The 116,497-nt window shown below is 41.1% G+C and overlaps 1 protein-coding gene and 1 long non-coding RNA gene across 3 annotated transcripts; one reads left to right on the top strand and one right to left on the bottom strand.

Moving 5' to 3' along the window:
* Positions 1–9,385: 9,385 nt before the first annotated feature.
* Positions 9,386–23,431, bottom strand: MPHOSPH6 (M-phase phosphoprotein 6). 2 transcript variants are annotated; one of them, XM_040982307.1, is made up of 5 exons: positions 23,344–23,431; positions 20,283–20,395; positions 13,769–13,859; positions 10,420–10,514; positions 9,386–10,049 (listed from the first exon to the last, which is right to left on the bottom strand). In XM_040982307.1, the coding sequence occupies exons 1-5, from the start codon at positions 23,392–23,394 to the stop codon at positions 9,917–9,919; spliced, it is 483 nt and encodes a 160-aa protein (XP_040838241.1). In that variant the 5' UTR covers positions 23,395–23,431; the 3' UTR covers positions 9,386–9,916. The 2 variants fall into 2 exon arrangements, with proteins under 2 accessions (XP_040838241.1, XP_040838242.1); XM_040982308.1 differs by having other exon boundaries at positions 13,775–13,859; positions 23,344–23,419.
* On the top strand, positions 23,419–80,172 carry LOC121157880. The gene is made up of 3 exons (XR_005884109.1): positions 23,419–23,550; positions 34,846–34,921; positions 80,126–80,172. It is a non-coding gene; the product is annotated as an uncharacterized LOC121157880 (long non-coding RNA).
* The last annotated feature ends 36,325 nt before the right edge of the window (positions 80,173–116,497 follow it).

Here is a 116,497-nt window from a genome sequence, read left to right as displayed (position 1 = left end):
GATCCCTACAAGGATGCAGGGCAATGTTGGGGTCTCTAAGCTTGAACTAACAACCCGGAGTGTTTTTTATCATCTCTTCCCTTGCTTCCCCAAACATCCTGCAAGAATCAGTCTGGCAAAGCACTTTTGGTGGAAGACAATGAAGTGGAGACAAGGGTGGAAGGCGGTGCGGGAACTGGCAGGAGAGACTGTGGCAAACACATAGGTAAAGGTCTCGGCAGACACAGAGAGCCTGAGCACGTGGAGGATGAAGCGGACGCAGAGCAGGGAGATGAGCAATCCTGGCTGGATAACATGCTGCCTTTTGCAAGTTGAAGTTAGTGTAGTCCAGAATCCCTTTAAGTGCTAATAGTCAGGAGTGAGTTTGCTGTAAAATTCCTGATAAAAAGGAATATTAGCCACTTCACAAAAGAAGGCTCAATGGAGAGTAAATACACAAAAACAGCTCTATTTCTTTACCCAGACGGGACTCACAACACAACATCACTTCCTGTAAGGTAGACAATTACTGTGGGCAATAGACATGGAGCAAACCAAATGGCCACTTCTTGCTAATAGGAAGATGATTTGATAGAATCACTCTATTAGTTTGCTTGGGTTGTTAACAGTAAGAAACTTACAAGGATACTTTAGAAAGTTTGTGGATAATGGAACATCAGATATGTTTACTTTGGTGCAAAACTTTTTCATAACACGAATTTTTCATAAACTTTCTGAAGACCCACATATGAATGGATTTAAAAATTTTGTCATAGGGCCCGGCATGGTGGCGCAGTGGTTAAGGTCCTCGCCTTGCACACCCGGGATCCCATATGGGCGCCGGTTCTAATCCCGGCAGCCCCGCTTCCCTTCCAGCTCCCTGCCTGTGGCCCGGGAAAGCAGTCGAGGACGGCCCAAGGCTTTGGGACCCTGCACCCGCGTGGGAGACCCGGAAGAGGCTCCTGGCTTCAGATCGGCATAGCATTGACCATTGTGCTCACTTGGGGAGTGAATCATCGGATGGAAGATCTTCCTCTCTGTCTGTTCTCTATGTATATCTGCCTTTCCAATACAAATAAAAAAATAAATAAATAAAAATTTAAAAAAAATTTTGTCATCAAAGTAAACATTTTAATTCAACTTTCCCACAAATTTCTATTTCTGGACTCTATCCTTTAACTGGATCAAGATATTTGACTAGTCTATACTAACACCACATACTTCATTTCTTCCTCTTTTTTGTGTGTTTTAGTGAATATTTAGATTTTCCAACCAATATTTGCTGCATTCTGTCAACACTAATTGGCTTCTTGCATGACTCAATCCTATCTTTATTTTACCAGTTCATTTTTTAATGCTTCCTTCACGGAGGGTCTGGAAAGAGTAATAGCTCTTGGTTTTTGTGCTTGCGAAAGCAAATTTCAACCCAGAATTTTATACCGAAATAAGCTATGTCAAGAACATTCCATTTGTAAACTCCTAAAGAGTTTATCTTATCTAGCTCCTCACTGGTTTTGTTGATGACTGTGGCTACAATGGAAACATGTCTGTTGTTTTCAGATTTGGCTAAATGTTTTTAAATTTGGAAAGTATGTGGAATTTGTATAGTTTCCACCCTGCACTGGCCTGATCAGAGACAGAACCATGCAGGCAGAGAAAACAACAAGTGCATGAGCACTAGCTGGGGATGAGGGAGGGGTGTTTTGTAGACAAGGAAGTGAAGGACAGAGGGAACTCAGATTGCAAACACAGGTGCGACACATACAGGCCAGGGCAAGGACACTGAAGTTTGCTCTCAGGGCAATCAAAACCCACAGAAATATTTTAAGCAGAGAAGTGACATGATCAATTTCTAGATTTATAAAGTAATTTGGCATTTACTTCTGGCTTTCTCATTCTCTTTGCTCACCCAGCTTCTGAGCGTGCCTGATTTTACTTTCATATACATATGTCTATTTCCACAGTCTCCAAGCATTTACATTTTGAAAACGCTTTCTACAATATAAATAAAAGTTTCCAACATTTGCCTGCAGCTAGTAAGAAATCATGTCAAAGCACTGGCTTAACCCTGGGTTAGAAACTGAATGACTCACAGGAAGAAAAAGATAGCTAATTTGCATTAGATTTGGCTAGGATTTTATTAAATTAAAATATATCAATTAATCACTCAAGTAGTACATTGTGAGAGAGACAGAAAGAGATGGAGCATGGATCAATATGTGAAGAGACTTAAATATTGACCAGTTACAACATAGAGATCTTATGTGGAACCTATTTAAACAGACTGTAAAATATGTGACATTTACAAGATTACTGGAAAATTGTGAAAATTGTGTACCAACTGGATATTTTATATTATGAAGCAATTGTTAATCCTATTTAGGTATGATAACAATACAGTTAGGTAGCTAGATGGACATGAGCCTAAATGTGTAAGTGGGGCCAAGGAAAATAGAAATTTTAAAGGAAAACAGAAAGAGAATGTGAACCTTATGGGAAAATGTGAATTTTTAAAGAGAATTGTTGCTAAACACTCCAAAATAGTTGAAGGCATTGCTGTGATACCACCAAATGGGTAGGCTCATCCAATACACAGAAATTACTGCTCAATTACTGACTCTGAGATGGTATAAGACTTACAGTAGTTATTTATTGCAAAGTACAGAGCAATGAGCTGGGCAGCTATTGCTTAATCCCAGGCTTCCCAAGGGGTTAAGGGTGAGGTTTCTTATAGATTGAAAGGGGCCAAGAGGTCTGTGATCAGTTTGTGTCCAAGTTCCTAAGGTGGCACCTGCCACCTTCCTTTGACTGGTTATAATGGCCAGGTGACTTGAGTTGCTCTCGGGTCTAATGAAGGTGACAGTCATTCTGCCTGGACTTGGAACGCCCCTAGTACAAAGCACCCAGGACAATACTGGCCTTCAAGGTTCTTACCTATTGGAGAAGCAAATGACTTCTAGAGTCTGGTGATTAGGATTTGGTGGGAAAGCTGGATCACTCCCTCAAGTCGGTGAATTCCTTTTGACAAAGGGCTGGCAAGGGAGACAGAGAAGAGGGTAGGTCCTGCCTTTTACATTTTAGGGGTTTGGCTTAGGAAAGGGGAAACAAGCCCGAGAGCAGTGATAGCTAAAGTTGTTGCTCTTGTTCTCTGTTAGATGGGTCCCTGGGGACTCCCTCTGCGTGGTACCAAGCGGGCTACTAGGTCCCAAAATGCTGTGCTTATAAAGTCAGCAAAAGATTTTTGGGTATTCCACACTCATTCACAAGTTTTGGGTATTCCACACTCATTCACATTTCCCATCTCAGAGATGGGAAAAAGAAAAGGAATCTATACTCATGTTCATAATCATTCCACTCCAAAACAGACTCAGTTCTTGCTGTAACACTAGCTTGGTTGAGCTGTTTCTTCTTTTAAGCAGTATCTTGCTTACCTCCACTGTCTGTCTCACATCTGCTTTCTTTTCTTGCATGAACTTCAGATCAGGGCCCAGTGCGGTAGCCTAGCAGCCAGAGTCCTCGCTTTGCAAGTGCCAGGATCTTATGCTGGTTTATGTCCTGGCTGCTCCACTTCCCATTCAGCTCCCTGCTTGTGACCTGGGAAAACAATGGAGGATGGCCCAAAGCCTTGGGACCCTTTGCACCAGTGTGGGAGACTGTGGGGAAACTCCTGGCTTTAGATTGGTTTGGCTCTGGCCTTGTGGCCACTTGGGGAGTGATCCACTGGACTGAAGATATTTCTGTCTCTCCTTCTTCTCTCTGTAAATCTGTCTTTCCAATTAAAAAAAAAAAAAAGAAGAACCTCTGATCAGCTACTAACAGTGCCAGGAGGCTTATTTTAAGAGCTCTGATTTTAAACATGGACTAAAATATTTTCAAATGAAATAGTATACAGCAGATTCAATTTGAAGTAATACAGAGGGGAACAAGTGGGTGGAGGTACAAAATATGAGAAGGTATGAGTACATTTTGCTAGAAAATAGGCACATGCAAATTTATAAATTTCTCTTATTGTAAGATGAACTTAATCAATACAGACCTTCTAGAGGAAAGCTTTTTGTGAAGCTTCGTTTCCAACCATTTCTTTCTTGATTTGTCAGTCTTTCATCTCCCACTCACCCATTCCTTCTATGCCTCCACCCGCGTGCCCACCCGCCCATCCTTTTATCTGTCTATTGCTCTATAACCTGCGTATTGCTCTATAACCTGCCTCAGAGCTGCAGTCCTCACCCGGGCTCTCCCAGATGCTGAGTCTAAGATAAGGATTTCGGGGCCAAAAATTCATTTTGGAGGTACAGGAAAAACTTCAAGGGGTGTGAGTAGGAGAAGTGGCCAACAAGCTGCCTTATCAAACGGGTCAGCCCTGAGGGCAAAAGCAGCTAAAGCCCTGGGGAAAATTTTAGAAGGCAGTGGGAAACACATACTTAAGGTCTGTCCCATTTCCGGGATGATGGGTGTGTTGATGTCAGCTCCGGCATGTTGACATACTGGTTGTTCCCACAGAGACTTCCAGAGTGCTGTGCTTGGGCTCAGAACTCATGACTTTGGAAAAACCCAGCTTTTATGATTTTGTGGGTCAGACATTTACAGAGTGCACAGCAGACTTAACACAGTATGCATACACCTTTGCATGCAAAGTCTAATTTAACACTGGCAGAAAAACAGCACCAATTCTTTTCTCCGGTTGACAGAGCTTCAAGGGCAAAGAAGAAAAGTGAAAATTAATTCCTGACATTTTTGAAAGGGTTCTAACGCTGTTGAAATTTTCAGCTTGAAGCTCATCTCTTTCTTGGCTCCCTTTTCCTGGGAAGTTCAGTGAAGAAAAAACTCTGCTATTCTTCTTAAGAATGAGTTTACTCTTCAACAGGGAAATGAAGAGGAAGTTGCTTCATATTCCCTTTTTTACAGTAAGAATTGATTTAACAGAGTATAATTTTTGGAAAAAAGTACTAATCCTGACACTTTAAGTATTGAAATCACCGAGCTCCCAACATGCATAATTCATATCCAAGAAAGCTTTTCCTAGCTTTACAGTGATAACTTCCTCCTACATTTGAAATATTGGCATCTATCTAGTGGCTTTCTTGCTCTTTGCTACGTCTTTATTTGTGAGCAATCAGGGAGACACCAGGCACTTCTTGTGCTCCATTTCCCCCAAGTATAATTGTTGACTGTACCTCATTTCTGATGTGGCAATAACTATCAACCAGTGGATGCTGTAGGCTTTCTCCAAACTCCCCACTACCCCAGGCTTGGACCCCAGGATCTTCTGAACTTTATTTTGATCACCAGTGAGACTGCTGACCAGGGTTTCCTGCTTTATTTCTGTGGGAGCCCTCACTTGCCCTTTCACTTTTGCTGGAGAGGACACAGCAACATCAGTCTTGTAATTTCTGAAAACCCTCCCAGAATCAGCAGGGCAGCGGCCAAGTCCCATTGAAGTTCTCCAGAAGTCAGCTGTGAACAAACCCATCTCACACAAGCATGAGCAAAGCAGGCTGGCCACAACTTCAACATCCTCGGATTATTTTTCTTCCCTTAAAATTCCTCTCTGGCGATATCTTTACTGTAATTTGTCTCAAATTACATATTTATCCCGATTCAGTGAAATTCTTGGCCCCCCCAACCCCTTCCACTGCTTGTCATCCAATTCACAGGGCTAGTGTGTGGGAGGGTTATATTTGCAGGGGATTTTAAAAAGCTTCTCAAACTCAGTAGACACAGAAGTGAGACTATGCCTTACACACGTAACATTGACAAAGACTTCCAGGCTGGCATTTCAGTTATGCATTGGTTCATTAGCAAACCACTTAGAACTTACTGGCTGTGGTCTCAAGGTACTTGGAATCTTGCCACATTTCCCTCCAGGTAACATCTTGGCCCCACTCTCTGTTCCCACTGCGATTCAATACCTAATCCAGGTTCAGGACAGCAGCCAGGTGACAGTGGCTCTGTGCTCCACTCTCCTGCCAAGTTCAGGGTATCAGAGGATTCTGGAATCTGGGCTACAGTCTGAGCTGCAGATTTGTTCCTATGTTGTACTCTTGTCTGACTTGTAGTTATCCCACTGTGGTCAAAGGAGACTCTGAGAAGGGAACAGAGAGGTGCAGGTTCAAGGGGAGCATCCACCTGACCCGAGTGTCACAGGTGATGAAATACACATCAGTGACAATCATCAAAGAGGTGGGAGGGGTGGTGGAAACCTGCCAATTTCTAGAAGACAGTCGCCTTCACCTCCTGAACAGTCATGTTTGGCTCTGCTGCGGTTTTGCAACCGTGTAGGGTCATCGCTGCTGCTTGTGGCAGGCAGGGTTTGCTCCCAATCAGACAATGCCGATGGAGGAGCTATCAGTCAGAGATGCCATCCAGGACAAACATGCCTTCAGGTAAGCAGTGCAACTCTGCACAGTGAGTCCAGAGACTCTTATTTACAAATGTCTTGGAACTCAATATGTACCTTCCTCAGCTCCCCCAGGGGCAAATAAAGACATTGGACCTTCAAGAAAATAAGAGAAAGGAAAACTATATGAAGTAAAATGGGTTTGTTCTGAAAAGTGGTATTTTTCCTGTACAAATGATTTCTTTGACTAAAGAGCCAAACAGGTAATGAATATGGGTAAATGGCATTTGTAATTTAAAATTAAAATAAAAAACTATCGTGTAGTGAGCAGCTTAGGGTCTTATAGGGAAGTGAAAGAACCACAAAACAATTTTAATAAATAAGTTGTTTCTGTAGGATGTTCCTGTAGGGAGTGGGCAGGGTCACACCGTAAACTCTAAGAGACTGATAAAACCCTTCTAATTTTCATGATAAATCTTTGCTCGCTGAGTGTGGGGAAGTGGAAGTGTTCTGACAGGCAAGAGGAAATAATGTATCGTCACAAAGCACATGCCAAAAAAAAAAAATTCACTTTGAGGAAACAGGTTAGACAGTTAAATTTCAGAAGCTTGGACAGAGGGTAGACTCAGACCTCTGACATGAAACTGCAGTGGCCCTGAGATTGGAGGGCCACGAGATACTCGGTGCTATGGATGATGGACGGCTGATTCAGTGGTGGTGGGAGAGGAGCAAACTGGGGTACCTTGAGATCAGCCTCTGCCAGATTGAGGTGTTTCTATGGTGACAAAGGAACAGGCCTCCTCCTGTGGCTTAGCATCAGCCTCGGGGTGTCCACTGGCAGATCCTGTAAGAAGCCAGTATGAAGAAGATAAACAAGGTATGCTAAGTCCCAGGTCAGCAGCTAAAGATGCAACTGGAGAGGGACCCAGACTGCAAAGGACAACATCTCATGAGGCAGCCTACCCCTTGGGTCCCTCGGCATCCACTGAGCACAGCTAAGTATAATTCAAGTCCCTGAAACAATAATCAACTCTATTTCTCCTTCACAAACTGCATATATCACTTATACCAAAGATATTTTTACCCTTTCTTTCAAATAAATACCCAAGGTTCCAGCAGAGCCCAAGGACTTGGGTCATCATTGTTTTCCCAAGTGCATTATTAGCAGGGAGCTGGATCAGAATTGGAACAGCTAGTACTGAAACTGGCACCCATATGGGGTGTTGGTGTTGCAGGGAGCTTTACCAGCTATGTCACAGCACTGGTCCCTGAACATTCTTATTTTAAGACTAAGTAACTATACTATTGTTATAATATAGGGAAAACAATGGGGGGGGGGGCGGGTGGAGGCAAAGGTGGGAGAAGGTGAAAAGGGAAATCCCTGGGCCTGCAGAACTGTATTGTGAGAAAAAAAATAACAAGGGCCCAAGGTCAAGGTCATAGTGCAGCAAGTTGAGCTTCCATTTGCAATGCTGGCATCCCACACTGGAGTGTGTTTGTGCTTGGAAGGCAGCAGGGGATGGTCCAAGCAGACCCAGATGGGAGTTCTGGACTCCTGGTTTCAGCTTGGCATACCTCTTTCCATTGTGGTTGCTTGGAGATCCAACCAACAAATGTAAAAAAAATCTCACTTGCCCTTTTTGTCACTGCCTTGCAAATGAATAAAATAATTTTGAAAAGGAAAATAAAAAACTAGATGGTAAAGTTACCTCCACAAACATGAAGTAAAAAGTGGAAGTGGGAATCGGGACCTACAACCCTGCCAAGGAAGAAAGGAAGCATGCGCTGTTCTTGCAGCTGTTTCTGTAACTGGGCAGTCACAAGGCACTGCCCAACACACCCAAGTCTCCCCCTGCACGTTCCACGTGTCCATTTCCCTCAGCGAGGACCTCAGGTTCTTAAGGTTTGAATCTGCTAGGGCATCCTAAAATTTCACTGCCTGAAGGGTTATTTCTAAACCATCCCCATCCTTTAGGTTAATTTTTCATCAATATCTTATTACCGGACATGGAAATACTACCCTGGAGAATCCCGAGTTCCAGTCACTGTTCTTTGCTCACTGCATTTGTACAGCCAAGAGAAAAAGCTCCCTTGTCTACAGACTTAGAACTAAAAGAACAGTTTCAAATTCTGTCTTAATAGGACCATGGTCAAATCCCTGGGAGGAAGTACAGCACCGTTTTCTTGGGATTCCATCAATGCAGGCAGCAAGCAAATCACTGCATTGCATTCTCTGTTGGGTCTAACAGTAAGATGAGCAGAGGAGCTACTCTGTCCACTTCTGCCTGATTCCAGACCATGCATTCTAACCAAGAGCACCAGCCCCATGGAGCAGTTCCTTATTTAAAGCGAAATTTACATTCTATGTAAGTACGTCTAGAGCCATAATTGCCTTGAGTATACCAGTTCACTATCCTAATATTCCCCGGGGAATGTGTGTGGGTCGGGGATGCTATGACAAGATCAGTGAATTCCAGAGGCAAAAGCCACTGCCCTACTTTCTTTATGGTGACATGCATTCAGATCTCAGGAGTTATGCTAGGCAGGACATCACGAGGGCACATATAGCTCTAATCAGGTCAAAGATAAGTGGTGTTGGAAGGCATGGCAGAGGGCTTCCAGTTACTGTTTCAGGACAGGAAGGGCTGAATGCAAGGTACATGGCTGTCACTCTCGAAATGAAAGTCAGATTAATTTCAAATGTCTAACTTTTTCTCAACTTGTCAGAGGGCTAAAATTAAAATCCGAAGTCTGCAGAGACTGGAGTAGAAGAGACACACACATGTCATTTGCTGGGGCCAAAGTCAGGCATGTCAGTGATTGCCATACATACATATTAATACATACACACATATTAATTCAGGCTTCATGACAGGATAGTCTGCTCAGAGGTAAATTCTACTAGGCTTATCTTAAGAAATTAACGATTGTTTTGACCCATAAAAGGTAAGCTCTTATGGTTCAATCTCATGGACCATAATATTGGTTGATGGCTGGCTTTATAAAGTGACCATCTGGGCTTCAGTTACATAACTGAATTTAACTAAAATGATTCCATAAAAGAAAATATAAAATGTGAAAATAGGTATTTATTACACACCGAATTTTATATTAAATGCTTTAAACAAAACTCCTTCCAGCATAAACTAACAATGACCTGGCAGCATACAAATTCTACAGGATGGAGAAGCTGTTTTCAATAATTTTACAAATAACAGATTGATTTTAAAATGTATGTATGAACTGACTTCACATGATTAATAACATAAAACATAAATATTGGTAGCAAAGTCTATCAGTCAATTCAAGGGCAGGCACTGGAGAACTACATTAAACAAAGAATCTGAAGTTAAAAAAAAATCCTCCAGGAAACCAGTACCTATGGATGCGGCAAGACCGAGGGTCAGGGACCTGCTCGTGATGAACATCACTGAGAAAAGGATGTATGACATCCACTACAAGTGTCTCAAAAACAGCATGTTTTCAAAAACATGACACATCTCTTCACCAATAAATACTGCAGTATGAATCACCATAGACACACCACCAGAAGAGTCCCCAGGTGAGGTGCTCCCTGAGCTGTAACTTGGGGTGTCCACTTCAATCTTGGGGCTTCAGGAACATTTTTTTTGTTTTGATGGGCTTCATGTCTCCATTCTCATCTTCTTCATAATTGGCACGCTCTCTCTTCTTGGCAAACTTTTTTCCAATCGTTCCCACCAAGGTCTCATATCTGTTAAGGTGATGCACAGCACAAGTTTAATTTTAAGTAATGTAAGAGGAAGTCAAGCCTGGTGAAGAATATCAAACCACGTCTAATGAAGAGTAAGAAAAATAAAAACCATGATCAGAAAAAAAAATCTGCCTGAAAAACTTATGATCTCTCTGAAAACTATATTTACTTTATTTCTGTTGTGCAGTATCTTAAATAACCTGAGAAGCACATTTTAAAACAATGGGAAGCAGCAGTGCAAACAAGCCCTCAGCTGCCAGTCTGCGTTGTGCGAATCCCACTGAGCAGGGCGAGGCCGTGCAGAGTGTGATACTAGGGGGTCCGTGAGTGTCAGGCTTAGGTTATAAAGCTATTCCAGGAGAACCATTACCTTCTAGCCATTTCTTCATCTGATACATCAAGCTCCACCGTTTCATCTTCAACTTCTTCTGCTGTGTTCTTGGCATTCATTTGAAGCATTAATTTCTGAAAAATACACCAATGATGTCCATCAGAACTACAAAAGGTCTGTCAAAGAAACTTGTGTCAGAAACAGGGGGATGAGTCAAAATTTAAAATACTTTATACCACAATGTTAACAGAAACATTAAGACAAAGCACGATTAGACTAGCCTTGGTGTAACAGAATTTAAATTGCTTCAGAACACAACTCTCAGTAGTTAACTCATATCCAAAGTGTGCACACTTCTAATGTAGACGAGTGAGGAAGGGAAGAAAAACTAAACTTCCAGATTTCCTTTAAACCTCTCATCTTTGAATCAAAAACAGACACTACTGTCCAAAGTATTTATTTATTTATTTTTGTTGAAAAGGCAGATCAGATTCAAAGAGAGAAGCGACAGAAGGATCTAGGAGAGACAAAGATCTTCTGTCTGCTGGTTCATTTTCCATGTGGTTGCAATGGCAAGAGCTGAGCCAACCCAAAGCCAGGAGCTTCTTCTGGGTCTCCCACGTGGGTGCAGGGTCCCAAGGCTTTGGGCCATCCCTCCATTGCTTTCTTAGGCCATAAGCAGAGAGCTGGATGGGAAGTGGAGCAGCCAGGACACGAACTGGCACCTATATGGGATGCTGGCGCTTGCGAGGCAAGGTTCTAGTCGTTAGGTCATTGTGCCAGGCCCCAAAGTAGTTTTACACCCATATTCTGGTGGTGATGGTGGCAGGAAGGGCAGCAGACAACAAAACTATCAGAATGAAGCACAGCAAGGCTGGCCCTGGTATCAAGGAGGCAACCTTAGCTTAATGTCCCACACTTTGGGGGTGGATTCTGTATCCCACATCATGTCCAAGTATTACAAATCCCTCCTGTACCTCTTGCATTAACCTTTTTGAGACAGTTATTTTCTGATGGATGCTTCCTTTTGTCAATGTACTATACCTTCTTCATAGCAAGGGGAGGCTGAGAAAGGGAGGCAGATGAGAAATCAGACTCTTGTTGTTTTTCCAACATTGATAGCACTGAAAATACAATGTTTTTGGGGTTTCAGAATCCAGTAAAGACCATTTTCCAGTAACCTCTCACATGCTGCTGCTCTTCTCCCTGCTACCAGGCACACATTGGAGTGTCTGCCCACCATCTTAGATCCTCCTTCTGTGGATACTGCACATCCATGTTTTCCTTCCACCACTCTCCTATATTGCTAACCAGACCTTAAAGCAGGAAAAGCTTCTGCAGTTAGACCCCAAACTCATGAATCCCCGAAGACATGATTAGTGGAGCTGGGAGGGTAGAGACTCGATCCAGCATATTTCACAGAAGGCTCCATGCAGAATCCCAAGGTCACTGGCAGTGTGTCCCTGGAAAAGTAGTTTTGGTAGATGAAGTTAGTTATTCTACGAGCCTAGGTTCTGAGCTGGGCCTAGTGCGCTCTCTGCTGGCTCACTAGGTCATCACCTTTTGTTTATGTGTTTTCTGTCATTGCCATCCTTGGGTTCACCAAAGGGGTCACTCAGTCTTAGGTTGTAAACTTCCAAAACCATGAGCTAAAAAACCTTTCTTCCCAAGTAGCCTGTGTCAAATATTTAGATCTAATCATGGGAATTTGAGTAATACGTGGTGTATACTAAAAACAAACATGTAGGAGCCAGCTGTGGTGTAGTGAACTAAGCAGCTGCCTGCAATACTGGCCTTCCTTTGGGCACCGATTTGAGTAGCAGCTGCTCCACTGATTAAGCTCCTTGCTAACTGCCAAAGAAAGCAGCAGAGAATGGCCCAAGTACTTGGCTCCTTGTACTCATGTGTGAGAACAAGAAGCTCCTGGGTTCAGATTTTGGCCTGGCCCAGACTCGGCTGTTGTGGCCAACTAAGGAGTGAACCAGCATATGAAGACTTCTCTCTCTGTATGTCTTTAAAATTAACAAATAAGCAAATCTTGAATTAAATAAATAAAAACAAATGTATGCAATATCAACGTAATGTAAACTTACTTTCTATATCTTAAATCATTATACATTGTCCTGCCTTCACTTATCACCACACCCTACCCGCCACCTCCCCAAAGAAAAGAAAAAAAGAAAAGAAAGCTACAATCTTTAGATCAACTCTACAACAGAGGCTGGCACAATGGCTTAATTGGATAATTTTCTGCCTATCAAGCGCTGGCATCTCATATGGGCACTGGTTCATGTCCCTGCTACTCCACTTCCAATTCAGCTCTCTGCTTCTGGGCTGGGAAAGCAGTGGAGGATGGTTTGGACCCTTGGGACCCTGCACTCATACGGGAGATCTGGAGGAAGCTTCTGGCTCTTGGCTTTGGATGTGCTCAACTTGGACTCACTCCCCATTTGGGGAGAGAATCAGACGGTGCACAAAAACAACCAACAAAAGCAAACAAAACAACACAAAAAACCCCACAAATCTAGAGCATAAACTGTCATTTTCTACAGGAATCCTAGAGAAGCACTGTCTTAACAGGGACCTGTGACAGTGCATGGGCTCGTGTTTGTTTCCACCCTGGGTTGGAGGGGTATGTGTGCTCTACTGGCCTTTGCGGAGTGGGTCACAAAAGCCAGGGATACTGTTAATAACCTCACAAGGCCAAGGGCAGCCATACTATGAAATGCTCCAAATGCCAATCTTGGCTTCAAGTCATGTTTATGAAACCCAAACTTTACATGACAAATGTCTATTTGGTGGGTCAAACATCTGATAAGATGGCTTTTAATATCTGAGCTACAGTTCAAAGAAATATTTGTTAAATAAAGGTCTGCTTTTTCTCTACAAACCCGAGGCAAGAAAATTCAAATGAACAGTTCAGTTACAAAATGAATATTCACTTTTCATGCAAACTTTCCAAAGGATTTATTTAAAAGTCTATTTATGAACTTGGATTAAAACCTGTCCATTAAAAAGTCAAATTATACAATTTTAAGTAACATTTTTCCATTAGAAAAGATACATTTATAAATGCCAGAAAATAACTTCTCATAATAGCACCATATGAATAAAATTTCAACATTCCTGTAAAAGACTCCAGTTGAAATTCTAACACATTGGCACCATTAGGGACCATACACTGCCATATTAAATTATCTACTCAATTCTATCATAAAACTAAACTGCAATGCCTGCAATTTCTTTAAATAGCTATGGCAATATTTCAAGAATTGTTATTTTCTATATAATGAAGAGAAATGGTACCTGGTGGGAAAAAAAATCTCAGCCCAATTATTACAAAAAACTCAACGGAAAAACTTAAAGTTTAAGCAATTATATTTAATACCTCAACCTCAGGATTAAATCCTCTGAATGACATTCTTCCATAGAGAAGATCTTCGCACGACAGGAAGCTCTGCTCTTCTATTATGTAACTCCTAAACAGGAAAGCAGACCTTTAATAACAGTGTCTTGACTTATAACAAAACACAGCAAACAAGGTCAAGACTTTGAACAAAAAATCAATGTTAAGGCTCTCAGCAGAATCAAACAAGAATACAAGATGCCGCCTCACCTAGAGTTAGAGATAAAATCTGATTAATTTGGCCAGCAAAGCTGACAGGGTAGGAGAGCTGCAGGTAGGAAGCACAGCCTCCTTAAAACACTACATTTATTTTCCATAAATAGTTACACAATGTAAAGATGTAAAGCATTTATAATCAACTTGCATTTCCTAACGCCAAAGCAAAACATCCGTTTGACATTTACTGTGGCACCTCCCAAAGTTCTAATTAACATTCACGTGTGCCAGTGGGAAATCGGGCCTGGGCAGCCTTACCAGACTGCACTTGTCGGAGTGCTTAGCTATGGACCCGGAACACTGACCCTGCCCGAATGATGCAGAAAAGAAATTCAAGTTTAGGATACTGTGAAATCTGGAGGACACTAGGAAAACTAGGCAGGTGTCTGAGCCAAAAGTAACTCCAGGCTTATAATCACCCTTGCAAGTGCCACCTGGCTTGGTGGCTGGAGCAGCCACTGCTGCCCTGGGCACATGGGTCACCTGCTACAGAAGATACTTGCTTGACTCACAGTTCATGACCTCGGATGTGAAGTGAGCCTGTCTGTCTGGTCTGCTGCAGGTTACACGCAACCAGAGCACACATCTGGCCTCCTGTAAGGACCCTCTCGTAGGGAGCCTTTGCTGCTGCTTATCAACACTCACTCAGTTGGCAAACACTTCTAAACACAACCGTGTACAGACACTGTTCTAGAGCAGCCAGACCAGGACACTCTCTGCTCTCAGACTACCGAGGCAGCCCAGGACTAGAAGCAGGCAGACGAGCTCCATCCCACAGCTCCTTGTCAGCACACATGTACTGAAGCAAAGAGGATGGAAGTCTATAAGATTCAGGTTTTGGGGCCCAGTGCGATAGCATAGTGGTTAAATTTCTCCCCTTGAACGCACCAGGATCCCATATGGCCACCAGTTCTAATCCCAGCAGCCCCGCTTCCCAACCAGCTCCCTGCCTGTGGCCTGGGAAAGCAGTCGAGGATGGTACACAGCTTTGGGACCCTGCAATCACATGGGAGACCCGGAAGAGGCTCCAGGCTCCTGACTTTGGATTGGCTCAGCTCTGGCCATTGCCATTCACTTGGAGAGTGAACCATCAGATGGAGGATCTTCCTCTCTGTCTCACCTCCTCTCTGGATATCCACCTTTCCAATAAATAAATCTTAAAAAAAAAAAAAAAAAAGATTCAGGTTTTGGTAAGAGCAAAGTAAAAAAGGCTCCATTAAAACTACTCCTGGGGCCCAGCACAGTAGCCTAGCAGCTAAAGTCCTCGCCTTGCTTGCCCGGGATCCCATATGGGCAATGGTTCTAATCTTGGTGGCCCTGCTTTCCATTCAGCTCCCTGCCTGTGGCCTGGGAAAGCAGTCAAGGACAGCTCAAACAAAGCCTTGGGACCGTGCATTTGAATGGGAGACCCGGAAGAGGCTCCAGGCTGTGGCTTCAGATCGGCCCAGCTCTGGCTGTTGCAGCTGCACAGGGAGTTACTCAATGGATGGAAGATCTTCCTCTTGGTTTCTCCTCCTCTGTGTACATCTCACTTCCTAAAAAAAAAAAGACTATTCCCGCAGCATAACCATCACATTTGCTCTCTGAAGATGACATGTTAAAGAAACAAATATGCCTAGACTTGAAGACCTCAGCAGCGGAGTCTTTTTCATCCACATTGTGGAGGAACTTCTCCGTTTTCAACTCAAATGAAACTTGCACCTTTGTGTCTGGTCTCATAAATTCTCACTGACACCAGGATGCTGACCCAGACTCGTCTCATCATTTCCCGCTAACACTACAATGGAGTGGCGACATATAACAAATGAAACACGGCAACAGAGAGCAGCAGAGCAGACTATTCCACTCTTGTTCAGAAGGAAGCACTGATACTGAGCTCCTCCTTTCCATAACCAACTCTAAACTAGGGGAGGATAAGAAACAGTACTTTCCAGACAATGAACAATCTGAAGACAGATGAGAAGCAAATGCAAAGCAGTGAGCCCGTGGATGTACAGCTTTGTGCCTGCAGGTAACTTTCAGACCTTGGAGCAGGGATGGGGAGTTGAAGAAAGCAAGGCACTGCTGAACTCAAGAGACAAACTGCAGGCTGGGACTACAAGCTGCTCGGGATTTAGAGGTCAGCATGCTGCAGCAGGGAGTCACACATGGGGTTGACCTGTAAAATAATAGGCCAATGTTGCGGTGCAGTTAAGCTGTTTTCCATAATGCCTACATCTCAAACGAGTGCTGGTTAAGTCCTAGCTCTTCCACTTCAAATCCAGGTCCCTGTTAATGCACGTGGGAAAGCTGCTGAGGATGGCCCAAGCGCTCTGGCCCCTGTAACTCAGCTGGGAAACAGACGGCACTGCAGGCTCCTGGCTTCAACCTGGCCATCCCATCTGAGGGCTGGTTCAAGTGCTGACTGCTTCATTTCCAAACCAGCTCCCTGCTGAAGCACCTAGGAAAGCAGCATAGGTGACCCAAGTATTTGGGCTCCTGCCCCCAAGCTAGGACATCTGGATGCAGTTCCGGACACCTGGTTTTAGCCTGGCCCCTGGTTGCTGCAGCCACTGAGAGGGTAGCACAGTGGATGAAAGACCTCTCTAACCCTGTATTTCAGATAATTAAATCTTACCAAAAAATAGCCATATAAATAAATTACTGATACTTCAAAATAGGGATGAACCTTAAAAGCATTCTGCTGACACAAATAAGTACAGACTGCACAATGTGTACTTCTATGTAAAGTTAAAAGTGTGAGACAAAACCAATCACTAGTGAGAAACGGAGCAGCACCTGCCTCAGGAGGGGTGACAATGGAAACGGGATCTTTGTCATGACACATTCCTCTATTTGTCAGGGGTGTGGCTTACAAAAAATGCATGCACTATAAAAACATACAACTATTTATTCAACTGTATTCTGCTGACTAAAAACACTCTCTTCAATCCTCTCCTCCTCCCTGGCAGTTTAAGGAGAGTAGAGAGCGCCTTTGTTGTAAAGAGTGGTTTGGTTGGTTGTCTTTGATGGGGCTACATTTGAACAAAAAACAGGCAATGGACACACAAAACACGGCGATTTCTCATGAAGAACACCTGGGGGACCGCGATCCGGGCAGCCTGCGACACCAGGAGGCCTCTGCAGCTGAAGGGCAGGGACAGCCACAGGACCAAAAAATTATTTCCACAGTAACAGTAAGATGCTGACTCTTTCACTGTGTTGACATTTGTGGAATGCAAAATTAGGTAGAAGTAGAATTAAATCTCTATATAAATTAGAACAGTGAAAAAACAACAAAAAACTAAAAACAAATTTGAACGGTGCTTAATATCAGACTAGTAGCATTCTTATTCTTCACTATCAGCTCTGAGATCAAAAAAGAAAAAAAGCAGCTTCATATACATAAAATTGATGAAACAGTAAAAACTAATCTTAGTCCTTGATTACTTAAAAAAAAAAAAAAGGTTACATTCAAAACACCAAAATTGGATTCTCTGGATACAGATGGGGATGGCAGATCAGGCAGGAGATGTGAACCTGCAACATGGCAGCCCCAAGGCTGTCGCCACCTACAAGGTCTGAGCCAGGAAATTCCCTCAGCTGTTTCAAGCGCAGGTCAGGCCGCCAAACTTCCCTTCCCCTTCACGGTGGAGTCACTACCTGTGGCCCCTGTCAGGAAGTGTTAATAGGAAAAAAGCAAGTAATCACAAATGAATTGCAGTCTGATTAGCCTGTTTTGTTTTTTTTTCCAGACAGAAAAGTTTATTTGCGAAATGATCAGGGGAGTGGGGAACGGAAAGAGGAAAAGTGAAAGCACCTTCTGAGAAATCCAGAGGTCAAGGTGGGGTGCCTCATGAAAGGAGAGGGAAAAGACATCCAGCCTGATATTTTAAAACAATCTGGACCACCGATTCAATCACCCCTGCTTGGGAAGTCTGCATTCCACAAGCCCACTTCTGTGTCTGGCTTGGAGTTCTGCTCTGTTCAGTCCAGTTGCTGTCAATTTGCACTCTGAGAAGCAGCAGATAATGAATGGCTCAAGTAGTTGAGTACCTGCTACTCACGTGGGAGATTCAAATTGAATTCCCGGTTCTTGACTTCAGGCTGACCTACCCAGCTTGTAACAGGCATCTGTTCAGTGAACCAGTGGATGGAATGTCTCTGTCTCTCTGCCACCCAAATGAAAAGGAACCTCTAGACTTGGGAACACAAACTTGTACATATGAAGCGTGCAATTATAGATGGCACTAACCCTTTGAAATAGTTCAGATACCACGAGGAAGCAAAGATTCACAAGCATAAATTAGCACAAAGGAATCGGTGAGCTCCATATACTGGAACACAGCCACATATCATATAATGTTTCAGTTGATACACTGCATATAGATAGTGACCCCATAAGATTATACTGCTGAGTGAGACTGTGGACCTTTTAACCTGTGTTAAGTATACTCCATAATATACACATGGCCAAATGGCCTTAACGATGCATTTCTTAGAACGCATTCCATTGTTAAGTGACACACGACTCCATTACTGCCAACATTTATTATGCTTGGCACTGTGTGACTGCTTTACATACATTATTTCATTTGCTTTCCATAATGTATGTGATGGTTGCTATTATGCCCAATATAAAAATGACAAAAGACAAGTTAAGTAATTCATCCAAGGTGACAAGCAAGTGACAGAACAGGGCATCAAACCCAGGTCGGCCTGACTAGAGTCCAATTTCACTCCACTGTTTTCCTTCCTATTTGGGGAGTTAAATACACCAACACATACATACACCAGACACAGATGACCCATTTGCTTACAGGTCTGCTTCCAGTGTGCTACCCCGGTCTAAGCCCTGGGAAGGCGACCTGAAGGTATTACACTGACTGGCTTGTCTGCCTTCGGGTTCCTGGCTCCCTTCCTGTAGATTAACTACCTGGGGCTGGCTCTGTCCTTGGGAGAGGGCAGTAACTCTCTCAAGACGCTCTTTCCACAGTTGGTCTTCAGAGTCAGTAACCACTCCCTCTCCTTGACCCTCCAGGCCTGCAATGACTCCCACTAGGCACTCACTGTTCCTTGGGGTATTCTTACCTGCACACATCTTGTTAGGCTGTTGGCTTTCCTTACCTTTTCCTGACAACATCTTGAGCTAACATACACATCTATACACAAACAGGATGGTGACTGTTGGCAAGAAGTTATTATTTGCTTTTCCAACAAAGGAGTCTGGAGGTAATTTTTCTATGAATATGCTGTGTTATTGGCTAACAGTCCTGACCTTCAACAGGCACTTGGAATACTTCTGAGTTTTGGACAGGCACAAAATTATAGTTCCATACTAGTAATGATCCTTGCTCCTCAGTGACCCTCACTCCATAATACCTCTGGTATGCTACTCTTCTTCCTAGCCAACATTTGCTTCTTCTGAAAAGTAGAGAAAAACAAGCAACTTCCTTTTATCCCTCCTGGTGAGATTTGTTTTCCATCTTTGGAGAAGGATATGTAACCTTCCAAAAAAGGTCCACAGAAGGTCAGCCAAATGAACGAGGGAATGTAACATGTGAAAACAGAAGCCAAACTAGCAGGTACAGAGAGGACGGAAAAATATGCCTAAGGATAACAGGAAGCTTCCCGTCATTTGATGAGAACTGAAAACACCTGTTTTCCCATAGCAGAGTTTAGTAAGGAGAGAACAATACCAAAGATACAAGTGAAATAGTTTTCAGAAGTTAAATGAATTAACAGTTGAAGCAGGCACCAGCAAGGTTTGGAGGTGGAAGAGACAGTCGGGCGTTACCCCAGCCTCAGCTCTGAGCAGTAGGGTGATGGAGCAAGTCAGACTCCTCAGGTTCAAAACCATACAGGGCTGCTTGATGGGCAGGTGTGAGGCCTGCTGTCAGAATTCAATCACCAAGGGCCAAGCATATGTTAGCTAAGATGAGTGGCATTAAAACTACTTACAGTTAACAAAAAACAAAACATTCCCAACCAGTCTCAAGATGTTCAGCCTGGTACGTTCTCACTGAAGTAACCCTGGAGGACTGAAGCACACACCTAACCTCTGTGCGAGAGGAGAGAATGCAGTCTAGCTTCTACTGAAAGCACCCCTGTTAGCAGACATACGGGCTAGATTTCTCTGTTCAATATAAATAATGGCTGTGGCTCAGTAAAAATGCCATGAGGTTGACTGAAGAAACTGAAAAGAAGCTCTTCGTGGGGCTTCTGTCACTGGAATGCTGTGTCACGTGCCAAGGATTTCCCTCTGAATGTCCCAAGCATCTTTAGTGCCTAACAAACCTACTCTTTCTCTTTCAGCTCTGGCAAATCCAAGTACCAGTGTTCTTCACTAATGATTTTCTTTTCTTCCTCTTCAAGTTGTTTCTTGGTTTCCAAGTCCAATCCTCTTTGCATGAACTGTTAAAACAAAACAAAATCAGTGTAAGCACTCTCATTCATCTTGTATTATTGCTATTTAGGCTGTACCTGGTATACAGGAAGAGTTCAATTATAGTTTTCTGGAAGTAAATGAGTCTGTGTTTGTCTTATTTTCCAGGTTCTCTTTCATGGATGGTTTTCTTCATAATGCAGAGGTCTCATTTTATCACTCATATCCTTAGTGGTAAAATTCATTAACCCTGGGCCCGGTACAGTAGCTTAGTGGCAAAAGTCCTCACCTTATACACACAGGGATCCCATTTGGGCACCAGTTCGTGTCCCAGCAGCCCTGCTTCTAATCCAGCTCCCTGCTTGTGGCCCAAAGCCTACGGACCCTGCACTTGTGTGAGAGACCTGGAAAAAGCTCCTGGCTCTGGATTGGCTCTGCTTTGGCCGTTGCAGCCACTTGGGGAGTAAATCAGTGGACGGATGATCTTCTGTCTTTATTTTCCAAGAAAAATAAATCTTTAACCCACAGCACCAGCATCCCATGTGGGTGCTGGTTTCAGTCACGGCTGCCGTTTCCAATCCAGCTCCCTGCTGGTGTGCCTGGAGAAGCAGCAGCAGATGGCCCGAGTCCCTGGATGCTGCCATCCACATGGAGGACCTGAAGGATGCTCCTGCCCCTGGCTCTGGTTGATGTGGCCTCTTGGGAGTGAACCAGCAGATGCAAGATCTTTCTGTCCCTCCTTCTCTCTCTGTAACTCCGTTTTTAAATAAATAATCCCCTTACCTACATCTCCACAAAATAATACTCACCAATTCTGATCAACCGATTTTTTAAATCTCCCATTCTAATAAAAAAGTAGGTTTTTTTTTAGACACATACACAAACGCGCACACATTCTGTATATTTGGAAAGGAAAGAATACCCTGTGAACATGAGTCATGCTTCTTCTGACTGCAGCATCTCAGATGATACTCTAAAGCTGTTAATTTAGAAACCACTCAGAGCCCAGGGCCCACAGCAACCTGCATGTCTGTGTTGTAAATAAAGTTTTTCTGTAACATAGCCATTCTCATTTGGCTTGGCTTACATGTATGTAAAATATCTGCTATCTGATCCCTCAGGGAAAAAGTTCACCAAGTCTTGTTCTAAGAGTCCATAGTGTTAAAATCACGGATGACACCCTCGCTACAATCACTGGGCAATACTAGTGACCATCCTTCCACATGCTTTCTCTACCTCCTGTGATGATCCTCCTCCCTCTAAAAGTTAACCTAGTCAGAAGAGTTTACAAATATCAAAATCAAGTGAGTCAGGATAACACTCAAAGCTATCACACATGACCGCTACTTTACTGCAGCGGATCAGTCACGCAGGTTCTAAGGACATCCTAAGCTCAGCCGTTCCACGTCTCCACACCGGACACTCCCCTCCATCAGTATTTACAGTGTCTCCTGCTGTTCCTCCAAAGAGCTTTTTCTAACCAGTGACCAAAGTTGCTAACCCAGAGAACGTGGTAATGTTTTCGCCCTCCCCTTTGCTTCCTCTGGCCAGCGGGGTCTCAGACCCTTCTGCTCAGGTGACAGCAGATACCAGTCCATCTCTCTGAAACTGATGACTGCAAATGATCAACCAAATGAAAACCTTGTTCAGTAAAGATTCAGATTTTTAATCACACGAGAAGTTTGACTGTAAGTTACACAACAACGTGACCCTCATCCACATACCTGATCATCTAGTCACAACCTACATCAACGCTCCTTGTCAAACCTTGCACATTTACACCTTACTATCCAATCTTAATTTACACTGTGTCTTTCTTGCACATTCCACCTCTTTCTAAATATTTAACAGCCTGCATTTCTCAATAAATAGTGACAGGCAGTACAGAATAGTATTTACAAGCAGGGGGTCAGGACCTGACTGCCCACGTGCAAGTCACTGTGTGACTTTGGGGGATGATGACTGAAGCCACCTCAGAAATGCATCATGCGCACGACATAGATTAATAAATGCAAAACACACAAATCCCAGCTGGCAAGGCACAGGCAAAGGGACTGTAAATGTTTGTTATTACTTCAGTTTTAAAGCTCCACAAATTTCCATGCGGCTGGCAGTTCTTGGGTTTCTTTTATGGACTGCTGACTTTTTGACTACGAAATTAACAGTTAAAATGATTCCATTTCAAGTCTAAAAATCCCTTCAATTTCAAATCCAAAACCCAAGTTGTGTTTGGGTGAGATCATCCACTTTTTTCATCTCAATAGTACAACTGTCTCCATTCCCAACTCTACTGGGTCCCTCACTCAGCTCACCACAACCTCTCCCTGGTCCTTCTGACTCCAGTTCAGCCCTCTCCCCCCTTGTCTCACTTTTCTTCCACCAATATGACCTCCACAGGACAATGGCAGCTTGAAAAGTTAACAACTTATGATCCTGTGTCCCAAGCAAAACAGCTTCCCAATGCTTGTAAGACATAGGGGAGGAACATTCCTAATCTAGCCTACAGCTCCCCACGTGTTGTGTCTCCTTCCAGCCCCACTTCTTGCTACCGGCTTTCCAGGCTCTTTCGACCGGACACGTTCTTCGGCTTCTTTCTTGTCTCTCAGACTTCTCACTTTCTCCTCAGTTCAGGACGCCAAGCCTCCCCATGTCCTACAGACAGACCCCTCAGTTTGCAGAGCCACTTCCGGAGAGAAGCCTTCTACTCTCAGCGCTCCCACAAACTGCACCTAAGAACGCCGTAAGCCTACAGCCTGCTTTTCGGGAGTGCGGGCTTCAGGAGCGAGCCTGGCTCACTGGTAATGCTTGGCTTCCAGTACCCAGCGCCGGGCAGGCGCTAAGGGAATGAATGAATCTAAGCGGCAAGGCTGCCCGGAACCTTTCTGGCGCTCTCGGTACGCCCGCCGTCGGCCCTCAACAGGTCTAGAGGACCCGCGTGCCCTGCTTCCCAGCCCGGCTACCCCAGCATCCCCCGCACCTTCATGCGCAGCAAGTTCTTGGACAACTTGGTTTTGCGTTCGGCCGCCATGTTGGTTCCCGCTCCACGCCGCGCGTGCGCGCTGCCGCCTGCGCGTGGCGTCGTCTTACGTAGCGCGTCGCTCCGCCCCCGCTTCGCGTGCAGCCGCTCCTCCCGGGCTCAGGCGCTTTCCCTTCAGAGAGGGTTTTGCTGAGTCAACAGCTCTCGGTAAGGCGGCAGTCGGACGGCTAGGGGCCGAGAGCGGCTCGTCAGCAGCGGGAGGACCCCAGAGAGGCCGAAAGCGGACGCGGCCCGGCCGTGGGGCGGACGTGGCCGGCGCTGGCCTTCCTCAGGGCTCGGCGGCGTGCCGAGCGCCTCACAGGCTCGCTTGTCCAGGGGCCTTGGCTTGGCTGCACAGCTGTGTCCACCTTGGCCGTGTGTTCCACGCCCTGAACGGCTTTGGGGAGCTTCCTGTGTAACTGTAACAATTCATTTTTTATTCACAAAAATTCTGTGAGGTGAGGGTCCCGGTATTATGATAGGTCGGTTCGCAAAGTGAGGAAATGTAAATGAACCCCGGAGCCCTCAACTACAAATGCAGTGGAAGACTGCCGAGTTCACCTCATGCAGGCCTGTGTGCCTCCACAGTCGCTGTGTAAGCAGGAAACATGGCAACGAGTCCCGAGAGGGATGGAGAGACGGACAGTACATGTCAAAGGCACACTTGGCGTTCCACGACGGCTAAGGCTTTGAAACAGGAGAATCTTTTTTTTTCATTTTTTAAATTATATTTTTGACAGTCTTTACATAGTAAATTAGGGTAAAAAGGTTCAAGGGCTACAGGAAAGTGGGTAAGACTATTATTTCCATATTGTTTCCTTCATGTACCTGAGGTAAAGGCGGATATTGAGGGAGAAGTATCGCTCAGTTTCCCACCCCAGGTCCCCGATGTGCGCCATGCTCCGAGGGTCTTGCTCAAGTGGTTTTGATAGTTGAACAGTTATGAATCGCTGCCAGTCTCGCCACTCCAAGCATGATGAAGTCGTTGAAGAATCCACTGATTGGCACAGTCCATCAGTCTCCGTTTGCCCAGTAGTTCGCTGCCCACATATAGCTGAGGTGGTTAATTGACTTGTTCTGCCTTCTGTTTTCTTCGTTAGGGTTCCGAGTCCGGCAGTTCGACTGGGGAGATCCCCAAAGAAACTTAGGTAATCCCAGACCAGATTCTTGTATGTACTAGCAGGTACAGGGCATCGCCCCATCAGCTGGTGGTTGTAATTGCTGGGTTGGTTCTGTTTTCAGCCCCGACTTCCGCTGGAACCAACGGGTGTTGCAGTCCAGCCTGGTTCTGCCCAGCACATACTTGGCCCTCACATAAACCAGTGGGAGCTGCAGCCTGGTGAGAGCGACCCGCAATAACCCCCACCAGGCCCGCCCCCTACCCTGGGTTGGCAGTATGTGTAGCAGACTAGTCCAGTCTGTCCCACATCCCGTTCAGCTCTCATACATGTCAATGGGTATTGAAGCTTAGTTCCATCTAACCAGCTCAACTGTCCAGCCCTCATGGATGTTGTGTGCCTCTCTGTCTAGCCACCCCAGCCCCGTCCTAGTTGTGGTGCCCTCCCGTGGGAGTGATGACCCAAGAGGGAGGAGCCTACTATTTCCCTCCCAGGCCTCTCTCACTCCCGGATTATGCACTCTCCAGGTGGTTCTGTGGTTTGATTTGACAGAATTCGCCCCCAGTGCCAGCTTCTGCCAGCTGATGCTGCAGCTAAGCCCAAACAACCCTCACCCACTCTAATTTTGTTTGCACCAGTAGCAATAATCAGCCCAGCCTGGCTTTTCCCTGATCTAGGCCCATGAGGCGCACAGGTGTTGTAGCGCTGCTTAGTCTGGTCTGCCCCATCCCAGCTCACGCTCTCCAGTGAGAGTAGCTGTGCTGCAAGGGAACCCCCTCCCATATTCCCCCTGCCGGCTTTGCCCCCTCCCTTCCTGGTTCTCACATGTGCTGGTTGGGTGCTGTGGTCACATCTGATACAGGCAACATCACCCTGGCATTCCGTATTGTGCACTGGTTTTTGTCGTGACCGAACCTGGCTTGACTCACACTCTGTTCTGGTGCTCGGATTTGCCAGTGGATGACGTGAACTGATTGCCCCCGACCCATGCCAAGTGTATACCAGTGGGAAACTTTCCATGGGAAATAGGAGAATGGCAGGGCTCCACGGTGTGCCACCCAGAGACCGCCTTTCCTTTCCCCTCATTCTCAGGTCCCACACTTTGGGGAACACCGGCCTAATAGAATTCCATCTGAAAACAGTACCTGGGAAATTCCTGAACTGAATGCCTCACCTGTACTTTATTTAGTACTTTGATGGAGCTAATGTGATATCTTTAGGAACACTGAGACCTAGAGAGAAAGGGTTTGCTGGAGTTTGCCCAGCGAGTAAAACAGTACAGCTGAGATTCAAAAAGCATTTTAGATACTGAAGGCCCTGCAGGTTTTATTCTTTTAATGGAGTATGTGAAGTTACAGTATGTACAATGGTTGCAGAAACGTTCGCTCTTCCACAGTACAGTGAAACTAGTATATGTTAATGCATAAAAAAAAAAACCATGAATTCCTTTCCTGGAGCTCACAGTCCGGAAATAAGTAAGTGGTGAGTACCATGAATAAAAGTATATAGTGATCTGATAGAGTGACTTTTAGGTCTACTTCAAATAAGGTAGTCTGAAATGACCTTTATCAGATGACATTATTAACACTTGAAAATTGAGAAAAACAAGTTTTATGAAGAGTTAATGTGCTAAGAAGAGTGAACAGCAATTGTGAAGGTTCTTAAAATGAGAAAAAGACAAAGTTAGTTGACCAAGTAGGAAGACTAGGGCTTAACATGACATGGGTTGGCTTCTGTTCCCCCAAAATTCATGTGTTGAAAGTCCTAATTCCGAGTACCTCAAACAGTGACTGGTAGGTAGGGCCTTTTAAAAGTGACAAAGTTAAAAATGCAGCAGTTAGAGTGGGTCCTAATGCAGTATGACTAGTTTCTTTACAGAAAGAAAAAATTGTTATCTGCAGATACAAATTATGTGTGTACATAAGGAAGGGACTTTATAAGAAACCAAACTTAGCAAACGTTGTTATTAAATGTCTGGCTTTGCAGAAATGTGAGATAAGACGTTTCTGTTTGACCCATTCAGTCTGTTGTTGATAACCCTAGCAAATATACCGCATAGTTAACTACAGTCATAAGAGTCACCCCATAAGAAAACTATGAAGTACTTCAGAAGTTACAGCAAGAATACTTAAATCTGGTCGGCCTAGTGGCTCCACAGACTAATCTACTAGAGGCCTGCCTGCAAGCGTTGACATCCCATATGGGTGTCAGTTTGTATCTAGGCTGCTCCACTTCCCTTCCAGTTTGCTGCTTGTGACCTCAGGAAGCATTCGAGGATGGTCCAAAGCCTTGGGACCCTGCACCTATGTGGGAGACTCAGAAGAAGCTCCTGGCTCCTGGCTTTGGGTCCACTTGGGGAGTGAATCAGCAGATGGAAGGTCTTTCTCTCCATCTCTCTTTCTCTCTATAAATCTGACTTTGCAATAAAAATAAATCTTAAAACAACAGCAATGAAACCTGTTCAGGCCTGGAAATCAGGACTTTCCTATGAATGTGATATTTGAACTGAGAGCCAAAAGAGGGGAATTAGGCTTGGAAGAACCTTATAATCATTTGCTTTGTGTACTACCATTACCACCATCAATACTCTCTGTTTAACTTCTCTACCTCTGGGAGTCACCATTTTACTATGAATTTGACTTGTGTCCAGGATTTTGAAAGAAATGCTGCAGGAGCAGGTGAAGAAGTGATTCAGTCTGCTGTCTTTATCCAGGAAACTGAAAGGTGACTCTAAAGGAGGTCTTAAGGGATTTAGCACGTGTCTTGTCAGTTTAGGAAGAGGAATGTGATGGCTCAACTGGCTAATCCTTTACTTGCAAGTGCTGGCATCCCATATGGGCGCTCATTTGTATCCTGGTTGCTGCATTTCTAATCCAGCTCCCTGCTTATTGCCTGGGTAAAGGAGAGAAGGATGACCCAAAGCCTTGGAATCCAGCATCATTCTGGGAGACCTAGGAGATCTGCTGATTCACTCCCCAAGTGGCTGCAACAGTCAGAGCTGAACTGATCCAACGCCAGGAGCCTGGAGCTTCTTCTGGGTCTCCCACACGGGTGCAGGATCCCAAGGATTTTTTTTTTTAGCTTTCCTTGTTTTTTACTCTTAATTTACTCTCCCCCAACCAAACTGTTCTCATGGTCCCTCCAAACATTCCACAATTTTCTTTTATGGAAATTTTCATACTGCCCTCTCTGTCTGAAACCGTGGCTGGACTAATGTTTTTAATTTTTCAATTTGTCAAATCCTAAATATATCAGAGCCCAATTAAAATTTCATCTTCCTCTTACATCAACCAAAAATAATAATAGTGCTTTTTTGGTTTCAGTGTTTGATTATATCCCCCCATTTATTGTTATTTAACAATTAAACTCCTCCAGAAGAGGAGTTTTGAGTTTTTTATTTACCTGAATCACAGCTTTAAGCATAGTTCTTCATATACTCAACAAACACTTGTTAAATAAGTAAGTGAAAAATCCCTTATAAACTCACCAAAATTCATTACAGTTGATTAAAAAAAAATCAGTAGCCTGCGTTTTGTTTTGTTTTGATAGGCAGATTTTTAAGGGAGAGACAGAGAAATCTTTGATACCTTGGTTCACTCCTCAAATGGTTGCAATGACCAGAACTGGGCTAATTCAAAGCCAGGAGCCAGGAAGAAAATGTTCTCAGTTAAAAGAGATAGGATATCTTTGGATTTTATGAGAACATTTCTAAAGAAATCAGTTGCTATAGAAATTGTGAATAGAAGAAAAAATTTAAATCATAAATTCATGAAAGTGAAGCCAGCAGGTCTAAACCTAGAAGACTTAGGAACGATGGAGGAGCTTCTTGGGAAAATAGTGTGGAAATGTTAGAGGAACGTGTCAGAGTAAAAATGAAGCCACAGCTGATACACGTAGTTTCCTTAAGTGATGGGTAATGTGTGTGTTTACTAGTAGGAACAAGAGAAAGCTTTGAAGTCAGGACTAGAGAGACTGTAATGGCCTTTTTAGCGTGGACAAATTGTTTTACAAAAGCAGAGTCCAGCTTGTAGAAAGTGAAGTAATTAAAAAAGTAGGTTGATGAAGCTTTGAGCCAAGTTATGGCCAGTAGTTCTTGCCTTCCTTGATTCCTTTCCACTCTAAGGATATGAGCCCCACCATCATAGAAACTAACAGCCTGTGTTTTCCTTAACAAGAACATTTTATGTTCCTGCTTCTTTAGTTACTTATTATTAGTAGCAGTTTTTGTAGGCATAAAAATGCATTTTGCCTTTTTAAGAAATTTTCTTTGGTATTACTTTACAATAAACAAAAACCTGCCTTCCTAGATTGCTACCTGTATGCTGAGAACATGCCCGAAAAATCGATAGCAGGTGTGTTGAATTCTGTGCACTCAACAGATGGCACAGGTTGATGGAGAACGAATGAATTCTGACGCTGATTCTGAATGTTAGACTCTTTTGTCCCACTAACATTCTCACTGTAGCTGGAAAGCCCTGCCCTAGAGGGCATGCTCAAACCAGGGTGCAGTTTTCATGACAAAAGTGAATAATGAAAAGAAAATCAAAGTTCTTTTTCTGAAACTGTAAGATGTGAAAGGACAGTCATTTGCTTGTAGCTATTTTGTTAGATAGCAATGATGCTTGTGATAAAGAAGAAACTAATCTAATTAGACATTAGATTACTTAGATTAAAAAGGTTTTTTTGAAATTATAATGTATTACAAAAGTAATGTATTTCATTGTAATTCATACATAAAATAGAAATGCATGAAGTCCAAGTCTTGAAGTCCCACCTGTTTTGCTTTCTTAACTCTTATTTCTCAGGAGCATCTTCTGTTAAAGGTTTTTTGTTGTTGTTGTTGTTGTTCTATTTTATTTTATTTTTATTGGAAAGGCAGATACACAGAGAGGAAGAGACACAGAGGAAGATCTTCCATCTGATGGTTCACTGCTCAAGCGGCCGCAGCGGCAGGAGCTGAGCCAATCCGAAGCCAGGAGCCTCTTCTGGGTCTCCCACGCGGGTGCAGGCCCTAAAGCCCTGGGCGGTCCTTGACTGCTTTCCCAGGCCTTAAGCAGGGAGCTGGATGGAAAGTGGAGCCACAGGGATTAGAACTGGCGCCCATATGGGATCCCGGCGCGTTCAAGGTGAGGGCTTTAATTGCTGTGCTATCACGCCGGGCGCTTTTTGTTCTAGTCTTGTTTTTGTTTGCAGTTTTCCAGGTATAGGGCTTTTTCCCTTCCCTTCTCTTTTCTCCCTTTCTTTTCTCTCCTCCCCATTGTCCTTGTGTTTTACAATAATGTAGTTCTTCAGCTGTAGTTTTGACTCCAGCATTTTGCTCTTTATGTGGATCATGACAGTGTAGGTAGAAGCATTGGTAGACAGTCCAGTATTTTGTTGTTGAGGTACATTTGGCAGTTTTATCGAGGGCCTACTTTTATTCAAGAGTAGAAATGCATACTATCAGTCTTTGATTCCTGGCACTCTGATCTCCATTACATCCTTTGCTTGTGAGACAAAAAGTGTGTATTTACCTTTATATCTTTGTTTTGTATTTTCGAAGAAAGTTTACTTATCCTTTTAGGATTGGTTTATTTCACTAACCATAATGGTCTCCAGTTGGGACTACTTCTACTTGGTTGCAAATGGTAGAATTTTATTCTTTTTTTTTTTTTTTTAAAGATTTATTTTTATTATTTTGTTATTGGAAAGGTGGATATACAGAGAGGAGAGACAGAGAGGAAGATCTTCCATCCGATGATTCACTCCCCAAGTGAGCGCAACGGGTCGATACTATGCCGATCCGAAGCCAGGAGCCTCTTCCAGGTCTCCCACGCGGGTGCAGGTTCCCAAAGCTTTGGGCTGTCCTCAACTGCTTTCCCAGGCCACAAGCAGGGAGCTGGAAGGGAAGCGGGGCTGCCGGGATTAGAACCGGCACCCATATGGGATCCCGGGCGTGCAAGGCGAGGACCTTTAACCACTTGCGCCACCGCGCCGGGCCCGAATTTTATTCTTTTTAATGGCTGAGTAGTATTTCATAGAGTAGCTGTATTATGGTTTAATTTATTTTTAAAAATTTTTTGTAAAGATTCATTTATTTTTATTGGAAAGGCAGATTTACAGAGAAAAAGAAACACAGAGAGAGAAATGTGAAAACGGGTTTATTTAAAGAATATTCTTTTAGTGCAAACTTTCAAAGGTAAGAGCTTTAAAACCATGATATTGGGCCTGGCGCAGTAGCCTAGTGGCTAAAGTCTTCACCTTGCAACCACTAGGGTCCCATATGGGAGCTGGTTCTAATCCTGGCTGCTCCACTTCCCATCCAGTTCTCTGCTTGTGACCTGGAAAAGCAGAGGAGGATGGCCCAAAGCCTTGGGACTGTACATCCCTGTGGGAGACCCAGAAGAAGCTCTTGGTTCCTAGCTTTGGATTGACTCAGCTCCAGCCATTGTGGCCATTTGGTGAGTGAATCAGCAGACGGAAGATTCTTCTGTCTCTCCTCCTTTCTGCATATCTGGCTTTCCAATAAAAACAAATAAATAAAAAAATCTATTTTTCTGTTGAATTAAGAAAGATTCCTATTTGGGAATTACAAACTGCTCTAATCTCTTTTCCTTCTCCAATACCTTCCCGTGTTTGTTTCTTTGTTTTGTTGTGTTTTCAGTGCGAACTGACCCATAAGTTAATTCCATCGTTGGGTGTTCACCTTAACTTCAGTGCCTTTGTGGAGTGAATTGATCCTTAGCACTGTATTCCATGAACTCCATGTTACAAATAAAAGCTTTGAACAGATGTTTTACAATAAAATGTTGAATAAACATTTAGTCTTGTTAGAAAGAGAGATCAGAGTGTGAGATGTCAGAGAGAAAATTTTCCCACTAAGCTATCTCATTTTCTGCCACGTACTGTTAACGGCACAGAGGTCTCTGGACCCCTCTTCTCTCACGGCAGAACGGGGTAGGATGTGTGAAAATACCTTAGCTCACGCGCAGGACTCTGCAGCTGTGCAGCATGGAGTCTTTCTCTTCGCACTCCTTCAATGTAAGCATTTAGTTAGAGGTCTTAGGAGCTGGGTTGGGAAAAGGCCCCTGACAACATAAGATTCTAGAATTTAGACCACTTGATGTCCCTGTTTACACAGTGAGAAAGCACAAGAATGACCACTTCACAGAATCAGGAAGACTCTGTTACCCAATCCTGACTGTGCTGTTGAAATAACCACCAAGATTTAGTCATTTAAATCTAAAAATGTCACATTTCAGACAAGCTGAATGATAGGTCATCGTAGTGGATATTACTTCTCAGAGTTTAGAGACAGGAACTGAATAGTAATTCTTCTGGAAATGTATAGAGGCCCACTATATGCCTCTGTGCTTGGATACCCTAAGAGGATATTTTTGAGAAATCTTTCATAAATATTCATGGTTGTGTTTGGTGAGATGTTTAAAAATAATTCAATTTTAGCTTCTTTAAAAGTTCTATATAGAAGATACTTTTAGATCTGAAAGGGAAAGTTTCTTTTACTCAATGTCATAAAACATAATAATTTGTTTTGAAAAATCTTTAGGTAATTCAGGGACCATATCAGAGAAGATCCAATTCTGTGGCCTGCCTTCTAGATCTCATGCCAGTGTCTGGGCACATCGTCAGTGTAGCTCTCCTAACCTGTTACCTGATTCCTCTTAAGGAAATGGGTGTTTTCTGTCGCTTATGTAGACTGGCTGTTTAGTTCTTCCTTCTTCTGGATCACCTTGCAGGTGTCATAGGGAAGTCCTGACATGGGTATTCAGTTGTGTGATAAATGCAATCTTTTTTAATGTATTTATTTTATTTTAATTTAAATATCAGGCTTTAACAGATTCAATGTGGTTTGTAACTTACAGTTCTAAAAATGCGAAGATATTCCTTGCTTCTCTGCCTCCCCACCTTCTCCCTGCTCTTCCACCATCCTTCATCTTTTTTTTTTAAAAGATTTGTTTATTTTTAAAGATTTATTTGTTTTTATTGGAAAGACAGATTTACAGAGAGAAGGAGAGACAGAGAGAGAAAGATCTTCCATCTGCTGGTTCACTCCCCAAATGGCTGCAATGGCCAGAGCTGAGCTCACCTAAAGCCAGGAGCAAGGAGTTTCTTCCGGGTCTCCTATGCGGGTGCAGGGTCCCAAGGCTTTGGGCCGTCTTCCACCACGTTGCTAGGCTACAAGCAGGGAGCTGGATGGGAAGCGGGGCCTGTGGGACACAATCTGAAACTCATATGGGATCTCAATGCATACACAGCGAAGACTTGTGCCATTAGGCTACCATGCTGGACCCCTTCCTTAATCATAATAAAACCAATTGGCCAACAAAAATATCTTCAAGGTCATGATTTTCAGGGCATTATAAGTGTTAGGAACAGAAATGTTCTTTTTTTTTTTTTTTTTTAAAGATTTATTTCCATTATTTTTTCATTGGAAAGGCAGATATACAGAGAGGAGAGACAGAGAGGAAGATCTTCTGTCCGATGACTCACTCCCCAAGTGAGCGCAACGGGCCGATACTATGCCGATCCGAAGCCAGGAGCCTCTTCCGGGTCTCCCACGCGGGTGCAGGTTCCCAAAGCCTTGGGCCATCCTCGACTGCTTTCCCAGGCCACAGGCAGGGAGCTGGAAGGGAAGCGGGGCTGCCGGGATTAGAACCGGCGCCCATATGGGATCCCGGGCGTGCAAGGCGAGGACCTTTAACCACTTGCGCCACCGCGCCGGGCCCGAACAGAAATGTTCTTTAAAAACTCTATTCAGCTTTCTTATTTGAGTCGTTGGGAAATGGGCCCTAACAAGTTTAAGCAACCAGTGGCAGTTCCAGATATAGGGGCTAGTATTACACCACTGCTAAGTGCTTTGGTCTGGGTTTTAACCCTATCCTTGTCACTTACAAACAACCTTGACCAGGTTGCATAACTTTGCTCAAGTTTTCATATCTGCAAATGAGATATTCATAGAAAATAGTTTAGAGGATTATTGTGAGAATTAAATGAGTGAATACAGATTAAACACATCTGGCACATAGTACTTAATAAATTTGGTTGAAATTAGAATTCATGTTTCCTACCTCTTGGTTGATTGCTTTATCATTACCACGTTGTCTCTTGACATTTCTTAAACATCACAAAATATTACGATAGTGTGATTTTACATTAAAACTGATTAAATATTTTAGAAATGAACCACATTTAACAAGTATGCTAATAACCTCTTTTTGTTTAATCTGTGTGAGAAATGGCCATGTTATAAGAGAAAACTTTAGAAAGAAGTAAGAAAGCAATTTATGTCAGAGTATAATCAGGTAGTTTATTTCTTTTTATTACAGCCACAATTTCTAATTTGCATTAACAGTTGACCAGTTTTGTAGCTCATTAGATAAATGAGGAAAATTAAATGACATAAATTTATTATAAATGTACATCTAGAATATGAAGCTGTTACTGGAAACATATTGGAACTCAAATTTCCAGTAAAAAGAATCCTTGATTTTTCAATAAAAGAGAAATACATATTCCAGATTTAGATGGTATGGATTTATCAATGATTTGTAAATCAACTATAATCACTCAGTGTCTTTTAAAGAGAAATGCAAACTTGCAAGCTCTTTGTGAAGACACTGCTATAACAACAAGGGATAATTTTCAATATATGCTGCTGTCCACTTGTGGAGCTGTTAGTGTGGATTAGGCCATGATGTAGTGTGTTCAGCATCTTCTCTATTCATTTAATGGCAAGTACGCTAGACTATACCAGTTGTTTTTCTCAACCAGCCTTGTTTCCTGGTAGTGGGAATCTAATTTGTGTGCAAGTTGGGCCTCCTCTCAGATTTGGGAAGAAGTGAATTTTGCATAGTCTAAACTGGACATCTGAATTATCACCCTCTCACTGATTGGCTTAGGCATGAATTTGTGGTAGAATTTTGGCCAGTAAGTATTCAAAGTGTTTGCTAGGGTTGGGATGCTAGGGTGTTTCCATATAAAATGTATACATAGAATGAAACACTTCTGCTTCTGATAATTTTCCTCTTTCTGTGGTGCCTAGAATTGCAGATACTGTGTTAGGACCTTGGGGAGAGAACTTGCCTTGTAACATAAGCCTTTGTATATTGGCTGGTAACATGAAAAGCTGGAAAGAATCAAGATTTAAAAAAAAATGCTGGTAAATTGTCAGATGAATTCAACTTGAAAATACTCTATCCCTTGAATTTCCTGCTTAGCTCAATAATGAAAGCCATTGTTTAAGCCAGTTTTTGTTGCTCTCCTGTTTTCAACAGATAACACACTAGTTGGCATTATATGAGATATTTGATTATAATTTTGGCTTCTTTGTATTCTTTCATCATAGATGACAGAATGAACTGAATGAAGTCTGAAATAAAGTTTTGGTAGAACCAAGTATAACATGAGATTCTTCTCCAACGGTACGTCTTGCTGATGATCAGTATCTCAATATTTGTTAATATCTTAATTAATCTTAATGCATTAATATTAATATCTTAATTTAAAAATAATATTAACCAGAGGCATTTTTGTATACTTGGGTTAGTATTTTGGGCTCAATCTTACAAATATTAAAAATACAGAATACTTTTCCGTTGGATCCCTGCTTTGTTGCAGTGTCTTTTCCCCTTTTTAAGTGTTTGCGGGTCACAGCTCAAGCAGTGATGTAGACATTTTGTTACATTAGAAGCTGCTTCCTTAGGTATGACTTACCATTTTCCTTGCAAAAATGCTTAATTTAGCAGTCCTGAAGTTCATTTCCCATTTATTTTTACAAAGTCATGAGCTCAGAATCATGTAACAGCTTGTAGATGAAGAAGACTGTACTTATATGAATTGCTGTGTGTTAAATGAAATAAAAAGTTAATCTGACATATATATTAACATTATTAATTTTTTGCTGATATTTAGACATAGATTCATGTAAATTGATTCATGTAAATCACTGTGGTTACAGCTAATAGGAGTCTTTAAAAATAAACAGAGTTGAATAATGATAAAATCTATAGGGAATTCCCACCACCTTTAGAAAATCTTCCTCAATGTCATCCCTGAATAAGACAATGTAATTTGGCTACCAACTTGAAGCATGTCGTTACTGTGTATGGTTATGTGCAGAATACTGTTTCCTTTTACTGTATAAATAGCTCTTCTCCAAATGTTGTAGTTTCAAGAGGCTTATCCTCAAACTCTTTAGGAACCAGATAACAAATACAGAGAGGCAGGGGCTCATTTAAGGATTACATTGGGCAGTAAGGTATTTCTGTCATCCAAGCAAGGTAAACTTCAGGTGGAGTGAACACATGGAGCCTATTAGGAGAGATCCTGTGAAAAGTTCCCCAGGACTGGCAGACCTTAGCCATTGGCATGTCACATAGAGCTTTCTGCTTATGTAGGTAACACATAGACCAATATTATGTTCATTGTTCTTATGAAAGAACAAAACTCCTTTTCCATATACTATGTGTATGCTGAAAGAATACAGCCTGCTAGTACATTCAGTAGGGCTGTCTGTAAAGAGAGACTGGGGAGAAATGTATTTCCTCTTGTCTGATGGAAGACAGAAACAAAAGTGTGATGGGCTGTTGCCTTGGATTTTCGATTTCTTTCTTTCTCAGAGTTTTTGTTGTACTTACTGAAAAACTTCCCAGCTCAGTCTGTAGAAACTCATGTGTACAGGGAAAAGTTCTCTCTACTCTCCAAATTATGGCTTAATTGAGCAAAACCAGCTTTGCATGATTACAGGATCTCATTTTAGGAAGAATACTGCAAATAGTGTGTGTAAGACTGAGCTATTGTTTGGCATTTCATTCTATAGGGAAGTGCGCAGCATACTCTTATGAGGGCCTGTCTTCCTGCATCCTAAAATTTCCTTTGTATCATGTCTTTAAAAATTAAACTACAGTTTATGTTGGAGATGAAAGTGTACCTAATTCTGGAGGATCTTAGACTCTGAAACTTGTGTTTAATGGTATCCATGAGCTTCAGATAAGAACTGATTCATGAGCACCGTTGAGGAGTATGAATGGGGATCAAGAGATTTGTGTAGCTGTTCTGCTGGACTCTAGGCGTGTTACACCAAGTAAAAAATAATAAAATTTTTTTTAATGTTTAGTTATTTGTTTGGATTAATGAGTGTCAAGGAATGTGTGTGTGTGTGTGTGTGTGTGTGTGTGTGTGTGTGTGTGTGTGTTAAACTACAGGGCACAGCTCTATGTACTGGTCAGCCCCTCAAACTTTTAGAGAATTTCCTTCTGGTGCTGAAAGTGTTAAAATGCTGTATTTTATTTCAGCAGGGGAGATGAAGTCCAGTATAGTGACATGCAGTCTCAGCTAATTTTATAGTAGGTTACACTCATTTTTACATCTATGAGAATGCTTACACATTTCGAATGTTTTAGTTTAGATCCTCTACATATTGTAGCCTCTTTTGTGTAAAAAGATCTGTATAATCTTAATTTTTATGTATTCTTGCACAAGACACACACTGCAAACTGCAGGGATTCAGTAAATCTTGATAACTAGCCAGTTTTAGTTGCTAGATAGCACAGTTCTTTAAAACCTACAAAATAAAAACTTCAGCAATTAGTAATAGAAGTAGTCTTAATCTGTTAAGAAATCTATTTAGGGAAGGATATGTAAACATTTCACTTGTCTTGGTAGCATTCTTCCTATGTTTTCTACTTTTTAATGACAACAATAGACATAATTTAAGCACTTTGGCTACTGTCATAATCATATCTATAAACTTTATTTTATATCTCCCTAGTGTATCTTACTCAGTTGCTTATTTTGTTTTTCAGTGTATCTTAATTTAAGTGCCCTTTTTTTTTTTCTGCCCAAATATGATACAAGGCACAGGAGGAAGGGCAGGTCATTGGAGTGTCAACTTTTCTTTTTCCTTGGTCATCTGTTCCGTTCCTTGGCTTTCATTCTAGAGCACATACAAGTCCCTCAATGAGCATTTACTGATAACCATGAGACCCATGGTCTCTGAGCTGTGTAGGGACTCCAGGCTGCAGATGAAGGAAAGCGCAAACAAACCAAAATAGATGGATCTGCCTTGGTTAATGAAAATCACAGATGGAAATACTCCCCCCCACCCCCGTGGACATGCTGGGATTTTAGAACTAATGCTATTAATCAATCTGTCCTAAAACAGAAACAGTTGCAAATATGTAGTGTAGAGTATCAGTGGAATAGAAAACAAACCTTTATGCCTGATTTTTTTTTTGAAGTTGAAAAATGTTGCCATCCTGTTTTTGATGTAATTGAAAATGTTTAGAAGCTTTCCTGAAGACTTGATTAATATATCAAAATCAAAAAAGGCAATCTTGAGTCTAATTTTGTTTGTTTACTGTATAATACAGGATTCTTGGCTTTGAAATTCTGCTGTGCAGGGTGAAAAATGACTGTCAGTGTGAAACAAAGTAGTCTATTGAAAAGAACATTGTGTCTATTAGGAAACAGCTGATAGCCCAGTAAATGATATCTGGAATTATGGTATCTTAATCATTCTGATTAGCTCCTAGCGGGCAGAGGAGTGAGGCCAGATTTGGCTTCGGGGCAATCTTTGCCTTCCTTATCCCTTGGTTCAAGAACCTCAAGGTTGGGGGAATTGCTGGGGAGCCGTTTTCATCCAAGCTGCAGCAACAAGGAGAGTTTGGATCTTGGTGTGCTGCACAGAACACAGTATTCCGTGTGTGCATAACTGTGGAAGAGATATCACGAGGGAGGGGTTGACATAGCTCCCATGGGAGGCTGTGGTAATCTTGATAATGTTCAAAAAGATTTTTCAGTGGGTTCTTGATTTTATAGATCTTAATGAAACTGAAATAATTTGTGTTTTGGCTTCCATCTTTTGGAGTAAGAGTTCAAGAAAACATACTGTGCAAGAAAAAAAAAATGTAGTGAACTCTTAGCAAGAGCTTCTCCTTCTTTGGTTGAAGTATCGGCACTCAAAGAGATAGATACTTGCCCTAGAGCACTCTTACATCTTTAGTTTTCCAGGAAAATACCAATTTTAAGTACTTCACCTATTACAATGTTTAACATCTCTCAGAGTCTACAATATATTTGTTTTTATTTGGGTTTTGAAACCAGGTGTAACACAGAAGTCTTCTTATGGAATTATAGATATTGATTTGGGCTTCAGGAAATAAGTCTAGAAACACATCAGACCCACTGATTTCCCACCTATTTTGATAGCTATGGAAACTTCAAGGACAGATTTCTAAGCAGCTTCTGCTTGAGTATTTCTGTTGATGCATTGCAAGTTCACACTGCACAAGGCATTTAATTGTCAGTAAGTTTTGTGTGGTTAGCTAGATGGACATCTTCCATGACCCCGTTTGACTGGAGCAAGGGAGCCCTTCAGAACTGGAGATGAATATTTTATCCCCTCCAAATCTTTTTTTTCTCACAGGCCCAGGTTCAACAAAATCTTTAATCATTTCATTCATAATAAGATTGTCTTGTCCCATGAGCCTTAATTATATGTAGAATGGAAGCTTCTTCCCCTTAAAAAATACTGATAATGCAATTTAAGATTGTCTTGGTTCATTTGATAGTCACATTTTATTTGCTGGTGGTACAGATTGAGCTTGTGGTTCATTGATGCCAATTCAACTGTTTCAAATAAATAACTGTACCATCCATACCCTGACACACACATACCTGGCCATTTGGACCTTAAAACTGGTGTATGGGATTTGACTTAATATTTGTGTGTTTTAAAAATTCTAGCCTGCAATTTGAATGTGTCAAACTATTGTAAAATTTTGATTCTTTTAAAATCTATTGTATTGGTTTACCTGTTAACTGCCTATTTAAGTAGATTTCCCATATTTTCATATGTATTATCAGGGTATTACAAAAACAGATATATTTTGCAGTGAGAAAGATATTAGATTTTAATCTCTGCTTCCTCATGTATCTGTTGTCTGATATTCATACTCCTGTCCCAGTTCACTAGTCTGAAAGATATGATGATACAAATTTCTATGTAAGTTGTTGAGAACCAAGTACAAAGTACTGTCACTCACATTGTAGGTAGCAATGATTGTATTAATTATAAAGATACATTGTAAAGATTTACTTATTTAAAAGTCAGTTACACAGAGGAATAAAGCAGAATGATGGACTTATGACTGCTCATGAAGGACTACCCATTGTAATACTAGAAGGGAAATTAGTAGAGGTGGGGAGGGGACTTGCGTAGGGGAAGGGGGAAATCCCAGAGTCTGTGGAACTGTATTGTAAAATTAAAAAAAAAAAGAAAGATAGTGGGGTCAACATGATGGCATAGCAGGCTGAACCTGAGGAACCAGCATCCTTATGTGCGCTGGTTCTAGTCCTGGGTGCTCCACTTCTAATCCAGCCACTTGCTAACAGCCGGGGAAAGCAGTGGAGGATGACCCAAGACTCTGGGTCCCTGCACTCATGCGGGAGACTTGGAAGAAACTCTGCTCTCATCTGCAAACTGGCTCAGGTCTGGCTGTTTAGGGCATTTGGGTGTGAAACAGTGGATGGAAGATCTCTCTGTCTTTGTCTCTCCCTCTCTTTCTCTGAAACTCTGACTTTTAAGTAAAATAAATCTCTGGAAAAAAACCTGAGCAAATACCAGAGAGAGAAAGAGAAACAGAGAGAGAGATCCTTTGTCTTTGGTTGACTCCCAAGATGGCTGCCAGGGACTTCATTCATGACTCTCACAAGGGTCAAGGGCCCAAACACTGGGGCCTTCTTATGTTACTTTTCTTAAAGCATTGTCAGGGAGTGGAATCGGAAGTGGAGCAGTGGGACACAAGGTGGTATCAATGGGATGCAGTATTGCAAGTTGAGTCTTTACCTCTGTTCTGGGTGCCTGACAAGAAATGTTGTGGTGACAATCAAGTCTCCTATTTTCTGTTTATCTGGGTTGTACTTAACATTTATGAAAACACCAAGGACAGACTATGTGGCTTATAGAGACTCAAAGTTGACATCCTTAATTAGACAAATATTATTGAGCAACTAATATTTATTGAGTACAAATATGTATCAGTACTTTTCTAGTGACTGGGGATAGAGTAGCCAAAAAGACAGCCCTCAAGAGCTGATAATTCAGATAACTGGACTACCATATGACATAGAACTTATGCACTTAGAATTTGTTAACATGGCAAGAAGGGGAGACAGAAAAATTATGTATGTATGCATATGGATAAAATTATATATGATACAGTTTCATGTGGTGGTAGGAGTTGGAATAAATGAGGATGATTCAATAGGTTAATGTTAAATAGAAGTAAAAGAAATATATTTTGGTGAAAAATTTTGAGAGTCATTCAGTTTTTTCCTAATATACAATTTCAGTGTACATTTTGAAGCCTTTTGTATGCATGAACTTCAGAATTTTTTATATAAAAATAAACATTTGTTTTAATTTCATTTTCTATGAACATTTTGAATTTTTAAGAATGTAAAAAAAATAAAGTACCAAGAATATGATGGGGTAAATGTTATCTTACACAGAGCCCTTTTTAAGCAAATGACATTTAGGCAGAGTCCTGAAAGAATGACTGCTTCAGCTGTACAACTCTCTATAGGAACAGTACTCTGGATAGAAGGATATTGATTTATAAATGCAAGCATTTTTTGTTATGAATAGTCAACCAGACATTTATTTTCTTAAAAGCGCTTCTTTTTTGTTTTGGCCATCGTATTTCCAAGAACATTAGGGACTTTGTAAATGTGCTGTCCTAATTGATTTAAATTTCAGATGAATTTGAACTGAGCTGGGGGCTCTGGGAGGCATGGGAATAGTAATTCCTTGGTTGTATGAAGGCCTTTCTTTCTCTGGTGTTTCTCTCTCTGAGCAAGTGTCAGCTTCATGGAACATAGTAAAATAAGGGGACTCTGTCACCCAGTGACATCTATTGAATAGTCCTAATGATGTCAGGGCAATGGCTCTCACAGCATTCATCATGCACAGGGCCCCTCACTATCAGTGGCCCTTATGCCACCGAAAAAGAGGCTGCACAACCTTTATTATTGTTTCCCAATGACTCTGTCCTGGTTCCTCGTGATCAACACTTAATTCTTTAAGTATTTCACAATATTATGAGGTTTCAAAGTCAAGTTTTCATATCTATAGATCACGGAATACTTTTTTTCTTATGTTGAAAAATTAGAATTTTTTTCTAACACTATTCTCTCATTATTTTTTCTGTTCTCTATGATCCCATACAGATTAGTGACAGTGGCTCTGATTACATCTTAAAATTGTCCCCATATTCTGGGATGTAATTTGTTCAGACCTGAAGATGTGAACTCATTTAAAACAGCAAGATGATCCCCAGCTATCACCTTACTTATCTCATACTTCAGTTCCTTCTAAACTACATTTATTCAACACTCCTGGGTTTAAAGATGATTCTCATTGATAAGGAAGATTGAAATGCAACAGGAGTTGAGATATATGCCTTTCTCTTTGTTGCTTGTTTATGTTCTATCATCTGCTCCAAGCAGTGATTCTGTGTTTTTATGTTTGTGTTTTTACTTTTATTGTGGCTCTTAAGGGTTTTGTATGTGTGTGCTTCTGAGTTGTGGATGAGATTTTAGCATATTTTACTTCAACTCATTAAGAGATTAATTGTTTGGTTCAAACAAACATTTTGAACATGATAGTTTGGTACTGTCATGCACATTTTCTTAGTTTATAATATGGTTTTTAGGGCTCTGGAACCACACTATCCTGGGTCAAATCCTAGATGTTTTATTTCGTTTTGACCTGAGTTGTACTGTCTATAAAATGGAGATAATTAAAGTTACCTCCTAGGATTTGGGACTGAATGATTTCGTGCATGTAAAGGGCCAAATGTAGCGTCTGATACATAGTAAATGTTTATCATCACCACTCTCACCATTTCCCATTTATTTCTATCATGTTTCATATGTATTTCAAATGATCTGACCACATCAGAGAACTTCCTGGCCAGTTACAATTTGTCTGATGGTTAAGGCACTCTCAGTCCAGTTTGTAGTCTCTTCTGTTTCTGTATACCCAGCCCCAAATAGTGATAATTGATGCAGAAAATTATAATGTGAGGCTCTCAAAGACCAAGAATCCTCATGGTAAGATGAATTTACTCTTAGTTTGCTTATAGTATCAGCAAAGCAAATGAATGCATCTTGCAAAGATTCTTAGCTGAATCTGGTTTGAAGAAAAAAAAAAAGAGAGAAAAGAGAAATCAAATAACAGGTATATCCATTTTCCATATTATGTCATGGAGAGGCTAAAATATTGGTCCATAACAATATGAAAAGGTAAATTTAGAGTCATTAAGGGATCCTTGAACCTGTGAGATCAGTGACCTGTGTTAGGGCTGATGGTGAAACTTTGATAGAATTTGATTTATTGCATTGTGGAGAGACTCTCCATCCCCCAGCACTTATATTTTTATGAGATTTTTCTGGCTTGACAATCATTACATTTCTGGCCTTCTCTGACTAGAGAAGGAACTAAACTTATTTAGCACATACCTTTTTCTCTCTGGGATACTGATGTACATTTGAAATTTACAGAAGCAGCTACTTCCTTGTGAAGGAGTGTTCTGTAGCATACCAATGATACTTGGGGCTGATGGGTAAATTTGCCTGATTTAGAGGGAATATTGAAAGTTCTTCTGTGCCAAGTTCTTCAGAAAAATCTTCTAATAACCCATACCAGATATAGTATTAAAGCTGATATTTTGATCCCTGTTTGTCTGTCTGTCTCTTGCGTCTCATTTCTTAGTAGATCTTAACTTGAAAAGTGCAGAGAGGTGTATTACTTTTTGGTGCCAACATTTCTGGAATTATATAAACTTTTTTGCACATAGCCAAGATGTGAACCAAGGTGGTGTTCAGCAGACTGTGAAAAAAAATGACCTGATTGACTTCCACCTGGGAGCGCCTGCCCTATTTTTCCTTTCATGTGGTTAAGCACACAGATAAAGAAACAAAACATAAATCTTGAAACTTGTGGTGAGAAAAAAATTATTGGCAGCATTTGGGCAGAGACAAAAATTAAACTGAGTTAGTTGGAAAGTAATTTGCAAAGACTAGAGCATAGAGCTTTTTTTTTTTTTAAGTGCAGGGTGGGGGTGGGGTGTGTAGGGACAGTGAGGGTATTTCATTTTCCTGGGGAAAGGGAAGCAGGAACAGAATCAAAAATAGCGGTCATGTGATTTATATTATGCACAGAAACTAAGTTTGAACACATCTTCAAGATTTCTTGTGCGACAGTCCATCCAGTACTTATGGGCATTCTTCCTCATTGTTAATAAGTGCTTAACAGGCTGAAACCATTTCTGAGCCAGAAAGAATCAAGAAGTGGAGAGAAGAGTGGAAAGGAAGTATAAGTTTAGGCCATGACATTCAGATGGGAGGAACCCAGGAAATAGAGTGGAGTATGTATGTGATTCAAGCAGAATGATCTGAAGATAAGATTCTGGCTGCATTATGTAGAACCTTCCAGAGGTGGAAGGCAATGAACACAAAAACAGTGCTCCCAAGATAAATAACCAAAGGAACTCTGGTGAGCCACAAAGTTGATGCCAGGAAAGTCTGAAGGTATTAAGTATGCTTTGGGATTGAGACAGAAGGCTAGTTTTTCTGGAAGCTAAACACCAGAATTGAATTTAAATCCAAAACCAATTAAATGTGTGTTGATTGGTGACTGTGTTCTCATCCCCGTGCTGAGTAATGGAGACAGACTGGTGAGCCAATACATGCGAATTCTTTCAATTTCAGGATCCAGACATAGTGAGAAAAATTAGAATCATGTGCAAGTGCTGTAGGTACAAAGTGCCATGCCAGCATAGAAGCTGCACCTGACCTTGTAGTTGGGAGTAAGGTCAAGGAAATCCTTTTGAAGGAAGCTATATCCAAGCTGGAGCCTGGAGAAGTAGGAGTTAGACAATCAAAGAACAAAGCCTAACACCACAGACAAAGTGGCTAGGACATACGAGTGCTTGGGAAACAAATGGAAAGATCCTCAGTGTTAGAAATTGGGGAAGTGGCAAGAGTAGCAGCTTTGCCTGAGGATTCAGTCTGTAGAACAAGTGAAATTGAGCCTTAGAAAGTTTACCAGTTAGGGAATACTTCTTGGTGCCTATTCTGAGGAACTTGAGAGGAGAGGTGGTAAGAATAGAACTTTGGTTCAGTGCCTGGGGTCCATACTTATGAGGAAGTCAGGTGGAATGGGCAGGGTTGGTGGGCTTTTCTGAATACCTGGGTGCTAGGCAGAGCTATAGCATGCTGCCAAGTTCAGAAGAAAAGAATAATACTGCATTGGAAATTGAACCTTGTGCGTGGCCAGAAAAAAAAAAAGACAATTTAGTTTTATATGTTACATTTTAATAATAGTCATTTGTAACTGCATAATGAAATTTGTGAACAAAAGTTCATTTCCAGAAGAATAATCTCTTACTGATATGCAGTGCCTCAGTGGGATTTGTCCAGGTTTTAATTTCAGTTTGAATAAATAATGTAAGATACTAGCCTGGGCGAGATAAAAGGAAATCTCTGTACTTTCATCTCTCCATGATGGAAATAATAACTGCTTTATTTCAAAACAAGTTTCCAATTAGTTTCTGTGAAATAGTATTATCCCCCTTTCCCAGATACTGTAGCTCATTTTGAAACTTAATTTTGATAATATATAAACATTTCTGAAATTTACTCTACAGGAATGACAGTTATATTTAGAGGGAGGAATACTGCAGGGCTGTAACTATATTATTTGGTACTATTTTAAATGGTGGAAATAATAAAAGTGATTCAAAATGCAATCTCATTTAGTGACTGTTCCTGTCCTAGTGTGGACTTACCTTCACCCAAGAGCTCAGATCAAGGCCTCTTTCTCCAAAGTTGTTTATAGTCGTTTATGTTTTTCCAAGGCTAGTTATGCTTCACTTAAAGTTATATATCATCTTGTCCCATTTAAAGAAGTGGTATTATTTAAATAATTCATATATTCATCCAACAAACATGACTGAGCCTCAGGCTGTGTTCTGAGGCTTGCGTTGTGAATCAAGCAAATGTGGCTTCAACCTTTAAGGAGTGTATGTTCTGGAGGAGGAAGCAGCATGCAAAGATAACTTCTTTCTATCTCCCTCACCCTTTGGCACTCAGTCGGCATCTGCTGCGATGGAAGGACGAGGTCTACAGTGATCTGAGAGCAATTTGGACTGGCAGCATTGGGCAAGGGAGGGTTTTGATATGATTCAGTGGAGATACAATATAGGTTAGTTGGAATATGTGCTAAACTTTTAAAAAGGCACCATATTGCTGTGTTATCAATAACATTTAAAATTTTTTCTAATATGGCAATACCAAGGTGAGTAGTAGATGGTGGGCAGCTCTTGCATCCTCAAGCCCCGGCTTCCAAGGCTATTCCCATGGACACCATTCTGATTCAGGAGAATGGGTGAAAGCTGAGCATATGATAACTATGTGGCCAGCACAGCTAGGTCAGACATAGCTGTAAGGGAGACTTGGAGATGGCAGCAGCAGAATGCCTTCACAAGAAGTTCTATGCATATAAAGAAAATAAGAATGGATCCTGGAGGTATTCTTTACCACAGAGGTAAAGGATAAGGAAAGGATAACAAGGTTGATGTGAAGGTAGGCAAATACCACATGCAAACATCATGTGGTGCTAGACAGTGTGGTAGCCACAGCAAAAGTAGGCCGTGGGCCTGAAACGTGGATGTAGAGAAGTGCAAGGTGACATGGGAGAGATGGACAGCTGCCAGATTATTCTGGTCCTCGTAGTTTAAGGAAATAATTTTCATTCTTCTGGAAGTGCTAGGATTCCATATGAGGTTCCAGTTTGTATCCTGGCTGCTCTACATCCCGTCTAACTCCCTGCTAATGGCCTAGGAAAGTGGTGAAAGATGGCTCTTAGGACCTTGTACCCAAGTAGGAGGTCTGGAAGAGGCTCCTAGCTCCTGTCTTTGGATTGGCACAGCTCCAGCTCTTGTGATCCTTTGGAAAGTGAACCAGCAGATGGAAGATCTTTCTCTCTGTCTCTCCTTGTTCCTGTAAATATGCCTTTCTGATAAAAATCAATAAATATTGGGGGAAAATTCCTATACTCATTAGGCAGTTACTCCCTATTCCCTACTTTTCACTGCTGGGAACCACAATCTTCTTTCTGTATCTGGATTTACTTATTCTGAATGTTTCATACAAGTGAATTCATACCATGAATCTGTCAATAAGCAGGAGGTTTTTGGGGTTCATCCAAGTTATAATACACATTAATACTTTATTCCTTTTTATGCCTGAGTAATGAGTAATGTGTTATTGCACAAGAGACCACATTTTGTTTATGCATTTAGGCTGTTTCCACTTCTCTGCACGAATGAATAGTGCTGTTGTGAACATTCTTGTCTTCCAGCTTATCTCTACCCAGAGTAATTTTTTTACCCTATAAAAATAGACTTACAAAGTGACAAAAGATGAACCAAGTTCAATCCTCAGTTGCATGAATATCTCCTTTCATCCTGACCCAAAGGAGTTTCAGGTTACCATCTCTCCCAACCATGGCCTGTGCAAGAAGCACCACATGTCTGTATTCTCTTCTTGTCTTCTATCTTCTGTCTGTCTTACTTGCACTTAGTTAACCCTCTTTTGTTTCCTGGCTTTGCAAGGCTGCATTGGACATGGTGATTGCTTTTTTTGTAAAGTCAATGCTTTGTTATCCTTTGAGTGTTATCCTTTGAGTAACAGGAACAGGATGGGGAACTGAGGAGGGATCCATTAATGTGTAGGGTGGTTGGCTGGTTCATTCATTCCTAGTTGTTCATTAACTCATTTTTGTTCTTTATTCATTCTTCCAATAAGCACTGATTGAATCCTCAATTCTAAGAAGCTGTATATGATGGTAAGTGCTCAGACATAGGTGGATGGTCTGGCTTTTTTGGAGCTGATAGATGAGTGAAAGGTACAAATGATTAAATCACAAGACAATTTGGATTTTTTTCAAGATATATTTTGAAAATAAGAATCAGACAGACAAGGGGAGACAGAGAGAAGGAGAGAGAGAGAGAGAATATGAATTATTCAATGGTTCACTCCTCAAATGGTTGAGATGGCCAACCCTGGGCCAGTCCAAAGTGAGGAGACAGGAACTTCTTCCAGGTCTCCTACATGAGTGGCTGGGGCCCAGGCAGTTGTACCATTGTCTTCAGCTCTCCCAGGCCGTTAGCAGTGAACTGGATCAGATGTGGAAAAGCTGGGAATTGAATGGGGCCCATTTAGGATGCTGGTGCCGTAGGTGGCAGCTTTACCCATTATGCTATGATGCTAGCCACTGATCTGGAATTTTAACCTAGATGTAGACAAACTGTTGTTGAAACTTGGGCAAAGTAGGTGGACAAGAGGTACTTTAGAATCCTTAGGGCCCACTGGGGAAGAATTTTCTCTACCTGAGTTTTCCTGAAGATATAAAAACATACCTTTAAAATTATATCTTATATTAGGACCAGATCATTTTTTTCTGAATCACTCCAAATGGATAAACCCAGGCACAGAATATTCAAGGTTCAGACTGTTGGTAGTAATGTGATGATCTGAGTGAAAGCCTAGACCTTGGTGCATTGTTTACTGCACAGGCCCCCTAAGGTCACTTGCCAGTAATCTCAGGGTGCCACTCTCTGATTTTCTCTCCTCAGTCCAGAAAGGTAGACTAGGAGATGCTGTTTTTCAGAGGAAGAAAACAAGGCATAGGGAATTTAACCAAGACCACTTATCACTTTTATGGAGGAGCTAGAATCACAACCCCTACCCTTTGCGTTTCCAGTTCGTTGCCTGACTACCAAACCTCCCTGCCTCTCCCACTGTAAAGCAGCTGAATAGGCACTTAATAATCATAACTAATGGTGCTGGCAGAGGAGAGACCCTAGAGTGATTCTGTGGAGTAACTGATGAGTTTCACTCTTCCTGTGGTCAATAACACATACCTATTTGTTTTAGATAGCATCTCTGTCTCGGTTCAAAGTGAAGTTTTCTTATCTACATTGATGATTTCTCTTTTTTCTCTTTAACAACTGTTCTTTCTAGAGGAATGCAGTTTTTGCTTACAGGCATCACAATAAGTAGAACATATAGTGTATGTCCTAGGGTTCCCAACAGATCAGACTCATAGAAAATTAAAGAAATTAAATGCAACTCAATGAGGATTAAATAAATTTCTCCAGAAAATAACATGCTTCTTAAAAAAGCTTCATTCACTAAGTGATTGCTTATGTTAAATGTATTTTAGTGCCCATGAGTCCAAGTTATTAATGGGAATAAAGAGATATATTTGTTTATGTTACCAGTTATGATTTATCCAGTGCTTTGTATGCGACAAGTATATACAAACGCTGGTGATTCTGTAGGTTTTCTTATGTTGCATGTTGTCTGGGGGGACCCAGATGATCTCAAATGATCGCACAAGGTGACCATTGCAACTTTTACATGTGCCTCAAAGGGGCAGCATACAAATCCTTGAGTAACCTTTTACAGGTGGATAAGGCACTAAGAAGGCTTCTCAGAGGAACTGAGGTGCCAGTAAGTTTTGATCAGTGAGTAGAAGAAACTAGATAAAACAGGAGCGCAAGATAATTTTAACTAGAGGAAATAACATTGATGAAGGTCCTGTGTTTAGGAGAATTACATCGTGTCGAGGCACTATAAGACTGATGCATTTAAATGAAGTAAGAGGGTGAGAGGAAGCTGCAGGGATGGATAGAAGTCAGATTATGCATGATGTCAGATACCAGTGAAGCATCACATTAGCCTCACTCTGCTCTAGCCCCGGATAAGGTGAAAAGTGCCACAGGAGCTTCCACTGATTTTGAGCTAGCTTCGTCTCAGGTGTGTCTGGGGCGTCTCTGATTCCCAGGTCTTGGGTCTTAGCAGACCACTGTCTATCACTTGTAAAGTGATAAGGAGTTGGCACCCACGTATTAACTCCCAACCAAAGTCGGTGGATGAGTATTTCTCCCTTCTTTGACAGATATGTATTCCCCATTAGAGGTACCTTACAGTGTTGATCATTGCTGTTAATTGCTGTGGTCACTTTGCTCATTCATTTCTGACCTGACTTTTGCACTTGCTTTCCCTAATACGTGACTTACTATTTCTGGGGTCATACACCAAATAAAACTGTATGCAGGCAAGAGTTTGTATCTTTCTGTTCTGGAGGGATGCCTGGCAGAGACCCTGCCATAAGGAGACCTTTCTTTGTCTTAAAAACCAAGGAAAATTACTGTATTTTTCACCAATAGTAAAATTAGTGGTTTCATAAGTAAAAGAGATCATTGAAGAGAATGGGTTGGAGAAGATATTGGTATATGAAGGTAGAGCAATTAATGTGCTTTACTGGCCCTGGTAAACATCAAGATATCTGTGACAAAGGGAGGCCAATAAAGATGAGAAATAATACTGAGAAATATTTAGAGCCTCTAAAAACAGGATTTGGTGACAGATTGGATATGGAAGGAAAAGGGAGAAAGAGATTGAAAAGGCTCATAAAATTGGCTTTTCTTGATTGGGTGAGGACACAGTTCACCAAGATGGGTCATGGAAGATTAGGCGCAGGCAGGTAGTATCAGTTAAAGTGTTTTTGTAATCCAAGTAATAGAAAACCCAACACAAATTGGCTTATACACACCGCACAGACACACAAACACACATACACACAGGGGATCAATTAGCTAACAACCAGTGGTGGGTGGGATAGGGGGTAAAGGAATGTGTAAACTGGTGTTATGCATAGTATGAATTGTTTAGGGATGAATATGATGAGCATCAATCTTTTAACTCTGCTGCTCTGCCCACTTAGATATTTCCATACTTCCATGCACTGAGTAAGGGTGATGGTTCTCTTCTCAAGGATTCACCAGCTAAAATATCAGTGTGATCATTTGCTCAAGTTGGATTATGTCTTCAACCCAACAGTCACATTGGCTGGAGTTCTGGATGAGAGCCAGATAAACATCATGGGAACCAAGAGTGGGAAGAAAGAAATGTCTGAAAGGAAATTAGGGCATTGCTGCTATAAGAAACAGTGAAATAGATGCATAGAAGATAATCAGAAGTTCTTATTAACAAAAATAAAGTGTATGAATTTTATTTGGAAAACAATGTGTTTGAGTTGACTGTAAAGTTTCCAAAGGTGATGGATACTTCCATTTAATCTCTGGACTAGAAGTTTACCTTGAAGGTAAATCTACCTTAAACTAGTCATTGAAAATGATTGAATGAATGAAGTCACATAGAGAGTGAAATATATACCAAGAAGAGAAGCAGACCAATAAGTAAGTATTGAAGATTTCCAATAGTAAATTAGAATTCTCCTAGGTAAAGGAAAAATTTATCTGAAAATAGAAGATGGGCAATCTAAGAGTTAGGAAAAAATCCAGGAGGACTCAAATTAATGAGCAATAGAGCATGAAACACAGCAGTTGCCATATTGAATTCATAGTTTAATAAGCAGTCATGAGCTCAAAACCCCAGTTGTCTTGTTGATTTGTTGACTCAGTGTTGACAGTCATATAAATAATCATAATACCAAAAGCGAAGTGCTCTGTCTGATGCCCAAAGAAGAGAATGAGTTGTTCTTTGGAGGAGATGAAAGGATCATGTGAGAAGTTGAGATGAGAAAATATTGCCAGTTGGAGAAGGAAAAAGCTGTAGGTTTAAGTTGAGTTTACATAGGAGATTCAGAAAAGTTTTGGGACAACTCTAAGGGAGGGTAACCTACACTGAGTCCTTTAGGAAACAGGCAGGGACTGAGTAATGGCTTATTGGCTAAGGAGCGACATAGGGTAGAAAGGGAGTATGCACTTAGGTCACCTTTGTGGATGACTGTCTTAGAGCTTACCTGTTTGATTCCATCATTTCCAGAGCCAACTTGACTCGTCTTTATCCTGAATGGCCCATGGGTTGACCTATTATCTGCTTCCCCCCCCGCCCCCTTTTCATTAGAAAGACTGTAAATCTAGAAGAGTTTCGTTAGGTGGATATTGACTAGTTGTTTACTGTTACTACCAAAGTGAAGTCAGGAAGAAATATGATTACATTTCAACAGAGGCACTTTAAGTTAAACCTCGTGCATATAAGGTGAGGATTTAGCCACTGAGCCATTGCACTGGGCCCTCAAACTTCATTAACTTCATTTTTAACCATAGAGGAATGACTATATTTCATTGTTTCTTTCTATACAAACTCAGGAACTCTTAGGTGTGATTGAGATTTTTTGACCTAGATTGGGGTGAATGGAGACCCTGATGTCATTTGGAACTCTAGGAAAAAGAGGAGTAGAACCCCCCCCCCCCTCGCAATAGTGGCAGATTAATAATTATATGCAGAACACTGAAATCTTCAGATTGATGAATTGGTATGGAGATTTAGCAATTATCTGGTCTAAGTCATTCTGATGAAGTCACACAATCTTGCAAAGTTGTAAATAATCAAGCAGGCCTTTTGCCCCTCTTGAGCTGTTCCTTAAGGTACATTTCTCTGGGCTTTTGGATTCAAGGAACTTGGATATGGGATTTGGCGCTAAAGTTAACTGCATCTGTGATTGCAGACAAAGTGCTGATAGTCACTGAAAATTGTTTTTCCTGACTGGAAGATGTGAAAAAATGGGAAGTCGGTTGTAATGAATTAGTTGGGAAAATGCATATGGAAGTTCTTCGTAAATCATAAAGTATTTGGAAAAGTTAGTTGAGATATGGAATCTAATTGAATCTGGTGAAGTCTCCTGACAGTCTATAGGAAATTTCATACTACATCAAGACTTTTCCTCTCTTCTAAATTTTTGGATATGAGTCTAATCCCATTTATATATTGTGCACTAAGCACTGGGGGAGGTGGTCAAACACCAATTCAGTAGACCAGCCTAAATGTCTCATGTGTAGTTTCTTAAGAATTGGACTTTTGGGATCCCTGGCAGGACTATGTAGGCATCATTTAGCATCACCCTTCAAGTGCCACTGCTGCTGCTGCAAAAAAATTATGGTTAATAAATGTCGCTAATGTCTACAGGAGTGTTCACCAGAGGGATCTTTGGAAAGAGTAATTTTCACATTTACAAGTATTTTCTCATTATGGGTAATGGGATGATGAGGTGAAAAATGATTTTGACTACTTATGATTCTAAAAAAGCCTTCAGATAGAATAATGTGTAGTGAATTCAACATAATGGCAGTAAAGAAAAACTCATTTACTACCAGGTCTGCTTAGTTATTTAATCACTTTTACTGTCATATAAATACATATTTCCACGTAAAGTGGTGAAAAGTAATAGTATAAAATGCAATTATGTAATGGCAGCCTAGCAAATGTTGTAAAGGGAAAGCTTTGTTCTGGATAGTTCATGATTGAGCCAATAATCCTTATAGCATGAACGCTGTAGAGAAGCACTGATTGGAATCCCTCATTTTGTCCCCAGATTATTATACATTATAGAACAGGAATGCATAAAATTGGAAAATTGCATTTGGATCCTGTTTGGGTTAAATGAGATCATTAGAGTGAAAGTACTTTGGGAGAATACTGATAGAATATGAAGTTACTATTACTTTAATTTAAAATTTTTATATAATTTAGCCAAAGAATAGAATGAACATTGCTTGCTACATATGCTGAAAATATCTTTTACCAGAATAAAACAGGAATGGAGATATGACAGGTATCAAAATGTTCTAGCTGGATTCTGGTATCACCTGAAATCATTAGCAGAAAAGCAGAATGGCCAGGCTCCACAGATACCAAGAGCTGTGGCAAACTCAGGGAAGCCGGGTTATCAGCAAGAAGTAGAGCAATTAGTGGCAGCTGCATGAAGAACAAAGCGGAAGAACAAAGATGGAAAGTAGGAAGGTGAACATTATGCCTGTTTGTTTTCCGAGAAACTAGTCAAGGATACGAACTAGAAATGTATGCTTCTAGAAGTCAGACTGGTCTTGGTCCCCAGGAAATTTTCAAAATGAAGAAATGAAAATCATGCTGAGAGGTGAGCATATGTAGTCGTGGCACAGAAGACTCCGGTTGTAAAGCTACTTGCTGAAGTAGCACTGACAGAAATGTAATGGAAGCCACATATGCAACTTAAACTTTCCTAATATCCAAATTAAAACAGAAGAAAAATCTGATGAAGTTAATTTTAACATGTAATTTGATAGAAACAATACATAAACAGTATAAAACTTGGAATGAGAAATTTTACATTCCATTTTTATACCTAGTCTTAAAATCCTGGCGTTTACCTTTTGGGTTGGCCATATTTCAAAAAATTAGTAACCTCGTTGGCTTGTGGCTGCTCTGTTGAACATATCAGGATTTTCTCTTGTGATGACACTGCTCCTTTGAGAGGATATATTATGTATTTGAGAGGATCCATTCCCAAAGTATCTGGGGCAGGATGAGGGAGATTTGTTCCTACCTAATGGTACAGTTAAAATCAATTCATTATGATAAGAAGAGTAAACATTTTTGCTGGGTCTGGTGGGATACCTAGAAGCTAAATCCTTACCTTATAAGTGCTGAGTTTCTATCTGGGCACCAGTTCATGTCCTGGTCGCTCCACTTCCCATCCACTTCCCTGCTTGTGGAAAGCAGTCAAGGATGTCCCAGAGCCTTGGGACTCTGCACCTACATGGGAGACCTGGAAGAGGCTCCTGGCTGCTGGCTTTGGATTAGCTCAATTCTGGCAGTTGTGGCCACTTGGGAAGTTAACTAACAGATAGAAGGTTTTTCTGTGTCTCTCCTTATCTCTGTAGATCTGCCTTTCTAGTAAAAATAAATAAATCTTTGAAAAAATATAAGATTTTGCCAAAACATTTAGGTGATGATTACTTTTCTGTTTTGAAGATATAGCACAAAGAAATAGGTCAACAGATTTATCACTATAAAATATAACATTTGTAGATAATGAAAAAGTAAAAATTGTCATTAAAAAGGGGCATTCAAACAGATTGGAATAAGTATTAACATTCGTTGTGAGATAGGTTTTAATGAATATCTACACTATATTAAGAAAAAGATTCCTTTAAGGAGTAAAAATCATGCTTCATTTGATTTATGAGATATTTAATAGTTTATGGAAGACAAAAAGCAAATAGTGTTTAAGAAAATGTGCCATCTTCCTATTCTTTAAATAAATTAAAGCTGAACCATTATTAAAGCAAGCTAAGCTTTTATATTTATTAATAAAGCTAAAATAACAATTCAGACAAAATTATAATAGTAAGAGTACATTGATAAAATTCTTTTGAAATGTGATATGACACACGAGCTCTAGAACGTTAATACTTCCTGCTCTGTTGCCTGTCATTACATCCCATATCTATCCTAAGAAAACAACCCATCAGAAAGAAAGAAGGAAAGGATTTTAAAATGTATATTTCTACTTGTTTGTAATAGTGATAAAGTTGGGTATAACTAGGCAAATGATACTAGATCACTTTAATGTTCAATTTTGCTGGTGTCAAAGTGCTAATTATGAGGATTACTTGAAAAATGTATATTAAGTGCGAGAGAAGAATGCAAAATTTAAGTTGATTTTGATCATATTGTGCACAGTTACAAGTTTATACAGGTCAAGGAATAGGAGGGCTGGAGGGTGTCTTCCGACAGTCCCCCCACTTACCAAAGACACACTGTAATTGGCTAGAAGCCATTTATGTTCCCCTTGACCCAGCAGTCCTGTCAGAGGTCATGGTCCACACGCAGGGCTGGAAGCTGTGCCTCTGATCATGGGATCATGGGCATGTTGTGCTGTAAGCCACGCCCAGCAGGTAGTAGGCAGAGACCCAGGGGAGATCATCCACAACAGTATGCCTCTATATTTGTGAATAAAGCCAAAAAGATGATATAATATAAAAATAATTGTTTAAAAGGTGAAAAGATCATGAATTATTTGGTTTATTCTTTTACAAATTCTAAGAGATGGGATCAAAATGTTAGGAAGGGAGCATATGTACCTGTCTACTCTCCTAACCAAAATCTCATGAAATGTAAGAAATGATATGAGAAAATAAGTGAAATTTATTACCATACTGATAACATGAATGAGGATAATCATGGATGATTGAAAAAAATACACCTGTGATTATTTGGGTTGAGCACAATGTAGCTATTTGCTTCTGTAGAGGATCTAGCGTTGCTGTAACCCCAATAGTGGAGCCTATAAGGGCCCGAAGGTTTATCAGTAGGATATGCAGCTGGATCTATGCTTGTAGCTAGTTGCAGAGAGCAATGCTGTGGATGGGCATATTGGAGCCAGGTGGTAGAGCTGTATCTGAGATAGATACTCATTCTTTGGAGGCTGAAGATTTTTCACATGTACCTTCAAAAGATAGATTACCGATATATTCCACTCCTCTCAACTGCAGTCATGTGAGATAAGTTATTGGAAAAAGCACAGGGAGATCTCAGCTCAATCGATAAACCTAACTCCCTGGCCATGGCAATTATTTTGGAAATGGGTACACAGCTCAGTGCTGGCTACTGAGAGTCATGCCCATGTAGTATTGTTTAACCCCTTTGCTTCACCCAAAAGTGAAACTAAGAGTAAGAAACCCACCAGCTATCTTGTGGCTACAGGAGGGCTATTGGTTTGGATTTAGTGATGAAGTAGAGCAAAGTGAGCCAAGGAATTGTGAGAGCTTGGTAGTCTGAAATCTTCCTGCTTTGGTCTTTGGTGGTCAAGGTAGTGATAGTACCTGCCCATCTTAGACTGAAATCTTACGATCAGGCCCCATTCACACGTCTCTTCTTTCTTTCACGTGGAAATATCCAAAGGAAGCTGGTCATCACCATTGCTGCATGAGGGACCTGTGAAGGCAGGCAGAATTCTAGGCTCATAGGCCAAAATAAAACTGACATAGAATACCACTCAATTGTAGGAACCATGGAAGAGGCTATTACAGGATGATGCTGCTGGCCAGTAGCTAAACTCACTGATAGAACTTTCTTCCCCCAAAATTCCCTTGTCAGCACGAATGGGGCCCAACCTCCATCGCCCACTTCATTGCTGACGTTTTGTTCAAGTCACTGATATGTTTGATATTTAAAGTATAAAGCTGGGTAATAATAATTGATGGTATCTGCTCTGCCTACTTCACAGGATTACTGTGAATATAAAAAGCACAAAAATAACCAACTCAACCAGCTGAATGTTTATTTTATCTGAGCCAACAGGCCCCATCTAAAAAAGAAAATGTGTGGCAGAAGCCAGCACTAATGCTCATTTTCTTCGCCCCTACCAAAATATTGTGGGTTTTTTTTTTTGTCTAAAAACCCAAAGCAATGTGCTTAAAGTAATATTAAGTACCTTCAATCTAGAATTGAGTCAATATGTTTTATAATTAATAAAGCAAAGCTATAACTTCAAAGGCTTCACATTGACTTTATTGAATTAATACTGTCTTTGATTTATGTGTCAGCCCTTGGCTTGTGACGAAGCATTCATCTCAGATGCTCATTTCCATTGGTGTCAGAGCTTTCAATAATCTCTTATGGTTGCAGTCAGGAAGGAGCCCATCTCTCAGGACACCAGCTCTCTTCAAACAGGTCCTCGTCATTAGTGCTCAGGAAAGGCGGCTGTGCCATAGGTGAGCTACAGAGAGCCAGCGTCTGCCCAGACACTGCTGTCCTTGCCTGTCAATATTCTGAGAGGGGAGAATTCTGAATTCTGTGAGCTGGCTGCTTGACTTTGACATTTAGCTTTAGTGGCTTACACCATGAATCTGGCTTAATTAACATGGCCCCTCTCCCCATCTCCAGTCTCCTCCGAAGGTGCTCTCTCCAGTGATCAACATTCAAATGAAGTTAGTGCAGATTCATAGGTTGCGGACCTGGCTTTTGTTTCTGGCCCCTTATTATGCAGGAAGAGTTTTTGCCTCAGCATTGAATACACGAAAACAAACCCAGCTTCCAGGGAGAATGAGCTCTAGAATCTCTTGGGGACAGAGAGCCAGTTGTAGGCAGGAGCTTGTCAGGGAGCAAGATAGAAAAGAGAGGAGGGAAAGAGTGGTTGTACAGGGTTTAGGTAGCAGAAAGAGCAGATAAACAGTTATCAGCTGACTCATAGATGTGATGAAATCCAGCTGTAGCACGGGTGATCTGAAGCTGGAGGGGTCCCGGAGAGACTGGACAGTATACTGATCCCATTAGTAATGTTAGGAAAATGTGATTTGGCAAGTCTCCTTGGAAGCAAGCTCAAATTAAACCAATTGACAGGTTAAATATAATCTTGTTAGCAGTATAGGAACCCTGTTGCTACTGAGATGTAGTTATAGTGATTAGTTAGGACTTCTGATGTTGTATTTAATTCTAATGTATAAGAAAAGCTACTTCGCAGAGTGTACAAGAGTGACTATATAAAAATACAACATTCCCCTTTTCAGTTTTCTATGTGAGAACGTTGCACTCAATTTAAAGAGAATATCACTGAATTCCTGTTATTAAATGAGGTGGCCTTTTCTTAGTTTGGTATTAGGTGGTATCTTTGTCTTCACATAAAAGACAGATTAATGAGGTTAAAAGCCTAAATATATAGTCAGTCACAGAGAGATGTAGGTAAAATACAGTTAACTCTGTGTTGCTTAGTTTTGTTAGTTGAATTCTGGTCAATGAATACGAATCTGTTGTGGCTGTTTATTAGCAAAGGGTGGATTGCAAAGTTATTGCTAAAGTATATTAGGTCCAAAAATGTTACAAAATCACCATGAAAATGATTGGCTCCTAATGAACTCATTCTTTATTCAGTAACTATTCAGGAGCACCTAATATGTACCATTCACTAGAGATGCAGAGTGAGCAGTGTTTTGCACAAACTTCCTTCTCTCATGGAACAGAGTAGAGATGATGTTATAGAAATGACTGATAAAGAAAAATGTCACCACTTAGTAAGACTGTCAATCCCAAATGAAAGCACCAGGATAGCAACTTTAGTATCACCTGAGAACTTGCTAGAAATGTAAATTCTCAGACCACCTAGGTCTACTGAATCTGAAACTCTGGCGCTGAGGGCAGAAGGCATGGAAGCAACATGGTGTGATGTTTGAAAGAGCACGGATATTTTGTTTGTTTCTTCTGTGGGAAGGCCTCTGTGAAAATCTGACTTTTAAATTAAGATCTGGATGTCAAGAAAATCCAGCATGGATCCAGATAGGGAGGGAGGGAACCAAGAGAACAGACTGTCTATTGCAAGTGAGCATGGCCTGTTAGGTATGACTGGAACACAGCTGTCTGCATGGAGAGGGTCTTGGGTTAAGGTCACAGGTGTATGGCAGTGCCTAGGTGGTGAAAACAAGGTTTACTTTTAGTGAACACATGAAATAGTTTGTTAAAATGCAGATTCTGAACCCAGAGATGATAGAACTGTGTAAGGGATATACAATAACTGCAAAATGGAGACTGATATATTCGGATGTGAGGATATAGTGCATTATGCATCTCCACTTCCAGACTAAAGATGGACTCCCAATGAAACTGTTTACTATATGACAATAGGATGATGGATTCTGCCATTTTCCATGCCCACAATAATGGACATATGACTGTGTATGAAGAACTATACTTTAGTAATGATGTAGGGAATTCGGTGGTGGTAGGGGAATTTGGGGAGGGTATAGGGAAATCCCAGGGGCCTGTGGAACTGTATCATAAAATGATGATGGTAATAATAACAATGGATTAAAAATGGAATAATAATAAAAAAGAGATATCATAAACCAAAATAAAATGTGGATTCTAATTCAGTAGCAATGGAGTGGGGATTAAGAATCTTCACTTTATTCCTTGGTAATACAATTCATAAAAAACACTTTGCTTTGAAAGAATAAAGTGCAAGCCCATACCCAAATTGTGAGTATGAATGTGAGTCTGGGTTTGCTTTTGCCTATGACTGTGGGTAATTGGTGATGAAGTAGTTGATTTGGGTTGGGTGATAGTTGGGACAGTTGAGAGACTTTTGCAGTTACTTGGTGCCCATGTAGCTTAGTACCCTGTGGCTGAATCTGGCTAGGAGTGATTTACCTGGGTTTCAAAAGGGGTGAGGCAGAGGTTTGTTTATTTCCAGGTACAGCTCTTCTTCCTCTCCCACTAAGGTCCTGTGCTCTTGGGATTTCTGAGCTGAGCAGCAGAAACTTCTCTTTGTCATATTCAGTTCTCTCTATCTGCTCAGCTCTTTCCTCAGTGGCAGTGATCTTTCCATCTCACTAAAGTCCTGATTTCTGATTAGTGACCCAGGCTGTGTCACCTTTAGGCTTGCTCACCATTATTTCCATCCTGACTACCAAGACCTTGTAATCACTTGAGAGGCATTTCCTGTGGGGGCCAGGGCTTTGCAATGAGGTCCTCTCCCATTCAGCACAGTCTATCCCATTATGTTGGACTCATTATATGGTGGGTCCATTTTGTTTCAGTGTGTCTGAAGACACATCTGCAAGGCCTGATGCCTACCTGTGTGTCCCATTCCATCTGACAGTGTTTTGTCCTCTGACATTTAATGTCACTGAGCTTGTCTTTCATGCTTGGCTATGCAGTCTTTCCCATTTGTAATTTTCAGGAAAACTGGTGAGTAGTCATCCCTGTTTGAGTTTCTGCTCCTTAGCTCTCTGCTGCCCTCTGCTGAGTTTGTTTGGAGCCTCTTGCCTTGGCTTTACAAGGAGCTTTTAAGGTCTTGTGAAGTAGGTATCCACCAGGAAGCTCCCCTCTTTCCATACTTGTTCTTCCTTTTTCCAGTCAGCAAACATTTGTTAAGGTTATCCATGTGCAAGGAGCTGGGATACAAAAGTGAATAAACTGAGTTTGTGTCTCATAGGACTTCACTATCTAAAGTTGGAAAGGCATACAGTTGAAATATGGCTTCAGAAGGGGCAGACAAGAAGAGGTAGAAGACAGAAAAGAAATGTTAGCACTGTGTGTGTGTGTGGGGGGGGGGGGTGGAGCGAGAAGGCCTTACTGGGGCTGTAGCATGTGAGTTGGTGTTTAAAGGATGATTAGGATTTGGCAAATTGCTGGAGTCTCAGATTTATAGGCCAGGAGGGATGGGAAGGATAGTAGAAATTACATTTTGGTTGACTTAATAATGATCCATCCAGTGTGTGAAAGGACAGTGTCATATATCATTTAAATTCACATCATCTTTGCCTTGAGGCTTTAACGCTGGGGTCTTTTTTCTTTATAGTCTTGCTGCCTTGTATTTAAGCATACAAGTATACAAGAAAAATGAACACCAGTATCTTCTGTTTAAAATAAGACAGAAAAAAGAGGAACAAAGAAAGAAATATGGTTCTGGAAATATCTTTCCTTTTTTTTTCTTTGAAGCCTAGGATATTATATGCTCTGCCTTTCCTAGAAGCTGAGGAATTTAATATTTTCACTTTTGTATTATTTAGAACTTATGTGCTACGTACCAAATAATAACAGTAAATATGTTACCCCCAGAAAGATATTTTGTTCTTATTGCTACTGGGAAAAATTAGCTCACTAACAGTTCAGCCTTCCTTTCCCCCCAATTATGCTGTTCTTTCACTGGAGTGCTGCTCATCAAGATAACTGACAACTTCAATTGTTGTTTGTGAAAAGTTGATATCCAGGCTGGGCATCCTGCTTGAAGTATGGCATAGGCTGAGGATGAATAGTAAGTTAATGAGCCTATCCACCTCAGCCCCAGCATGAGGTACAGTAAACAGCATCTGGCTTGGTGATATAGATAGAGATACATTGTAACTCCAGGCAAGAAAAATCAGTTGCATCTCTACCTGGATAAAAAGTGAAAGTAGAGTGCTCTCAACTTCCTGGTAGAGGTTGTATCACAGAGTATGATCTCTTAGTGGCCATGACCCTTACCCTTATGTCCCTAGCTTCTCTGATATGATGTGGCTTATAAAAAGTACTTCCAGTGCTGTTGGTTTAGTTGAACTGAATTTTATTACTGTTGGTGTAGAAGAGTGATCTTTATGTTTTCCTAATTAATGGAGCTCCTGTTTAGCTGAGAGATCTGTGTTCTAGACTTGTCACAGGAATATCACAGGGCTTACTGTTTCTTTCTTTCTTTTTTTATAAAATATTTTTATTGAAATGACAGATTTACAGACAGAGGAGAGACAGAGAGAAAGACCTTCCATATGCTGGTTCACTCCCCAGATGGCTGTAACACTCAAAGCTGAGCCCATCAGAAGCCAGGAACCAGGAGCTTCTTTCCGGTCATCCACTTGGGTGCAGGGTCCCAAGGCTTTAGGCCATCCTCAACTGCTTTCCCAGGCCACAAACACTGAGCTGGATGGGAAGAGGTGCAGCTGGGACGTGGACTGGTGCCCATGAACTGCTCTTCTAGGTGGAAGATTAGCAACTTGAGGCAATGTGCTTTCCCTTGATTACTGTTTCTTTACAATAATTTATTCTGTTTTTTGTCTCAGAGTTGTCAGGTTCCCCTGGATCATGATGGTCTTTCTGATTGCACTCAGAATGTCACTAACTATTCTTGCCAGTTTTTTCCCTTCGAATTTATCTGTTTCCTGAAAGAATTAATTGTTTTCTCATTCATTATTTGTTTATTATTATATGCAAGATATATACCATGGTGTAACCTTAACTTTGTTTATCCTGTATTGAATAAGATAAAGTAATGGGAAAGATCCAACATGAAATCTGTGACACACAGAGTATCTAATGTTATCGCCTTTTCTTTGTTTTAACCTTATTTTTTTTAGCATTTTTTTTTACTGTTTCCTTCATATATCTGATGTAAAAGGGGATTTTAAGGGAGAAGCCCCACCCAGTCTCCCACCCACCCCAGGTCCCGGATGTGGGGCTTGCTCCGAGGGTCTTGCTCATGTGGTCTTGATAGTTCAACAGTTCTGAATTGCTGCCACTTTCACCAGAAAGAATTCATTGTTAACTGAGATGCTGCATCAAAGATGAGATAGATAAAAAGATATTATGACATGCCATGAAGATAGAAGTATTGTTATGGAGATTGAAAACTCACTGAAATGATGTGGTGGGAATTCTAGGAAAGGTTTCTTTGGATGATCTATGCCGGAACTAGCAAAGCAAGTAAGCGGTTCTGAAGAATCAAGTTTACCACTCAAAAGAGCTTCTTAGATGTCTGCAGTTAGGGACTGGAGAGCCCTCAGGAATCATGTTGAGAATGTTTGTTTTTATGAGTAGTGTACTTGTATTTGGCTACCTAGACGAGATAACCTGACTCAGGAGATTTTTATTTTTCTCGTGCAGAGAAGTCTGGTGGTATTGGCTTAATGTATGAAAAAGTCAGGACCCATTAGACTATAATTTCTTCTCTGTTATTCATTGTTTTTATCTCAAGATCACCAGCCATTCTATACAGAAGTATATCTGATCAATGACTGTAGAGCCTTTCTGTCTTGCTCATTGTCTTACCATTGTGTGAAGGCTGTCAGAGCTTTAGACTTCACAACCATGTTAAAGGCAGGAAAGTGGCAGTGATAATTTCAGCTACATCTGTTGCCTTAAAAGCAACCATTTTTTTTCCCTGCAAGTTCTCTACATGGTGAGACAGGGTCCCAAGGCTTTGGGCTGTTTTTGATTGCTTTCCTAGGCCTCATACAGGGAGCTGGATGGGGAGCAGAGTGGCTAGGATATGAATTGGTGCCCATATGGGATCCTGGTGCATAAAAAGTAAAGAACTTTAGCCACTGGGCTACTGTGCCAGGCTCTATTTTGTTAATGATATAATGAGATGTGGAAAAGTCAAGTGTATGAAGCTTAAGAAGACACATGTAAGTTCTGTTGCCAAAGAGATGAAACAGTTCTACCATTCCTAATTATACCTTGCCTTTTAGGTATCAAAGTAGATGATTTATGAGTATAGATTTTATACATGTCCTTTCACTTAACTTTTCCTTTACAACAGAGCACAAACTTGACTAGCTTCAATTCATTGAGCATGTGATTGAGGCTGATGAGTTATAACTTTTCGTAGGACTAATGATTTTTGTTTGCTGCAACTGTATTGAGTTAATGAGATCTATGCTTTTGTCATGAGTGTCAGCACTTTCATTGTTATCTATTCATGTAACCTAGTATGAACAAAATTAGATATTTATCCTTCAAAAATGATAATACAGTTAAAATGAAAGTATGTTGGCCAACAATTCTACTCTGAATGCATTTACATCTAAAAGAGGCAAAAGCTCTTAGGAAGTTCAGTGTCTAACTGCCAGTGTGTGGATTGCTTGGTAGTTGACTTCATGGAATGCAAACACACCATTTCATAGCTTTATAGTTGACCCTCAGTATTTTACCATGTGTCTAAAAATTGGGATCAGGAGACAGAACTATCAATTACAAATTAGAATTCATTAATTCGTGCAGAAGGTATTTATTGAACATGTATGCTTATATGTAAGATAACTTCTGGGTGGTAGCACTTTTTTTCACTGGATTCTGTTAACTCTGATTTCAATTTGAGTTCCATTTTTATAACCTTTCTAATGAACTCTTTGGCTTCATGTCTGGTGCTACTCTGAGAAGAGGCTTTCTGGTTATAATATCTGTTCACTTGAATTCTATTTGTGTTCAGGAATAGGAGTCAGACCGTTTTAGAAACCAAGCAACTCTGTTAATGTGGCTGTATTACTGTGGGCAAAGAGCTGTGGAAGAATATTTATTGAGTGACAATGTCATATATATACTCACCCTGCAACTAAGCACCGAAACAGCATTCTCAAGTGGTAGCAAAATGCTGAGAAAAATTTTCCCTGTTGTTCTCCCTCCAATCTCATGTTATTTTATTTTATTTTATTTTCTGAGGCTGATCTTAAAAAAAAACCACCAAAATGCCTCTACCTTTTCATTCATGAAATGCAATGGAAAATGAGTTCACTGTATAAGGAAATTGACGTGTTGGGTTATTTGAAGTAAACATCAAGGCAGAATTTGGTGTGTCAGCAGAGGAGGAGGAATCAGGCTTGGCTAAAGGAAAAAGTTGATCAGTAATGTAGGCCTGGGGAAGTCTGAGGTACTTTGAGCATATATAGTCCATCATGATTGACCCTGGTTGATCTGAAATGGATGGGCCTTTACATCATACTTCCATTAGTCATTGAATGTGAGCTAACCCAGGAAGTGTAGCATTTGGGACAGGAAATGGGCCAGTAAAGCCTGGAGCATCTATGTTTCAAAAGTGACAATAACAAAAAAACCTACAATAAATACATAAAAATCCCAGACCTTCCTAACAAAACCAGACAATAACTCCTCCCCCCACCCTACCCACTCCCAAAGGCCCAAACTGGGACCATTTTGTCAATAGAGTAAATTAATACTGGATTATAATGCTAGGCATAAAATCAATATGCACATGTCCATTCTGATGTAAATAATGGCTGAATAAATAAATAAGGGAGGTGATTCACACATATCTTATGCAGAAGAAATCCAAGGAAATTATGTAGATAACTCCCCCAGAAGTTGGAGCCCAGTTCCCCATTCCTTTACTGTGAGCTGTGTGTTATGACTTCTTCCACAGAGTAAATTATCGAGGTGAGGAAAAGAGAGAGAGTAACTTTGCAGTGAGAAAGCACTTCTTTCACAACCTATATTAGATAAATAGCAGTTGTGAAACATTCTATAAAATACCTAATCAGTACTTCCAAACTGGCAAAGTCATCAAAGACAAGGCATTTCTAAGACACCGACTCAGCTGAGAGGAACCTTAAAAAGACATGTGGCATCCTGGGTTAGAGCCTGGAACAATAAAAGAACATTAGATAAAAACTAAAATAATTTAAATAAAGTGTGGAGTTCAGTTAATAATGTATGACCACTGGTTCATTAATCATGACAAATTTACTATTCTCATGGAAGACGTTAATGACAGTGTAAGTGGGGTGTGAGGCTTGCTGAAACTATACTGTCTGCACGTTTAAGTCTGGAGCTATTCTGTAAAATAACATGTATTAAAAATTTCAACAAATATGTTCCAGTATTATGCCAGGCACTGGGATGGATGAGACTACCCTGTCTTCAAAACTTGTCTTCAAGTTTATGAGCCTACAAGGCCAATGAAAATACTGCTTAGCTTTCAAGTTAAAGGACCTTTGAAGCTTAGAGTTTTAGGTGACTTGTTTAAGAAGTTTTGTTTCACATCCCAATGCCAAATGCTGTGTTCTTCCTCCAAGTTCTGTGAAAATTTATAATAAAAAAATATTTATTTTTATTTGAAAGGCAGGAGAGAAGGAGACAGAGAGGGAGAGATATCTTCCATGCACTGGTTTACTCTCCAAATGGCTGCCATGGCCAGAGCTGAGTTGATCTGGAGCCAGGAGCTGGGACCTTCTTCCTGGTCTTCCACATGGGTGCAGGGGCCCAAGAACCAGAAGTGGAGCAGTTGGGACATAAACAAGCACTCATAGGAGATGCTGGAACTGCACACAGCCTGCCCTCTCTTCTCATAGCAGCCAGTATTGCCAGGGAATGGGCATCATGATTGGCCTGGCTTGGGACCCATGCCATCTCAGAAGGAAGTGTTTTAGAGGAGTGGCTAATACGTTTAGAATAACAAAGGATCAAAATGAGGCAACGAGTCAGCCAATGGAAGGAATGTTGCTGCTCTTTTCATGGTGGGATGATGGGTGTAAGTAAATTCCTGGAAAGATACAGAGTAAAGAGCCAGGGTGGTGGACTTTGCAGGTTGAAATCGTCTCTCTTTAGAACTGCATAGCCTATGCCCCTTTCATAGAAACAGCTGTAGACACCCATTTAGGTATTATGGATTCAATGAATTGGTCAGCACAGAATCTATAAACTGGTTGTGAGTATACCTTCAGGATTCATACTGACTTTTACTGAATTATTGGGCCTCACTGGGGCTTGAAACCTCAACAGGGATGAGTATGGCAACTTTTTGGACTTGAACTTTTATCCACAGAAGCTTTCACACAGTGGATTTCTCATGTGTTCTGGTAGAACTCCTGACCTGAGTTTCCGTAAGTCTGATAATGGAGTGTGAAAAGGTTTTTTATTATTTTCCTCCCTGAGAGACTGGGGACCTCACCCCCTAGGGGCTCTTCCTAGTTTTGAATAAGTAAGAAGTGGCTAAAGTCATAGCCTGTGAGAGTCTTTTTTTTTTCTTATTATTAATGGTTGCAGGGGATTATAAAATGGAACTCAGCAGGCATGGAAGGGCTTGCATCCATTTCAAAAGCACCAGTACATTCAGAGGCCAAAGAAAGTCTTTTGAGAGTGCACAGTACAGAGTGTTGTCAGTATTTTTTGTAGCTGCAAACCCTGGTAGGGATTCTGGACCAGACTTATGCCATGTCATTTTCAGTTCTAGTCACACTCTGTGATGGTCAAGTCAGGGTCCAGCTGGGGGATCCTTTTGAGGATAGGAAGAAAGCATTAGGATTTACTCAGAAATCATTTATGAAGGGCTTTCCATGTATGTGACCTGGGGCCGGGTTTGGAGGGCTGCAAATCTCTGCTTTCAGATAGTTCACAGTGTTAAACCATATAGATTCATAAAGCACACCTAGCTATGGTATCAAATTGAATAACAGCAGAGCTCCAAGGGAAGTGAAGATCAATGACTTGGTCTGGAGAAGAGGTCTTTGTCAGAAAACAGTGAGGGATGAATGGTAGTGCAAGAAGTAGTCAAGTGGAAGAATTATAATCTTGTCACTGGTTTGTACACATGATCTCCATGAAGTCCAAAGAGAAACATGATAAGGATCCCAGATGGGCACTGGTTTGTGTCCTGGCTGCTCCATTTCCTATCCAGCTCCCTGCTTGTGGCCTGGGAAAGCAGTTGAGGATGGCTGAAAGCCTTGGGACCTGCACCTATGTGGGAGACCTGGAAGAAGCTCCTGGTTCCTGGCTTTGCAGGGGCTCAGCTGCAGCCATTGCAGCTACTTGAGGAGTGAACCAATGGATGGAAAATCTCTCTCTGTCTCTCCTTCTCTCTGTAAATCTGCCTTTCCAATAAAATTAAATAACTTATTTAAAAAAACATCAGGAATGGATATTTTGCTGATCTTAGAATACTTCAGTGATTTTATCATATATTTTATGAGCAAGCAACAAAAATTGGCTTAGTTTTTTAAACAGATATATACAAATCAAAACCTTCTTTTTCAACAGTAATTTTTCAATATAAACATTTCTTAGAGACCCTGATTCAGACTTGGCTGGCTTTATAACACTAAATGGATGGCTTGGGTTCCTCTTCATATCTAGGTTTATTAGATCACTTATTAATCCAGGTCACATGTCTGGCAAAGCAAGTTTACTTCTGGTTCCAATCCTAGCTCTCTTGACTATATCAGAAGGGGATTTTGCTATATCCAGCATAGTACAGGGGGAAAACACTGGTGAAGGTATACTTAGTATGTTGAAATATGATTGCCTTGTGAAGCATCATCCCAAGGTCAGACCTTGGTTGGAGTTTCTTATTGTACTTTTCTTCAGCTCTTCAGGATGAATTCCTTTACTCCAGACCATGCTACTAAAGAGAGCAAAATGATTGGCAGTTCATGCTGGAGGCAGAATCTGTGGAAGATGAACTCCAGGGATGAGGGAGGAGAGTGGTTGAAAGATGAGCATTAAAATGAAATAGGAGACAGTGCAGTGTGTTTCATCAGTTGGCTCAGTTGTGAGTGACTGGCCTTAGTGGGATGCTCTGCAAATGTAGAAGTTAGAGCCCCTGATTGTGGAAAGCTATGGAGTCATGCTGACAAAAGCGGTGCTGTTTGAACTTCAATGTCCATATGAATTACCTGGGAATCTTGTTGATAGTACAGATTCCAGCTCAGTGGGAATGGGGTTGGGTCTAAGCTTCTACAAATTGAAAAAAGTCGCAGGCAATGTGCATGCTGCTGGAGATGGTCCCATGTTTTAAGTAGTATTAAAGAGAAATTGCACTGGATGCTTGCTAGAAATTACAAAGAAGATTATTGCAATAAAAGTCAATACCATTTAAGCAGTAGAGATCGAACCCCAATTTGAATACAACAGGTGTAGCTGATAGGGTGTGATAGAGTATGGAAAATTACTAATAGGAATGTCTATAGATATCACAGGTAGAGCAGAAGAACTTGGTTGGATCTCAAAGGTGGGAAATTCTTCCTAAGCCTATTTAGAAGTGTTCGTGCTAAATCAGGGCTCAACAGATCAAGAGTAAGGCTTAGTTACAAAGAGAGCCTGAGCAGCCTGACTTATCACTAAACCAAGGAGGGAGTCTTTGTCAGGTCCTAGAGCAAAAAAGTTACCACTAAACCCCTTTGCTTTTTGTCTGTTTGTACACCATTAATTCTGCCCAAAGGACAAAAGCTGTAATGTACTGCAAATGCTGTCACATTGATAAGTACTCTACCTGTCAACCAGAAGAAAGTTGACAACATGTTCTAAGATTAAAAGCTATTTGAGTTACCAGCCAGTGACCCTGTTTAACGGGAATGGCAATGTAGTGTGTCAGAGGTCTATTACCAAATACCAGCCTAGAGGCACAAAGGGCTAGAAATGCTAGCCCAAGTGGGTGAGATTCTGGAACCTTGACTTCAGGCAAGGGTCGTGTTAGGGTGTATCACATACTGAAATACACAGTATAGTTTTAAACTAATTTATTTCTCTTGGTTTAATGCCATCAGTGTTTGTTGAAGTTGTGACATGTGTCAGAATTTCTTTTACTTTCTATGACAAAATAATATTCCATTGCATATGTATCCCATACTTTACCTATTCATCTCTTGATGGACATTAATTCTTCCACTTTACAGCTATTGCAGATAATGTTGGCACATGGGTGTGTACAGCTTCCTTGGATGCCATATCCTCCAGGAAGTCTCTTCTAGTGCTTCTCATATCTTTATTACATAGTGATATATGGTGGAATTGTCTCATTTATCCTAACATTCCATTGATGAGTAGAAGATGTAAGCATATTGGATAGTTGAGTCAGTGGTTGTTGAAGCTGTTAATTCTCCATCTGTTGTTTCTCCCAAAGCTGAAGGGATACTGAATTCTGATAGCATTTTATTGTAGCAATCTACCCCTCTTTTTATAACAGAGAATTGTAATATTCTCTATGCAACTGTAAACTTTTAAGTTTAGAGACATGTAGTTACTATTTGCTGAGAGAATGTGCTCTTGTCTCTGACCATGTTTCTTGGTCATACAAAATTTCTGCCTTGCCAGCCAATTCTTACCTTTCTCTAATGTCTGTGTCCATCCTGAGAATTCAGTGAATTGCCAGTTCTGCTGGACTTGGTATCTCTTGCTGCTCTCAGCAAGCAGTTTCTGCCTAAAGTCCTGGCCTGATCTTGAAAATTCTGTCCCAGACTTGCAATTAGGCTCTCTTCAAGAGTTATCTTCATTTCCTGGCAGTGAAGAAAGATTATGAGTGGATTAAATGAGATCCTTTATGTCAGGCACCCAGCAGAGGCTCTGGCTCATGCAACTCAACGGTATATAGTGATTATTTTTGTTAATCATAATAGAGTTTATTTATGTAGAAATACATACACAGTACACATATGTATATATAAAATGTTCTGACTCCTTATAATCTTGCTTCAAAATTAATTAAGATGTGCAACCCTGAAAGTTATGTATTTATAAATTTTTGAAAAATGAAGAAAGCATCAGGAGTAATGTTTTATAGGCAGAGAGAATATAATACTCCAATTTTAAGCTTCATAGCTGTAGTATCTAAGTGTTAAATTTATCTCTAAAACAAAAGAAGACAAAAAAAAAAAAAGAACTAAGAAGCACTTCCACTATCTGTTTCTCTCATAATCCTAGGAGCACAGGGGAAAAGATAACCATCTTCATGTCTGAGTAATTAGTCTTAGAGGGGACCTGATCACTTCTCTTTATGTTTGCTGATGAGAATAAAGTGAGAGCAGGAGGGAAAGGAAATGCCGAGGGAGGCTTGCTTCTCTGCTTTATATTTGTTTCAAAGGAATAAAGGATGGAATAATAAATAATCCCTTTGCGTAGGTCAGGGTATAACTGTTACTTTTGCAGTAGCCGTGGTGCGTAGAAAACCAAATATACTGCCTGGGTCAAAGAGTTATGAGCCTGATAAAAATCATATGCACAAGCAAATAATGTTAGGTTGGGAAAGGCACAGAGAGCTGATGCAAGTTTCTCTGCCTAATTGACTGAATTTCTCTCTTTGGTCGTTAACATCAATGCTTATTCCATTCAGACATTTGTCTTCCCAGTGTGTTTTCCTATGAAATGCTGCTTGGGTTTGAAGTCATGTCTGTCATGTTCAGATTAAACAGTTTGTGTTTTCGAGGATGTCAGAATACATCCCTTGTTTGTATCTGATTATTATTTCTGGAATCCCTCCTTGGGTCCTTGGGCGCATTCTTCACTCTGCTCCCAAAATAGAGAAAGCTACACATCACTGTTGCCAACTCAAGGATCACCTGCATGATCTCTGCTTTACATATTTGATTGACATCATGATTGTGCCTGAGTTGTCACTATCATAATATCCTTAGCCTAATTCAGAGGTCTGCAAACAGTTTTACCAGAGCCTGGGTACTAAATGTTTCAAACTTTGGAAGCCACACAGTCTTTCTTACAATTACTCAGTTCTGCCTTGGAGCACAGAATCAGCAATAGATACATACATAATATACATGGCTGTGTTCCAATAAAACTTTATTGGCACTGAAATTTGAATGTCATCTAGCTCTCACATGTCACAAAAGTTATTCTTTTATGATATTGCCACTCAACGACTTATATAAATCATTTTTACCTAATGGTTCACACAAACAAATGGTAGGCTGAAACTTTGCCATGAACTAAGGTTTGCCTACTCTTGGGTTAGCTGGAATATGGAACTCTTTGAGTAAATTCAGGCTTTAAGCTATTATCTGTCTTTGGAAGATCTTTGAAAGAATTATGTGTTTGGTACAGAGCAGCAATAAGGAAATATTTTTAAGTCATAATTATGAAATGTTTATTAGGGGCTTCAATGATAGAACTAGGAAAAACAAGATGAAACATCAAGGGTAAGCATTCTCTCATGTGAGATTCTGAGGATTATACTTGGTACCTTTTTTATGATTGTAAATTTCATTGTTTTAAGACTGTTTCAATTGCCCAAATTCTCCTTGACGAATCTCACAATTCTCGTTTATATTAACTTGTCCTACTTTTTTGTTGGAAATTAATACTGTGCAGTGAAAAGGGTAGGATAATTGCAACCTGGTAAATTTAATTCTGAATTCAAAGCCAGATGTAATAAACTCTGCAGATAACTCAATTATCTGACCCGTTCTTCAAGGGGACATCTTAATTGTGGAGAATCTTTGAGGTTACTAGAGTCCTGAGGTAGTTGTCTCAACCGCAGGAGATTGAAATTAAGATTATAACACAAAGAGGTTTGGCTTTGGGATAAAAGATCTGGATATAAAACCCCAAACTAATCCATCATGATTTAGGGCCAGTGTTTCGATCTTTGTAAGTTGTTTCCTCACCTGTAGCATAGGGATGACATCCTTATCTCTAAGACAGTGCTGAGCATTGAAAAGACTTAAGTGCATCATGTATTATTGGTGCCCCATATAACTTAAGGACTGATAATCACCTTGATTTATTTCTTAAAAACTCAAACAAGCATGCTCCAGCCATGGAAAGGGAAAGGGAAACTGGAAAGTCTGTCTGTTAAGGGAAATCTTGGGCACCTAGTAAGGATGGCATAGATGGGAGTGCAGGGCAGGCAAAGGAAGGAGAAGGCGAGGTCTTTGCCAAGAAGGCCGGGGGAGCATGGGCACAGAACTATGGGATGCTGGAAAAAGTCAGGGCAAGAGCCAGGCCAGTTAAAAGAGTGGTAAAGGATTTTTGGGGACAGAAGGCACAAATGGATACTTACACTTAGTATACTTAGGAGGACCTTAGGAGTAGGTTGCCAGGAACATTGGCATTCCCATCTAAAAGTTCAGTTAGCAAAGGGAAAATGTGCAAAAGCCATCACTTTGTGAGACACTTAAGGCTCCAGCCAGGGGCTCTTTGCCCAGTTTTATCAGTGGTAGGAATTCACTAATGCATCCCTAGCATGCAAAAGATACTTTGTGCATCAATACAAATTAGCTGTTAAATGAATGAAGGACTGAATCATGTAATGGGTATTCTGGTAGGATGACTTCTTGGTTACAAGAAGCAGAGAATCATACATTGCACTTACATTGTTACAGGATACTGAACCTTACTGTAAAGACACAGGACTGTATTGGCCAATAAAACTTTCTACAGAGATAGAAATACTCTTTACCTACACTGTTCAGTATGGGAGCCATTTGTCTCACGTGATGTTGGGTCCTCACATGTGGCTAATGTAACTTTGAATTTTTAATTCTAATTAATTTAAATGTGCATTTAAATAGCTAATGGTTAGTATTGACCAGAAAAGCTATAGATTTTGACAAATGTATTGAACAAAAGTTCCCTGTTTGTTAAGAGTTTGTAATTATGTGAGTCTTAATTTTGATTATTGAAACAGAGGGAGAGAATCTCATGTGACTGGTCCAGCCCGTGTTTATAGAGACCCTGGATCAGTTGCCTTTTGGTTAGTTTCCCCAGTCCAGTGTGGTTAGACATGGGGAAGGGCAATGGGAAGAGGAAGAGTTGGGATATAGCCCCACAGGCAGCAAGATTGTTGGGAAGCAAGTAACCTTAGCTAGGGCTTGAAGAATACTGTGAGCAGGCAAATCAGTGATTGGCACTACTGATGGAGACATACTATGTGTGCAGTCTCCACAGGACAAAGGAGTTTTAACAGGAGGTGGCTGGAAACTCATAACTCAGTTAACCACTGCTTTATTGAGCAAGCACCATGTGCAAAGCAGAGTGCTTGACCTTGGGGATACCCTTTTATTAACAAGCTTGTGAGCTGCAAGCAAAGAAGAATGAAACAGATGCTAACAAATAAAACATGCAAATGCCATGGCATGGAACAGAAAATGTCTTGTAAGTATGCTCTTAGGAAGAGCTGCTTAGTCAATTTGGAGTGTTCTGGGAAGACTTCCGGAAAGCAAAAATGTGAGTATTTGGTAGGGAGTGAGGAGAGGGGAAAAGAGAAGGCACAGTTTGTAAAATATGCAATGTATTCACTGAGGCCATGTTATGTGTAACCCAAGAATGATCTAGATACTTGTAAATTTGCTGAGTTTGCACTCTACTGTAGCCTCTTGATGAGTCTCAGTGACTACTAGCTTAGTGTAGAAGGTGAGGGAGAAGCCCTCACCAAAGAGATCTTAGTCTGCTTTTCTAAGCAGTTGTAAAAACCTATTTAAGCAGTCTTCTCTCCTCAATCCAATCATCTCGCAGCACCAAGTCAAAGCAGTGTTCCATGGGACACACATTGAGAAAGACACTATAGACTTTGCTTTATGCCATGGAAGCAGATGGTATTTTTGATAGCTCTTGCTACCCCATTTTTTTTCCTGAGTATGAAAATATATGTGGCTCTTTCAGCCTGAGTGATTGTTGGAACAACCTCAACCAGATTTGTCAGCCTGTTCAGTTGACCAAAAGTCTTGATTTCACTTGGGACACCTTTCTTGCTATCACCTTTCCTGCTGCTATCATCCAAGTCTTGGACTAGTATATGGTCCTAGTTTCTGTCCTTCTCTACAAAGATTCTTCCCTGTAGCAAGCTTTAAAGATATTGAGTCTGCCAGTCAGTCTTTTGGTCCCTAGATTATTGCCATTCGTGTTTCCGGGGTGCATCTTGTTTACTCACTGAGCATTAGACTTGTAGTCAAAGTCAGCCTCTCCCACTGATCAGGTAGTGATTGTGAATGAGCAGCTTCACTTCTGTGTGCTTCATTTTTCTCATCTATAAAATAGAAATTATATTACTTACTGCACATGGTTCTTGAGACTTAGTGGTATAAATGACACATCATTTTAAATGTTGCAGAGACACTTAATAATAGCAAATGTCACCTCTCAAGAAGAGATAACAACTCTAGCTCTCTTGGATTTGAATGCATTCTGTTGATTTATGGGGTTGATATAGGGTTCTGCTCTATAAATATCTTCCATTAATATATATTAAATCATGATATTTTGAGGTTATTATCTCTGCTGTTAATGCATTCTTTCTTCCTTTAATAATGTATTTTTTTTATTATTGATTTGAAAAGCTGAAGTAGGTAGTTGGATAAAACCAATTTGATCTTCTGGTTCACTCCTTGATAGCCTGAAAAAGCCATGGTGGGGCCAGGTTGAAGCCAGGTGTTGGGAAGAACTGAATGCAGGTCTCCCGTGTGGGTGTCAGGGAGCCATAATATGCTGCTTCCCAGGGTGAGCAAAAGCAAGAAGCTGGAATTATAAGAGGAATGAGGACTTGAAACCAAGAACTCTGATATGGGATGTAGGTGCCCCAAGTGGCATTTTAATGGCTGCACCAAACACCTGATTGTCACCTATTCTTTATTTTTAAGAACAGTCTTATTGACATATAAGTCACTCAGTGTATAGTTTATATAGTTAAAGTATATAATTCAGTGACTTACAGAATATTCACAAGATTATGCATCATTACAATCAAATTTAGGATATTTTAAATTATGTCACTAAGTTGTGTCTCCTGTTATGAATTGTGTGTTTGCATCCCCCTCCAAATCATTTGGTAAAGTCCAACTCTGGTGTTATGATGTTGGGGGGGGGCCTTTGGGTGGTGAGTAAAATTGGATGGGGTTATGAGGGTAGAGCCCTCTTTGTGGAGTTGTTATCCCTATGGGAAAAGACTATAATTAGTTTTCCTCTGTGTGTATCCATTAAGGAAGGGGGTGTAAGGACATAGCAGGAAGAGGACCCTCACCCAGGACTCAGCGTGCTCTTTCCATGACTTTAGATTTTAGCCTCTACAGCTGTGAGAAATAAATCTTGACGCAGTTTAAAAATATATAGTAGGCAGAAATGATGGAGAAGTCACATTCCTGGATGATCTCTCTCCCCTCAGGCTCCTCAGCTCCTGGCAATCGTTAGTCTACTTTCTGTCTCTATGAATTTACGTCTTCTAGACGTTTCATGTCAGCAGGAGCATGCCATATGGTGACTTTGTGGCTCGGTTCCTTCACTTGCATAATGTTTCAGGTGTTAAGTTTGATCTAAATCAGGATCAGTATTTAATTTCTGTATGTGGGTGGATAATATTCCATTGCATGGATAGACCACATTTTGTTTGTCTTTTGGATGCTGCTTTACTGCTGGATCTTTTGGTTATTATGAATAGTGCTTCTGTAAATATTCATGCAAAAGGATTTTCTTTAAAAAAATTTTTTTAGAAAGATTTATTTATCAGATCCAGTATGGTGGTATATAAACTAATCTGTTCTGGTTTGTGTCCTGGTTGATCTACTTCCTTTTTAAAATTATTTTTTTATTTTTACTTTTCATGATACAGTTCCATCGGCTCAGAGATTTTCCATTCCACCTTCAGTATTCCCCCTTCCAGACACCGTCTTCTCCTATATCATGACATTGTAGGTATAGACCTTTCTTAAATCCTGGTTTCTAATTCTTTTGGTTATGTGCCTAAGGATGTAAAACTGCATGCTATGTCTGAGTGCTTGGGTGTTGCTCCTGGCTGTTTTCAGTTCCCTCATCCATGGAGGCAACAGCTGATTGCTCACAAAATTGAGTCCCAACAAACCAGAATTTAAGTCCTGCCTCCTGGGTTTGGCTTCGCTCATCCTTGGCTTTTGTGGGCATTTGGGGGGGGGGGGGCGGTAAGGCCATGGATAGGAGCTCTTTATGTCTCTTTCAAATAAATAAGGTTTTAAAAAAGAAAGATTATTCTGAGTACTATGTGGATGGTGAGATCTGAAGGCTGGTGGTAGAGAAACTAGTTAGCAAAACTTCTGCTCACTAAATATGCAGTGACTCAAGTCCACCCTCTCTATATTTGTCAGATTTTTATTTTTTTACATTAGCTTTCTTACAGTAAAGATTTTTGCCTGGTTGTTGGATGGAATTTAACACACTAAGCCAATCTATTTACTTGTAATGCTCATCACTAATAGGAAACAAGACACTGCACTCTTGAGAGAAGCTGGCCCTGCTCAGTTGACTAAGTCCCTTGCATTGATGATGAAAGATTGTAAATGGATTGAGCAGGTTGATGGTGTCAGTTCCAATTTGTTGAGCCACCGAATCATGTTGTCAACAATTAGCATCTACAAAATATGATCACACATACATCACTCTTTCAGCAAAAGACAGATGAACTCTGGCTGTGGCTCTGAATGCGACACAAGTTCTTTTTTTTTTTTCAAATCACTTCTTTGTAGGTGCTGCTGACTAAGGACTGAATAATTACAAATATTTAATGAGTACTTTCTAGGTGTTAAGGGACCCCAAGGATGTAGCAGAGAAACCAAGAAGCCCCTGATGTCTTCAGAGAGTTCCCATTCTTATGAGGCACAGATAAGGAGATAGGAATAAGGCAGTTGTGTGGGAGTGGGGATTGGTGGTAAACATTGTGCTGGAGGAGAGCTGGAGCAGTGCATGTCCTCTAAATGTCCCACAATAGGGACAGAAAGGAGGGTGGCTTTTGTGCCATGATGCCTGTCTCTGACTTGAAGTGGCCTGGCTCAGTGAGGAAATCACTGATTTTCAGTGACGTTGCTGGTGCAGAGCTCAAGTGGATTCCTTGGGTGTTTTCTCTGATTATCATCCTCACTGACCATTATCACTCTAGTGGGATGGACCATTTTCCTATTACAGAGTGGAAATTCATTTCACAAGTTCTGTTTGTTCATTTGTTAATTCTGGGAACATATCCTGGCCACTGAATGCCTTCAGTGGCTTATGCAGCTGCTGGGATAATATAGCTTCATTAAATATGAGGCCCATCTTTAAGATGTTTATGTTCATACCAGCCATTCAAGATGAGGTAGACTGGGGATAGGGGTGGCTAAAACCAGGGTGAGATTTCACAGTCAAAAAGCATTGCTGTGAGTGGAAGGAGCTGGGTTGGTGAGAGTGGTAGTGATAAGGGGAGCAGAGAAGGAGGAGAGAAGGTTGAAGCTGAGCTTTAAAGAGTTGAGGAAGGAATTGGTCACCTTCACCCAACATCTTTGCCCTAGCCAGGAAAGACTCTAATCTGAAATGAAGTGTCTGGGTTCAGACTTGAAGCCCAACCTATACTATCCCTTATCAGCTAGGAAATGGAGTGCTTTTGGATGATGTCATGGAGACTCAGCCTGTTGTCTGGAATGACCTGGGCATGGTACCTGGCACAGAGTAAGCACTCAGTCACTACTAGCTGCTTTGGCCATCAGCCAAGCCTTGTCACGGGGGCCCTCCTGACACTGCTAGTTTGGTAGAAGCACCTATGACCGGGTCATCTATTTAGTGGACAAAAGGTGAAAGCTTGCTTGACCATTTCACCACAATGTGTTAAAGCAGTGAGGAAAGAAAGCGTCTTATATCTCAAGCCCTGTTAGAAGTTTTTTCTTCCTGCCTGCCTCTGGGGCTGAATTTTCTACCCATTGTTATGAAAACGTGGCCTAGAATTTTTTTAGCTGAACAGTCTAGAGCCCTTGGGAACTGTCAAAAATGAGATTGGAACATAAATATGAAATGACAGGCAGCTTCATGTGCTGTTATTAAACTTCACAGCTAGAATTTTTAAAAGCAAATTATCATGTAAAAATATTCTTGTTATGTTAAACTAGAAATGAAAATGACTTATTTATTTGCTTAGATCAAATTGTTGGAAGCAAAGTTAGGCTGTATTTTTTTTCCCTTGCCAAATGCTTTGATGCGTCCCTTTAGCCAAACAGTTTAAAAATGAACATAGTTAAGAGGCATCAACAACAGAGGGGTTGCTAGCTCCTAAGGGTCTTAGTCTTTCAAATGGGTCAGTGAATAGAGATCTAAAACAAGAGTCAGAGGCCTTAATGTTTTTTTGCATTGAACCAAGACAAAAGTTTGCTTATCGATAGTAAGGGTATGCTATTTAGGAGACTAGTAATTGAGCTTATTTATGGGTACTTAGGCATCGCCTTTAAGTGCCTTCTTTACGAAGAATGGGTGGGTGTTTTCAGGGCCTGGGACTTACCTTGTGGCCACGAGATGTCACTGTCGAGTCACAGAATCACAGTCCAAGGGGCTGAGAAATATGGGGAGGATGTTTACATGACCGAACAGTTCATTCTTTATTTTAAATGTCTGCTAAGTTTGGGATACTGGGGAGATCAGTTGAAGTCAGGAGAGTACTTTAGAGTATAGAAGAAAATTTGGGGCAGTAGGGAAAAATGTGATATTTGCTCTTTCTGTCTTCTGGATATAAATTTTTCTTTTTCACTCAATTACTGGTACACTTGGTCTCCTTCTATTCCTCGGCGAGAGTTAGACAGTAAATGCAGGAGATGGAGAGATACTTGCACAGTGGCAGAATATTCAAGTTGTAAGAGATCATGTAGCACGTGGCTTCATCTCAGGCACGTGGGAGCCAAGAGGGCAATGCATTGTTCAAGGTCATGGTGAGCTTTAGGCTGCATTTCTCCTGTAAAGCTTTTCAATGAAGGTAGAGGTCAGCGTATCTCTAGGTGTGATCCCTGGATCTACAGCATCAGTGTTATCTGGGAACCTGTTAGAAAAGCATATTTTTGACCTCTACCTCAGACCTACTGAGTCAGGTAGGCTGGCTTGAGACTTAGGAGCCTGCTGTAACTAGCCCTCCAGAGGATTCTGATTTGATAGAAGTAAAAGATGACTTATGGTAGGAGTAGGAGAGTTTTGTTTCTGGCTTCTTTGTGCTTCTAGCATCTCTCCAGACCCTGTGCTCTGAAGAGTACTGCTATTACACAGCTTCTCATTGGAGCCTGCTTCATGTACACAGTTCTGGGAGTTAAAAAAAGTCTCCTTTCTAGATATATCTGCATTTGGTGGCGTCGACAAACCTTGGAGAGGGGCATGATCATCACCACTTCTTTTTCTTTGTTTACAAGCCATGAAATGCCTGAGATCACACTGGAGAGGGCTTGTACATGCAGGGGAAGATTTCAGTGGAGTTTTATTTCTTTCCCATAATCTCTTTGTGTTTAAATTGGCTTTCAAGCCCCAAGAGGGATTGTTTTCCCCATCTAGACCCAAAGACAATGTCTTCTGGAGGCTAGAGTGGCAAAAGAAGAGAACTTCCTACAACTCTGTGCCAAGAGAAAGCCTCCCCTCAAGAGAATGTGCATCTTCTGGGCTTGGTAATGGTGAGTCCAGAGGTGGGACTCTAATGGAAAGAAGTATTCCTTAGCTTCAGCCGTCACTTCATGGTGTTATCTCCCAATCGTGTTGAGGGCTGCCTGTTTCTCTTCCCCATGTGTTTCTGAGAGTTTAATCTCAGGTAGACTAATGAGATTTTTTTGTTGTTGTTATATGAAGTTAGTACATCCTCTTTGTAATTTGTGGCATCCTCCAATTTTCCTTTGTTTGTATATATCCTAAAGATTGTGTCTATCTCATTTTGCTATTCTGATGCTTAGGAAAAGGCCTGCTCCAAGTCCTGTACTGCTGTATACCAGGAACATTCTACCAAGCCTCTTTCTTGCCTTATTTACATCTTCTGTTTTGTTCCTTTCCAGCAAGTGGTACCGAGAGACTGCAGTGCAACTGCCAGGAAGACAAAGGTAAGCACATACAGATGACTTCCAGCATCTTCTGGCATTCGCTTTTCCTCCTTAGCAGACACATCTTAGAATTTTACAACATTTATGTTGTTTAATGCTCCATCTCATTTTAAGGCTTTTCTCCTTTTTTTCCAGGCTATTTCTTTGTGATACAAGACTTAATTCTACTTTTTCATTTTTGAGTGAGAATTTCATTTACTTTAATGTTTAGTCATTTGCTCAGCCTAACTTAGCAGAGTGGGTTATTCTACTGTGAGAAAGTGAGTGTTGATGGGAAGATTCTCCTTTGCCTTCTCTTGTAATTCTCCAAATGTGAAGTTGGGAATCAGGTACAAGCTTTGCCTTTTGATGGGTTGTAGTAAGTTAGGTAACCTCTGCTCTCTGAATTTCGGGAAAATGGAACAAAGTTCAGGGAGGTAGAGATTCCTATCACTAGGCTACCATGTGCTGGTGATACTACTGCCAGTGTGGGGATTTCTTGTGACACAAAGAGGGTGGGTGCAGCTCTTGCTGAGAAAAGTGATGGTGACCAAGTACAGGGATGCTACCGCCTGTGCGAAATTTTCTGAGGCCCAGTCATCTATTTCCTCTCTGATTCTTTATTGCAGACCCCATTGAACCCCATCCTTCTCTCATACTCTCTTATTTCTGTCTCTCTTCCCAGTAGTGGTGTGGATGTGGGGCCCTGTTATGCAGGAAAAAAGGAGTTGGTTAGACTTCCAACACCTTGAGTGATGTGTGGTGTTCAGTAGAAACATTTATGGATGTTCATTGCCTTCAAGTGGAGTCTTGACGCAATCAGCCTGAAAAGGCATAATGATGGAGCCATTTATTTCAGGATCCTTTATGTTGGAAAAACTTAAGGCTAAAAAGACTATGGCAAGACTTGTCCTTCTCACAAGCCTGCATGTGTGGGTGGAGTGGGACCTCTCTGTTTCTTATTCTGAGCACAGGGGCAGGTACATAATGAATATTGATTGAATGACTGATGAATGAGGAGACCTGGGATCTAGACTCAGAGTATGTGATCTTGTACAAATCAAATTTACTCTTCTGTATCCATTCTTCCATTTGTAAAAAACTAGTATGTATCCCTAAGTTTTAGGCTGAATTCTTCAGGGGTAACTTTTGATTTGTGGCTTCAGACTTGAGTAACTCCTTAAGCAAGTGCTCCCAGGGCAGAGAAGTGAGAGAAAGGGAGACAGCAGAGCAAGACTGGAGAGATCACAGACAAATCCTTAAGACTGGCTCTGCCCTGAATTCACAGGAGAATTCTAGAAGGTGGCTTGGGCTTTACCTGGTCTCAGTCTGAGGCCAGGGACTGGACCTTCCGCCTTCTTGCATTTTGGTTGCTGGTTAGAACTAGAATGGTGTGTGGGAATATAAATTCCTTTGCATTTTCAGCTCTCCAGCCATATGGGGAAAATGGTCTCTAAAAGCTTAAGGGAAATCCTCCAAAACAGTGTTGCAAGGTAGAAATGGAAGCACATAGTGTGAGACAAAAATGGAATTGGGAGGCACTGACCTTACCCTAATGTTCTATCTCATCTACATTTCTGAAGGGTTATGGGCATCAGATGAGGAACTGTGGGCAAATTTTGCTTGAAAACTGCGACATTTCATTCCAAAGTAGCTAGTGGTTTTTATATTCAGTAGAATGTTAAAAGAAAAAAAAAGATAGAGTCTTGTACATCTGTAAAGACCTAGAAAACCAATGTCGAGGATCATTGTTTACTCTGGCTCATAAAGAGTCACCCTGAGATAAAATTCCATGTCCTGTGAGAACTGATAATCCAGTACTATTTTCCAAAGAATTGTAATTTAAATTAATGCTGCAACTACAGGCAAGACAATTTAATCTCTATTTGATGCTTCAGAAGACATTTCCCAATATTGTAGGGCCTCAGGGTCGTGATTATCATTGCGCAGCCAACATGCAGACGTCTAGTTAACAGGCTGGGTTAAAGGAGTAGGTAAAATGGTACCTCCACCCCCGCTCTCCTCTGTTATGATAGGGGAGAGGTGCTGGCTGCAGCTGTATTTTCAAATGACTAAACATTGAAATGTTGACAATTTTTCAAGCTCAAAGTTTTGATTGTCCTTTAAATTTTTGACTGAGACAGACCAAGATGGGGAATCTTACCTGACTTAATTGGATAATCTCAACTATAAAGACATGGATCCTGTGTCATGGTTAAATAGAATTTTGCTTGACAATGTCTCACAGAATGGGAAATAAAACTTTCAGAGTGGAGGTATCCTATTGCAATACCGCCTCCAGTACCACTTCATGGTTAGGTGTGAATTGCCATTTTGGTATTCATATTTTATTATGTACACAACAAAGCATTTCCCTTGCACTGGAGTGGCCAGGATGAGATCACTCCTATGAACTTACCCATTGTCAATTCTGGCCACAGTTATTCAAAATTTCCTTTCAACCCCCCCTCCTCTGGTGCACTTTGAAATCACATTACTGATACATTTTGGGATCCTTTCACTTTTCATGGTTTGTAATAGGCATATACACATGTTACTTTGCTTCTTTGGGGATTGGTTTCAGGACCTCTGTAGACACAAGGATCAGTGGATGCTCAAGGCTGGTATGTAGAATAGCATTGGGTTTGGACACAACCCACACTTTCTCTCTGCACTCTTTAAGTCATCCCCAGGTTTCTTATAGCACATAATACAATGTAAATTCTATGTAGTTACTTCCATATTTTTAGAGAATAATTGAAAAATATGTATATGTTTAGTAGAAACAGAAGTAGTTTTTAAAGAAATATTTTTGATCTGCAGTTGGTGGGAACTGTGGAGGTAGAATCCATGGGTTCAGACAGCGATGGGGATGCAAGCAATGGAACAGCCTCAAAGCTGGGGAACATAGGAAAGGAAGAAGAGGGAAAAGTGTTTTCTGGATACTATTAATAATGAGTATCATAGAAGTCACAAAGGAGGACTTCCTCTTCTGTCCAATTTATGCTTCTTGATGGCTAGATACACTGCTGCAGAATATTGTGATTTTTCATGATTTTGTAGGGACTGTTTGTTGTTTTCATTCTTTTATCTCTCTTTTACTTTGTCATGAGTGCTGGTAGTAAAAATAATGCATTCACTCAGTTGCAGATTGGTTATTTATCATATTCTTTCTATGAGCCAGGTGCTGGGTTGAGCTTTGTAGCAGTAAAAATAGTCCAGACATGGCCCCGTCTTCAAGGTTCTGGAGAAGTTAGAGTTGAGGAGGGAATAAAAGTACAACCATACCAATGGACAGTGAGGGTTGCCCTTCAGAGGAAAGTGCTGGGGGTCATGAAAGAAGATGAGGATGCAGTGTGAAGGAGAGCGAGGAAGTGTTTGATTACACAGCAGTCCTTGTAAGCTCAGGTCCTAGTCTGGGGAGGGGAGTCAATTGGTAGGAAGAGGCAGAGACAGCTGATTCTCACAGGTGGCTGTAACACACCTCTGGCTGTTGGACGCAGTGTACTTCCTCATACCAGGTTCTGGTGGAGCCATTCTAGAGAGGAGCTGAATATATAAACAGACAATGGCAATGGCCATACCATAGGCAACAGTAGAACTTCAACCCAGACCTTTGTAGTATGGACACTTCCTCAGATTTTGCTACCATTTGTAAAATAAGACCAATGAGACAAAGTCAAATCTGCTTCTCTAACCAGCTGCATAGGATCCTCTGCTTTTCATTGGCCCGTCTAACCCTGAAGTCTTCCCTTTGTCCGTTTTGAAGCTGTGAGTCTTTGCCAAATGCAAGTGATGGAGGTTGACAGAGCGCTGGGTGACTGTTGAGGTAGGAAAGGACCATGCTGCGGTTCCAAGGCAGTGTTCACAGACACCTTCCAAAGCTTTGAAGAGTCCAAGGAGGAGGAGGAGAGCAGGATTCCTTTGAAAGGTGGAGACGTGGTACCAAGTTCACAGTCTTTTCATCCCCTTCAAGCATGTTTCAGGATAATAGAATTCCTGATAAGCTATGTACAAATCATACTTCTATAAATTGGTCCTCCTTCCTCCATGATTTACACTTTCTTTTAAGTGCTGATTTATCATCATTTTTTTTTTCCCTTGGCAACCATCCTTATGACTTGCCTCTTGGTTCTAGCCTCCCTGGCAGATAACTAATGAGCTCTTAATATGGCTTATGGGCACCGAAGGGAACACAATATTTAAAGACACCTTTCAGGGAATTTTTTTTTTTGGTATAAGAAATCCTTTGTCATGCAAAAAATCTCAAATACAATTGTTAACTGTTACCCTTTTGAACTTGTGAACAGGTCGAAAGCAGATCAGAAAGTTTGCCTAAGTTGGTTTATGTTAGTCTAAAGATTTAGTGACCCAGATTTAGTTCCTCATGGTACTACTCTAGACGGGAATAGGGTCTTATGAAAACTTTTTTTTTATTACTTGACCTTTTTTGTCATTATGGTCAACAAATATTTATTATTATTTATTATGTGTCAGGTCCCATGGGAATATAATATAATGGTGAGTGAGACGATCATTGTCCTTGTGGTGATCACAGCCTACTGAGGAGGTAGAGACTTAACACATAATTATGCACATAATGAGTTCACCACACATTTGATAAATATTATCAAGATACCAATGCAGGAAACTAATGAGGCCTGAGCTCCTTTGTGGGGAGGGAAAGTGATTTGGGAAGTGATAGTTAAACGGAGCTCTAAGGATGAGTTAGAATTAACAAGGGAAAGGGCACTTCAGGCAGGGAATAGCATGTGCAAAGGCCCTGAAGAGAGGAGTTCAACTCTTTAGAAAAATGGGAGAATGATGCCGTGTGAGACAGAGTGGTGAAAGCAGAGAGTGGGAAATGACAGGCTGCTGAGATGAATGTGGGTGCTGTGATGACAGTTCTTATGGACTGAGTGTTTTGACTTGAATCCTAGGAAACATGAATAAGTTATTAATGGATTCTAGGCAGGAAAATGACATGCTCATATATTCTTTTTTTTTTTTTTAGAAAGATTTGTTTGTTTTATTGCAAAGGCAGATATACAGAGAGGAGGAGAAACAGAGAGGAAGATCAGTCTGCTGATTCACTCCCCAAGAGGCCTCAGCAGCCAGAGCTGAGCCAATCCTAAGCCAGGAGCCAGGAGTTTTTTCCAGGTCTCCCATGTGGGTGCAGGGTCCCAAGACCTTGGACAGTCCTCAACTGCTTTCCCAGGCCACAAGCAGGGAGCTGGATGGGAAGTGGGGCCACCAGGACACGAACTGGCACCCATATGGGATCCCGGTGCATGCAAGGCAAGGACTCTCTAGCCACTAGGCTATCGTGTCAGACCGCAGATATTGTTTAAAGAGAGAGTTTTGTTTATATGTTTGGTTGGTTTTATTTTATTTTTTCTACACTGTGGAAAATGGTTGAGATGGGTTAGGAAAGAGAGGGGAGGACCTGTTGGAATCCTTAGTCTTTGACGAGGATAAAGGAGGTGTGTTCATTGGTGATTTTCATGAAGCGAAACCTTCAGGAATCCTGGATAGAAGGTGTTAGGATTCGACTCATCCACTTCCCAGAAAAGGAAGGAGAGATCCAGTTGTACAAGGAGAGTTAGGATGGACTCCTGCATGGTCTGGGGTCTTTCCTGAAGGTGCAGCATTTTCTGTCCTAGCTAGGATCCTCATAGGCAGGACTGACCTTCCAAAGAGGTTCCAGATGGAGGCAGTGGCTGACAGCCTGCTCTACCTTTTCTCCAGTAGGCTTTGAGAAAAGAGATTTTAAGAGTTCAGCCTAGGAATTGGAATCAGGGATGGTAGCCTTAAAATTGATTCCAGACACAAATCCCAGTCTGCAGGGGACAATCTCAGTGTCTAGGTCACCTGAAGTAGTCATTTATTTGTTTATTTTATTGTTCATTATTTTTATTTATGTAAAGAAAACAAATTTCATGTATTTACTATGTCTACTCTTAACAGCATGATAATATCCCCCCCCCCATCCTCCTTCATTACAAACTTCCCTTCCTGGTCCCATTTTTCTTTTAATTTTTATAAGGGTATACTTTTAATTTGCTTTATAAGCACAGTTTAACCATGGACTAAGTAAAAAAATTCAATAAGCAGAGATTAGAAAAATCATTGCTTTCCAAATGTGTAGACAAGGACTATAAATAATAATCAAATTTCAAAATGATAATTTTGTTCATATGCATTTTTTTCTACTCTGTATATTAGTTACCACAGGTTAGGGAATGCATATATTTGTGTTTTGGGATTGAGTTTCTTTGCTAAGCATAATGATTTCTAACTGTATCCATTTTGTTGTGAAAGACAGAATTTCATTATTTTTCTGTGGTGAGTGATATTCTGTTGTGTCTGTATACCATAATTTATGCGATTGCCCATTGATGGACATCTGGCTTGATTCCATGGCTTATTGTTGTGAGTTGAACTGTTATGAACTTGGAGGTGCACATAACTCTTGTATGCTAATTTTATTTTCATCAGGTAGATTCCCAGGCGTGAAATAGTGGGTGATATAGTATGTTTATTTTTTGATTTCTGAGGACTCTCTATACCATCTTCCATATGGTTGCATTAGGGTACATTTCCTTGCACAGTGTATTAGAATGTGCCTTCCCCCCACATCCTTGCCAGTCTGTTATGTTTTGATATTTTGGTTGATAACCATTTTAACTGCTGTGAGTTGAGACCTCACTACGGTTTTTAGTTTCAGTGCCTTGATCCTGAGTATCTTTTCATGTGTCTACTGGCTGTTTGTATTTTGTACTTTGAAAAATGACTGTTTATGTCCTCAGCCTGTTTCTTACCTAGATGACTTGTTTGTGGTTGAGGTTCTTGAGCTCTTGCAGATCCTAGACGGTCCCTCTCTGTGACACCAGTCTGGAGTTCTCAGATGTCAGCAGAAAAAGGAGTCCCTGAGAAAGAAGTTACCTCAGAAGTCAGATTCTTGGCCCTGTTCTCAAAGATTGTATTTCAGTCTCTAGCTTGTGGCCTGGCAATCTGGATGTCATAACAGTTTATGTATCCTCCTTCTCTTTGATTCTCTCTCTCTTTTTAAAGATTTGTCTTATTTTAATTTAAAAGGCCAAATCACAAAGAGAAGAGATGAGAAAGAGAGAATCTTCCATCCACATGGCTGCAATGGGCTGTGCTAGGCTGATCTGAAGCCAAGAGCCAGGAGTTCCCTCTGGGTTTCCCACATGGGTTCAGGTTTCCAAGCCTCCTGGGCCCTCTGCCTTCCCAGGCTAGCAGGGAGCTAGAATGGAAGTGGAGCATCAAGGACATGAACTGGCACCATAGGGGATGCCAGCACCACAGGCAAAGGCTCAACCTACCATACCATGGTACTAGCCTGGATTTCCTTTTTTTAATGTAAATGGTCTTTACTTAGTTTTATACTCAAAGAACTATTGTCCTAATGCTTTAGACCTTTAGAACACTGGCCTACCTGCACTCTGCAAGGCATGGTTTCTTGTCCTGGGCAGTTACTACAATTTAATAAGCTAAAGAGGCTGGGTGGGATTTTTGAAGTTGTCAACAGCTTAAAATCAAGATTTGAGCTGCTTATTTGTTATTGTTCAAATTTCCTACTTTTGAGATTCATCTGGAGGTTTTCAAATGCAGCACCTACTCTGTAAAATTCTGAGTCAGTTATGGTCAAGGTACCTTGAAGCTTTTGTTTTTAGCAAGTGTCCCAAATGATCTGTATGAACCCTGTGAACTATAAGTTGGGACCTTCCTTGTAAAGGATTCATAGATAGGAAGGAGCTAGTCCTGGGCAGGCTGGAGGAAACATGTCCAGAAAGTCCTGAGGTCAACTTGGTATATTTGGGGAAAAGAAATAGAGTAGCTACAGCTAGGTTGGACCAGAAGATGCCATGTGTGTCCTGGAGAGACAGAGCTGGATAATGCAGAGTAAAGGGTGTACAGGTGTGAATTTCACCCGAGATTCATATGATGCTGCTGGAAAGGTTTTAGCTGGAAAATGACATGATCTAATTCCTGTTTAAGAGTTGCTTGGACCTCTGCATCCTAGGTTTGTAGTATCAACAGAAAATTTAATCTACACATTGACTGGGTGACTTGAAACAACAGAAATTTGTTTTCTTATAGGAGGTCAGAAGTCCAAAATCAAGTATCAGTGGGGGCTGTTTCCTTCTAGAGGCTCTGAGAGAAAAATCATTTTATGCCTGTCTTCCAGTTTCTGGCAGCTTCTGGAAATCCTTGTTGTAAAGGATTGCTTACAAGAGCACCACTTCCGATTGCCCAGGGATCTACAGTTCAGTTTATCAGTGCCCTTCCTTTAGGATTGGACAGAGTGAACCTTATAAATATTAGAAGGAGAATGTTGATTGGTAGCCTCCTATGTGTGTGTGGATTTCTCTGAAAAGTCCAATTATGAACAGGGTACATCAGTAGCAGAAAAAATGGTAAAGGATTAAAAAAATACCCACTTACCTCCACCTAAGCTTAAAGAATCAAATCAGCTGCTGGGTAGTGGGTCCCTTGCTATATCAGGAACTGCACTAAGCAATTTTCTTACATTTTCTCATTTAATATTCACAGCAACCCTCTGAGATGAAGATAGTAATTTATCCCATTTATAGAATGGAGAATTGAAGTTCTGAAATGTTAGGAACTTGCCCATGGTTACACAGTTCCTATGTGGCAGATCTGGGACACAGCTTGTGTCTGACTGACTCCAGAGTCTGTGCTCTCAGCTACCATGCTCTATCCCAAATCCCAAAGAGCCCACATTCTCAGAAACATCCTGAAGACAACTGAAAAGAGCTTTTCACTTCTATTTGAGAAGGGGTAATGGATGAATAAGGACAGGACTGCTAGGGGGAGATTTTAACAGAAGAGAGAGAAAGTAGAACTACTCGATTGCTATTGGAATTCTGACTTGTCTGCCAAAGAGAATGATCTTGCTATGAGCAATAGAATAAAAGGAGGGGATTGGGGCCTCAGGTGGGAGTCAAGGCAGGAAACCAGTGCCAGTCGGTAGAAATGAACTCAGGTTCCCAGGCTTAGATGAAATCCATTTTGTGAGTCTGCTGTAACTTTTAAGAATAAAATCTATGGTGCTGGTTTCTCCATGGGGTACAGAAATGCCACTTTTGAACCTCCTTCTTTCCCTCTGTCTGGTGTATAATCATCCTTAAGATATTTATGATACACCAAAGGCACATTTTTTCTTTTGTTCATATATAACATAAGTAGCCTTAGGCACAAGAATAATATGTCAGTAACAAGGATGCATGCCATATAAGTGGCAAATTCCATGATAGATTTGCTATTCAAATGCTTCCCCCTTCCTTTCTCTTTGTGCTTACATTTGAGCACTACCACTGAGACAATTTTATATAGCCAAAACAATGGTTACACACCAAATACACTTCCACTGCTCAGTGACTTGAGTCAGGTGGTTGTAGACAGGGAGGCTCTGTTGATGTTGACTGGGTTTGCTTACAGGTCTGTGGTCAAGGGCGTTTAGTGGTGTAGTCTGGCTTAGGTGTAGGATGAGCTGGGTTGGTTTTGTAAAGTATGCTTTTCTCCATTGGTTTCTGTTCCCAGCCTGTCAGTCCAGGCATATTTTCATGGTGGTACCGGAACATAAGCAGAAAGAAAAAGGCCATGAGGCCTATATTCAGATCCTGTACATAGGACTTCCACTGCACTGTGATGGCTAAAGAAAGCCACATGTTCAACCCAGTCCCAAGAGGAGGGCAGAGGCACCTTGACTTTTTAATTAGAGGAACTAAAAGTCACAATGGTGAAGGGGCTATAAGACAGTTCATCTTGTGCAAGTATTTGCTGCGTGTCTAGTGTTGCTTTAGGATCATGACAGTGGGTCGTTATGTCCCTGCGTTGATTTGCATTGCTGGTCATCTAGCAGAGTCATTTACTGGGTTTGGATAATGTATGAGTTTCCAGTATGTTCTTCATTAGCATTGGGCACATCTTTTTTTCTTTTTGCCTTGTACTGTCCCTTTATATCTCTATAGTGGATTATAACAAACAGTGTTCTGATGTGGAGAGCAAAAACCCTTTAAGATTTGTCCCAATAAACATTCCAACTCAGTAGTTGCTGGCAATTGTCTCATTATTTTACTTAGATGTGCCAGAGAAGAGAGAGAAATTCCTTGGTTTGTATGATCAGAGCAGGGGAGATGAGAGTGAAACAGAAAGAGAATTCCAGAAAGATTCAGCTAGACTTGCTAACTCTGATCTGCTTTCCCAAAGATAGACCCCGTGAAGCATACCATTGATTCTCCCACAGTTGTCGGCAATCTTCATTTGAACTCACAAGAACAGCAACCCTGTCTACTTACTTCACTCTGCACGTCAAATGCCCATGTAGAGCCCCATGTTAGGAATTCTTTAAATATTTATTTGTTGGATAGACAGAGGAGAGATGACTGAAGACTGACTGTAGGCAGATTTTGAAGTTTTCAAAAGAGGAAAAAGGTTGTTTTAGAGGCTACATGCTAGTGAATTTGACACTGGTGAATGGTACAGTTGCACACTGAATGATCAAACAGATGGTTTGTGAGGCAGTAGAAAAGGAAGCAGGGATTGCTGGGAGCAGAATGAGTTCATCATGAACTGGTCATGTAGAACCAACTCTAATTCCCTTTATGATTAGATCATCATATTGTAACAGCCTGAAGGCTGTTGTGCATGATACCCAGCCAGGTATCTGACAAAATGGTTTATAAAACTCCTGTAGTCAACAGGCAGTTGCATGGGTTAAATGAGCTAACAGGTTGATTTATGGCTGGATATTTAACTATATCTAAAGCTCTTATACTAATGCCAATTGTGGGAGAGAAGGAAGGAAGTTTCCTTCACCAGTATATTGAAGACCTTTCTTCTCCTTGTCTTATTTGTGCATATCAGTGGCTAGGATAGAATTACATTAGGCAGATATTTTATATTTCCAAATGACTCAAAGCTGAAAAGAAAGTGTTTGTATGTTGAATGATGAGGGCAGGATTCCACATGTTGTTGACAGGCCAAGATGATGGGCTGAAGCCGAAAGATGAATGTGGATAGGAGTGATCTGGTAGCTGAGAATGGTCATTGAAGATTAATTTGCAGGGGTGTAGGATAGCAGAGCCTCAGCTTGGCAGCACAGTCAATTAGAGCCAGTTCCATGACACACTGGATAAAAAGCTATATGCCTAAGCTGAATTAATAGAAGTGCAGTGTTAAGATCAAGGGAGATCATAGTCTCCCTGTCTCCTGAATTTATCAGACCACAACCATTCAATAAAACATTTATTAAGTACCTCTCTATATCAAAGTCTCAGCCAGGCACTTTCCTTGCTAACTAAATTGGTATGAGTTAAAAGGAATTCCTCCCTCCCAGAGCAACATGAAATGTATTAGGAGGCCTTGGCTTATAGTGGCACATACAGCAGGTGCTGTATAAATACCAGGATCACAGTATAGCCCACACTCTTATTTGTAATCTATGGAGTCAACTTTCCTTTCATGCTTTCCTTTCATTTCTAACCCTAAACCTCTTATTCCAAGTGGTTGGACTGACTTATGTTGATTTTCTTCCTTCCATTAATTAGTATTGTTTTAGTGGCTGCGTTTGTGGTGTGTGTTGGCTCCTGTTATCCTTTTCCTTCTTTCTCTCTGGATGTTGCCATCATTCTTCCCATTCTGAGAGTTTCTCCCATTTTTCTCTGAGTGGTGATCAGAAGCAGTTCATGATGACTTAGTTCTCCTGATTCAGGGACTTAAAGGAAGGCAGAGCTCATCTTCAGATGTTTGCAGGTGAGAGCAGACTTTGGCTTGACTTCTGTTCATTCCTGGACCTGTGACTTTTGGAGGAGGTGTGCACTGCTGTGGTGGTGATAATATGTGCATGTGTTTTGAAGATTTCTGTCATTAGCAAGTTTAGGTCCATGAACACCATGTGGGATGAATTTCCTACAGGGCAGAGCAAAGGTTTCTGTAACCAGGGAAATGTGAGAGAGTTTTCTGGGGGTAGGGGCAAACGAGAGGTATTTATCAAATTCCACTTTTGCTGGAGCAGTAGCTACAGTGTGGGTAGTGAGAGGGAGAAGAAAGAAAAACCTCCAAATGCATGAACCAGATCCTGAATTAAGAGAAAAAGGGTAGCTGCAATCCCTTCACTTGTTATTTTAAGACTGAAGTGGAGGTCTACTTTGGTTTCAGGCTGAGATTTGCTGCTGCTCTTTATTCCTCACATGAGTTTGGGGTTTGTGTTTCCCACGTGTCTTTTTCTGTTGCCTGTGTTTGAGAAGGCACATCCTGGGGGGCCTGAAGCCCTGAGGTGAACAAGCTTAATGAAGAACAGAAAGCTCACACCCTTGCAGTTTGTGAGGAAGGCCTGTGTGGGTTGCACAGATGGTCCAGAGGTGGCAGGCAAAGGCACACCCATTTCCTGCTCAGCTCTGTTGCTCTCTTCTGCTGGCCAAGCCTAATCATTTGGAAGGCTCCCACAGAGCTTGGAAATGGGAACCTCTGCCTTGTTCTTCCAGCCAATGGAGTGACGGCAGGACCTGCCATGGGATTACACACTCCCCCTGAGTGAATGGAAAGGATGAATTCCCAGCTCTAGAGAATATCATGCTGGAACTGATTTGCCCACCCAGATCCTGGAGGCATTTCCAGTCTCCTGTCCTCTGCCTCTGGATTACCTGGGCTGCCAAGGGAACATTGGCACAGACACATGACTAAGTCGGATATCTTGGGGTCACCTATTTGATTGTGGACTTTGCTATAGGGTTGAGTGTTGTTTTGCAGAAAATTTTCAATCCTAATCATGTTTAGTGTGGCAGATATTAGAATAGGTGAGATCTGTAAAAGACGCCAGCTGGCCTACATGGAAGTTATTTGATATCAGAAAATTGGCCTTAGTGAAAAGGTCGCAGGAGATTAGATGCCAAATAAATGAACCGGGGGGAGGTTCACAGTGATTATTTGTACTCAGGCTTAGGTCCACGAATTTCATCTTTTTGTTTATTTTTCTTGCCTCCCTGTAAAGCTGTACATCATTTGCCTTTCCATGTATCTATAAAATGTTAGGTGTGAAAATCAGCTGTGAACTATACACTGAGAACTCAACTGTGTGTGGTCACCTTACCCCCTGGTAAGAGAGATCAAGGGTCGAGCATTTTAATATGTTTTGCGTTAATAGAGATTTATACTTACTCATAAACTCATGTAAGCAAGCCACATATATTCAGTGGATATATTACTACTTACATGCATTTGAAATATATTTCATATGCAATACATATTTTAGTTTATAGAATGTATTTTTTCCTTGTATTTATTGAGTATGTATTATTATTCTCATTTTTATTGATGCAGAAACAGAAAAGATTAATTTTTCCAAGATCACTGTGTCAGTCAGGGTTCTCGGATGCAAATTACAATGACAGACCCTGATTAATTTAAGCAGAAGATAGATCGATCGATCGACATTATGTTCGGTAGTTCACAGGATCTCTGGGCAGGCTGATACAACTTGAAAGGCCACACAGCACAGAAGACACTGTACAGATTCTGCTGTTGCTGCACGGATCAAAGGCTGGGACACATGCTGCTCTCAGCAAACCAGATGAGCCTGGGCCACAGCAGACGGGGAAGCAGAGGCTGATGCTGTCTTTGTCAGAATGGCTGCTCTCACTCTACTGCCTTGGCTGGCTGGTTTTGTGTGCACTTGTAAGCAAGGGAGGCTGGAAAAGATGTTCACCTCCTGATGTGTTAGGAGCATTCCTCCGCCACTCCACTCTGGACCTCCCTAAGAATGACAGAGGCAGTTGAATCCAGGCTCTGATGCCAGTTACATATAGCCACTTGGCCTCTTTTTTACTCTCCCTGCTGTGAGTTCCTAGAGGAACCCAGTAGCCTCTCAGGGTCTGTTGCAGAGTGACTTCAGACTTCTTGTACATCCTGAGCGGACCTAGGCTGTCCCAGTTTACAAGTGTCAGAACAGCTCTTGTTTCAAAAGGAAAGTATCTTTACAAATGGGGAAAACAGTTCACAAACACGACTCTTAATGCTTAAGGATCATTCAAGGTTATACTGTAGTGAATTGTTAGAGTCACTGTGATATATTCAATAACAGCCAAAAAATGGGCTGATGACAGTGGTATGAGAACAGTGGAGATTTGGGGCCGATGAGAAAATGAAACAACTCAAGACACCCTTAGTGGATAAAGATCCACAGAATAATCATTAAAGTATCTTCAATTTTTTTCAAGAATACATGGGCATGCCTTTTTTTTTTAAAAGAATTATTACACATAAATTCCAAGTTGCCTTAACCGTCCCCGTCAATTCATGGAAATTTCTCCAGGTAAAAAGCTGCTACTCTTCCCCATCTTTAGGCAGCTGCCTAGGTTGTATTGTACCTAGGCAAGTGCTACACTGCTGGGAAAAACCAGCCAACAACTGAAGGGCATTTTGTGCCTGGTTAGTGCCAAATTTCTGTTAACTGTACTAATATGTCAGCATAGCTTTTTATTCTTTGTTCTTTTATTCTTTTTCTTTTTAAAAAGTGATCAACCAGGACACATTTGAGCTAAGACCATGTGAACAATACAGTTAGAGATACTCAGAAAAGTTATTTAAAAAAAAAAAAAAACAGAAAAGAAAGCCAGGAATAAAGAACAGTATGTGTGGGTTTACTAAATGGGTGACATCATATAGACTTCCAGAAGAATTCTGGAGAAGGAAAGGGTTTCAAAGTATAGAGTGGTTACAGTGGATATGTTGCCAAATATCTCACCAGGTAAGAATAGAGTTAAAGAGGTCCAGATGTAGCATGTAGGTGGAGATTCAGGTCATACCAAAAAGGTTCTTGCATTTCTTCTCCTCCTCCTTCTTTTTCTTTTAGGATTTATTGTTTATTTTTATTGAAAAGACAGTTTTACAGAGAGAAGGAGAGACAGAGAAAGATCTTTTATATCCACTGACTCACCTCCTAGATACCTAAAATGGCCAGAGCTGAGCTGATCCAAAGGTAGGAGCCAGAAGCTTCTTCTATGTCTCCTACATGGATGAGTGGTCTCAAGGCTTTGTGCCATCCTATGTTCTTTCTCAAGCCGTAATAGTGAGCTCAATCAGATGTGAAGCATCTGGAATGTGAAACAGCATTCACATGGGATGCTGGTACTTGCAGGTGGGGAATTAGCCAGTTGACCCATTGCCCTGGCCCCAGTCTGTTCACTTCTTTGTCCAAATTTATAAGAGCAAGGAATATTCTTGCTCATTAGTGGCTTTGGAACCTACCAAATTCAGTGAAAAATTTTGTTTGCTTTCCCCTGGAGAATAGGGTTCAGTATTTTCAAGAGGTTCTTTTTTTTTTTTTTTACTTTATTTATTTATTTATTTATTTTTACTTGGAAGGAAGACTTTTACAGAGAGAGAAGGAGAGACAGAGAGAGAGGTCTTCCATCCACCATTCCACTCTGTGAATGATTGTCAACAGCTGGAGCTGAATCCCTCTGAAGCCAGTAGAGACAGAAAGATTTTCCATCCACTGGTTCACTCCTCAAATGGCCACAGCAGCTGGAGCTGAGCCCTCTGAAGCCAGGAGCCAGGAGCCAGGACCCTTTTTTCTGTGTCTTCCACAAGAACTTAGGACGTCCTCTGCTGCTATCTCAGGTCATGAGCAGGGAGTCGGATGGGAAGTGGAGCAGCCTGGACTCAAATCAGTGCTTATATGGGATGCTGGCTGCAGAGGTGGAGGATTGGCTTGTTATGCCACTGTGCTGGCTCCTTAGCAGGTTCTCAGATGACTCCCATATGATCAGAATGGTTGGTGAGAAAATGAGAGTGAATGTTGGAGATGTGATTTGGAGAGTGACTTGTATAGGCCCTGGTTTCCTAGCTAAAGAGTCTGTCCTGTAATGACAGAGAATCTTTGAATGCAGCTCAGGAAATGATTTAAGTTGTGAATGGGGTGTCATAACCACTACCTTTAATTGAGCACCTATGTGCCTCACACTATGCTGAGCTTTTATGCTTAATTGAGGTAAAATACATATAACATAAAACTGAGCATTTTGAGCTGTACAGTTCAGTGGCATTTAAAACATTCACCTCGTCACTAGTTGTAACGTTTTCATCACCCCAAAAGAAAATTTTGTCTGCACTAAGCAGTCATTTCCTTCCTCCCTTTAGCCTCACTTGTCTGCCTTTTGTCTCTACTGATTTGTCAGTTCTGGATATTTCCTGTAAATGGAGTTACACAATATAATATGAGGCCTTTTGTATCTGGCTCCCTTCCCTTAACAAAATGTTTTTACCATACATTTGTATTGTAGCATGTGTCAGAACTTTGTTCCTTTTTATGTCTGAATAATCTTCTATTGTATGTAGAAACTACAATTTGTTTATCCATTCAGCAGTTGATGGGTATTTTGGTCATTTCTGACTGTGGATTATGATGAATAATACTGTTATGAACATTCATGTAAAGGTTTCTGAAAATCTGTTTACAATTCATTGAGGGATATTTATGAGGAATGGAATTGCTGGCTAATGTGATGATTTTGTTTTATTTATTTTTCTTTTGTTTAATAAAAATATTTTATTTCAGGATAGATTTAAATATATAAAGTAAAAATATTCAGATAATAAGAGAAGAAATTTCCACATGTGCCTCATTCCCATTTTTCCCATTAATATCTTGTATTCGTATCTTTGTCAAAATTACATTGAAAAATACAGTAGCAGGTAAAACCATTACCTAAAATATGGCATCCCATGTGGGAACTATCCCAGGTGTCCTGTGTGCTCCACCTCCCACTTAGCTCCATGCTAATAGCCTGGGAAGGCAGTGGAGGATGGCTCACATATTTGGGCCCTGCCCCCCATGGGAAATCCAGATGAAGCCCCTGCCTCTTGGCTTTGGCCTAGCCCAACCCTGGCTGTTGCAGCCATCTGGCAAATGAGTCAGCAGATGGAAGATCTCTCTCTCTCCCTCCTTCTCCCTCCCTCCCTTTCTCTCTCTCTCTCATTCAGTCTTTAGAAAAGTATGCTGAGCTTCATTTATCATTTGTTTAATCTTCTCGCCAATAAGTAAAAGAATTATAATGATTTCTATGGAATTACAGATAGGAAAACAGGCCTAGAAAGCTTAGTGACTTTCCAAAGGTCATGTACAGAATAAATGGTAGCATTCAGGTTTCATTCCAGGATTGACTAGCTCCAAAACCCAAGCCTTTAGCTGCTACACTATCCTGTCTGCCTACAGTTCTTAAGGATTATTTCTTCCAGTGTGGAAGAAATTATCTCATTTCCTCACTCAGGCAAGTGTTAAATAGAAGAAAAACGACCTTTCTGTGAGAATGTTACCACTGGTAAAGCTGTAAAGTCACCATTGTATGTTAAACTGAACAAAAATTTTACGTGAAAGGGAATGTGAACACTGGCTCCATGGACACTTGCACACACCTGTGCAGGCAGACAGCACTGCCACCTGCAAGGGGAAGTGACACTTTACCTTTCTTCCTTCTTTCCCTGCTGATGTGGCCACACACTTTTATCTTTTGTGCCCTTGGGAGACTGGTGATTTCAGTTATGGAGGAGTTCTCAAACCATGCATCTGAAGGCGCACAAACATCTGAGCCATCAGTTCATGCAGAGATTTCCTACCGCTTGTTAGGGGGAACCTGCAAGAAGTGGTATGCATCAGGATTGATATCAATTGACTGTACAAATATGAAATGGATTATAGAAAGCCTTTTTTTGAAATAAGATCCTAAAGTGATTGAGGAAGGCATGGAGCAAGGTCTGCTAATCACAGCTGAGCCCATGTAACCACGGAACAGTAAAGTCAATTAAGTGAGAGAGGATTGCCTTGAGTGTCGACCTTGCTATGGGGCAGAAATGCTGCGCCATCCTGTTGTATCTCCTTGCCCAGAGAGAAACTGGAGAGCCTTCCTCCATCCCCAGTGGCTCTCATCTTGTTCTAAAGTGTTGACTTCCGTCAGTCTATCTGAAAGGAAGGGCCACTCCAGACACCTCTGTATGTAAATAGCTATCTATCTATGTGCTGTTCAAGTGCACACAACTGCCTTTACAACTAAGTTTTTGAACTCCTCTGCCGTCTGTTTATTTGCTAGAAACAAAAGTGCTTATAATCTGTCTTGATTATATTTGCTTTTATGTCTTGTTTGTACTTTTCATATGTACCTCTGATCTGCCAGTGAGTTATCCTGTCTCTGTTTTCTCATTGGATTAGGCCAGGGGGAGGCACCAGCAGGATATTGAAGGGAAAGAAAAACTGGAATTTGGCATGTTTGTATTTTGGATTCACTTTCTGATGGGACACACGTTGGTAGTGGTTGCCTTTCTCTGTGCTTGGTCATAGCTCCTTTAAGGTGGTCATTCCTAGTGCTACAGATCGTGTTTAGTTCTACTCACCCCCTAATCTATCCCCCTAATATTGGGGGTGCTATCAACTTCCCTCAGTTATCTGCACTTTATATGGAATCCTTAAAAGCTCTTCCTTGCAGGCTTGGCAGAGTAGCCTAGTGGCTAAAGTCTTCGCCTTGAATGTGCCAGAATCCCCTATGGGCGCTGGTTCTAATCCTGGTGGCCCTGCTTCCCATCTAGCTCACTGCTTGTGGCCTGGGAAAGCAGCTGTGGATGGCCTGGAGCCTTGGAACCCTGTACTTGTGTGGGAACCTGGAAGGATCTCTGGGTTCCTGGCTTTGGGTTGGCTCAGCTCCAGCCATTGTGATTGCTGGGGGAGTGAATTAATGGACAGAAGATCTTCCTCTCTGTCTCTCCTCCTCTCTGCATATCTGACTTTGCGATAAAAATAAATAACATATATATTTTTTAAAGCTCTCCCTCGCTTTCTTCAGCATGTTGTCTGTTTCCTGTCATGACCGCAGGATAGCCACTTCCTGCTTCCTGTCTCTATGGTAAATATCTATGAGATGACATGGTAGGGTAAAGATCCCAGGGCTGGACCAGAACAGGTCAACTGGATACAGGTCAACTGTATCTCCAATATCTTGTGGCTAATGAGACTGAGCAGAGAACAGGTGGCCAGGGGACTGAGCAGCTTAGCCAGGAAATAGGATCAGAGAAGTTGGAAGAGGAAGAGAAATGGAAGAGAAGTTGCTTAGAACTACTCACCCATAATGGTGGAGAAAAAAAAATGCTCCCAAAACAGTTACTTCTTCATAGCAACTTGATGACAATTGAAGAGATGATTTATATATTTCATTTATGTAGACAGAACTCAATTTCATCGATACCTTGACCACTACTGCATCGTTTTCTTTTCCTCAGTGTATTTTGAGGGAGCACCTTCCATGTGTACCTGGCTAGGTGGTCTCACACCTGTTCACTCCAGGTTTAAGCTCCTATTATGTTTTTGGAATGGCTTCAGCATTTCCTACTTACTTCTGTCTCCATTCAGATGTTGCTAATTTTCCCCTATCATAATTCTTAGTCTTTAAGGCATAGTTAATTGTTAAAATATTGACATTTGGTTTAAGATCAAGTGAGAGACTCAAGAAGCCTTATCTATTTTTCAGTTTAAGAGGGTCTTCTAGACCTCCACGGATTTATCTTAGTCTTCTACTTCAATGCCAGAACGCAAAATGTATCCAGCAGAATTTGGATTCACTAGTGAAAGAAGTAGTTTAGGAAATGTGGTTCAGGAATGAATGACATTAAACTTTTACATATTTTAGAGCTCTCTAGGTCAGTGGGATGAAAATGTATCCATTCTCAGAGGCTAAGAAAGGAGGCTTCTGTGGTTTTAATAGGAAATGGTGTCCAAACTCCTGTAGACATTTAAGTCTGTCTTGTAAATCAGAATGCAGTCTTCAATCATTCAAGGAAAATGTAAGTTTATTATGGAGTAGCAAGGCAACTCTTGCAGGATAGCGTACTGAGGGTAAGGCAAAACAGAGTTTTTATAGTTAAAGTGAATACCTAGAAAGTTATTATATGTGCAGAATAGTAAGGTGGTCTCTGGTAGAAATCTGTTAATTCTAAGAACAGTGAGATCTCAAGCAGGCAAAGAGAAAGTTACCAAGATCAGCACGCTCTTAAACAGACAATAACATTAATCAAGACAAAGGCTCCCAGTCAAGAGCCTCACCCAAATGGGCATTTTTGCAGAGTTTGGGGTAGTCTTTGCCATTCTTATCTGTTTTTACTTTTCCTTGCCAGTTGGAAAGCCAGGGAATGATGGTAGTAAGGGGGTGGAGGCTCATGTCTCCCAACAACATATTATTACAATAACATGTAAAGTGTTACCTTTCTAGGAAACTCACTGGAGTTTCATTGCCCATGTTTTTGTTGAGGATGGTTTTTTAGGCAATTGTCAGGGACCCAAGTTCCAGAATCTCAGAAAGAAAGCAGGTGTTCAGCATAAATTGTGTTCTTTTACAAATGTAGGCATGGTAGACCCTCGTTTCAGTTCTGGAGATTGCAGGGACCATCCCAAAATTCAGCTTTCCAGCTGCCAGCTAGTACCTGACATGCCTCAGTTCTGTCACATGTGTTCTTATATATTGTGATCTTGATTACTCCTGATTAGTGGAAGCAGTGCAGTTCATTGGTAGTTTCCTTTCTCTTAGATCTCAGGAAGGGTTGGGGCTTCCTAGAATGTTAGCTCAGGTGTGTGTTTCAGACACGTTGGTGATAATTGCCAACCTAAGGGTTCTGTTTACAGTTTGCTTCAGTTTATTACCATGTCCTCGTCTTCATGTCCCATCTCTAGGGGCTTCAATCCCAATATCCAATAACTATCCAAGCTGCACGTCAATCTCATCTCTCAGTGCTTCTCCCGGAATGACAATTTATGTTGCAGGAAGATTTCTCCATCAAATAAAGCTCTCTTATTCCCAAATGTTGTGCATTTTTTGCCCCTTTCCCGCAGTACCCTCAATTACAACCTTTAGTAACCTCTTCTGGTTCTTGCACATCCGTGTTGAGTCCCGTGGCCACTGTGGCAGGGGATCCTTCTCTGTATAACAGCCTTAACACCTACTCATTGGGGTTAGACTGAGACTCAAGCTTTGTGTGGGTTTGGTGATCAGCTGGGGAGGTGAGAGCATTATTTTGTTATATACTTGCCTCATTAGAAGCTTTGGTTAGTTACTTGAGCAAGGGAAAGTGCCCAATATCCCAATAAGAGGAGAAGGGAACTTTTTCATGTCAATAGATTTCAGAGAGTTAAAGGAATTCAAGTGCTTATTTGTAGGAATCTGCAACCTAAGTCTCTAAATTCCATGGGACCTTGATTTTGATGATGGAGATGTGCCTGGGCTGAAAATCCTCCTTTGCTGAAATTCTGTTGCTCTTACATTCAAGTCCCATGTCTGCTCTTTAGCTCTATTTTCAAGCTGAAGGAAAAAAAAATCACAGATCCTTTCAATGTCACCAAGGAGGCTTTCTGACACAGTTACTCTAAATTGTTGAGTTATTGCTCCAAGGTTGTAATTTTTTTCTTTTCGAAGCATTCAAGCTATTCACCGATAGTCACCCAATTTTACAGTCCTTTTAATCACTAGATCTTCTACTGCTCTTTAACACCACAGTGTTAAAAGCAGTGCTTCGCCTTTCAGACATAACTGGACCCAGGTCTTCAAAGGTGAATATCTCATCAGTCACACTGCACCCACATGCCAAGGATGCTGCTGCCGCTGCTTTTCCACCAGTGATGAGCTCCTCATTTCCAGGCAGCCAATCAGTGATCCAACTCCTGAGTCCCTTCCTTTGGGTTTGATTCTTAGGGCCACTCCTCTCTTCAGTGTGGGAAGCGGAATAATGTCCCCAAACTCATCCAACTTCCTAACACCTGAATGTGTTACATGGCAAAGGGGACTTTTGCAGATATAAGTGAAGGATTTTGAGATGGGGAAATTATTATATATTTCTCCTTTTTAGAAAAATTTAATTTTTTTTTGCTTGAAACGTAGATTTACAGAGAGGAGAGCAGGAGAGAGTGAGAGAACATCTTCCATCCTCTAATCTGACTAAGCTGATCTGAAGCCAGGAGGCAGGAGCTTTTTCCAGGTCTTCAGTGCAGATGAAGGGGCTCAAGGACTTAATATATCCTCCATTGCTTTCTCAGGCCGTAAACAAGAAGCTGAATGGAAAGTGGAACACTGGCACATCAACTGGAATCCATATTGGATTCAGGCACTAGCAGGCTGAGGATTAGCCTGTTGAGCCACAATATTGGCCCCCTTTTCATCCTTTCCTTTTCTTTTCTTCTCTTCTCTTTTCTTTTCTTTTCTTTTCTTTTCTTTTCTTTTCTTTTCTTTTCTTTTCTTTTCTTTTCTTTTCTTTCTTTCTTGATTTAGTTAGTTAGTTAGTTAGTTCACTGGAAAGTCAGCTCTACAGAGAGAAGGGCAGAAAGAAAAAGATCTTGTGCCTGCTGATTCACTCCCCAAGTGGCCACAACTGCTGGAGCTGAGTTGATCTGAAGCCAGGAACTAGGAGCTCCTTCCAGGTCTGCCACACAAGTGCAGGGTCCCCAATGCTTTGGGCCGTCCTCTACTGCTTTCCCAGGCCACAAGCAGGGAGCTGGAAGGGAAGTGAGCAGCTGGGACATGATCCAGTGCCCATATGGGATCCAGTGCATGCAAGGCAAAGACTTTAGTCACTAGGCTACCACTCTGGGCCCTCTCGTACATTTTCTGTATGGGCTCAGTATAATCACAGAAGTCATGCAAAAGAGATACCTCAAGATCAGAGTTAGAGAATGCTAGAGTCAGAGAGGTCAGAATGATGTTAGACTCTAAACTAAGGAATGCCAGCAGCTTCTGGAATCAAGAGAAGGAATGAATTATTCCTTATAGGCTCCTGAAGGAAAGCAGTCCTGCTGAAACTTTGACCTAGCCTCGTGAGGCTAAGGTAGAATGTCTGACCTTCAGAACTTTGCATTGAAGCTGCTGAAATTACAGTAGTTTGTTTTAGCACTGTTGGGAAACTAATACAGTTGGGTTTCCAAGAAGCAGGCAGAAACGACTTGCTGAGTGAATGCCCGTAGGAGAACACTGTTAGAGAACTGGGACAGAGGATGAAGGGGAAGAGGTAAGACTGTGGTCCCTGTTAGTATTTAGCATTAGGATGACTCACTGAGAGTGGTACCTGAGGGATTGGAGTTACTCTGAAATTACCTTGTACAGTGTTGGCTGCTTGGGGTTGGTGGGAGGAGGATTGCTGCTCCCTTCCAGCAGGGTGTGATTATCCAGAGAAGGGTCACCTTTGGTCCCTTAACTGTCCACACTCAGAGCAACTGGAGGATGATGCATAGTCCCTTAGTTAAGAGGACCTATTTTAGCACTCTTGTTGGGGGAAGGGCCTGTGCAACCCAAGGAGACCATCCTGATGTGCCAGGCCAGACACATTAGAAATATTTAAGCAGTGGGGGCTTTTCTAGTCTGGTTGATGTGCACTCCAGATACACTCTCAGTACTACTCACACAAAAGCATCAAGGTGAATTTACTTGATTGGTGGCCCATTGTTTGGTGGTTTTGTGGCATTCAGCTGCTTTGCTAATTTTTTTTTAGCTTTTGTTTCAGTTTATTCAAGCAGCTGGCCTGGTCCTTGTTTATTGGGAATCCTGCAGTCAGCATTAGACCATTGGTAGGATCATATTCAAAGGGGATCGGTGGGCTCCATGACTTACCTGAGGATTTTGTAGCTTCTTGGTGGTCTCTAAGGATGCAATGTTGGTCCCTTAGTGCTAATCTGTGTTCTGCTCTCTGACCTGATGACACAGGGTGTGAGATGGCAGCAGACAGTCTCCAATGGGATGGGATTTCAACCTTAATTGTTTTATCCCTTGATGGCACAGCAAACACATCCAAACTGATGGAAAATAGGGTTCTTCACTGAGCCGCATCCTGCCCCAGATCTGTAATTTGATACAAAAGCTTCACACAAATTGAAATTAAAATGCATTTTAGATGCTTCCTCCCATCAAAGCAGTTTGCACCAGCCGGCTTCTCTCTTTCATGAGTTCACTACAGAAATAGGACAACTGGGCAGCCTTGCTGCTGGCGGCTGTGGAAGTAACACAATCTCCCTGCTTGTCAACTTCAGGCAAGAAAATGAAATAAAATGAAAGCCAATTGGAGGTCTAATTATCCTTTTCAAGATGACTTCATCCTGTAGAGTGGCTCATTCAATCCATAAAAGGCACCTTTCCTTTCTGTTTTTCTTCTCTCCTTGGGTATTTGGGACCAAATTAACAGAGGGGGTCACCTTGGGGTTCAGGAGATGAGATGCATATATATTTTTAATTGTGCTAACTCCTGCGTAATTGCTCTCCAGAGAGGTTGCTTCAATTTATAGTATCCAGAAAAACAGAAAGACAGTACCTGTTTCCTTATACTCTCCACACGTGATCAGAAAATGAAACATAAAATTGCCTATGAGGGAAGTAAAATAGTGTTGTGTTACTATTTTGATCAGTGATGAAGACAGTTAGGTATCTCTTCTTTGCTTGTGAGCTCATGGTATTTCTTTCTCTTTGAACTTCCTCCTTGAGTCCCCCCAACCCAACAGAGCTCTTTATCTTTTTCTCCATGATCTGTAGGTGCTGCTTCCATTTATAAAAGCACTAGAAGGTTCTAGCTCTTTGGTTTGTAGCTGACGTGTGCTCTGTCCTGGAAAGACTGGTTGAGCTCAGTTTCCTCCGTCTTTTATTTTGTGTTCTCCCTTTTAATCTTTATTTCTGAGTAGAGCACTGTGTGGCTGTGGACACAATAAACACTTGCTGATTGACTTTTTATTTATCTGATTTGTATGACTTTTTTCCATTAAATAGCTCTGCAGACTTTATATAGTCATTAACTCGATAACCCTTGAAACACTCCAGTGTGGCAGCATAATTATTGACAGAGTTTTTGGGGTGGAGAGACAGAAGATTCTGAGACTTCTACAGAATTCTGTGAAAAGAAGAAACAGATTCTATAGAATTATTTTTTTGAGGGTCTCAGGAGGTACACTGAGGGAGCATTGCCCTTTGCAAGCTCTGGACCTAAAGAGTGTTTGTAGGAGTCTGACTCAGAATGACTGCAGGATGATGGCTGGGAATCGCGGTGTCCTAAAATGCCTCCAAGCACCAACCCAAAGGGGAGACTTTTCAACTGTTCTTACATTGCAATTACACTGGTGGTTATGTATGCCTGGGTTCAGATCCTAAATCCTTTGTTAATAATAGTGTTGCATGGACAATACTAGTGCCTAATGTTTATTGGGCTCTTATGATATAATAGCTTACTTGTCAGACGTTTTTCATGTGCTGAAAGGTTAAAACAGAAATGGTATGTATGGAACTAGGTGTTGGTGTATGCAGTGGGTTGGAAGGTGACTGCTTAAAACTACATTCATGTCTTAATTGCAAGAACCTAAGAATGTGATCTTGTTTGTCTAAACAGCCTTTGCAGGTGAGTAAGTTAAAGATTCAGTGAAGAATGTCCTAATAAGGGATAGGAGGGGAGACAAACAGGGAAGAAGATAAGGTTATATATGAACAAAGGCAGAAATCAGAATGATGAAGCCATAAGCCAAAGGATGCTGGGTGAGGTGGAAGCCAGGAGCCTGGAACTCTATCCTCATCTCCTGAATGGGTAGAAGGGGTTCAAGTAATTCAGTAATCTTATACTCCTTTCCCAGGCTCATTAACAGGGATCCAAAGCGGAGCAGCTGGGACTCCCACTGGCACCCATTTGGAGTGTTGGTAGCAAGTTAACCCACACAGGACAGCACCAGTACTAGGATTATTGTTTTCACTAAGTGACCTTAGAAAAGTCTACTGGATTGCCAATTTCAGTCAGAGGCAGAACCCATGTGACCAATGCTGATCTCTTATGGGGAGTGCTATTTGGAATTTTTGGCTAGAACAATTGCCATTTTGAGTAGTTGGTAGTTCAGTAGCTACCTTGAGGGACACAAGCCAGTCTCCTGCTGCTTTTGGTTTGTGGCTGCCTGTTGTTAGTTAGATGTTTCATTTTTCTCCGGTGTTTTCCTTTTAACGCTGACAGTTCTTCATTCCATTTCTTTTTTCATGGGGATTATTAGAGCTAACTGTACTCTTAAGTCCTGGAGAAAATCCCCTGGTTTTGTGATAAGGACGCAACAGTACTCAGGATAGAGTTTAGGCATGGCTAAGATTTATTATAGTGAAAGGTTATTAAGCAAATCAGCACAGGGAAAAGGCACATGAGTGAAAAATAGAGGAAACCAGGCCCAAGTTTCCATAATCTTTCTCAGTGAAATCACAGAGGCTACATTTGCTTCCCTCAGCAACAAGTTGTGATAGCTTAACTGTTGCCAACCTGGGGAACTCAGTAGAGGCTCATTGTGCTGAGTTCTTACTGGCAACTGGCCACATAGGTACTCTCTATCTGGCATGTACCAAGATTTCAGATTGGCCAGAGGAGAGCAGGTATTCCATATAAACTATATTGATAGACAAAATTCAACATTATGGTCACCTTTCTCAGCTCTGGGAATGCTAAGAACCTTCCGAAGCTCCATGCTCCCAGCCAAAGAGCCACCTTTCTAAGTCAGTATCAGGCTGGCTGTGTTAACTCTTTCCTGCCCAGAATACTATGAAAAATAATCATTTCTAGACACTATTAATGTTTTATCTAGTTATTGAGTATAATAGCACGAATCACATAATTATTCACATTAATATGTGATGAGCCTGAGGCTCAGGGAGTTTAAGACCTTCTAACCCAGTCATTACCACTGGTACATTTGGATCCATAGTAGTTTTTGCCTAGCCAGAATACCTTTGCATGACAAGAGGGAAGTATGAGGGAATAGAGGATTATTCCAAATGGCTATAACAGATAGGTGGTCTATACTGGAAGATCCCCCCAAAATATAAATGACTTGAACAATGAAATCATAATTTCCAGTTAAGCTCCTCATCTCTCATAGGTCAAGGGGTGTTTCTGTTTGCCCTTGCTGTGCGATCCAGATGTTGGAAGAGGTAGCATCAGCCACTAGGGCAGGACGAAAGTACAAGTGGTGAATTACACCCTGGCTCCTAAAGCTTCCCCTCCAAAGTGTGACGTATGTCATCCTCATTAGCCAACACAAGTCACGACAGCTTGCCTAGCTTCTGGGGAGCAGGGAGTGTAATTCCACTGGGCTGGTTCACTGGGCAGCACCCATGACTGTGCAGCAGCCAGATAGGACTGCCTTCTAGTTATTTTTTTCTCTCTCTCTGGATTTTTAATTTTATTTCCTTCTGATTCGTTTTCCAAAGAGACTCTATCTTCCATCACTCTCTTCTGCTACTACAAAATCCTGGCCCTTCAGCCCTATAATGCAGTATTGGAGTGCAAGGACAGTGTTGTATGTTCCATTTGTCCTGCATTTGGCTTTATGCTATGTATAATTTGCATAGACTGAGATCTTTGGGGCCTCTTCTGTGTTGTCTTTTTTTTTTTTAAATGCAACTTGAGGTTGTGTAAAGGCTGGAGGTGGAGAGAAACCTTTTGGCTCCATGGGTCTTTTTGGATCCCTGGCAAATACTTCCTAGGCAGCTGAAGCCTCGGCTTCCTTAAGAAAGAATTGCAAGGGTATATTTATTAACAAGCATGAATTTCGACAGATTTTTATGTTCTTCTTTCTTGGCAGGGCATGCAGCGATCTCCTGCCAGTTTCTGACAGCCTTGTTGCTTAGGTGTTAAGTGAAAAATATCATCAGCCTGGTCTATTGATAGGTTCAAGTGACAGTGTATGTTGCCAATTTCAGCCAAGAATCACTTCTGACAATTTTGCTCTCCATCACTGCTCTTGGGTGGCAACATCCTTGCACCCCCTTTACTCAGGAGTTTAAGGCACTATAACCATATTAAGATTGCATATGTCTGCATGGCTGCAAGCGGTAGGTTTGTGGAGGAATTAAGCGGGGCATATTGCTTCCGGCAGGCTGCATATATTGTGGCAGTCTTGCCCAACTGTGTGCCAAGCAAGGCTGCTGTAGCTGCTGTGCCTGGTCCTTCAGAGGAGGGGGTTCCATGCAAGCCTACTGGCTAATGCTCATGAAGGCTGCCAAAATGGTCTGTTTGCTTGGCAAGGCTTCCCTGCTCGTGGAACCCACTACATTGACAGATCTCATCCTTTGTACTTCTGCAGCCTGGAGACAGACATCAGTGCATGCCATTGAGTTCTTAGCCTTCAGGTCAAGAAGGGGAACAGTCTCCTTCCCTGTCAGGCGCATAAGCCAACCCTTGTCCCTCCGGTTGGTTCTGGAGTAGGGAATCAGAGCGATCATTTCAGAATACAAAGCTGACCGTGCCGAAAATGCATACATACATATAAATAAATAAGTAAGTTATTAAGTTTGTGGTAGATTTCCCAAAGATGGTAAAAATAAAATTCTAAAACAACTTGCTAAATCTTGCTGTACTTGCCCTCTTGCCTGCATTATCCTCGGACTCTTACTCTTCATGTCCAAACCATAGCAGCCTTCTGTAGGTTGCATTGATGATCATGTTCTCCCGTTTGGGGCTTTCACATGCCCTTCCCTATAGTCCAGTTTTTTCCTCCTGGCTTGGTGGCTGCCAGCTTAGCACAAAGAATAAGCTTAGGTGCAGTAGAAGGGATCCTAAAACTACCAGATATTTGGACCTGCCACGTAAGATTTGAATTCCAGCAGTCTGGACAGAGGTTTGGGGGATCAGCATTTTGAGAATTCCAAACAAGCTTCTAACTTGTTTCTAGGAGTGGGAACCTTACCCTGGTTAGTCCTGTTCACCTTTTAGATCTTGGCTCAGTGGTCTGTTCTTTAAAGAGGCTTAGGACAGAATATTACTGTGTTTCACTATTGAAGAATCATACCATCTTGCCTCATAGTACTTGATAGTCTGAATTTTATCCTGAACTGTATGAAATTAGATTAATTCTTTCTTCCTTGGTGAACATTAAGCTTCATGAGCTTCATTGTCTTTGTGATTGTAACTCCAGTGCTGTCGTAGTGACCATTGCTTGACAGAAGGTCAATAAATGAAGACAAGATAAATGTGTATATTTTGGAGACATCCCCATTTCTGCAGGGTGGCCCAGCCAGCCCTCTTTGGATGCCAGAGCTGTCATTAGGTTTTAGTACTGCTTCTGGGCAGAGTTTCCCTTCTCTGGCTGATTCTGAGGGTCCAACCCTGCCTCTCAAGTAGCTAAGAGCCATTTTGGGATAGGTGGACAAGAGTGAAGTGGTATGGAATAGAAATAAGTGGGCCCATGAGAGTAGGGGTCATAATCTACAGGGCCGGTGTGAAGTTTTTTCAGGTGCACATCAAGAGAATGTTCTACGTGTAAACACCTGACAGTTTGTGAACAGCTCATGAATTTGATGTAAAATAAATGCAATATTCTGACCTGGAACCATGTGTTTCTACAATCTCAGGCAATGAAACCGGTTTTAAAACTGAAAGAACTAGAACAAACTTGAGGTGAAATCATGGATCATTGAAAGTGTGTGGCTATCTTGTGGACAATGCAGAATACCACTGGTGACTTGTGAGGCCTCAGGGTAGACCCAGGAATACACCATAGGAAACAATAGCAGTCTGAAATTGTGCAACTGCCTTTTTTGATCTCTCTGAAATAATATGGGGGTAGGAGAGCTGCCAGATGCCTTTAGGGACCAATATTCTGTATTCTAATTTCCCCAAAAGGGAAAAGTGGGAAAATCTTGAAATTCCAAATAAAATCTCGCTGTGAACTCCTTTTCTTATCTGGAAAAATTATAGCAGGCTCTTTATTGGGTAGTTTTAACTACATAGAAAAAAACATTATTTTATATTGAAGAATATATCAAAGCATCACATTATGTCTCAAACATATCGGCAATTATTTGCCAATTACAAATAAAACAAAAAGTGAAGCAACAAAGATGCTTCCTCTAGAGTAAAAGTACTCTTTAATGTTTTGCTCTGAAGATAAGTTTTAATAATGAGTGCCCTTTCAATTAAAAAATTTCTAAATATTGAAAAAAGAGGAAACTGAATAAAAAAACTCACATTTTTACAACAGAATGCGCACTTGAAACTGCAAATAAAATGAAGTCCTATTTTAGATAAATAAAGAAGGGAGAAAGACAAGAAGGGATGGAGGGAGAGGTAAAGGAGACAAGAGAGGAAAAGGCAGCAGAAGCAAGCAAGTGTCCTTGGGCGTGGCATAGGCTTGCTGAGGAGCAGGCACGGGGCACCGAAGTCATGTCACCTAGGGGTCTTGTTAGGTGGCAAGTTTACCTCAAAGCTACCTGGTAGAACTTCAGAAAGTGCATAGAAAAAGCTGTTAGGAATTTCAGGTTTTGCACCAAAGTAAACTTAAGTTTTATCTATTGTTTCCATGAACTTTTAAAAATATTTGCATTGAGGATGTTTTGACTTCAGGAATACATTAGGTAATACATCCTATGTTGTTTTTCCCACAAGGACAGGTATGAGTTCAGTTTGTAACTGACTAAACAAGTCACAAAAAACATTTCTTTTTAGAGGATGTATCCTGCCATTGCACTGACTTAATTTTGCCTCTATATTCTCTTCCCTCTTGTCTTCTTTACAGATACTCTTTACATATTCATCTTCTCAAATCGGTACTTCCTGTTTTTATTTTTCTCTATAGCTAAAAATCTACTTTTCAAGTCATCTGTAATTCATTAACCGGATCTAAGTCTTACCTGTTTTTTTTGAAATTGGGAAATGAAGAATTTACTCTGTATCTAGGCATCAGGGTATTTATTTGTTTGCTTTGGAATGCAGCTTCTTTTTATCTTTTTGTTTCCAAGTAGACTAAGGAAAGGTTAAACACCACTGTCCTCACTTCCTTTCTTACTGCCACCATCAATGCCACCATTGGCTTGCCTCCCAACTCAGATACACAGCTTGCTACCAATTTATTGCCTAATGATGTAAGCAATGTCCTTAATAGTCAACTTATAAATGCCAAAGCCAAGTGCCACAGAAGTTAAATCACTGCTTGTGATCATGTAGTCAGTAAATTCAAAACCAGGACACTTTTTTTACCTTCATTCAGTCACCAGTCAGCCAGACTTGTAAACATCACTGCCCTTTATGCACCTTAGGAAGGAGGCTCACCTATTTTTCTAAAAGGGCTGTTATCTTCAAGTTTGTACCATTCACTATGTTGTGTCATTATTAGTTGAGTAAGTCACTCTTACCATGGCTAGACTTTGAGAGTTTTAAGGACAGGAACTCTTTTTTTTTTTTTTTGCAACATCCAATACCAAACACAAGGTGTGATATCTGTCAGACTCTAGATAAGTTTGTTAATTTGAAGTGAGTGCTGGAAAGGGGTTCCTTCATTAAATGTCTCAGATTTTATCAGGTTTCATTGTAGTCTATGTTCCACTTGCAACAGAATTGCTTGTGCAAACTTAAAATTTTCTCTGAATATGTTTTAAGGTTTCACACAGATCACCTGAATCAGAGCCCGAGAGTGGGACTAAGAAGTTTGCATTTTAGCACATTTTTCTAGTGGTAGACACCTGTTATGGCTTCCTTTGTGGCTGAGATTCTATGAGGATAATTTCTCATTTTATCTATAAAGCACTGTAAAAAATGCTATGGAAAAGATGGTTTTGGGAATATATTTCTGGGAGCCTTTGGTTTCCAGGATTCCATATTCAGCTGTGTTGTTTTTGTTCAAATGCTTCGTGGAAAGAGCCAGGCTATATAAATCAATATGGATTAATAATATTAAGCCATACCATTTCCCTAAGTAATCAGACAATAGAATCCTCAGTATTACAGCTGCCCTCACAGCTGCTAAAACCCTCACCCTCCATTGACCAGGAGGCGTGTCTAGGGAAGGCAGCATAGCCCAACAGAATTGCTGTGTTCTGAAACACCAGGGGCCAAGACATATAAAGTGAATTACTTCCCCGCCTTACTTTCTCTTCCTGGAATGTTCAGATATGAGTGTGACACAACAGACAAAGCCCTCTCTCCAAAATTGCAAGGCTTGAGCTTGTATTCTGCCAGCACAGCTCAGGTGAGTCAGAGGCGTTTTCTGAGCTTGTTTTCTGTATCAGTTGAGAAAGTTGAAATCTTGGTATTTGTAAGGATAAAGAATTATATGTATGTAAGGTCTTATTCCATGTTTTGTGTGTGGTTGGAACTTGTGTGATGACACTTAATTATTAAAGAATTGTGGTCATCCTAACTCTGATAGTATTTTTACTCCCTATTCTCACTAGGAAAAAAAATCAAATAATTGAATACCACTGCTCGTGCTCTTAGGAGCTGTTGTCCAGCAGGGTGAGAAATTGTGTCTTGCATAAGCTCTAAGAGTAACAGCTCATCTCCTTGGAGTGTCCCTCCAGGGACCTCCAACAATGCGTTCCCTGTGTGCCACACGATCTTTATTTATAGCCATGGATTTTCATGTATACCTGGAAGGTAGATTGCAAAAATGGCCACAAAAGATTTGCACATTCCTTGTGATTCGACTTTGCTATTCCTCCCAGTAAGGTATAACATCTGTTTCTTATTGCTGAGAAATCTGGGAATCTGGGTCCATCTGAGCTTTGTTTTGGCCTGTATAATGCAGTGGACATGATGGCATGCTGTTTCTAAACCAAAGCCTTGTACTCTTGGAAATTTGCTTCTGCCATGTGAACAATGCCAGGGCAAATGGATGTCATAGGACTGATGATCCAGCTCACCTGTAACCCCAGTAACCAATGACCAGATATGTGAGCGAGGCCATCTTAGACAAGTTAGCTACCAACTGTCAGCTGCCCCCAAGAACATTAGCCATTGATGCTGAGCTCAGTCTAGCCTTTTCTTGGTCATCAGGGCCCTGCAGCTGGTAGAGACTCATGGGCAATGATTTTGGGTTTAAGTCACCAGTTTTGGAGTGCAACTGATATATTTCAACTGCTAAGTTGATCCAATATGTTTTGAGAAAATTGGCACCACATAGTAGTCTATCAATAAATGCTGAGTACCTGTCAATGTCAGTCTTGGCATATGGAGGAAAACATGGAAGGCATCTGACCCTCAGAGACCTCAAACCTATGGTTCATTGCAGTCCTAACCCAGGCTTTGGTTTCTAGTTTTTGTTGTCAGAAGGTCCCAACCCTTAACATTGTTCAGTTCTGTTAACTGTATTTTGCTACTTCAGAGAGGTGGTTTGGAAGCAGTTTTTCCCATATTAGATCTTTTGCTGGATTACTCCCTATCAGAAACAGGGTTGTTTCTGTCTACTAGGTTTTTGTCTTCTCTGCTCAAGTCCCACTAGAATGCAAACTCTGGGATAGCAAGCCATCTTGCCTGTCATATTCATTCTTGCACATCCAGTGCCTGTAGTGGAGCTGCCACATGGTAGGTGTAAGGAAGTGAATACGCGTAACAGATGAGAGAAGATAGACCTAAGAGGAGGCATTGAACTATTGCAGGGCTAGCTTCTAATGCTATATTTGGAGCCCTAGGGTCCTGCATAAAATATGTTTCTGGGTGCTTTTGAAATTTCCTCGCACGTGGGTCTCTCACTGGGTTGTTTGGGGTCAAAGTATTTGAACTGTCATTTGCTGCCTCCCAGGAGAGGCCACAGAGGGAAGCTAGAATTGGAAGAAGAGCTGAAGCTCAAACCCAGGCCCTCTGACGTAGGATATGGATGTCCTAAGCAGCATCTTACCTGCTGTGCTAAGCTTTGCCCTCATGAATTTATGAAGAAAGAAAGGTTGTTAAACCGTGGACCTACCTATATGCATGAACAAACAACTTTAACAATCAGATCAGTGTCTTCAGATAGATAGTCCACCCACAGATCTTCCTCCCTAATCCCCTGATCTGGATACTTAGAAGTCTTAAGAAAAATTATTCAAAATTTTGTGGATTTTTTTCAGGACAAACACAGACATCTTTATGCAACCTGTGTTGAAGGATATCACTGCTTGGGGGTGGTTAGTGGGCTGGAATACCAGCTCAAGGAGCAACATGGGACCTGATATCTCTTCTTAAGATTCTTGAAATGTTGTCCCCTACTTCCTAGCACATGTGGATTGATTGTTCTGATCTGCTGGATCAACCCAGGTCTCTGGCAGTAATAAATATAAGCCCATTCAAGGTAGCTCAAGGAAAAGAAGTCTCACTTTAAGGATGTGTGGTATATTTACCAAACCAAAAATAAAGTAATATTTCATAAAGTGTAGGATTGGAAACTTTGGAACTTCATAGGTGTTGACTTCTATATCTCTTAAAGTCTTATGTATGATACCCAGTGCAGCTGTCAGACCTGAACCTACATCGCAGGTCAGCAAACCTTTTCTATATAGGCACTGATAGTAAATATTTTTAACTTGTAGGAAATACAGACTGTGTTGTAACAATTTAACTCTGTCACTACAGCATGACAACAGTTAGAGATAATATGCAAACAAATGGACATGGTTGCATTCCAGTAAGACTTTACTAATAAAAACAGGTGGCAGGCCAGATTTGGTTAGTGGTGGGTTGTTTTCCAACCCCTTATCTACATCATGACCTCAAGCATCTGCTGCCAAAATAATGACAGACTTTGTGTCTCTTTGAATGCACATGAAATTTTTTGACTTAGTTCTGTCTGTAAAAGCCTGTGTTTGAATCAGATGGCATCTCCAGCTTCTTCAGCTCTGGACAGTCAAAGGTAGGATTATCACAGTCAGTTGGCTCAGAGTAGGGAATGAGGATATTTCATTATATGTGACCATAACTCCTTTTGCCTTTATTATGGTCAGTAGGCTCAGAGCACAGTTGGGGATATATCATTCCAAATGATCATTTCCACAGGCACTTCCATTTGTTTTCATTTTTCACTTCTTTAAAACTATATAGGAATCCAAGTTATGGACAAGCTCATGATAACAACATGATCTTGTGATTTCCTAGTCACCTGCTCATTGTACAGGTGCTCAGAGAATGGGCACAGGAGTGGCTGAGAGGACTTAATACTTCACCATTGATATGAGAGGTTGTGAAGCAAAATTATTTGTTCCATTTATTAAGCCCATGATATGTATCAATGAGGGTTCTGGGTGCTGTGCTATTACTATAGACCTTTTGGGTTGTTAAATTAAATCCGTTAAACCTGCTTTTACAAAATGACTTATGTCTTGGTAACGTGTAAGATAAAGTGTCACTCAGTCTGAGTGGAGTTCCTAACTTACATGAGGATTGTGGTCCAAGCTGTTGAAAGATACCTGAAATAATTATATCAGGGATGGGCCAGCAAGTTGGCTCAACTGTCTAATCCTCCACTTCCAAGTGCAAGATCCTATATGGGCTCCCATTCATGTCCTGGCTACTCCACTTCCCATCTGGCTCCCTGCTGTGGCCAGGAAAAGCAGCAGAGGATTGCCCAAATGCCTTGGGACTTTGTACCCACATGGGAGACCTGGAAGAAGCTCCTGGCTCCTGGCTTTGCATCAGCTCAGCTCTGTTCATTGCGTCCACTTGGGTAATAAAACAATGGATGGAAGATATCTATCTGTTTCTCTTCTCTAAGTTTGTCCTTCCAACAAAAAGTAACTAATTAAAAAATAAAATTACATCAAGGGGGGAGGAGTACCAGCTCATAATCTTGCCATACCCCTTCAGGAAGAAGCATCTTACTTAAACTGATAGAGAGGAATCTTTTAGGAGGAATCAGGTCTGCTTTCAAGGAGATATCAATCTCCTGTGCAGTAAAAGATATGTTCTCAGTCATTCAACTTTGAGCCGGTTCCAGGGGACGTATGTGGCAGGTTACATATCTGATGACTAACAATATTGTGAAAAAAAAAACCCTATTGTTGACCATCTCGCAGAAGGTGGAATCACAACCCCCAAAAGGAATATCCAGTATCTTCTACATACTATGCACAAGGAGCCTTTATGGCATTCATATTTTCTGACATTTGTGGTTGGCAGTAGCAAGGCCAAGCAAAATAACTCAGATTGCTTACTGGATAAATAATGGGCAGATGCTCCTGCTAGCTGATGTGCCAGTTTGCTTTGCTGTATATCAGGTAGCAGATGAAGATAACATTGCCTTATGCTGTATTCCTTTACCTTATTGTGGGATTCGGAGCACCTGGGTGCATCAGGCTTTGGAAGCCTTGAATCAGCATGACTACCAATGAGCAGGGCCCGTGGACTGCCATCTCCATGTACAAACATTCATTGAACACTCAGCACAAATATGGTCCAGGCAGGTTAAATGAGTAAATTTTATTTAAGAGCTTCCATAGGAAATGCCTGTGTGCAGCACTGCTGCTTTAGAATTCATTGAACAAAGACTTTGAGCATGCTATCATACCCCATTGACTGGGTGGTTGCAAGAGA

The sequence above is a fragment of the Ochotona curzoniae genome, unplaced genomic scaffold, assembly GCF_017591425.1.
Source record: "Ochotona curzoniae isolate NIBS_2020 unplaced genomic scaffold, NIBS_Ocur_1.0 contig_3622, whole genome shotgun sequence".
Lineage (NCBI taxonomy): Eukaryota > Metazoa > Chordata > Mammalia > Lagomorpha > Ochotonidae > Ochotona > Ochotona curzoniae.
This window is presented reverse-complemented; position numbering and strand designations above follow the sequence as displayed.

Excerpts from the sequence above, each read along its gene's own strand:
- MPHOSPH6 (XM_040982307.1), bottom strand. The coding sequence starts at position 23,394 with ATGGCGGCCGAACGCAAAACCAAGTTGTCCAAGAACTTGCTGCGCATG. Across the intron at positions 13,860-20,282 it reads CCAGAGCTGAAAGAGAAAGA|GAGTTACATAATAGAAGAGC; the intron begins GTAGGTTTGTTA and ends TTTCCTGTTTAG. Across the intron at positions 10,515-13,768 it reads GATTTAATCCTGAGGTTGAG|AAATTAATGCTTCAAATGAA; the intron begins GTATTAAATATA and ends TGTATTTTTCAG.